The following is a 144,179-nucleotide window of genomic DNA, read 5'->3' as shown; positions in this document are numbered from 1 at the left end:
TATACTCATGAAACCATTTTACACATGAAGTTCAGTGTACTCTTTTCGAGGAGTACTACTCATCCTGTGAAAACAGTGATGTTATATAATTTCTGGCTTTATAACTTTCTAATATTCTGAGAAAATAAACTTATTGATCTGGCTTTACAGTTGCAACAGAAAGCCTGTGGTAGGTGTGTGTGGTTACAAGGCTTAAACTCAGGATATCTCAGCTTTTGCTGCTTCGATTTTGTGTGTTTCTCACAAGCCTCCAGGACTTTATGGAAGTGCAATACTAAATCGTCGGAGTACCCCCTGCAAGCAAAAAGTCAGACTACCCATTGGCAAGAAGCTTCAGAGATCCGATGTTTTGCTGAATCTGACCTCTCGACTTCCTTTTACTACCACCACCGTGAGTGAATCTAACCCCTTACCTCCCAGAGGATCATGTTATTTGTTCGTTGTCCTTTCTCTGTTGTACATGGCAACCATATGTAGCTGTGCGAAGGAAGCTGAGAGAGAGCTGTGTTGTCCTTTTTGGCAACGGGCTGTGTAATAAAATAAAAGGCAGAAAGTTCAATCAGGGTCATGTAGGCAAAAAAAACAATCCACAGCACTCCACACACTATATAACAGCAAAAATATGACAACAATACACACAAGGTTCAATTTCATGTGCGGAACAAATTGTTAGAGCTGTGTGTGATTTGATTTAACTCCGGTTTTGCCTCTGATCAGGATCCAGCTCTTCAGTGATATGTTCTAGGACTCGGGCCAGTGTCAAAGATCAGCTACTTACCCAATCAGGTAACAAGTTCCATGAGGAAAATTACCTCCTTCCGACCACTTGCACTCACCTGCAGTGACCCGGAGCAATCAGAGGTGAACGTGGCTCCTAATCACAGAAAACCCTTTAGGTCAGTACACATGGCCCACCCAACTGCCTCTGACACCACCTCCCCCTACAGGCCAGCTCTGAGTTCAAGTGTTTAAACTGTCACATCAAATAGGCTCAACGCGGAGATTACTTGTGCAGGGCGCATTGTGTGTTTAGTTTGATGCCGACTGCAATATCCTGCCATGCTGTTGATGCTTGGAGCTCCAAGTGCAGAGCAGCGGAGTCGAGCTAGTGTCAAGTAGAGGTGGCTGGTGCCGGGCACGCTCGCACTCTCATCAGCCAGGGGGAAGCAAAGGGGGTGGGACAAGAAACAGAGGGTTGTTTTTTTTTTTTTGCAAGAGAGCACTGGAAGGGATCTAAAACCTGAAGCACAACCAGGACTGTTTGTTTTGATAAGAGAGTGCAAGGGGAGATGCTTCGCTAAGAAACACTCGTGGCACAATTTATCAATTTGAAGACATGGATGGATTGTCAGCTGCGACTTCATCCCTGTGTTTGTTTTTCATGCACCCTAAACTTTGGAGGGTTGGACCCTGAAGATTTTTCAAACTATAAACACTTAAAATGCAACGTGTGCGCCGAGAAACTACATTACAGTGAGGAGACTCTTGTGTTTTTCTTTGGTGAACTGTGCCAGCTCCCTGACAGCTGATGAATGAGCCCAAGTCTCGCTCCTCCTCCTCCTCCCCGCTCTGATCATTTGCAGCACGTAGTGTAAATGTCTGATGATTGTGTACGACTAAAACCCAGCTCACAGCACAATATGTCATATGTCAACATCAAAACAGACGGTAACTGAACTGTAACTGTAACTGAAGATATTTTTGCTCTTGTTCTTGTCATCACGATGTTATGTGCAGAACATCAAGCTGAAAACACAACACTGACATATTATCACATTATATAGTGTTATCATGAACGTGTTAACAAGAATGGCTTATGGCAAAACTAATCCATCAGCCTGGCAAATTTTAACATGCTAACACGCTTAGCATTGTACCTGATACACATCAGCATGTCATTGTGAGCATGTTGTCAAGCTGATGTTATCAATCAGCTCAAATTCTCATAGAGCTGCATCAGACTCTTTAGCTGTGTCCAAAATCTCTCCCTATTTACTATAAAGAGCACCATATTTACTATTTAAGTGTCCAAATTTGAATCCATTACCTTTTGCCCTCAAAAATTCTGCAGTGGAACAAAAAGAGCAGCGCCCATTGTCTGTAAATTTACAGTGCGGCTCAGGACCCTTTTTTCTGTCCACACCTGATCGAGTGCAAGAAAGTAGTAACGCAATCTCAACAGACGTGCTGCTTTTCACGTCTGAAACACACTCATGGCCAAACCCGGACATCGTTTCAAAATTTTGGTCTGAACTCGGCCCATCCCGTTGGGTCCGATCGAGTTCAGGTCAGGAATTCATGCTCTGATGTATACCACTTACAGCTAACAATCCCACAGTCCACACTCAGTTGTGCAGCTCGACAACTGCCAGCGATGTTGCAAAATGATGATCATCACTAAGTGTCTGTAATCTCAATTTCCTGCTCACTATTAAGTGTCCATTGTGTAGGGAGTAGTGAAGGAGTAAACAAGGGAGTGGTTTCGTAACTTGTTCGCCACTAAATGGTCTGCTGTGCACACAAGCAAGTAGCTATCTTTGTCTGTGTACCATTTTGTGCTGGATGGGAAGCAAACCGTCAGGTTACTGGAGCTTTTTTTAGCTGGAAATAGCTACCTACTGCGGCTGACAGATGAGAGCCAGGTTTTATTTTATGTCGGACGACAAAACAATGAGTTGTCTGTGACTAAAAAGCTCCATAAAGCTGAGTCAGTTGAAAATTCTCAGTGGGTTAGTCACTTACATAGTCATTTAATTGTTTACTGAAAAGTGCAGATTGGTGTACAGTTGGGCTACTTGAGCAAATATTACTCTGCTGTCTATAAGTGGACCACCAGCTGACTCCAGAGAGGTTTAACAAATGATACCTGGTGGGCTGTTTAAGGACCCTCCGCTGTGTGGCTCTGTCAGAAACCCCATCTGAGATAACACATGATGCCCCTCGCCTGTACGCCTATCGCTGCTCCGTCAGCTGGATTGGCTCGTTCCACAACTGGACAGGAAGTGTGCTAATCTGCAACCCGATCCAGGGGAAGGAAGAAACTCAGGAACCAGCCTTCGGTGCTTTCACCAGTCGTATTCATCACCAGAGCTGGAGCGAGGCTCATTTAGAGCGGGAGCACGGCTTAACTAAACATCTTCTCCATAAAATAAATGCTTCCAGGTTACTCCCAGTCCAGGTTGCACTCAGAGGAGCATCTGATCTCAATTACCAGGAATGCTATAGGAAGCAGCAAGCCTCGGTCTGCAGCCTGTGCCAACAGCACCACTGCAACCAGCAGCATATCCACGTGCCCTGCACAGATAGGGGTCCTTTTCAGGCACTTGTAAGATGGGAAATGATGATTTGATAATTAGTTCCTGATGCCTCTAATCCTTTTTTATATCAATCATGTCTAGGAAACAGAATGTAATTCAAATACAGTTTGCTGTTTGAAGCTGAGGAAGTTGGTCGGTTGGTAAACTAAACGTCCACTGAAGACTGATGTAGGCTACAAACGTATGGACAGTCCAAACAAACCTCATGATCAAACACCAGAAAAACACTGAAAAGAAAATCACCAAGAACTGATCGTTACAAGCACATTGCTGAGTGAAAGTATCACAGTTGTGGACTGTGACTGATGTAGTTTCTAAAAAGGATGCGTTAGGGAAGTGAGCTGTCTTTGCACTTCAAACACTGCCCTCGGAAATCTAGAAAACATTTCATCAGTGGGTTAAATTTATAGTGTTCTGCGTTCAAATGCAATGCAATTTACTCCTACTTCTCCAAGATGAAAGGTTTTACTTGAAACCCCTGCCTGATGTTTTACTTTAGGAAACAGAGAAAACTATAGCAAGAAAAATATATTTCTTAGATACTAGAAGTAAAGTAAACACAAAGAGGATTCAAGGCTTGGTTTATTACTTATTACTCTCTATATACAGTGAACAGGGAGTTAAATTGTGTTTCTTCAGTGCCCCAGTGAGCATACTTTTTTTCTCTCTCTCCTCACTCCTTAATCAGCTGACTATGGGCGTTTACTCTTTCAATTAAATCAACCAATTATGTCACTGTCAAACTTTAAAGCTCTACTGCTTCCTGCTGTTGTCAGCTTCAATTCAGCGCAAAATCATTGCAACCTGTCACCTCATTCATCTCGAGTTCATGATTAAGAGAGTCCACTTCTCATCGCATCCAGATCTTCATCACATGAAATATTATAGTTTATTACCAAACACATGACATCTTTTAGTTCATTTGTTTTTGCAGGGACATTGATGAAAGTGTCATGTGCAGTCAAAACGTCGAGAACGAGGATCTGTTTTTGCTTGTCCAGATGATAACATTGCCAATGAAAACACATTAAAACAGCTAAAAAATAAAGAAGCTTAACATTAGATTAAAAGCTGAAAGGAGTACGGCAAGCCAGATGCCCAGTAGGAAATGAAAGCAACAAATCAAAATAATGAAACAGTCAGCACCAGCAGGTTTAACAAAACAACATATGACATTACAGAAGACACATAAAAACATGTAATTTTGAGTAAAAAATAGACTGAAGTTCTTTGCCCAATATGCTCATATCGACCTACTTTAAAATAATGCAAATTCCCACTGTCCTCAAAGGCATCTGTACCCCATCACCCATCATCTCTTCACCTCAACACGTGGTGGAAAGTAACTCAGGAAGTACTGTGTGGAAGTACAATCTTGGGGTGCTTGTAAAGGGTCAGGGCAGCAGACAAACAAACCCTGTAACACAGGCAGACAACACAGTATGGTCTACAAGCGACAACATGCTGAGCCCAAAGGGTTTTGGGTTGAAGTGGTGTGTGTTAAGTATCCTCCTTGACAGAATGTGGAAAATACATATAAAATAAACATTAACACTCTGCTGACAGGGTTTGGCAAGACAGATCAGCAACTGTTGTTCAACTGGAAATGAAAAAGTTGCAAACAAAAGACTTTTTTAATTAGAGTTAGATACTGTTGCCTGAATTGCACTCAAACTGGTTAAAAAAAAAAAATAAAGCAACATTAACTACACATTCAGAGAGAGCCGAGGCCTGCAAAGTTTATACGAATAAGCTGAACATGTTTTTGTCAGAGATCCACCTCCATGTGGACACTGCCGACGAGCTAGTCCTAAAATTGCTACAGTATGCAGGAAATTATAAGCAGAGGAGTTACATCAACACTCAAACATCTCACTTAGGTCTGGCTCAGATGATTTCTCTGTGGGAAGGTATCAAAGATCAGAACCTGGCAGCTCAAAATGCGGTGTTTGTCCATTTTTAAAAGAAGACAGCTTTTTTTGTTCTTGTACTTATCTTTTTCTTTCTATATTCCCAAAAAACACATATCATATACACTTGCAACTCCAATTTCCCATCAGTGTCAGTGTATCTGTGTTGCTCCTGTGATGGACTGCCGGCCACAGTGTTTTCCTGCCTTAATAGGAACTGGAGAAAAATACTGAATATATGTTTTTATATCGGGCATACTGTATGAGTATACATTTTGTGAAACTCTGTAGTTATAGTTATGTTTTTGATTTATAATTATTCTAACAAGAAAGGCCTGGACGTCTATTAACTCGCCAGCAGGTGGAGATAGAGGTCTTTAACATTTTCCTTAAGCATCACCCTGTTTATGCTTCCTGGGGCTGTAATGATTTGAATGACACATAAAAAAATAAAAAATAAAAATAAAAACAGTTTTTTAGGACAGAACCTTTCACACTATGGATCTAAACATTATCCTGAGAGCAATTTACCCACACGTTCTGCCTAAAAATGATCAGGTCAAAATTATTATAAGCGCACTTTCTTTAAAATCTATTGAAGACTAAATGGAGGAAGTGGAGGAAACTGTGTTACCGCCCATTATCTATAGCTGTTGTTATAAAGCGAGACCACAGCAGCAGGCCTGAGGGTTGTTATGGAGAGAGCAGCCTGTGTCAGAAATTACTTTCTACAAACAGACTAACACTGAATCAAAATTGATTTCATTGTGAGTCCTGACAGACAATCCACCTGAGGGAATCATGAAACGTGAGACCCTGAAATTATTTAACTAAACACCTGCTAAATGAATTTGATGCCTTTGCTCCAAGATAATATTCAACTATTGTTCATTTTTATAGAGTTCAGCCTCTTTTCCATCTGGGTGTTCATCAACCTACTGCTGCTGAAGAGCTCATCATGTGCCGGCGACTCCAGTGTTGGTAAGTAGTTTATCTTTTTGCATCACAACATGAATTTATTGTTTGTCTCTACTGTCTAAACCTTAGACTGATAATACAAGAATTTGGTTTGAGGGGGTGATAATAATATATATGTGTAGTTCTTTGTTTCTTTCTTTCCTTTTTGTAAAGCTTTTAGTACAAAACTGAGGTACTGTGAATATTTGCGCTGCCGGTGTTACTCCATATCTGTGACCATCGTAAAGTGTGATTACTGTTACTTTAACATTTGTGAAGGAGTAACTGACAATAGATACAGATTTTGTTTTTGTTAAATTTCCAGGTCACAGTTTCTGATGACCTGTCTTGACCTTCATTCTTATATGCTTCCGTTGACCCGTGATACAGTTTTTTTTCCTCGACATTATCTTTATTGGTTTTGTAACATAACAGCCCTTGAGCTGAATAATGCGGCAATGTAAAAAAATATAATCACACAGATGACAGATCAGCCTGACAGATTAATTCAACGGAGCATGCTCAATCAAGTCCAATATTTAAGTTGTCACGTTGTCACACTGTCTTTGCTTCGTCATCCTCTGAGATCATCATTGAGCTTTTGTCAATCAAATGAAAAGAGCCGTTGTGTTAACATTACCTGTGAGCAGGGGAGTGATAAGCAATAATCCCAATGCTCGATTGGAGCTAAGATCACAGAAAAATCAGCAAAACATGAGAGAGAGCTCCTACAGGCCAGCTTAGATAATCCATTAAACTCTAATTGTGATGATCAATAAAGCTTTTAGATTAAGTCCAGGCCACTTAATTTAATTTCTATGAGAAATTGTATTTCATATTCTGCCATGTGACAAGTCCAGGGTGTTTCCTCTTCTCCCTCTTGCCCAGTGCATGCTGGGAAAGGCTCTATTTCTGAATAGATGTTTAGATAAATAGACTTGTATTCAAAATTAAGACACCATTGAGTTGACATAAGTGGAGAGCCATTTTAAGAGTGTACCAGAGATCACACCACGACGAACTAGTAAAAATGAAAGGGACTGTAAAATATGCCTTGCCTATGGCTACACAATAATACAGTTCTGGCAGAAGTAGGCTGATATTGCATATAATTAAGTAACTAGAGTAAATGTAGATACTTTTACTTGGATTGGATCCAGCCTACATTCATCTGCTTCCTGGGCTTTCCTGGAAGAGTAAGACCTACCTAACATCATCACATCAGTACTATTTGAAACAACATCCATGCTTCATGCACTTCCTCCTTCTATACACTGAAATCTATTTGTTGTTCGTGTGGACATGCTTATCCATCCCCTCATTCACAGCTAATGAGGAAGAAAGAGCTGCAGCGTCCCATTATCTCATTGAACTTCTGCAAGCATAAAGGAGGGACAGGAAGTCAAGTTACAACGACCAAGGGTGTTAAAGATATGAGGTGGTGGTATGCAGCAGTAACTACTGTTTCCCAGAAGCATGAAGAGACTGTATTATGTGTTAAAAAACCAATATGCTATACACAAACACACACCTTTAGGCCACAACTGGAGATAAGATTAAGATGCATAATTATATGTAGATTCATTGACTTTCCTGTTGTCTTGTTTGTCTTTGTTTCCGGGCCTGTTTCGGTATCATTCTGAGTCATGTCACCGTCTGTCAGCCAGCTTTTACTTGACTGATTAATCATTCATAGAAAGCAAGATGATCTTCTCCGTATTTGTTTGCAGTGAATCCCTGTTGCGACTACCCCTGTCAGAACTCAGGAGTGTGTGTGAGGTTTGGCACAGAGGGCTACCAATGTGACTGCACTCGCACAGGCTTCTACGGAGACAACTGCACAGTTCGTAAGCATAAAAAAATGTGAATTACCAACATGAATTTAAAAGTTGCAGCTCAAGGTACCTCCGAGTGAACATCTGGTCAGCCTATGCCACTTTAATGTGACTTTTAGGCAAATTAACCCTCAAATTCCCTTCCCTTAACTAATGGCTTCATTAATGGTTAACTGTTAATACTGTATATATCTTGCTTACTCTGTACGCACATAACTGCACTACTGCTTTTTGCAACTCTGGTTAGATGCTAAACCAGAAGTTGGCGAATAAGTGTATTTCCCAAAAAGTGTTATAGTGACACTTTAAAAAGTGTCACCAAGGCTACCAGGCCTACTTAACCTCTCCTGCTAAGTAAATTAGCTCTGTGAATCTTTGGTAAGTAATTAATAAAGCTTGATATATAATGAATTTGCTGTTATAAATAAGTTATAAATAAAGGGTTACATGTTTGTCACTTTTCCAATCAGCCAATAGCAAAAGTTAGTGGCCTGATAAACAGCAGCCAATGGGATGTTTTTGACAACCTGGCAACACAACAAATTCTTATAAATGGTTTATAAGTGATTTCTAAAACTTTATTAAATGATTTATCTGCATAAGTCACAACTTATTACTGATCTTTGTGTGTAGCGGAGTTCTGGACCAGAGTTCGTCTCATGCTAAAGCCCAAACCTGCGACGGTTCACTTCATCCTCACCCACTTCCAGTGGTTCTGGGACCTCGTCAACAACTCTTTCCTGCAAGACACTATCATGAGATTAGTGCTGACAGGTAGGCGCAAAGGTTAAAGGCAACAAAACTGAAAACATGTCACTGCAGAATTGCAGACCACAGACCATAAATCAACGTCACTTGCTTGCAGCTAATACTTTCCCACCATTTGCTTTGTTTCATCTCTGTTTTTTTTCTGGTCACACTATGTAGGCTATATTTTTGGATAGATGATAGGCTTTCTGAAAGGAGTTTTGGTTTTATCAACTTTAATGTATTTAGAGGTGGAGACACATTTTGGAGTTTTTATTATTATTGCAAAACAGCATTTGAGACCAGCTTTGTGCCAACGATTGTTCAAGCCCAAAGAAGGAACTGAGACGTTGGACTTAAACGAGCAGTAAGATTTCCTTTGATAAATATTTTAAAGTTTCATGCTTTCGCTTTGCTGTCACTACTTTCAGCTGCATTTGGTGTGCTCGTGGTCGGGCGCATTAACAGCTGCATAAGTGTGAATGTGGGGTGAGTAAAAATAACCTACAGCGCCTGTGTTCATTTTAATAAAGGAACATGTCACCAAAATGAACAAGTGTGGCTTGCTGGTGTGCAATTAGCCATATTTAGCCAACTAGAGACCATTAAGGAACAGAATAAGTATGGGCAATCAGGTTTTAGCTACACAGACAATCACTGTATTGTTGTTTTTTGTCTTTTCATGGGATTTGATACATAGTGCATCACCAACCAACAACATTTTGTCACTGTCCTCCAAAGTCAGAAGCGACCTTATTCCAAGCCCTCCGACCTACAACACCAAATATGGATACATCAACTGGGAGTCCTACTACAACACATCCTACTACACCCGTCTCCTCCCTCCTGTACCTGAAGACTGTCCTCTGCCCATGGGAACTAAAGGTGAGACCTTCAGAGCTACACACATACAACTGTGCTCCCAAGGCAATCTTAACATGTTTGTTTCTCTGCAGGTAAATCTGTTCTTCCTGATCCCAAAATGATGGCTGAGAGGTTTTTTAAGAGAAAGAAATTCAGGCCAGATCCTCAGGGGACCAATCTGATGTTTGCCTTCATGGCCCAACACTTCACCCACCAGTTTTTCAAGACAAACCATGAAGCTCAAGGGGGCTTCACCAAGGCTTTAGGACATGGGGTGAGACACATCTCTTTAATAATTTATTGGTTGCTTTAGAATTATTTACCACGTTTCTGTATTTTTCTCATACTTGTGCAGGTAGATGCGGGCAATATCTATGGAGACAACCTCATGCGACAGCTTCAACTCCGGCTTCATAAAGATGGAAAGCTGAAATATCAGGTTATAAAGAAAAAGTTCAACATCTTGGGAAATAAACTTGTATAATTTAGTTAGAGTTAGATGAAAAGATTGATATCACTCATACTTTGCAAGAGCCAGCAGCCAGTTAACTGGGGGAAACAGTTGGCTTTGTGCTCTATGTGAAGGTAACACAATCTGTCTACTAGCAGAAAGCTCACAAATAACTAACATTTTAATAATCCATATAAAAACAATGATGTGAAAATGTATTATATCATTATATATTGTGGTTTTAGACAAAGTTAAATGGTCAGACTATTTCAAAGCTAAGCTAACCCTTGCTTACTGTTTCCCCATTCTCCCCTTACAGTCTTTACTGCTAAGCTAAGCTAACCAGTAGTTGCTGTAGAAAGTACTACATTTTTATTTCTCATTCTAGGTAGGGCAAGTCGCTCCATTAATCTTTGAAATACCTGTTTTTTTATTGTAAAGAGTAATCAATATTGTTTTTGAAAGGAAATCTAATAACTCAGGTTTTGAGTATTGCTGCCAGAGTTGATTTTTGTACAACAAAAGACCTTAAATAACTTTGATTTCCTGTGTCATGCAACTTCTGAGAATCAAACAGTTTCCAGAGAGCAGCAATTGTGATAAAGTGGTAAAGAGAGACAATCCAGTCTCTCACTTTACATACCGCTGGCAGCTGATGGTTTGTTATCTTGCCTTTGACATGCTTCTAATCAGGGTTTGAAAGGGAACTTCCTCAAACCATCTTTATCTAAAAGCCACTTTGTGTGGGAGGGTTCATAAATAAGCCATGCAATGACTTGTGCACAATCAAGCAGACAGTGGCAAGAAAAAGGAAATTAACTACAAACTTTTAAAATACTTCTCTCACTTGTGGATTACTGTTTCTGTTTGTTCACAGTTAGTGAATGGTGAGATGTACCCTCCTACAGTGTCTGAGGTCCCTGTGCACATGGTGTATCCTGAAGGTCTCCCTCCAGAAAAACGTCTGGTCATTGGTCAGGAGATATTTGGCATCCTGCCGGGTCTTACCATGTATGCCACCTTATGGCTGAGAGAGCATAATAGAGTCTGTGACATCCTGAAGGCAGAGCATCCCACCTGGGACGATGAGCAGCTTTTCCAGACCACCAGACTCATCATCATTGGTGAGTTACAAGTTTGTGTCATATTGGAAAAATCCTATTTCTCTGACAGAATGTTGCAGAGTTTAGCTCCATGTGTGACATCAATTGATGACATTTCTTTGTCCTCCAGGGGAGATAATCAACATCATAATCGAAGAGTACGTGCAGCATCTGAGTGGTTACCTGCTGAAGCTGAAGTTCGATCCCTCTCTGCTCTTCAAAGAGCGTTTCCAGTACAGCAACCGCATCGCTCTGGAGTTCGGCCACCTCTACCACTGGCACCCACTGATGCCTGACAGCTTTCTCATCGATGGACATGAAATCCCGTACTCCCAGTTTATTTACAACACCTCCCTCCTCATGAACTTTGGGGTGGAGAAGCTGGTGGATGCCTTCTCCCGACAACCTGCAGGACAGGTAGATAAATACCTTCCATTGACTGTTTACAAGAATGTAGTTTTAGGGGTAAAGTCTGGTTAGATTTTATATGTGAAGTTGAAGTACTAACTTAACTTGGCACCCTAAGCAGGGGCTCGACTGCAAGGTTGGGAACCACTGGACTAAACTAACCAACTGTATATAGGGCTGTTAAAGCTAGTTTGACCTTGAGTCGCAATGACAGAAAAATGCAACTCATGCACTGATGCATCAGTATTAACAATTTTGCATAATAATATTATGTAATAGTCAGTCATGGGCCTTTTTTTCTGCAGATCAAGAACTTTTTACTTTTGATACTTTTAGTTCAATTTGCTCATGATACTTTTGTTCTTAAATAGGATTTTAGAAAATAACACTTACTTTAAGTAGGGTATTTAGACATGGCACTTTTACTCAAGTAAAGGATCGTACTTAGTACTTCTTCCACCACTGAAAGTTTATAGTGACTTGATGTGAATCAGAGAACTGCAAAATGAATATTTAACATTTGCTGGTGGATGAATCATCAGGCTGACATTTATCAGAGTAAAGACAGATATATGACAGGAAATGCTGTGAAGGAAGTTGAGCTGAGTCCTTATCATTTGATTTTGTCTCTTGTTTGAAATGCTTGCATTATGACTTGTTGCCTCATTGAAAAACACTGTCATCTTTCCGGATGCATGCTATAAAAATCAGCTGTAAGATCAAAGAACTGCAGGAGGATCTCTCATGCAGACCGCAGTGATGGTGAAACATGATATGGCACATTTTTCTAACCAATAACCTCCCCACAACCCCATGGTTTATCACGGAGGGTTGTTCTCACAGTTTGTCATTTGTTTGATGGTATTATTGAACAGTTCAACAAAATAACATTGTTGTAACTGTTTTGTCTGGGTTTCAGATAGGTGGAGGTCATAACTCTCCTGAAGTAGTGGTCAAAGTGGCAGAAATGGTCATCAGAGAATCTCGAGCAACACGTGTGAGGCCCTTTAATGAATACAGGAAGAGGTTCAACCTGAAGCCATACACCTCTTTTTATGAATTTACTGGTAAGCTGGAAAAAAAATTGCAACTATAACTTATATCTGAAACTCTGAAACCATACAGTCTATGGTGTAACATGACAAGATAACAGTAAAGGGATGGTTAATAACAGCTGTTTTCTCTTTTCCTAACAGATGACTTGGAAATGGCCAGAGGTTTAGAGGAACTCTATGGTGACATAGATGCTTTGGAGTTTTTCCCCGGCATCCTGCTGGAGAAAACACGTGGCAACGCTATATTTGGTGAGAGTATGGTGGAGATGGGTGCTCCCTTCTCTCTGAAAGGCCTGCTGGGAAACCCAATCTGCTCCCCTGAGTACTGGAAGCCCAGCACCTTTGGGGGAGAGACTGGTTTCAATATCATCAAAACATCCACTTTGAAGAAACTGGTGTGCCTCAACACTAAGTGGTGTCCATACGTGGACTTCCATGTTCCACGAAATGAGGAGGAGGCAAAACCAAGGAAACCATCCACTGAACTGTAATGAATGTTCACCTAATGACCCATGGTTTTATTACTCACAGTCAAATTATTACTATGCTGCCTGCAAGTGTGACATACTGTGGTTGTCAGTGCGCTATACGTTGTTGTCATCATCCCATTCAGATGTATTGCTCTTATAAAGAAAAGAAACGATTCAGTGGTTTTAATCCTGCCTTCAATGTATGAAATAAACATTAAACAGGTCTACCTCCTCAAATACAGCTGACAAATCACATCTGGTGTAACCGGTGTATTCATTACCATTTCGCAAGAAAGTTCCTCTGAACCTCAGAAAAATATACTTTAATTTGCTAATGGTACAGCTCAGTACTGTGAATATTTTGTTCTGCATTTCTTGGTGTGGTTATCGCCTTCTTTTTAGAGTGGAATTATTACATTAGGCTACATCTTCTTGAGAATCAAATTATAAAACACCCAGCAGTGCTGTATAAATTACCTGTTTGCAGAAGACAATGAATTGACTGTATTATCAATTGATGAAAATAAAATATATAGCTTATAAAATGTTTTGTGCCTTGGTACAGCCTCGCAGCCTCTGAGACTGATTACATTGTGTGCAGTTGTTACATCATATGCAGGTCTTATATTATGTTGTTACATTAGGCTGAGTTGTTTTATTAAATGGGGCAAAAACCTACAATCGCAGTACTAAGTGGCTATACATGATGTTTCACTTTCTCGCTCTAAACTATTGGCGGGAAGCAGAGGGTGGTGTAGTCTTGTGAGCGTGAGAAGCGTTTTCACACTTTTGTTGGGGATGTCCCAAGATATTATAAGACAGACTGTGTTATTTCTGTCTTCCAAGTGTCAATTTAATTGTTGCAGCTTTAGATTTGTCTGTAGTGTGCACCGGGTAGAGCATGACACCAAAACCGCTGTATCATGAGGGCATATTCTCTTCAGATAAAACCATACACGTTACTCTGGTGCTTAAGGCAATGCAAAAATAACTCTAGACATCTCATTAATATCTACTTTTTGTGAAGTTACCCCAACATTAAACTGGCCTGGATTCATTTTTAACTGTATGGTCAACAATGTATTGCCTGCCTTACCAAAACACTAATGTCTTTAATGGCAGTGGTTTGCCTGACCCCTGTGGGTTACATTTTTAATATTCTTGCATATCCACTAGTGTGGTTGCTGCACTTGCAGAGTTTCTCTGTATTTTGTCACAGTATGAAAAGCACCGGTTTAAATAATGATGTCTGGATTCAATTTATCTGCTTCACTTAAAGGTCCCGTGGCACTGCCATGGCTTAGTAGGGAACTTGAATGGAGCAAAGCTTACTTATCAGTAACATCGGTGTTTTTCCCAGTATGACGAGTCAGAATGTCTGCTGTGAATAGTAAACCTACCAAAAGAGAAACTATTGACTCTACATACACTCTATATTGAATCAGTGTTCAAATGACGCAGTAGTTTAAACTGGACAGGCTGGAAGAATTGAGACATAATTGTCATCATCCTCCATTGTCACAGAACAAGGCTAGCAGATTTCAGGTTCAAAACAACAGTGAGCTGGCAAGACATCTTCAGCCTCCACGTAACTCATGTTTTACATTTTTTCCTCCCATCCATCATCCCCCCCCCCCCAAGTACTGACTCTTTTCTTGTCCAGGACCCTGCCGCTCCTCCTCTAGCATCCCACCTGCCTTTCCTCTGTCACCGTCTCCTTACCACAGACCTGATCCTCGTCATCTCATCAACACCTCAGTATATATATACCTGCAGCGATACCTCCTCTTTCGGCTCAGCCTTATTTGCACATTTTACCACATCCCTTTTGGATTTGTTTGCTTCCCTGCTGGCCAACCTGTTTATGTATTTAAAGATATGTTGCATATCTGTATTAAATTGTCTAAAAAGGGCTAGAACAATGTTTTTCAATCCCCTGCCCTGCATGTTTTAGGTGGTTCCCTGCTTCAACACACCTGATTCAAATGAATTGATCATTATAAAGCTTCTGCAGAGCTTAATGACAGCACAACATGCAGGGCACGGCCCCCAGGATCAGGATTAGAAAACACTGGACTAGACCTTTGATATTTTTTTATTTATGCACTTACATTATCCCAAATGCCAAACCCTGAGATATCCACAAGTTCATTCAAGGTAATGCTGCGTTTTATCTGTAGCTTCCAGGAGGAAATCAGGCGGATTTTCACCTCCCATGCTACTTATGTATTTTGTTTTGATTGAGAGACCTCTAGTGGCAGAAATCACATACATACATTCCTGCATTCATTCACAACTTTGAGTACATTTTGCTGAATAAGCTTCTTTACTTTTCTGATAATAAAGTATTTTTTTATTGTTGTTTTTCTACTTTTAGCTAAAGCATCTGAATACTTCTTCCACCAATGGCATCAAATAATTTAGTACCCAGACCTTCAAAAAGGGTGTTGAATCGAAGGTACTTTTAATTGCCAACAAATGCTCAACAGAGCTGTTCCTTAACAAAATACTGCGAAAAATTAAAATAAATAGTCCATGAGAAACAATAGCCTGTGAGTACCATGTGAACTGATTATACTTTTAATGAGCTTCAGTAACATTTTTGACATAAAGTTCACAAGCAAGTCTAAGCTATAATCAAAAATACCACAAAGGACTTATGTGGTTTTAATATCTAAATGTTTATTGATACAGCCCCTCTAACTTTCCTTTGGTTTTCAAAAAAGGTGTTAACAGTCAAGTAGCTTGAAATCAGAAATATCAGATCACTGCAACACAGTGTGTACAGTCACAAAAACAATATGCTGTGTTTTGTGACAAAGTAAAAGTATCCTTGGCTGTTTCACTAAAGAGGTCAATGCTGTACAACCGTTTGACTCACACTGTACTTAAACACAACATGAATTAGACTGAACATGTGATTCCTAAATAAGTAATAAGAAAAATAAAACAACACATGAAAATCTCTCTCGCACTTTCAGTCAGAAAAAAATTAAATGCAAAAAGTAAATTAAGCAGAAAGCAAGACTTAAAGATGTATTCAGAAGTAACCTGTACTACAGTCGACCTATAACATGTAATTAATGTAACCGCAGGGAGTAAAACAGAAAGTGCTGTGCTAAAGCTATAAATTATACATTTACAAAAAGATGTACAGAAGATGTCAATACAGAGAATGTTAGCCTCGTAGTTTGACCTTAATCATAAGAGGAATAGTTCAACTTTGGGAATAATCGCCTTAGAGTTAGATGAGATGATCAATACTCTCGTGTGTGTCTTCAGCATGGAGCTGAAGCCAGGAGACAGTTAGCCTAGCTTAGCATGAAGACTGAAAGCAGGTGGAACGAGCAAGCCTGGTTCTGTTCAAAGTCCAAAAATATGCTTAACAGCACCTCTACAGCTCAGTAATTAAGACTTGATGCCTTAATCTGAAGCTACTTACTCTGATGAAATCTGGCAGCTGATTGGTCATTATCCTGACTGTTAACTAACGGGGGACTAAACAGAGGAGCAGCTACTGAAGTGGAATTAGAGACAGAGTTGATATGAGTGCTGGTGCAGACTGCCATCGAAGCAGTGGCTGCAGGGTAAAAATGGACATCCACTGCAACTGTAGTGAGGCCCAAGGAGACGTGGTGAGAAAGAAGGAGGGGAGGGTTGCCGTGTGAGATGCTGAGGCTGTGGTGGATGGGTGCTACACATGCCTCAGCACTCTGCAGGGTTAATGAGGAGCGCAGACCCTCCCCAGGTCTGGATGGTGGAGAGGGGGAAGGAGAACGGGAAGGTAAGGATGATGGAGGAGGCAAGGCATCCTGGCATGGACTGCGGTTGTCTCCTCTGTTACTGGTCCAGTCCTCAGTACACTGCAGCTGGATGCTGGGCTGGGACAAACTGCGGTCCTTCTCCTCCTCCAGAGAGGGGTCAATCTGAAAGAGTGAAGAATGGACTCCTGAAAGAGGACTTAGTGACGATTTAACTGATTTGATAAAGTAAAAGATAACAAGCCTAATAATTTATAGAATGCCGACGACACCATGAGTTACTGCCACTAACGTAGCTAAAAATAAGTTGTAATTTTATCATCAGTGACTGTTGTTTAACTTTGACAAAGAGTGGAGAAAACAGCCCGATCCATTTCGGTGCTACCATGGCGCGACCTTGTTAGTTCAATCTGTTCATGTTTAGAGGATCAAAATTCCCCCAAAAGTCAGACAAAAAAAAAAAAAATCTCTGGATAAATTTTCACCATGTCATATTCATTTATGTGTTGTCAAACCTTTGTGTCAAGAATTGGCTCAGGATAAGTCTCAACAGTGACTGAGTGGTTGTCCAGAGCAGGTTGTCTGTCGTCTTGAAGATCCTCAAATGTGGGCTCCATCTGCACTGTGACCAGGCTCGGCCCTGGAGGTCGGGCTCGGGTTTCTGATGTGTTGGGGCTCTGCTCAATCACAGCCACACAGTCGTCGTCTTCAAAAGCTCTGTGCAAGAAACACAACACTCTGGTTTCCATGCATCTTTTACACAGATGCTAACAGACCATTGCAAGGCCTCGTCTCATTTATTGTTTTAATATGTATAATAGTGTATTTACCTGTTTTCGTATGTTCGTCCTGCAGCTCGACGTTCAGCGTGTCGTAAGGGGACCCCTAGATTCCTCTGAGCTGTTAAGGACATGTAAATTGGCTCTAAAGGAATAGTTTGACATTTTAGTAAATATGCTTTATTTGCCTTCTGGTGAAGACAAGATTGAGCATTGCAATTATAAAACATTGCTGAACTCACAATGGACAGTTAAAAAAATAATCACATTTAATGCAGAAGAACCACAGATATCTTTCTTTTTGTTACACACTTTTTCTTTCTTTCCAAAACCAGGTGCCTACATTACCCACAATGCAGCTCTATTACTGAGAGTTTGGAGATTATGGAGTGTTATGCTAGTGGCGGCTAATGTATCCTGTAGCTGTTCGCCTCAGGCAGAGATGAGAAGTGGGCTAAAGATGTGTGGGTAGCTTATTTCTTCCTTAATCCACCATCCATTAGAAGCCACTGTGTTACATGTTTTACTTAATTCTAGCGAGCTGGAGCCGATAAATACCCGTGACTATACTGCTCAGTCATTTGACTGGGTAATGAATGCCAACTGCACTGATGACAAAAGCCAGGTGTTGTGGGTGTTAGTAGTTTTTTTGTCCAGTGTGAAAAGAGTTCAACTGTATTTATGTATTAAACACATTTAACAAAATATTCAGAATTTGACATAGGTGAATTTGACATTTGATGCGTCTGAGGATCTCTGACCTGCTCGGCTTGTTGGTGCAGGTTCATTCTTCTGGACCACTGAATAGAAGGTAACAGTGATGAAGATAAAGGCCAGAGATACACCCACTCCCACCACGATGGGGATGTCATGTTTCTCCAGCACGGGCAGCCATGATGGAGACTGCTGCGTTACTCTGGAGCGTAAAGGACAAACTCAAGTGAGTTCTCACTGCTTTGAAGCACAATATCCATCACTCCACCATCTTTTTATCTTACCTACCTTGGATCATTGCTGGTCATAGGTGACTGGGATGTATTCCGCTTCAGCCACTCTATAAGCTCTGTGTCATTGGGGGATTTAACTGACTGAACTGTATCCCCTTGCTGGCTGTTATTTAGTTGTACCTGATCGGACATGTTGACCTGATGGACAACACGAATCGCAGGGGTTGATGTTGAAGGATTGGAAGTCTGATCGGGAGGATGAAGAGTTGGGATTGAAGGCTTTCTGTGTTGGAGTGGAAGAGCTTCTGTCTGTGGTAGAGGGGATTGTGAGTGGAGCGGTGGATGTTGTGTCGGAGATGGTCGAGGTTGGCTTTGAGGGACTGTAGATATGGTTGAAGTTGGTTGAGACATTGTGGGCAAAGGCTGGCTGTTGAATTGTTGAGGCTTTGTGACTGAAGTAGGTGTAGGTTGTGTGGAAGCCAGGTAATGCTGTGTTGTTGGCAGCTCAAGATGGAATTTTGGGAAAAGCCTTTGAGTGAACGATTGTTTTTGATCAGATGGAGATATCTGTGAGAGGGTTGGTGAATGTGTTTTCTGTTGTAGAGGTTGACCTAGGTCCTCGAGTTTGGTTTGAGAAATCTGGGTTAAAGTTGGCTGATGGTAGGATTGGTAAAACTGTTTTTTTGTCACTAGCTGATGAGGTTGAGTTGGGTCTGCTTGTGAAGCAGAAGACACGGTGGATGAGCCAGAGTTGTTCATCTCAGGACTCTGAGCTGTAGTCGGTGAATATGAATCCAACTTGAGAGAGCTAAAGGGCCTACCCACTGGAGGGTTTGATGGTGGTTGAGGCACGGACGTCTCAGTGACATACTCTGTGATTTGACTGGCTGACACAGCATGAATCTTAGAGCCCTTTGAATCAGGCTCTATCAACAATATGTCACTTCCTTGTTGCTGAAATTGTGTATGTGATGATGTTAATGTCAAATGGGATGGACTCTCAGTGAGTACATACTGAACGGTTGTACCCAACACTTCGCTGGTGACAATCGATGTCTGGCTGTGAGTGTGGAGATGTGCTGGCTGGAAGTTCGGATGTGGAGGAGGTGGTAACATCGGAGGCTGCATCTGAGTGACTAACGGCTGGGTTGGCTTGGTCGTTGGCTGATTCAGGTGATGCTGTAGAAGACGGCCATGCGACCCACGTGGCATTTTTAGCTCAGCTACTGCTCCCCTTGGAAATGTGGAAGATGTGGTAGCGCTGCTTGTTGTAGCGTCACAGTGTATTAAGGAGCCTAGAAATAGTGACAGAAAGTTAATGCCTTGTTTTCTTTCATATAACCGATACAATTTCATCAAATGAATGGCTCAATCTGGTATCACAGCAACACTGCTAAAATACATCAAATAGGGCAACAAATAAGTACAGTTAGTCAATAGTTATCAGGTTGTAAACAAACGACAGTGTCGACCAATTGTATGACTTTATGCTGCTGTTGCCCAGTTATACCTATATTATTTACAATAAACTATAATGGCTGTAGGTATAAAAAGAAAGTAATACATGTGGCCTCGTTGCGCTGTGTCTTGACACGTGGTTGATGTGTTGTCTTCGGAACTTGCTCAACCACAGACTCATCGGTTTGGGAAGCTGGTGTTTTTTTGCTAGTGTTGTTGCTCTAGAAAATATGAAAAGAAAGGCTCTTAGTTTCAGATAGGCAGTACACTTGACACAACCAGAAGCCACAAAACAAGTACAAAGCAGGTGATAGGATGGCCACAACTACCAGAGCAGTGATGTTACCCAATGAAAAGTCACTGCATATTAGGTTGCAAAGAGCACGCACAATCAAGAGTAATTCACAGCCTCTGGACAGAAACCACACATAAAAACCATAAACAGAGTCTACACACTGATTTTAAAGCAAAACAGTGTCGCCAAACAAGCCACAGCAGAGATTTTCACAGCGTTGTTACTCACAGCAGACAAAACCAGTCTTGTCTGCCTGCCTCTATCAGCTGGATGATGTTCAGCTTCGGACAGAGGACAGCAGGAAAGACAGTCAGCAGGAGAAGAAACTTGTGCATTTTTGGTCAAGGAAGCATCTTGTCATACAAGGTATTTACTGTGTGTGTGTATGTGTGTGGGTGTGAGTGACTGTAATTCACTGTGGATCAATAATGACAGCACAACATGGCCTGATGAAAATGCTATTTGTAAAACCTAAATGTCAAACTATGTTATTATGTTAAATTAATATATAATGGCAGCACTACACACACACTCTCACCCGACGATATATGTGCATTTGTATTGTATTTGTTACACTACCATTGAAGAGGAAATAGCACTAGATGAGTTGATGGTGACGTACCTGTGACAGTGAGGATGGTACGTCTCTGATGTCGTCCTGCTCGGTTCTCAGCAGTACAGTAATATTCTCCTGCATCATAATACTGCACACTGGAAATATGCAGAGCTCCATCTTCTACATAGGCCACAAGATAACAAGTCATAAATCACAGAGAGCTGAAATGTTTTCACACCTGGTCCAACTTCCAATAAGAACTTGGTGAAAAACCTAGTTGAAATAAATGCAAAAATGGCTCCAATCACACTTTGGACTCACCATCAATGTGTCTGTCTTCAGTGGAGCTGATGGGAGACAGTGTCTCTGCTCTGCCTTTGGTCCAGTTGTAAGTAATGGGCAGAATACCTACAGCCTTGCAAGGGAGGACCGCTGAAGCCCCGATCCTGCAGCTCACCTGACCTGCGGAGGTCACTATGATGGGACTCACTGGCAGGAGGAAAGAGGAAAGTTGAGTCTGCATTACTATCATCACATACATCATATTACACAATGTGTATAATGTGTGTGTAGAATATAACACATATAATTCCGCACCCAGAGTTAATTTCTTTCACTACTTAAACCAATGCAACATACTGAAATTTTGTGCCACGTAATCATTATTTGTGCACAGAATGTCACATTGTCTTTTAAAGAAGTCAAATATTGTTTAAAGTAGATACATGTATTGTATTGGACTTTTTCTCAACAAGTTGAATCTTCTCATAAGTGATATTTTGTAAACTTTATTCCACGAAAAGTACATTTCTTCAGCTGGACTCAACTGCTGATTTGAGAAGGAGTTAGTTCATGACATTGCAATGAAGTAAAGTGTAAAAAAAATTACCAGCAACTCTCAGCATTGCTGTGTTGTGGCTTTGGCCCAGTGTGTTAGATGCCTCGCACACATACACTCCCTCATCATAGCTCCTGGCTGACTGGATGTGGAGCGTGGCATTTCTCAGTCTATATAAGAAAGATGTAAATGGTCATGTACTATGAGACATTTATCATAGTACTACAGGACTAAAAATTTTTGTCCTTTCCAATAAAATCACAACACTTTAACTTACCCTAAAGCAATTTTGCCCCCTGTCTGCTTGGAGTGGCCTCTCTTCACCCAGCTAATGGAGGGTAGAGGGTGACCAGACACTTGACACTCCAGCACCACCCGAGCACCCACAGGCACTGTCAACACTTGAGGCCACAGTTTCACTGATGGAGGGGCTGCCAGGAGAAGGAAAGAATTCATATATACAAGGGGTGGGAAAAAATATTGATATGGCATATATTGTATCACCTCCTCTTGGGAAATGATTATCAATACACTGAGGCCAAATCTCAATATTTTTTACTGAAGTTGCTGCGGTTAAAAATCTTGTAAATGGATCTTGGGCATCCCCTGTCCCAGCACCTGCCTCTCGGCTCCCCCCTGATGCTCTTAACTGAGTGTCCTGCGGGGTCTGAAGCGTTTGCTTTGAAAATGTTCGTGTTCAAAGCAGGCCCGGCCGCCTGAATACCACAGCTAGGAACAATGGAACCATACAGCTGCTCATAACAACTACTACTATCGTTATTGTGGGCAACACATCGTATCGTATCGTATTGTATCGTATCATATCGTATCGTATCGTATCGTATACTCTTTGATTCTCACCCATTTTGAACAGCTTGAACAGATGAAGCAACAATGGCACAGTATGTCATATCTATTGTAATGTTGTACCTTGCACAGTTAGGGCTGCTCTTCGAGAAGTGAGAAATCTTTGAAGGTGGATGTTGGAGGCCCTGCAGAAGTAGCTCCCACTGTCAAACTCCTGGACACTGCAGAGAATAATGTCAGGACACACAAGATTGCAGACACCTTGAAGAGGTTATATACAGTATTATTTGGGGTACGTTTTTGTAGGTACGTAGCCCCAATTGTTACAATAAAGACAGACATAATGTACCAAAGTCCATATCCTGAAGAAGTTCAATAACATACATCCTTACTAATGGTCAGCTGTTAAAGGTTTGTTAGAGATGGCCAGAATTCGCAGGAAGCTCCAAAACCTCAGGCTGCTCACTATACTGGACATGCTACTCTTTGACTGTAGCGACTAGCTTCCGTTAGCAATAGCTCAGATAGCTAATCCAGTCAGCTAAAACAAACAAAAAAACAAACCACTGTGTAAATTAACTTTTTAAACACAACACACACACCTGTGGAAGAAGAGGTCTCCACTGGGCAGCACAGTTGAGTGAGCTGTGGGAGTGAGCAGATGGTTGTTTTTGAACCAGGACACCTGGGCTGCTGGTTTGCTGTATGGAGGCCTGCAGGTGACTGTAGCATTTTCTCCTCTCCTCACTGTCAGGTTGGCGGGCTGCTGGACGAAGCGCCAGTCCATCTCTGGAAACACAACGTGTTAGTTGCTTAAATGTACATGTGTCGTTCCTGTGTATGTGCTTTTCACAGTTTTCTAACTGAATTCTTATTTTAGGGTGAACTTATCATTTAATATTTACAATTAAGTTTACTGAACATGTAGGCATACAGTACCAGCTGGAAGAAGGAAGGCGGACTGAGACTTGATTGACTCGTTCTGGTTGGATGCTTCACAGTGATATGAGCCCTCATCCTCCTTGGTCACATTCCTGAAAACACAGCCAGAAATAAGACTTTAAATTCTGTCTGGCAGGACCATAAAACCACTTTAAAAGCATCAAAACTACAGACTGTGTGGATCGCTACCTGACATAAACTGTATACAAACATATTCCTGAATTAAAAGAAAAATTAGCATAATTCTTTACAGTGCATAGTTCTTTACAATTTGGAAAAAAAATAAAAAGAACAATAGGAATTAATATTTCTGTTGTTGAACCTGAATGTGAGCAGCTGTCCATTGTTGTGGAGGCTGAACGAGGCCGAGCAGTTCGTCAGGAGGCAGCCGTCTTTGAACCAGTGCACCATGGGAACAGGGAAGCCACCAACATCGCAGTGCATGGAGACCTCTGTTCCCATGGCAGCAGTGATGTTGTCAGGGCCCTGGATGATCTGCAGCCTCCTCGGGACCCCTGCAAGGTAGAGGGCCAACACTACAAGATATTACCCACCAGTGCAAAAAATGTATGTGAATAAGTCATTTAATGTTGCACATTACAATATCAGTATCTACTGCGAGCTTGCACAATCTAGGTCAAACTAATGGATAAATCTGGACAGTCTTCACCTACTTTAAAATCGCTCACACTTTATTTATATTTATATTCACACTATTATATTTTTATATTTTTTATTATGTCTTTTAAGTGCTTTTAGTATTGTTTGTTGTTTTGCACCTACAGACCACAGCAAATTCCTCTCATGTGTAGACTTACTTGGCAACAAAAGCAATTCTGATCTTGATTCTGATTCACTGGGTCTTCACAAATGTAGAATTAAAATATTTAAATTGGCAATGGATCATTTCTCTTGTCTTCAACTAAGTCTTCTAAGAGATATTTTCAATTCAATTCCATTTTTGTGGTATTGGTGATCTAGCTGATGCTGCCCTGCATCAATACTGATTTAAAAAAATACTGTAACAGTTGAAAGTACATTGGAGCATGAGGAATTGCACAATGACAGATTTCACTTCACTTAACTGACAACTCATTAGAAATGTAAAAGATTTTTGTGACATTGTTGTAAATTTTCAATAGACTGCATACCATACCATATACTATATATAAGACATAAAGTGACAATTTGCCAGTATGAATTGAAGAATAAAAACGCAAACTCACCCTGCACAGTTAGTTTAGCTGGCTTGCTCCTCTTGCTGATGTTCAGTAAAGCATTGTGTGTGACACAAATGTACATCCCATCATCCTCTAACGTTACGTTGAAAAGATGCAGAGTGCCTGAGGTCTTCTTCTGGTTACCACCTCCAAACTCGCCCTGAACATGAAAACACAGGTTGAAGCATGCAGTAAAAATCTAGGTAAAAAAAAAAAAATAATACATGTAAAATTTAATTTTACCTTGATTGAAACAACCAATTAAATACACTTTGCTACATTCCAGCACTGCACATGAGTCACGTACAGCAGCATTCACAGCACACCACCTGATAAACCTCTGATGTCCACATCTGTGGGAATCTGACTGACTGCAGAAAGGTCATAAAGACGGTTTATCATAAAAAGCCAGTGTCCCAACAAATGATGTTAGTCTCACTAGTCCGGCACTCATAAGTTGTAAGGATATTTCAGTCGCCCATTGAGGTTTCTGAGTCAAATTTGAATGACATGAAGAAGACTAAAATCACAGTTTCTGTCTGTGAGCCTGAATGGCTGTTTCAGCCCTGTAAATGATTTCAGAGGTGGTATGAAAACACTGATCTTGCCCATTTTAGTCTGTGCTTTACAACCAAAGCCGCTGCAGTGTCAGTCTTCACCCTTATTAGCCCTTCTTAAAGTTTTTCCTACAAGGAAGTGGTGTTTGATGCCCTTCCCATAAGCTGTCACATGGTTCACTTTCAAGCTCACCTGAATCTGTCGACCTCTTTTGACCAGGGTCCCATCTTTGAGCCATGTGATGCTTGCAGGAGGCGAACTTTCCCCTGACACACACTGGAAGAAAACTCCCTCCCCTTCTCTGACTGTCTGGTCCTGGGGACTGAAGAAAACATCCTCCAAACCTGCAACACACAGTATAAATAAGAAATGCACATTAGAAACAGTCACTATATTTACTCAAGTAATGTATTAAAGTACAAACCTGAAGTACTTATGTAATTATATTCCTCTTCCACTTCCATTTATTTAACTTATATAGTTGTAACTTGTGTAGTTACTAGTGTCTTTGATTTTACCTACAATAATTATTCAACTTGGATATCTGTACAGACATTTAGTAGACTCTGACTTTGACAACAAGTTGATGTTTAGGGCTAATGTATGAACAAGCTCACAATAAGGGGTAAATGGACTCACCCAGTTGGGATGAGACTGCCAAGCTGGACAGGATGAGTATGCAGAGGTGGGAAGTCATCTGTGGGAGCATCCAGATGGAGACAGAGATGTGCATCCTATTGCAGAGCTCCCTGGGACGAATGAGGAAACCACCACGCAGCTTCATCCATGGTGTCAGCTGGGAAAGTGTGCACAGATAAAAAAAAAAAAAAAAAAAGGAGTTCAAACTGTAACACAACAATGTTCATATGACATCCAAATCTGCAAAGAATACGCATTATAGTAACAATAAAACAAATACTGACATGTACCTTTGAAAATACAGGAAAAGAGGAAAAATGCCTAGTGTCTCTATTGGGTTTGGGTTATTTTAAGTGATAGGAGTGTGCAGGATGATGGGAAAAATGTGGAAGTGTTTCAGAGATGTTTCTCTGTGATATGCTCAGACTAAAACATCATAATTTCAACACAACAAACACGCTGAACCTGCCGTTTGCATAGATTCACTTTTGATCAGTTTCTAGCAAATGTATTCAGCAGATGAATTTAACCTCCCTCTCTCCCTTTCTTGCTCTTAATGCCCTCCCTTCCCCTCTCCCTTTGCTTCATTCCTATTTTGGTTGTGAGTCTGTGGCACCGCAGCAGCTCAGCTTTGTCCTCTTTAGTCCCTTGAATGGGCCCAGCCACTTTATAGAGCTTGCGCTGTGGCCCTCCACTCAATGAAAGTGACATGAAAAGAGGCTGCGGAGCTTTGTACTATGAAGATCAGTTATTGGTCCTCTGCAAGGAAAGCTACCCGTCTGATCACATAGGCTTTCATGATCCTCAATATGGCCTTATAAGGGCTGATCCTTTATTGTCCAAGCGTGACACAAATTTTGCTCATACATTGCTGCATTTGCACGAGTAAATATCAGGGGATGTTGAAGGGAAACATGCCAAAGACGTAGTTTTGATCTCAAGAGGCTCATTTATGATTAAAGGGTTAAAACTGAATTTGTAATGATGAAGGTTAAAGAGCTCGGAGTGCTTTGCAAAAATGTGAATGTTGCACAGAGAGAAGCACAATAAAGATGAAATGTATCATGTGAGCATGATTTTAGACAGGGCAAAAGTCGTCCTTTCACTGAAATGAAACACATTATGACAAAAAAAAAAAGATAGAGAAAGAAAAAGCTGATTATTGTACGTAACCATCCCTTTTAGCCTTATGCACATACTAGGATTGAAATAAACAGCTGCTGGTGCTAAATCTCCAGTCTAGTGCAGTTAAAATATTCTTTGCATCAAGCGTCTCTATTGTGCAGATTTGATCCTTTTCCCTGTATATGTGTTTTTGCCTTTAAGGTGGATAACACTATTTAAAGATGACATCTTGAGATTTTTGGACATTATTGGGCATTATTCACAGCTTTATTACTGCAGAAGAACAACTTAGCAGTTAAAAGAGCACCTGCTTTTTTTTCTCTTTTCTTTTTTTTTACTTTTGTGTCATGACTTATTTTATCTGCTGCTATTTTTTCAAGGTTATTCTATTATATTTCTCCTGGTTTTGAAAATAGCCACAAAATCCAGATTAATGGAAACATACCTGTTGTGCTGAAATTCAGTTTAGTGTTAGCGTAATAAAACAAAACCGTTGTCTTTTCCTGGATTTGAATGCTTGAATACAGTTAGATGTTTCAATTTTCAACTTTTTTGAAATGATCAATGAGTTAACACTTATAAACGATACAATTTGTCCTGAGACAGCATCAGCATCTCCTAAATTGCATTAGAAGTGGATTATATTACTAGGAACCATACCTGAAAATTGCCTGATATTATCAATATTGAGGTTTATAGACAAATCATACATTTTTACTTTATAATTGTCACCTGCTCATATTTGTGGTGCTTTTAGAGGACAAAAAAGATTTTAAAAAGCTTAAGCCCTTAGTAGCCACAATTAGTAATCACTGTTGAACTAAATGCATCAATGAAATGCTTGATTGGTCCAGTCAGGCTTGTGGCTAGTTATACTCACATAATGGCAAGAGCCTGTGGGTGTGTATTTGTATGACTCATGAGGCTCCTAACAGATCATTTACACTGTTTAGCATGTCATTATGATGTTTTAGCCCACATACTGACTTGTGAGCACCTTCTTCCAGATTGTCATTGGCATGACATTCATTATTTCTATTTACTTAATTTCTCTAAATAAATAAAACAATAAGTGGAGATGCTGAATTTGGCTTCAACGAGGCAGAAATCACAACAAGTAAAAAGCCATGTCACAGTTTTTGGCAGGTCCTTATAAGGTTGTGTGTAATCAGGACTGAGATGGACTACGGCTGTACTGAAGTGTATCACTTCAGAGCAAGAGGTCGGTAATCTGGAGATACAATTTATAACCTGAACCACATTCTCTGCAGCGATGATGTTTGGACAGTTATAAAATTATTTTTGGGTCGGTTAAAGTTTAAGAAAGTTTTAAGTAAGCTGAAATTAGTAGTGACGTAAAACAATTTGTTGAAGGTTTTTCTTTTCATATTCTCTCAATGAGAGAAATGTTATTTACATTTAATTTCACTGTTGCATTTAAATATGGCCCTACTTTACTTCTTCCCTGGCAGTGGTGGAAAGTTAGTAGATACATTTACTCATGTACTTCAGTATAATTTTGAGGTACTTAACTTGAGTATTCCCATTTTTGTGCTACTTTATACTTCTACGACAGTTCAGGGGGAAATGCCGTATTTTTTACTCCATTGCAAATAGATAATTCCAGTGACTAGTTACTACACAAACTATAATCAACAAATGAATTATGATTATGATTGATTAGTTATTATGGATTAATGACTTTATTGATTTCTCTTTATTGATCACAAGCTACCAGTTTATATAGTGAAAAAAAGACCCTCACCTTTACCAGCTGCAACATTAAAGTAATGCATATATTAATGCATCACTAATTACAATTCAAATTTAAAAAACTTATTCAGGACTAACTTAATGTATGTACTTTTACTTTTAAGTAGTTCAGTGAACGATTTTTTAAAGAGTATTTCTACACTCTTTTTAGAGCACCACCACCGTTATTTGGTCATTTTAAACTGTTATTTGTATTTGTTAATGGGTCACACGCTTGAATATGAATAAGTCTTCTATCACACCTACATCTCTTCTGGTAATAATAACCAGTAATAACTGGCCAAAAGGTACACATGAATTGTAAATAATTCAACTTCTTCTGTTGGTTTGTAATCTCTCTCATTATCATCACTACCATTGAATTTAGCACTATAAACTGCTTGCATGCAACATAAATGTAAATGTATTGCTGCTTTCTATTACGTGCGTGTTATGCAACAACAAAGTATGGTGTCCTCAGCAGCTAGATGAGGGCTGCATTTGCATATGAACAAATACAGCACACCACACTGAATGATGAGTGGATTTTAAAGGTACAAGTAGCAAAAAAAATGCACATCAGACTAAATACAAGAAAATATGGATGCTATGTTGTTGATGATGTGACACATTTTTAACCATTCAAAGAACATTTAGAGTAAAGATACTCACGCTGCACGTGATTGTTTCTGTGTCGGCTGGCGTTGGCAATCAGCCCATTCGTCTTCTCTGTGGTCTGTGCTCAACCTCTGTTCTCCTGATGCATCTGTCGAGCCTCCAGCTGGGAGAGAACAACAAGCAGCAGCCGCACGCATGTGCTAGACACCCTCATCCCCCCCCACACACACACACTTCCACACACACACACACACACACACACACACACACACACACACACACACACACACACACACACACACACACACATACAGTCTCATTCAAAGCCAACAGCTGTAATGAAGCACAAAACCCTTAATTGTGTCCCCACTATTTAGACAGTAAACAGATGCAAAAATGATAACCCTCTACAATCTCCTCACAAAACAATAAATTAAAATGTGATGCCAAGTGTCCACTGATTGTAGTGAGTGAAGAAGTATGATATTATAAAGTGTCAAGACTATCAAGGGCTTCATATCACTTGATTGTCTGTCGTGACACAAGTGTTTATGTACAGAACACTACATGACCAAAAGTATGTGGACACGAGGATCACATCTGCATGTGATCGTTGAATATGTCATTTTAAAGCTATGGACATTAATGGTGTTTTCTTCCATAGTTGTGTCGCATAATTCTTTGCTGTATTGCTTGTGTATTTTATGTTTCCACTAACTTACAACTGATCGTTTAACGCTCATGGCTGTATTTTGTCAATGTCCTTTTGCATACGGCTGCTTTGCATGTCTGCATGTGTCAAAAATTGGTCAAAATCAGTATCGCTTGGCTGTGTTTTGTTGCTTTGTGTTGCTTGCATGACTGCAGGCAGGCTACTGATCACTGGCTTTTGTTGCTGTTTGTTTTGCTGTTGTGCTGCATGGCATCTACAGCAGTGTCTTGTGAATGAGAGTTACTCCCTTTGGTGTGGACTTTGGGCTTTTTCACTTTGCAGACCTTTTACATGCACAAGAGCTCTACAAAACACAATAAAGGAAAGGCAAAACCCCCCAAAGTAGAATATGACCTCTTTAAGAATTACATCTTTCAAACTGATGTTAATTTGTACATCTACAATAGAAAGGTGAAAATGTGAATAATGACACAACTTTGCACATAATTATATTAATGCACATAATATGCATGTAAAGTCTGTGCAATGTACCTTCCTTGTAGGACAATATATGAATTGTTTGACTTTCATGTTACACTTCTTTCTATCCCATTCTTCTGAGGTAACACTTGTCATTTTTTTCTCATTTGCCTGGTGAGTGACTCGTAGCTGCTGTTGGAATTAACCCTCCGCCATTTTGGTTGTGGGCCAAACCACTTCCTACATACTGTAAAATATTGTGAAAGCTGACATCCAAACACACAAAATAATGATCGTTAGTCAATGAAGATCTGCAATGTCAGCACACAGCGATCTGCAACAGAGGTGTCAATTTAATGTTTAAGTGCTTGTTAAATGTAGGGTAATGGGGGATAATAATGACTGCTGCACCCACACTCAATCAATCTATGTAGACCATTGGAGGACAGGCATTTAGGATTGTGGCCCTTCAGCACAACTATAAAGATTTCACTGTGAAAGCTGTCCAGGTCATTAAATGTATATTAAAATGATTATTTCTTTAGAGTAAGTAAGAAATCTGCCCTTATCTAAGGTCAATTACTTGATCCATAATTTCAGTCTTCATCAGCAGATGGAGTTTAAATGTTAAAGTTAAATCACACAAAATATTGTCCAGGCATTCATGGTTACGAGACAATGAATCATATGTTAATCCTCAACTTTTAATCGCGTGCCACCATTCACCTTCCCTCAGGATGAATTGTAATCACTCTGCGGACCCTCCTCTTGATGTTGCACCCTCGTCAGGTCAAACTTTTAATTCACAATACTTTGTCATGGGAAAACTTGCAAAACTAATACCAACCCCATCTGCCTTAGTTGTTCTTTGTATGCATTTTGTGCTAATCAATCATTTTTTTTATATTAAAAGAGTATAAGAGTACATAAAAACAGAGCCATACATGCTGTGGCTTCTGTCTCACTTATTCACATGCATGGCTGCAGCCAGCATACTGCAGTCTTACCACATGTCTACTGGGGCCAGATGAAGTCCTTGCAAATGTAAATTGACCATCCATTCAGCATAATCAAATGGAAATTAAAGTACAAATGCACCGATTTATAATCTATGCAGGAAGGGTCATTTTAATTAAGCAGACAAAGACTGATTTAGCAGACGAAATGTAACATTGTTGGATTCAGGACAACATCAAACACATAAATCCACCAAAGGAGGTGAAGCAACCTGGTTATCCCAAATGATCTGAGAGAGAACACAGTTTAATGTAGGTATTAAAAGGTAAATACCCTCTGACTTTTCTCGGTGTTGAGAAAAGGCAATGACATACTGAGATATTGATTATTGAATTTATAATATTTTATCCAGCCATAAGGACGGAGAAAATCTGTCTTGTCACGCTGTCTTCTTTTCCTTAACTTTTTATGTGGTAAAGAAGCTTCCTAATCTTACTCTATTACTAAACTAAATTGAGTCAACATGACTGATCCCAGGGAGAAAACTGTGTTAGATTATTTCTGATGCTGGCTGAAATGCAGAAATATCATCTAAGATGTGACATGCTGCTTTGGCAAAGCAATGAAATAAAAATAAAAGAATTGATATTGATAAATATCAATATAAGGTGAGAGGTAATTTCTTACTAAAAAGTGATGCAGGGTTTTAAAAGCGTTATTCAAAGTGTCCTCCTCTGGTCAATCACATCAGCAAACAGTAAGCTGCAAAGAAGTGGTAGTTTGTTCCAACTATGTGTGATTCTGCAGGTCTTGATTAAGACATTGCATTAAAACAGTATTTAGTTATTTTTTCCAGGCATTCATCTTTCATATTATTATTTAGCTTTTATTCATTGATGAAAATTGTTATTTGTCACCAATATCGTGTGACTGAGATCAACAAATAATTTTCATGACATAGGAACCCGTTTATGTTGGATTTTTTTGTGAGGTTTTCTTCTGAAACACTTGACAATGATGAATCTTCTCATCAGGTTCAAGGACATCAAAAATGCTGGGAATACAGTACACAAAAATTAACACAAACACATAAATACAATATGAATACCCAACAAGTTTTATTAGCTACCATTGAGGACACAGATTTCAGGCCTTCTGTAATATTTCTGGGAATTTAAGGGATCACATGACAACATAAGGGGTTTATAGACATGATGGGTTTTTAAACCTGATTCTAATATTGTGTGTGAAAATAAACTTTCAATATACAAAAATTATTTTAGATTAATGCCATGTTTCAGAAGTCAAAACATTACACGACCTTCTGTTTCTGGTCTTGGAGACCACAGCTGTAGATAATTGGTAAACACAGTAGATTTCCTAACTCTCTGTATCTGTGATTGGTAATTGGTACATTAACAACCCTCCCAAATCCTAAACAAATGTATTAGAAAATATAAAACAATATTTAAATGAAGGAGAATTGTACAGAAGATATATTTGAAAAGTACTCAGAAGTACTTTAAAAGAAAGAAAGAAAAAAGTACAAATCCTGGCTGTGGTCCTGCTTTGGAATAATTTTAAAAAAAGAATAATAATTACATTTACAAACACTTTCCTCATCCTGGAGACTCATCAGGGAGACTAACATATATATGAGCTGAAAGCTGCTGGTGTTTTAGAGCTAAGTCACGACAGCTGCTGGAGAACCATGGAGATGAAAGGTGAGAGGAGGAGGAGGAAGCCTGGAGTTATGAAGATGGGCTGGGCTGCTCCGTGGAGATCGGTCAAACAGAGGGCCTGCTCCAACATTTGGTGAGTCTCAGCACTGACGCCTGAAAAAGAATAAGACAAAGACTGATGTACCAAAACATCTGTTTCATAATGTCAGACTTCACTAGACCTTACCGTGTTGAGACCATTCCTTCCAGGCATGCAGAAACTCAGTTTCATGTTCCTCACCAGAAGCTGTTAAATGTGGAAAAAAATGTCTATGCAGGACCTCCATTCAAAAAATGTCTTCATTTATAATCCAATAAGGAAATAACTCTTACCTTTGGAGTGCTCTGTCAGCAGATGTTTCAAATCTCTGAGAGCTTTGGTGAGGTTCTCCAGTCGGTGCTGCAGGTGGAGGTTCTCCTCTTTCAGAGAGTGGATGGTGTCCTGGAGCTCATAGGCTGAGCTGCAGTGTGGAAGCAGAAAAGTCCACCACAAAAGTGTGGTGACTTTCAAGATAGAGAACATGGTAGAGGTAAATGGAGATGACTGGATGTCACCGAGTATATCAGACCTGCTGCTGGTCACAGTCCTGTTAAATCCTTCTGCAGCTCCAGAATGTGTCAAACTGAAGTGGAAGTGGTATGTTAATTAAGAACTGGCCTATTACTGAGTAAAAATTGATCTTGTGATGGGTAGTAAAGTAGTGCTTTTGGCTTGCTGACCACTCTAAAGGATCAATTGTTCTGTTTTGGATCCCAGAGCCCAAATTAGAGAGACACAAATAGAGTTGTTTTGGTGTTAATAAGTCTTCATCCTTCATCCAGCAGCTTTCAGTGAGCGCACTATTTGCTCCTGTAGGCTCATATATAAAATGTAAATGACACAAAGCATGATGAAGACAAAGAGGACAAAAAGCACTTGCAGACCTGTGGCTGGTGCACTGGAGAAGAATGTGGTGAGTATAGAAATAATAACATATAAGAAAACAATAGAAAAGATAAGTTGCTATTTCTACTTCATCTTCTTGATGCCCTAGCCTTGCTTTTTGTATGGAAGTAGTCTGAATGACTCAAAGGTTGGCATAGATGTTGAGATATCTGCATTGAAAATCTGCATTGATGCTGCCTTGAACTATCACTGGGAAGATTTAACTTCAGGGGCCAAGGTAACCTTTGCAGATAATCCTTCAAACATAGATTGTCTATTGTGTTATTATATAATTTCCAATTGTTCAAAACCCAAGAGTCTATCTTCCATCTTAAGGAGGCACTATGTATTTTGGAGAAGAAACTCAAACTCTGAATTTTAATATTTACAATATTAATGAGGTAATGATACAAAACTGAATTTAAAAAAGCTGTTATCAGAAGAAATATGGTCCCCAGAACGCTGTTGGCAGGGTCTGCCAAATATAAACAAAGTAAAACATCATGAAATTGTGTTGTCCTTTAAGGTCAGTTTGTTTATTCAGTCATGAAAACATAGAGAGTTTGTTTATTAAGTTTGTTTAGACATTAAAAAAATCAGTCAGTGAAGACTTCTGATTAAAATTTCTTCACCAACACTACATAGTGCACCTTTAAGATATTAAATATATTCTATGGCAAAAGAAAGACCTTAATTATTATTTGTTTGTAATTTTCTATTTTTTTTGTAAATCTCTTTCTGCTTTGTACCTGTGTGTGACAATTATGTGACTTCAATAATGTTTGTTTAATTTTATTTCATTACTTTGCTAAGATAATGATAAAAAAGAGACAACAGGCAGAGGAGTCAGGTCCAATAAAATTTGCAGTGGTCTTCAAAAAAATAAAAATAAAATAACATATCAGTAAAACAACAAAAAAACTAACAAAATAAACCAATCATTTCTTCAGGCACGATGAAGGCGTGTCTGCGGCGGAAGTGCTTCAGGAAGCTTTCATCATCATCCGGGTCGTTTTCTGGTCACAGAAGATCCAAGATGGCGACTCACATGTCGAGGTGTAGAACCTGGAGTCGTGTTCAAAGGTACTACACGTTTAAAATAAATGATTAAATTGTCACCGGACTTGATTTAAATAGAGAATAACAACACTACGGGTGTACTCTGTATCTTTAGTGTCACGCCTATGCCTGACATGAGCAGCGTCATAACTTTTCTACGTCCTTATCACGAAAGATTAGCTCACTCGGTTAGCATGATGCTAACTGTTAGCTGTCAAACAAGCTGTGGTCTTGCTGTCAGGATGGCTTGGCTAATGTTACATCATGAGCAAAGAGAGTATATTGTACAAAGGCAGCAGTCGTTTGGACGTTGATGAGAGTATGCTAGAGGTTGGCTGTAGAGATGAAACAGTTATGTGTATTTTTTTAGTAGCTACTTGTGATTTATAGACTTAGACTTTAGACTTTAGACTTTTATTCATCCCACATCGGGGAAATTCACTTGTGACAGTAGCAGGTAGACAGACATACAATAAGTACACGAGCAGGTAGACAGACATACAATCAGTACAAGGAAAACATAAATATGTAAAAAAAAAAGGTATTATTGCACAGGATAATTGCACAAGATGGCGGAGGTAGATGTGGTAAGTAGTGAAAGATAAGTAGGTGCTTATGGTGCTACATTAAGAGTATTGGTGTTGAACAGTCTGACAGCAGTTGGAATGAATGACCTGCGGTAGCGTTACTTTTTACACCATGGGTGAAGCAGTCTGTTGCTGAAGGAGCTGCTTAAGGCCCCCACAGTCTCATGTAGGGGGTGAGAGGGGTTGTCCATAATTGATGTCAGCTTGGCTAACATCTTCCTCTCATCCACCTCCTCAATGGAGTCCAGAGGACAGTCCAAGACTGAGCCAGCCCTTTTGACCAGCTTATCGAGTCTCTTCCTGTCCCTCTCTGAGCTTCCACAGCCCCAGCAGACCACAGTGTAGAAGATAACCGATGCTGCCACAGAGTCATAAAAAGTTTTTAGCAGTGACCTGCACACACCAAAGGACCAGTCTCCTCAGCAGATGGAGACGACTTTGGCCCTTCTTGTACAGGACATCTGTGTTGTGTGTCCAGTCCAGTTTGTTGTTTATGTGAACACCCAGGTATTTGTACTCCTCCACGATCTCAATGTCCAAACGCTGGATGTTCACCGGTGCGGTTTGAGGAGCCTTCCTCCTGAAATCGATCACCACCTCCTTTGTCTTGCTGGCGTTGATGCGCAGGTGGTTCAGTTCACACCAGGCGACAAAGTTGGTGACGACCTTCCTATACTCCAGATCGTTCCCCTCTGCCACACGTGCAACGATGGCTGTATCGTCGGAGAACTTCTGGAGGTGGCAGCTGTCCGTGTTGTAACTGAAGTCTGATGTGTAGAGTGTGAAGAGGAAAGGGGAGAGCACTGAACCCTGTGGAGCTCCCGTGCTGCAGACTACCGCATCAGACACACAGCCGCGGAGCCTCACATACTGCGGTCTGTTTGTGAGGTAGTCGGTGATCCATGCAGCCAGGTGGCAGTCGACTCCAGCTCCTTCCAGCTTCCCCCTGAGCAGTGATGGTTGGATTTTGTTGAAAGCACTGGAGAAGTCAAAAAACATGACTCTCACAGTGCTCCCGGTGCTCTCCAGGTTTGAAAGTGACCTGTGAAAGTGACCTTATTTGATATATTTCAGTTTGTTAGACTTGACACGCAAAAGCTGTATGTTTGTAGTTTAAGTGTCTAGGTTGCTCTATATGCTATGTGTTAAAGGAGCAGTGACTTTACCTAGTCAGCAGATAAAATGGCTTTGCCTGAGTATGTAGGAGTCTGAAACTCATCATGTTCTGGGCATTAATATGCAGTGTATACTTAAATACACTCTCTGGTTCATTATGTATACCTTGCTGAAACTAATTTAGACTTCCTACAAAGGCTAAATCCTACCCCCATGCAGGTTGTAATGTTTAGTATTTGTTAATTTTTTTAGTTTTAGAAAGGTGTTTTAATTACATTTTTGGTTTCAACTACATTACACTAATGAGTAATGTTTTGTTACCCCATGTTTATCAGTGAGTGCAGACAAAAAATTAGAAACGTCCTTCAATAAAACACGTTTACCGTTTAACAGCACCACAAATGCAGCTTCCAAAATGACCATACACTTGAATCAATGCTTAAAACGTTATCACAACCTTGTCAAGGGTAGCGTTTAATGCAGGACTGCTTCATTAGGAGACTGCATTAGTTTTTCATGTACCTAAAACTTTAAAACTGGCAACTGAGTGTAACTGCTGCACTGTCTTCCTGTGACGCCACATGTTTTGACTAGCACTACTTTAAGGTGCACTATGTAGTTTTTGGGAAGACATTTTATTCAGAAGAGAAAAATCTTCATTGATTGATTTTCATGCTTAAACAAAGTAAATGATCAATCTATCTTCATTTTCATGACTGAATAAAGAACAACACAATTTCATACTGTTTTACTTTGCTTATATTTGGCGGACCCTGACACCTTTCTAGCCGCAAACAGTGTTCTGGGGACCTTATTTTCCTGAGTTTTTATTATTTTTTTTTTTTTCTGAGTTTGTATTATAACCTTATCAATATTGTAAATATTATTTTGGAAGATTTTGGAGCAACGTGTTGGACAGTGCTCTCTACCACCATCATCTAAACACTAAATGAGATTGTTCTTTGATATTAATGATGTACAAGTCCAGTGACTTTGACTTAATGCTGTTTGTGTTGGTTTTTCCTTTAATTTGTCACCCATTGGTAATTAGACTTAATACCACCAGGACCACCTACAATAAAACTCAGAAAGGGTACTTTTAACTAACTTTTTAACAACCAGGTTTACTTATTTCTTAAGAATATTCCACTGCCAATTCCTCTTTAATCCTCTTTTACCTCAGCTTAACAATTTCTTGGGGAAACCCCAGTATATTTGCAACACAATTAACGATTTTAATAGAGTTTTTTCAGCTGGCCTTATGTTGTTGCAGAGAAGTTGGATAAACATTGCTTTGTTGTTCTCCAAGGTTTGGCATCGCAGCTTACAGAAAGTACAGCAGTGGCGGTGGATACCCGAATATCTCCCTGTCTTCACCGCTGCCTGGGATCCCCAAGCCAGTGTTTGCATCTGTGGATGGTCATGAAAAATATGAGACCAAGATCACTACTCTAGAAAATGGCCTCAAAGTCGCTTCCCAGAACAAGTTTGGTCAGTTCTGCACAGTTGGAGGTGAGTTGCAGTGAAAATGGAAATAATAATATCCACTTGTCTTCAGGATCTGGCTGGAGTGGATAAAATATATTTTTCTTTCTTATTTTTAGTTTTAGTAAATTCTGGATCCAGACATGAAGCAAAGTACCCGAGTGGAATAGCACACTTTGTAGAGAAACTTGCCTTTTCTGTAAGTAACTCAAAGTTAAGACCACAAGATGAAATGTCAACTAAGTTGAGGTGTGTGAGGTAATGTTATGTCATTTCTATCTTTAGTCCACAGCTCAGTACGGGAGTAGGGATGAAATTCTCCTCACGTTGGAAAAACATGGCGGGATATGTGACTGCCAAACCTCCAGGTATGTAGTCTGTATCACAATGCACGTGTGGGCCTTTCTTCCTCACTCTGGAGAGTGTGAGTACAGCTGTTGCATGTGTGATGCATCTTTCATTATGTGTGCAGAGATACCACCATGTATGCAGTGTCTGCTGAAGTGAAGGGTCTGGACACAGTGGTCAGTCTTCTCTCTGATGCTGTTCTGCAGCCTCGCCTGCTGGGTGAGTCTTATTTTTATATTAAATGACAAATTCATGACAGCTATGCCAAATGTCTGTCTGAATGTCTGATCTGTGTTTGTTCACATGCAGATGAAGAGATTGAGATGACCAAAATGGCTGTGCGCTTTGAGTTAGAAGATCTAAACATGAGGCCAGACCCTGAACCGTTACTTACTGAGATGATCCATGCTGTGAGTCCCATCATCACCCTCCAACACCAACTCTCTGTGAAAGGGGATCAATGAATGCATGACTTTTTAAGCAGTTTAGTTTAATTGTAAAAAAAGTTGAAATAAATAAATAATTACAATGTTAAGTTACCAGAATTCCAGGCTTTGTATTTACCACAGAACCTGTTTTTAATTACAAACAGATTTTATGCTAATATGAAAAAAGAAAACCAGCCTGAGCGACCCTACACTCAAGCCTAAAAGACAAAAATACTAAAGGTTGAAAAGCTCACTGCTGACCATGAAAACAGCACCATGTCACAAGTAATTGTAAAAAAACAAATACAATTGTAATTGTTGTAACGGATTACTGTAGCTTTATTTTTCCTTTAGCATTATTGAATTGTTCTTTGTTTGTTTCCAGGCTGCATATCGAGGCAACACAGTCGGACTGCCTCGCTTCTGTCCTGGTGACAATGTGGAAAAGATTGACAAGGCAGTGCTTCACAGCTACCTGCGTAACTACTACTGTCCTGAGCGGATGGTGCTGGCGGGAGTCGGCATCGAGCATGAGCAGCTGGTTGAATGTGCCAGGAAGTACCTGCTGAATGTGAAGCCAGTGTGGGGAACGAGTTCAGTAGCCAACGTCGACCTCTCCGTCGCACAGTACACCGGTGGCATCGTCAAGGTGATTTACTTGGTTTATTGTTTACAAGTCATCTTTTCTTCTTGATGTCTCTTCAAGTGGCATTAATCTGGTGGATTTTCCAGTTGTTAATGGTGGAAAGGTTGAAGTTCACAAAAAATATTTTTTAAGAAATGTCCTTTTGATCTTTGACAGAAAGGATACAGCTCCTGTCTGAGGAATGACTTTAGATGTGAGACAGCATTTGGATTAGTCTTGAATGTAGAATAATAACATGTTTTTTTAATCTGGTAGATGGAGAAGGACATGTCAGATGTGAGCCTTGGTCCCACCCCGATCCCAGAACTCACCCATATCATGATCGGCCTGGAGAGCTGCTCCTTCCTGGTGGGTGTTTGCAGTGTCTGACTTTCTTGGAGATCCTCCACACTGGTGCCTTTATAGTTGTCAAAAACGCTTGATTTCCCTTTTTTACAGGAGGATGACTTCATTCCATTTGCCGTGCTAAACATGATGATGGGGGGAGGTGGCTCATTTTCTGCAGGAGGACCTGGGAAAGGCATGTTCACCCGCCTGTACCTGAATGTGCTCAACAGGTGAACAGCATTGTTTCATGAGTCACTAATATAACCTGAGTAAAACAGTTGTTTTAATAATTATCTTCTGTCTTTCTTTGTCTGTTGTAGACATCATTGGATGTACAATGCCACCTCCTACCACCACAGCTATGAGGACAGTGGTCTGCTGTGTATCCACGCCAGTGCAGACCCCAGACAGGTTGGTATAGACTCAGGAGAGCAGGGTTTAAATGTCATAGTTGTGTTCTGATTTCAAAATTTGCACATGGCTTTCTTTTGTGAATGGCTCGTCATTGTTGAAATTCTAATTATGTACATTCATCTTAAGGTGCGGGAAATGGTGGAGATCATAACCAGAGAGTTCATTCAGATGGCTGGCAATGCAGGAGAGGTAATGGTCCTTTTTCACTATGAGGGCAATCCAACACAACTTTAGCAGTGATGATTATTGTTAAAGAAACAAAGGTGACCATTCTTATAACACTTACCTTATTTTGTCTCCTATGTCTAGATGGAGCTGGAGAGGGCAAAGACCCAGCTCAAGTCCATGTTAATGATGAATCTTGAGTCGCGGCCGGTTATTTTTGAAGATGTTGGTCGCCAGGTTCTCTCCACCGGAAAGAGGAAGCTGCCACATGAACTGTGTGATCTAATAAGTGAGTATTGAACAACATTTAGCAGGGATTCATCCTAGCATGTCATAAAATACTGTAAGTAGAAAAAGTCTTCTTTCACTCAACTTATTTATTTATATTTTGACTTGTCAACAAACAATTTCCAGGCAACGTGACAGCCAGTGACATTAAGAGAGTAACCACCAAGATGCTGCGCAGTAAGCCTGCAGTAGCAGCCCTGGGGGACCTAGCAGAGCTGCCCTCGTACGAACACATCCAGGCCGCCCTGTCCAGCAAGGACGGACGTCTGCCCCGCATGTATCGCCTCTTCCGGTAGACCCCCCACAACCATCGAGCCAGTTGTCGCTGGCAAACATCACTGTAAATAAACTGGACTGGAAGATTACTCTAGTGTTCCCTCCCACCACAGAACTCGACACAGCTCACCCTGGGAGGGGACTAATGCCCGGGCTCTCACCTGAACCCATGAGAGTGGGGATTTTAAAGAAAAGTCACCTTTTACTCTACAGTAACCGTAGTCTACATACAGTTGGATTATCTGTATTTATTGTTTGTGGGCTGGAAGCCATATTTCATTATTTACTGGGATGTTTTGCAGGTGTTTGGCTTTATAGGGACTGTTCACCCTCAAAGCCAAAAAAAAGTGTTAATTTCCTCTAAAACTCCATCCTGTTGTGTTTAAGATTATGAATGAATGCCTTTTAAAATCATCTCCAAAGGACATCAGCATAGAGGTGAGAGAAGAGGGTGGCTAACATCCCCCACAGTTAGTTATTTTGTATTGAACTATTATTTGTCTCTCGAGTGTCTAAATTTCACAGAGCTCCAGCTCGAGCTTTCTCCTTTTCCAGAGTAAATGGATCAAAACACTTTGGAAATCGTACTATTTATACAACAGCACTTCATAATCTCCCTTCACAGGCACAGGAGACACCAAGACATCATTGGAAATAATGGCATAAGTGTAGCCAATTAGTCCTGAAGACTGACATCATGGTTTCTGTCATCATTGTGTCTCAGATCTGTAAAGTGAAAACTGTTACTTTTTTGTATTTTTGTGGTTGTGTTGATGTCCTTTTTAAGGCGCTAAATGAAAGGAATGGTTTGACTTTGGAAATATCTTAATTTGCTTACTGTCAGTCTTGGATGAAAAGATAAGTACAACTCTTGAATGGAAGTGGCGTTGATCTTCTCATCACACTCTCTGCCTGAAAGCAAATAAGCGTTTCCGAGACATCGCACTGTTCCTTTAAGAGATAATTCTCCTTTGTGTTCAAGTGAATTTTAAGGCCAGAAAAAAAAATTTCAACAAGTTTCATTGAACATCCAAATACACCCATGTGTATTTTGCTAGAACTTAAGTGGCTTCTGACTACAGTGAATACGTTCAACTCTGTGCACCAACTGTTAAATAAATGTATTTACTTCCAAAAATAAAATGATATATTTTAAGGGTCTTGCATTGCGGTGTAATGGACAAAAATGTATCCATCAAACAAGTGTTTTAAAACGTTTATTACAGGATGTTAGGTGACATATAAAAAGACGCAGATGAAGATCCTGAAGTAATGAAAACGAGACCCACAGGCACTTTTTCTGGAGCAGACTGCTCTTCATGCTGGAATTGCAAGTTCATCAATGTGGTACATACAGTACATGGACAGTTAAAAGTATATATGAGGTTACACAGCAGCGAGATGAGAGGTAAGGCATTAAGTTACAGTCTGTTGCAAAGGATCACTTGGCCTAATAAGAGGAGAAGTAGTTAGAGGCGTTAACATTGTAAATAAAATGCTATATTTTATATAAAGTGTCATCAAAAATACATTTAATCTCCCTGAATTTCAACAGTAGCATGTAAGACGTAGTCATGCTCTTGAAATTATATACTTGACCTAAAGCTCCCTTCTTCAGTCACGACTCGTACCTCTCAAAATTCAAGTTAAAATCAACCAATGGCAGACACTTAAAATATATTAAGTGCACCTCTATGTGCCACGAAAATGCAATTATGTTTGGTAAGCTGCTTGCTGACAAATTCACAAGGCATTTGAACACTGATGTAGCATTGAGAAGAACATAATGTGGTTCTTCATGCTTTTAAAACACCTACAAAAAATGAGAAAACTTGCAGTTACGGAGCCTTTAAGGTTAGATCAGTTCACACTGTAATAATGTGACTGAAGGGTAAGTCACGACTCTGAATAAATAAGGGCCAGACGGCTGCTGTGTCCGTCTGACCTCAAGGTCCCTGCCCTCAAGAACAGCCAGCCACTTCCAGCCACTTCCAACCTAGACACACACAGACAGGTCCCAACAGAGGGCGCTCTCTGCTTAGTTACCACAACCAGCACTGGGCTCTGTGTAGTTAAAACAGCTCTGGTTTCCTTTTGGTCCTTTTTCTGCATGCCTGGTTGTTACAGTTTCTGGCACAGTTCAGTTCTGGAGAGTTGATTTTAAGGGTTTAGGAGATGGCGCAGATGGTGCTGCTGCTTTGGTTCTTCATGGCCTCCCTCCTCTTCAGTTCTCTGGTGATCCTCCTCCTGATGCCCTCCAAGTACAAGCCTCGGTCAAACTGTCCCGCACCCAGGGGAATACTAAAAGACACAAACAAGGGAAGACAATTAATAAATTCAGTATTTAAATATGAAGAATCCACTGTACAGTGTCAGGAAGTAAGACAAGTTTTGAGTTAAGAGAAGTTATTTACAAACTCTTCTAACTGAAAAAGTATCAGGTGCCAGGTGTTGAGAAAAATAACCTTCTTTCTGAACTCTTTCTGCTGTTGGACAAATTCAACTTTATTGACTAATTATGTTCATTTTTCATTACTTTTCTACTCTATGACATTATCACAGTGTAGACATGGAAAAATATATTGCAAATCCCCTCCAGAAATGTGTTAAAATGTATATAAATAATTACCACATTAAAAATCCTTAAAATGGCACATATACACATAAAGTGTGTTTACAGGTCTTGGGGAGTCCTATTGCATGTGTGAAAAAGTAGTATAAAGCCTTTTGTGGCTCCAGAGGAAGCTGCAGGTAATCTGAAAAATTGCCTCTTGTGATGTTACTCAGTGGCTACGTTGCATTGTGGGTAATGTAGGAAAAAAGCAGTCCACTGGTCTAGCATTACACTTCTATACCACTGTTGAACTCATTATGAACAGTTAAAGAACAAATGATCAAAATCAATACAGCAGAACCAGAGATATCACTTTTTTTATTCCACTCATTTATCTTCCTTTTCAAAACTTGGTGCCTACATTACCCAGAATGCAACTGAGTAGCTGAGTGACAATACTGGAGGCAATGAAGCAGCTTCCTCTGCAGCCACAAAAAAGTCTCATGCACACAGGTTTCATTTCAGATCTAATAACAATAACAAACCTCTATATACTGTACTGCATCTTTGAATGCTTCCTTAACATGATGAAACTACTTTACGGTATGTTTTTGAATGGCAATGCTCACTTGTCTCTGCCTGGCCTGAGTTTGACCTGGAAGGCACCAATGACGGGCCGATGATCTGAGGTCTTGATGCTAGAGCAGCTGGTGTATTTGACCACTTTGATGTCATCCGCCTGCCTGCTCCTGAACAAGATCCGGTCCTGTGAACACAAACAAAGTTGTTCAACCCCGCTGAGCGCAACAAGACGCTGCATTAAACTGCTGGGATCAGTTTAAACATTTTCGTTAGAGCATCTGAGAAGTGTATAAGAGTGATAAAAAAGTGCTTGCCAGACACTTTGGATGATGTTATTTACTTCGGTCACGATAAGATTGATTCTCTATTTTTTCTTACTGTGTATGAAGGAGTTCTCTGTTTGGAAGTAGTGTCGTAGATATCACAGCCGATGTCGAACTTGTATGTGGGGAGGAAGTGTATTGGTGCCTCTTGGAAACCTTTAAAGATTGAACCTGGAGGGGGGAGCAGCATATTCACAGGGTGAGAATCAATCCAACAACCTACTTCGATAAAAACTTTTCTGTTGAAAGCTTTCACAAAACACTTAACCTTCAACATGCAAACATACCATCGTTCATTTCCTTGGAGAGCTGGTCGTGCTCCAGCAGGGGGCCCATATCGCCGTGGGCCGTGCAGTTCATGATGGTCTCCACGTCAGCCCGGTCTTTACTCAGCCGAAAGTTAAAATCTCCAAACCAGAAGACCTGGTCGAATCTTGTGGTGACGTCAGCTACAAGTAGAAATGAAACTCAAATATTAGCTCAGTTCAAACCAGTACAACAATATATTTTAATCTAGTTCTAACAGTTACGGCTTAAATATAATTTGTGAATTGCCTTGAATCTAGTGAGGAAGGAATTTTTTGTCTTAAGATAAAACTGAAGTCTTACATGGTGTGGAGCGGTATGGGTTGGTGTCTGGAAGGCCTTTTGGAAGCGCTAGAGCCTCGACGATCTTGTTGTAATCTAGTATTCTCTCGTAAACTTTGGCATCTCCAGCTGGAAGAAGAACAGAATAACACATTTAAACACAAAAACTGTTAATCTGTGAATGTTGCAGAGTTTAAATGCAAATATTCTACACAAAGGCAGGTGTAAAAGAAGTTCTAGTGAGAACGTGTGGCCAGTGTTCAATATCTATGATGCACTAGTGTGCTGAAGAATTAAAGATGATAATAGTACGGGTTTTTTTCCCAGGCCTGGAAGAGACAGTTTCCTTTCTCTTTCACTATGTCGCCACAACTCCAGCCAGTCCTACCTACGGCCAGCCTGATAACAGTCTCTTGCTTTAATAAATCACTCACAGGTAAAGTGTGATGTGATGAAGAGGAAGGAAGTGCCAAAAAAGGTGAAGGTGATTCCCACAGCCCCTTTGGTCTTGATCTGAGAGATGATCCTGGTTGTGACTGTGCCATGCTCCACCTCTGTGTGGGTCAACAGAACAGATGTTGTGGTTAGTGTCAGAGCCATAAGTTACATTAAACCACAAAAACATGAGACCTCAGCAGACTCCTATAGCCAATAATGACGAATTAGCATCCAATTCTAACATACTATACGTATAACCATCAAATCAAAAATAAAAGAACATCTTCCAACAATCTGCACTATACAAAAGTGTTATAAACATGGAGCGATAAAGACTCTATTTCCTCCCAAACTGATGTTTATTTCCTGCCTTATGTGTAGAAGAACTGACCTGAACAGAACCAGATGAGATCTCTTCGGACGAATACGGTGAGGTACAAAACACCATGCGCTGCTGCGTACAGCATGACGTAGTAAGGTCCCAGAGTCTCTTGAAGGCGGGTCTCCCACTCCCTCCTGCACACATAAGCACAAACACACAGTAGTATAACCAACTAGGGCTGCAACAGTTAGTCAACCGATTAGTCAATCGAAAGAAAACTGATTGGCAACTATTTTGATAATCGATTAATGATTTCAGTCATTTTTTCAAGCAAACAATTACCTGTCAGGACATCCCTCCTGGACACCAATAATATAAAAGTCTTGTGCAAATTCAGAGTCTGTTGGCAGGAGGAGATCGTCTAAGTTGGCTGGAAGCCCCTGAAAATGACAGAAACTCAGTCACAACTCGGCAGTGACTAGACTTAAAATGGATCTTGTTCTGTGAGATGCTGCAGAGTCATGGTTTCCTTCTACCTTCTCTCCCTGCATGTTCCACGTGGCTACGTATATGCCCACTCTCCTGTCGGGGAAGTAGCGGTCCAGCTCCTCAGCCCCTAGCAGGGCACCGCTTCCCAGCACACTGCCCTCAAGAAAGCTCCTGGAAAACATGCATAGGAAAGGAAAATTATCTCTACTATTGGGAGTCAACTTGCCTTGCAGGATGCAGACAGTGTAGGGAAAAAGCATGACTCATCTCTCAGATGTTACGTCAATAATTTAAAAGTAGAAACTTTTCCCTACTGGGCACTGACTTTGTATTGAGACCAAGAGCCATTTCTTTGCACCTAATCCTGTCAAAAACTGTACTGAACAAGCATCTCCTCTGATCTTGTATTAATCCCCCCCACACACACTCGCCACCTTTCTCTTAAAGATGTGCAAAGATCAGATGCAAGATACTGAACCTAATTGTTATGCAGTGTCTGTACACAGCAACCTTCTTTGAAGGAGCTCTGATTGACACAGAGGAAGCCAAAGTGCAATTAAAAGGTTGTATTTTTGTTGCAAAGGATACAAATATCCACATCCACTATTTTGGCTAGTTTTATGCTGCCACTGGCCTCTAATAGCCTTCGAACAACAGAAAGAGTAAGCCTTCACATCCAACCTGAGGATGACTCAGCTACATCATCTACATGCTCTGCTGCTGTGCCTACTGTACCTGTTCCTCACATCCTGGGGTCTGATGGGGCTAAGCACACTGTATGTGGACCTCATGGAGTTGACCGAGGCACTATCCGACCCCATGTTCTCCAGAAGCCGGCTGTCGCTCAGGTTCCTGTGGAGTCTCTCCCCGAGTTTCTCTCTGGCCAGCACGGCATAATCCAAACAATCCCTGTCAATCCTATTAGCCGCCCTCAAGGTGGCTGACGCAAAGCTCTTCTCCAGAGCAGGCAGCGGCCCCGTGGCTTGCAACGGAGACAGTCGCACCTTGGTGGACTTCACATGGTGGTCTGTGGGGTCGCTCTGCTGGCTAGGGGGCCTCCTTTCATACTCTGACAGACTGCTCCCTCTGTCCCGGAAGACTGGAGATCCTCTTGTAACAGCAGATCTGGGTCTCACATTGGAGTCCTGGTTTTTCCTGTCAGTGGCAGCGCTGCCGAGAATAAGCCCACCTGGGGCTGGAGCTGTTTGGTCATCTCTAAGCGAGTCTGTCGAGGAGCCGGTCTCAGTCGGGTCACTCAGACTCTCCTGGCTGTTTTTCAGCCTCCTGGTTCTCATGGTCTCCTCCACTGAGCCACTTTTGCTGAACTTTGAGAGCCTGGGTTGTGAGGGTGGCTGAGGCTGGTACGGGCTGATCTCTGCCTCCGTGTTTGTAGCAGTGACCGTGAGGGCATTATTGTGTTCCTTGGCACCTTCTGTGGGGGTCTTGAGTGGCCTGCTGGTTCTGACAACTGAATCTCCTTTACCAGCGGCCTTACAGGACTGGTGGAGGGGGCAGTCCTCTCCATTCTCAGTCATCCTCTTGTCATGTCTGAGACCAGCTGTGGTTAGGTTGGTGGAGATTTCTCATTGCTGACTGGTCTGAACATAAAGGGCAGAATGATTCAGTGAAATATGAAATGCTGGCTTGAGTCAGGTTAACCATACTAGTTTAGATAGATAGATAGATAGATAGATAGATAGATAGATACTAATAAATATAATCACTCTTCTTTGAACATCTATAATTGAAGACGCTGATCACGTAACTGTTAGCTGTTGGCACTTATTGTTTACAAGCCGCATTAGTCAGGGATAGCATTTTACCTCTAACAACTAGCTTAACTAGTTCAATGAATACAAGCAGCGTGAGCTAGTTAATGTTAGCCCTAGCCCGACCATGCTAAGTTAACTGGAAACCAAACCTGTATCAGCTTTTTCAATATCATCGCTAAACTTTTTGTATGCTAACTGACCAAATCACGTCTACATACCCTTACAATACTTAAAGTGGCTAACACTCTACGCTAATGGCTAATAACGTTACCCCACAGTAGCACAACGGTAGCGACATACAAGCTAGCTGTGCTAAAATCTGTAGCATCGTTTATAAGATACTATTCATAAATACGTGATGTTGTCAGCGTCTAACTTATGTAGTTATTTTACTGTTATCACGTTGGAGTAGTCAAAGTTACCTCTCGTTTACTGTTGTTTGGGTTTTGGCTAGTTTCAAGTAGCTCAATCACTTCCTTAGCAACGCTTGACAACAGATTTTGTTACCAAGAAAAGAGAGTCGCTGCAGAGAGGCGAGCATGCGTCACAGCGCCCCCCTGTGCTGAGAAGTGGAACTACATGCAACCATTCACCTCTAGTTATTTACAGCAGGTAATAAAAAGTGTAACATAAAGCCTGTATGATTATTGTTATTAGATTCATTTGTTAATAATACACACTATATTACTTTTTCACACATTGTATTATCTTTTTGCAGCTATAAAAAGTCTATATTGTTGTGACACTGCCGAATAAACTACTGTACGACAATGGACTTGTATTATAACTAGATTGCAATTCTCTTATTCTGTGTGATTACAATTATCATTACGCAAAGTGGTGGAATCGTGTGCTTTTTACTCTACTACAATTATTTGACAGCTTTAGTTAGTAGTTATTTTAGAAATTAAGATTTGTTTTGCATACAAAAACTACAAATATCTTCTAAAACATGACTTGTTGTTATAATTAAACTACCCAACAGTTTATAAAAGCAGACCTGAAACAAATAAAGCTACTGGTTGTAAGAAAAGTTGATTTTTTGAGTCTCATTCCCAACTCGTCAAATAATGAGTTTGATGGGTTGGGGAAACCAGAGAGTCATTATTTGATCAGCTGGGAATGAGACTCAACTTTTCTTACAAATAGCACCTTTAATGAATGAATCAGTTTACAGAAAATGAACTGGCGACTACTTTTCAATAATATTTTTTAGACATTTTTATGCGAAAACATTTATGGGTTCAGCTTTTCCTATACTATGTTTCCTTTTAATTAGTTAATTTATTTGTAATAGGTTTAAACTTTGGTTGGACCAACTCGTGGTTGGACAAAACAAGCATTGTGAAGGTGTCTCTTTTGGCTATAGAAACCGAAAAAAGCATATTTCAGATTGAAAAAACATAGAAACTAATAGATGGTTATCATAAAACACAGAATAATTAGATTGTAAATTAGATGTGGAGTTTATTTCCACAAAACAAAAACTTACAAACTTTTTTCTTTTCTTTTTTACCTGAAATAACCTGCTATTTATTTTGTCATCAAATTTCTCCAGTTGGTATAGAATTAACTCAAATGCTATAACTGGCATTGTGTGATGGATAAGTGTCAATGACACGTTTCTAAATAAATCTGAATCTCTTAAATCATTATATTAGATAATATACAATATTTTGTAATTCATACATTTAAGTATTTCGAAACACTTATCGGGATGGGTCATATCATGCAGTGAAAAAAGTTTTGCCTTTTTAGCAAAAAATAAATCTTCATATTTAAGAATAGTCTTTGTTTTCTTGAGTTATTCTAAGCAGCATGATTAAAAACAGATTTTGGTTTTGAAAAAACATGTATTTTCTTTTATTTGTACTTCCCTCATTCTTACACGACCATCTTTTCATTTATCTTTATGTATATTTAAATGTCACCTCATGACTTCTGCCTTACTCACACATTTGGGTGTAAAACAATCAGCTTCAAAGTCAATTACACAACATTTCTTTGTGCACCGGAAACCATTTTCATATACGTGTTTGACTGTTTAGTATCTAAAACCTTTTTTCATATTTAACCCTTAGAAAAATGATATCCACTAATCTTTAACATGTAGGTCTGTCACTGAGTGTGACAATGAGCCAGTGCACACAAAGCCTTCCCACGTGCTCTACTACATGCAAACGACACACTATGAGTTCGGGACAAAGAACCACTGAACAAAAATGTTGTTGCTGAGAAAAACCAGTGTATGTCACAATGAATAACCAAAGTCAAGGTGTGACCTCCGATTGTTAACCCTTTCACCCTCTCTGTGACCTCTGCGCTATACGAGAAAAAGGCTGCTGAAAGGATTTTTGAGCCCACCGGCCCCTCGAAATGTGGACAGTCCCCCCATTTTCTGTGCATTTCTATGGCATTACTGCTGGCTCAGGGCTTCTGCACAAAGGCGCAGTCTGTTTCGGTCAGGTATAAAAGGAAAGGGTTAACGCAGGTAGGGCACAGTTTGGTGCAAGAGCAAGAACAGCAGCAGAAACAGCAGCCCACTGACCAGCACAATGACTTCCACTGGAATGAACATGATGAACAAGGTAAGCTCTCTCTGAAAATGACTTAACGGGAAAAAGATTGATATCGCTCTTCTTAGCATGCTAACTAACTAGCCATTTCGTACTTTAGGAGGTGGTGACAGCACCAACAGCTAGGCCTACAATTAGCAGCACTTAACCCTTCAGAGGTGTAAATCTCTACTTTAATGTATATTTCATAGTAAAATCCAACCTTCATTCTAACACTACAACCGAAAAAAGATGGATTCACCACCATTGAACATTTGTTTCCATTTCCCGGCTATAAAATCAACATGTTTGGCTTTAATTGTGAACACGTGACTCCTGTGTTTCTGCGTCTCACATGTGCTCACCAAAGCATTTCCCTCTCGCTCCTCAGATCATCTTCTACGAGGAGAGGAACTTCCAGGGTCGTTCCTATGAGTGCATGAGCGACTGCCCAGACATGTCCTCCTACCTGAACAGGTGCCACTCCTGCAGGGTGGAGAGAGGTTGCTTCATGGTGTACGACCGCAGCAACTACATGGGCAACCAGTACTTCATGAGGAGGGGCGAGTACGCCGACTACATGAGCATGATGGGCATGAGGGATTGCATCAAGTCCTGCCGTATGATCCCCATGGTAAGATCTCACACCCTAGATTTGCTGTAGATTACAACACTAGACAATTATAGTTTACCTGCTTACAGAGCTCAGGTTGACTGTGAAGTGAGTTAAACCCACTCCCTCTCTGCTCCACAGCACAGGGGATCCTTCAGGATGAAGATCTACGAAAGGGAGAACTTCGCCGGTCAGATGTCTGAGCTGATGGACGACTGTGACAACATCATGGAGCGTTTCCGCATGTCCAACTGCATGTCCTGCAACGTGATGGACGGCCACTGGCTGATGTACGAGCAGTCCAACTACAGAGGCAGGATGATGTACATGAGGCCCGGCGAGTACAGGAACTTCATGAACATGGGCGGATCCGGCATGAGGTTCATGAGCATGAAGCGCATCACCGACTCCTGCTTCTAAACTCTCTTTGCACTAATTAAAGCTGTCGTAAACTAAACTACTGGTGTGTTGAAGTCAGTTTTCATTCTGAGTACCTAAAGGCTTTCCTCACATTCACACAATTAACACCAATCAGAGCTCGTCAGGCTTGTGTTGCTGACTGATACCGAGGAAATTCACAGAGAGAAAAGTTGAAGACAATTGTCATTCAATCATTCACCTCTCAATAGATATTTCACCAATAATCGTTATGGTCTCAAGTCTGCTTCTACATTCTGCTGGAAAAAACTTGTTGCACTGAGCTGGAGGAAGTTTAGTCTAATTCTAGGTGGAATTCAAACCATTGTGTCTAGACTCTCAGATAGTAAACTTGGACATTGTCACATAAATACTGGAATAGCTGAGTCCCATTCGGAGTTGTTATGAGACATAAATATTGTCTTTGGAGCATCTGGGTTTGTTTCTGCTCCAATGTGCTTTTCCTTCGGTCCTGTTTTCCAGTCACACAGGTTAATACACAACCAGAGTCTGGCAGATTTTTACTAAAATAACAAATGACTTATAGATGGTAACAATATGCCAATGTTAAAGAACTGTTACGATAAGATGTATGTTGTTTCAGTTGTCACTGGGATGGCAATGTTGATTTGTAAACCGGTCCATCATTTTGACTGAATCATTTCAACAACTATTTGTTGGATTGACATGAAACTGGCACAGACATTTACGGTACCCTGAGGATGAATACTTCTGACTCTGGGGACTTCTCCTCTGGTGTCAGCATGCTCCCATTTATGGTTTTGAGTGAAACATCTCAACAACTATTTGACAGATTTCTCTGACTTTTGTTTCACACATTCATGTTCCCAGTGGATGAAATGATGATCCTCAGACTTTTCATCTGTAAGTGTGATTCCCACCAGCCTCAGCTGTACTTTCAAGGTACTTTATTTGTCTCACATGTAGAAATTTGTTTTGGGCTAAATTTCCAGTTTGTGCTGATAAGCAAATGTTAGCATGCTAACGTGTTAAACTGATATGCTGAACGTGGTGAACATAAAACCCACAAGACAAAGGCATGCAGGCACTGTTATTTTGAACCTCATTTTTTAGCTGTCCAACTTACTACTTTACTGTTTTGGTTCACTATGGTGCTGTTTACAACAAACAACTTAACACTAACTGTCCAACAGCAGACAGACACAGTTAGCGACTAGCTTTTGAACATAGTGGAGCATTTAGCAGCCAGATATTTCCCTCTGGAGTGGGTAGAGACAAAAGAAAGAGCTGAAAGGATGAATATTAGACTCACATTCATCTGAGACACAACTCCAAATGAATGATAATTGTACCATAACTGCTGTACGTGTCAAAATGCCAAATGCCAATTTTATTTGCAGGTTTTGCAGGTTTATATTAAAAACAAAAATCCCCCAAAATATAAATTCATTCCTATGAAAGACATACTGTATGTATAAATCATGCTATCTCCAACAAGATAGGTGCATACACTTATACTGGCACGCCTCAGAGGAGGATTATAGAAGCACATGCCTTTCTATCTTTCTTCATCTCTCTTTTCTCTCTCTTCTTCCTCCAGAGAACGGCCAATCCAGCGAGTGAGTGTGGAATCGATGCCCTGATACGAGATTCAGCCTAATGAGGATCAGAAACATCTTAATAAAGACCCATAATCCACCACTTAATCCCTCATTACAGAATCATCTGCATTCAGTGGTCCTGCTCCATACCGCCGCAGTGACGGCACATTCAGGTCCATTGTTCTACTTCGCCTCATCTCTCACCCAGGGCTACGTCTCCCTTTGTCTCCCCTCGGTGTCAGTTATATTTGATCCGCTCTCATTAGACTTTCAGACGAGATGAGCAGAAGGGCATGAAAATAGTGCTTTTGTGTGCACTTCTATGCTATCTCCTGTCTGAAATGGAAAATGAGACATATGCTTAATGAGGAGGAGATGGACTGGGACCTGCCGTCCGACAGAGAGATAGGGAGTGTATTGTGCAGAGTGAGCGCTGTGACCGATACTGTTAAAGGACACACTTCCCAGGCAGCGTCTGTGTCAGTGATTATGACTTCTGAGAGTGTGGAAATTACTCTGAAGTGGGACGGATGGATTAAAGTTTAATGCTGAGCCCTGGAGTCTGTGTTTTAGTTTAGCGCAGCATTAACACAAAAGTTAGGGAAGTTTTAGCCACGTGCTGGTACGAAAAGTCTTCAAACGGTTCAGAACGCTGCAGCTAGACTGAACTAAAACTTCTGACCAAATTACACCCTTTAAGCTTCACTTCACTGGCTTCCTATCTACGTTTAATCAGACTTTAAGTTGCTTCTGACGACTTATAAAACTGTAAATGGTCTTGCGCCTACATATCTGGCTGATCTCATTGGCTAGGTTTACATGCACACAATATTCCACTGACATTCCCGTTTACATGAAGCTATATTCATTATATACATTAATGCATCAATTACACTGGCTAATTAAAACTTGGTCAGGTGTGATTACAGTGTAAAATGTCCCAGCCAGGAGACAGGAGTAGCGATCAATCAAAGGTCCAGTCCGTTCCTTGAGAAGGGGTGTGGGTGGACTACGCATGTATACTACATAACAGCAAAACTATGAATATTATCATCCTGTGAAATGGCTGAGTGGCTGCACAACACTCATTATTACAGTAAAAACCACAGAAAAAAATGTCAGTATCCCATGTGAAACAGTGTACTTACAGCTAAATTAAGCAGCAATTTCAGATCATTTTACCGTTGAATGAAATGATTCTCTGTACTTGTGTGTAAGTGTCGCTCGTCCTGCTGATCCCACTGTGAATCAACAGCTCAGACAGGCATGTCAGCAGTTTTCCTGCAAACCACTGCGGTTCGCTTGAATTCCTCCAGCTCTCACCAAGAGCCCATAAAAGAGTCGTTTTCAGCACATGAACATAAAGTGAAGCTGAAGTAGACTGTTTGATAAAGCATGTAGCTGGTGAACTAAACTCCCTTCATGGAGATTTGAATCCTTATTTTCTGATGTTTTCATCTGATTTATATTTGTTGCCTGATTGTTGATTATCTGCTTTATAAGTGCCATTGCATGTTCACTTCATTTCTTTAGGCTTCTACTTTGTGTTCTTCGTTTAAGTCAATAAAGCATGCAGGTTTGAGTCGTGTCGATGAGAAGAGTTACTATCTAAATGCCAAGTGAAATTAGCTCCTTCCAGATCTACACCCCAACTGAGACTAACGAAGGAGGTTAATATAGAATTATGTGTTGAAAGAAGAGGAGAAATCTCTTTTCCTTTATGCGAAGCTGTGAGATGATCCTCGTGAGTGTTGGATAATTAGCCCCATGTAGGTGTGGAGGAGGCTGATTCTTAACCCACACTATCCCTCCCTCTTCATTACTCTGTATACTGAGGTGAGTAAGAGGTGGAGGGGGATAAAACAAAACAAATAAAACTCATTAAAGGTACCCATGTGGCTACAAATCCACCTCTGCAGTATGCTATCGCACCACAGACATCATTAGCTCCGGTCAAAGGAGCTATCGTTATTCTGCCTGGATATGAACACAGATCAAAGCCTGCTACAGTTCATTGTCTTTTAACCTGAGGCAGGATTCTTAAAATCAGAGCTCCCTTTTTGGCAGTTTTCCATTTTCTCCTACCTGATCTCAGCCAGAGGAGACCCAGAAAATCACTCTACATAGCAAGAGTAAATCTTGAGATGAAAAAATCTTACTGATTACTCTGATGATGCACCCACGGCATTTTCTTGTTGTGAAGAGCGGTTAACTTTTGATGCTGCAAAATAGATGAGGCTTCTTTTGTAGTTCTATAAAATACGTTAAAATTCAAAAGGAAAGTTGTGTACGATGACAACATTAGCATAAAGACCTGATGTTTCCCACATTTTCGGACTGAACTAGCAGTAGGCCTCTTTGGCTTTAGGGATGGCAATGTCATTTTGTCAGTTGGAGTAAAATCTCAACAATGGATTGCCATGAAATCAGGAGAAATCCTAATTGTGTTTAGGGCTAATTACCAAATGTTGTTATGCTGACACGATAAACTAACACCGCTAACACTATCTTGTCCTCTGCTTGGAGTGTAACGAGCAGCCTGACCTGGTTGTCTCCCTAATTTGCAGACATTTTCAGTTGCTGTTCTTCTTCTTTGAGTTAGCTGCTAACTGCTGCAAGCTGCTTTTCAAAACCCCCAGGGGGGAATCGCGGGTCTAATGCGTTATTGAAATATCACTATCGCCTCAGCACAGCTCGCCGACTCACTTTTTTAAGAAAGACATCAATTCAGCTCTTTTACTACCTTTGCTGCCAACTAAAAGGTGCAACAGTAACCCTTGTCGAACAGTGAGGTGGAATAACAGCTGAACAGGCTTTGTAAAAGCCATGATTTCAGTGAAGCATCTTGACAACTGTATGATTGACATTGGGTATCTAAAAAAATTGGGTATGGACATTAATTTTATCTCGCACCATATCAAAGCAAGCTTTTCCCCATGTCTTAACTGTCTGTGAAGCTACATGTTGTCAGGTGATGTTGCTTGTTACCAAATCAAAACCTAAATATTAACTTTTTGGTCATGGCATTATTGAGAATTTCTTATTAATGAGGGCATTGCCAGCTGCAATAACATGAATTATTGTAAAAATGAATTTCTGATATTATCAAAAACCTGTGATCAGAGCTAAAATGCTGTGGACCTCAGTTAACACTCTACACGGGACAAAACATTAGCCAACAGTTTGTCAGTTGAACAAGTGGAACTGTAAGTCACGGAGGTTGAATCTTCCCCAGAGGTGATGTTTTGCTCCAACACGTTGGCTGTAATCCACCAATCTCCTGCTCCATTCCACACACATTTGCATCAGTGATCCTCCGGGCCCCATCCCCACGACCCCACTGATCTCACATGACTAATAAGGGCAGTGTAATTCGTCTCCTCAGGTATGATTCCCTCTGACAACTTGATCTCATCTGTGCAAATTACCCCATTTACATCCCACAGCGCTCTCCTGCTCACACACATAACTTCTTTCTTTTCCTCCTGTTTACGTTTGGCAGAAACAGAGGCAGGTGCAGAGGTTTTCTGCTCACAGCTGTGACGAGTGTAACTGCTGTGAGACAGACGGAGAGCATGTGCCAACAAACACGCTGTACTGATCACACATGATAGCATCTGCAGCCAACAGACGGCAGGCACACGTTACAGGCCTCAGGCACTCGAGCAGCGGGTCGGATGAATCACTTAAACCAGCCATGACCACATCAGGCACACACACACACACACACGAAAACACACACATATCAGTGCAACAGTGAATCTCAACCAAGACATACAGTATCACCCTTCTCCACTGCTTAAGGTAAAGGAACAGTTCACCCAAAATGAAAATTCAGCCATTAAATACAGCGTTGCAGCATTTTCCTAAATGAGAAATTTAGTAAGTAGTAAATTTGCTTAGCTACTTTCCATTACTTTGCTCTTTCCTCACATTTGATATCAGTCTGACCTCCTTAAGTAGCTTTTCTCAGACTAATCTACAGTTTTTGTTACAATCCAAACACCAAACCTATGGTCTTCCCCCTCCTGCTGCTTCCTGTGCTTCACTGAACTCCTCTGTTTCCAACCATAACTGATAATAGCTCAGCTCTGTGGAGGAATGTGGGGCTCTGGCCCTGTGTGTCCTCATCAGCTTCTTCCCTGTATTTGTTGCAGCTGGTGGCCTTGGGAAAGAAATAAACACTGGAATTCATGTCGGCTCGTAACACCAGACACCCAGGAAGTGGTGAATGGAGAGTGGATGTGGCAGTAATGGGGGAGAGACGGGCCTATTGTGTCCCATTGTGTACAATTCTCCTCAACACACTCACCCTGCACTGGTCAGCAGTAGTTGGGACTGACTCTGACCTCTGACCTTGTAACAGAGTGAGAGGTCGAGTGTGGTCATCAGCACTTACTCTGATAACAAAACACTACTGGCTGTGACAACAGATGAGAAACGTTTCGAGCTGCTGTCACTCAGAATGATGAATTAATTTATTTTTGAGGAGTGGATGTCTCAAGGATAAAATAGGCTCTCTCCTCTTGAATAAGCCACTGTAGCATTTCACTGCAGCTGATGATTGCACGACATTTGAACCATAAACTCATGATTTTCTAACTTAACTGTTTTGGGTACTGAAGTCTGGTATTGTGGACTTTGAACCTGCTTTAACTGATTTCCTGGGCACTTGCAGGCTGCACAAACAAGCTGACATCATATCACCTTTCCAGTTGATATGGGAAACTAATATTGTTATAGACCTCCACCAGACAGAGCAACACTGGCATTAATTTGGAGTCATGTCTCTGAAGTCAAATATTCACTTACATTTTTTACTTCCCTTTGGTTTTTGGTCTCTACTAACTCCTGAGGGAAGTATCTGGCATTTTAGCTGCTAAATGCTCCACCAGTACGTTCACCAACTAGTTGCTGATGTTGTCTGTCAGCTGTTTGGTTCTGGCAGATGGCATAAAGTTGGGTCTAGACCTTTAGATCTAGTTAAAACAGCTGTCCGCAGCATTGGAAAACAAGGTTGAGGAGAGTTTTGAACCAAAACAGAAAACAAAACAATTAGCTTTATACAGCTGAGTGAATTAAACCGCAGGGTTAACTCTCTGTGGCTTCATGGCGAGGAGTGAACCCTGACAATGTCAATTTTTGATATTTGATATTTGTCATATCTTTCTATATTTGAAAGTATCACCTTTTGTCCGGGACGTGTCAGTGTTCACCGCACTGCTCAAATAAGTAACTAAGTAGTTTAGGGAACTCTTCATGACCTGTGAGTCTGCTTCATTTGATTAACCTCTGGCCTTTGTCCCATTATCCACTTAGCTACTTGAGAAGATAAACACGCACAACACCAGGAGCTGAGTTCACTCACTGATCAAGGATAAAGCATTTATCCACAGTGGAACCAGAAATTGTCTTCATTTTCCATTAATGTTGCATCTTTTCAGCGATAGTGAGCTCAAATAAACGTTTATGCCCCTTAAGTATACCAAAAACCACTGAAGTAGAAATACATATAGTGGGAATTTGACTGTGGTCAGGCTTTTAATTTCTTTGTAAAAAGATCCGCCTGAACCGATAAATCTACAGCCGAGCTCTGTGACAGAGGCTGCTGATTCAACCTCGGGCTGCTGACCCACAGTGACCTCTGACCTCTGTCCCTAGCCCAGGCCTTTTAATATGACCTCAGCAGATCAGCTCCATATGGGGATTCAGGGAGGAGAGCCGGGTAGAGGCTACTTAAGAGTAATTTAATTGTATCTCCCTCTACATCTGGATCAATAGAAGATGATGCTGATTAAGGAAGTTGATGACTCAAATTTAAATTATACAGTTATATGTTTAATGTTGTAATAAACATGTTTCTTTGTTTGAGGCTTGATTAAAGTTACTGACTTACTGTCTTGTTTAAACACAGTGATCTTGATGGAAGGAAGGTTTAGATTGTGACTTTTTAAATATATGATTTTAATCACCTCCCTGACAACAGATACAGCTCAACCGGCTGAACAGCAACAGTTAACTGTCCAACACTGCGCCTATTAAACCCTTGTTGCTCACTTTATCTCTCTGTTATACACTCACAGATTATCAGTATCTGCAGAGCCTGTGTGGCGTACGTGGGCCAACTTGTTGACACAGCTGCAGTCTGGGTGTAAACTAACGTGCTCAGGATGCACCTCGCTGCTGCTGCCTGCCAGCCCAGCAGCTTCACGAAAACACAAAGTCTGGAAAGATTTCGCCCACTTGTCGTGTGGAATCCAGTCCGAGAAATGTTCTTTGACCTGGAAAGGAAAATGTCTTTGTGTGATGGGTGAAAATCACATTTTGTTTGACCTGAAAAATGATACAATGATAAATCATTTTCTCACACTTCCTTTGTAGGATAAAACTTTTTTCACAGTTTTTAATGTAGATATTATAAATAGTATAACAGTTTTTAACAGAAAGGCTGTGGGAATTGATGTATTTAAGTACAGTTTTGATATTTAAACCTTTATTTAAAGCAGCAAGATGTAACTTTCTGGAGAAAGATAGCTGATTGTTGAGTCTCATCCCCAGGTTGTCAAATATTGACACTTCGGGTTGGTGTCTTACCCAAGTTGCCAAACAAAAGCGTCAGTATTTGACGTTCGACATTGAACAAAAGAGTTAAAACATTTCAAATAACAATACTCAGTGAAAAAAGTGTAACTTAAGATTAACTTTACGAAAGATTTTTAATTCATAGTACTTTACACCTCTACTCCACTACATTTTAGAGTAAAATATACTTTTTGCTCTATTTGAGTCATCTGACAATGAAGAAAATTTGTGTCAATATAGCACCAATGCGATGATAATTTAACATCATCCAGCACCCATACCTCTATATCTTTACTTAACTTTGGTTTGAATACATGACTTTTACTTTTATTGGAGTATTTTACATGGTTGTATTGGTACTTTAAATATACAGCATGTATACTACTGAGTACTTCTTCCACCGCCTCAACTACTGATGCCTGAAACAATTCAAGAAGGTCAACAGCACCTTTGCTCCTGATCAATTCAATACCTCTCACTTCCAGAAGGGGGCAGTGGTGCTGTTACTCTCACTTGTATCTCAGATGCATCGACAATGAGATTCTCCTATTCTACAGAGCAAACTCACCAGATCTCTTTCACAAAGCCAAACATCTGAAACAAAACCTGACAAGGAAGCCAAACTCTGACCCTTTGTCGACAGCAGATCTGAGACGCCGCTGAGATCTTCCTCTCTGCTCTGGTGTCACAGTGTCAGTAACAGGGAAGCCCTGCCCTGTAGGCACATAGGGAGATGGGAAGACACTGTAGTGTGGTGAAACTACCCTTTGTCTCGCCCCTTACCTTGTCCTCAAACTGTGCTCAAAGCTTCAGCTTTGTGTCAGTGTAGGGACAATGGTATCTGATGGTCACTCCACAGGGACAAGTGTTCTGGGATCTATATTTAACACTGTAAATCCCTGTGTTTTGTTTCAGTGTAGGTTTTCTGTATTGTTGTGTGCAGGTCGGGGGCTGATGGGTGAGAGGACATCCTCTCTGTAAATTGAAACAGGTGCTGCAGGGACGGGGTTTCTCCAAGGACCAATAGGGAAGAGATCTCTCTGTATGGTGCACAGTTTACATGCCTGTGAATGGAAAATCTGAGGGAGGATGTTCCATGACAATACAGTGACATTCAGTAAGTTGGTGTAGCAGCAAAAAATAGACGACTGTCTAAAAACGGCTCCCTGATGTGCTGCGGATGCACAGTGCTGTGTGTAAACCTGCAGAGATTTTGCAAACCTGCACACTGTTGTCGAGTCTTTTTATGTTCATCATTACAAAATAGTGCAGAAACCATCGCTGGATTGATTGAATTTTAAAAAAGTAGTGTAGGATAACAAACACTTGACTTGTCTCAAAAAGCATCCCACGCACTGTTGATGACAGTCTCTATTGACAGGATTTTGGTGTTCGGAGTATTGAAACATTCGAAATCATCAGGAAAATGTGACCTGATGAACGTATAAAGACCAAAACATCATCGAATGAAGGGAGTGCAAGTGAGGACAGCATGTAGGATTCTTCGGGTCATATTTCTTATATTTTGTCTTGTCCTGTTTTGCTTTCTGCATTTTGGAGATGTTTCATCCAATACATTAATTAATCCGTCCCAACTTTAATCACTACTGACCTGCTGGTTGAGGCCTCAATCACTGAAATACACTATTAACCTTCAGTAATCTGTATTTCATTGCAGAAACTAAGTGATGAAGACTGTGTGATACGGTCAAAATTGAGACAAACAAGTGAGGAAGTGGACCTTGTGTGGAAATTTTTGCCGACAGCTGTTTCCAAGTTCAATAATGAACTGTCAGGCTAAATTCTCTATCTTTATTGATTCAGTAGAAAATACTTGTAAGCAGAAATGCCTGATCTTCTAGACTAGTCCTAGAGAGAAGTAAGGTGGGTAATGGCAAACCAAGAGCCAAGTCTGTGAAGTAACAGGGTTGAATAGGTCTTATTAGGATTGAAAAGTAAAAAAAAATGTCCTAAAATACATCCCTATCCTCGAAGCAGGACATCTCCTGAAAGTACTTGATTTGCAGCGACTCCTTTGGCATTTTTCTCAGAGGATCTGAGGTCATTTCCTGTTTGTTATTCCTGATGCTATCTTAGCAGCTGTTTTCCAACCATCCAGGAAGTCCTTTCTTAATTTGTTGTGCCTCCATCACCTCCTCTCCTTTCTTCGCTCTAATTCCTGAAGAAAACCCGGCACAAAGCAAGCGGGGACTTATCAGTCAGGGACATTAGACATGTTTATTTACAGATCATCAGGGAGCTTGGGAAGAGGCCTCAAAGAACGCTGCCTGATGGTGTTCAAACCGGGAGATTCAGTCCCTCAGCGCGGCGTCAGAGGCCGCGCTCTCGTTGCCAAGTTAGATGGTGTGGACAGCCACTCGCAGGGCTTCAAAGAGTAACGTGGCGGCTGAAGATGTGTGACTGCTCACAGGGTCCTAATCTGTTCAGAGGAGGGGGGATCCAATCCGGATCTTTTTCATCCAGCCGCACAGAGACAGGGCTTTTTCCGAGAGGCCTGCTGTAATACAGTGCATTAGCAAGATAAAGGCCTCTCCTCACAGCTGCCTCATGCTGACAGACTCTTGGAAAAACTGGCTCGGGGTGGATCTGGGAGGATCCTTTCCTTCGCTGCTGCTCTATCTCTTCCACAAGTTTCTTTCTTTGCAGCCTCACACTTCCTTTCAAACCCTTGAGCCGGGCCCTCATCTCTTTTATCGTTGTTATGATAGGGCCTTCTCATGGTTCATAACATTGTGCACTTCACGGCAAAGCCTCAGCCATTTTTACATTTTTTCTCAGACGCTATGAAACCTCACTCCCTTGAAACACACCTTAACCTTAAATATGGTGTTTGGTTTGTCAGTCAGAGATCTCTGAGTGAAACTAACAAATGAACTAGTTTTAAAAAATCTTCTCTTGAAAAGTTGCAATGAAAAGTTATCGATCCCTAAACTAACCTCAAAAAAACATTCATTTCAAAATCCTTCAACAGATTAAGTAGATTTTTAGTGATTTATACCTTTGCCGTTAATTTACACATTGTAGAATAAATGCATTTTATTCAAGTCCGTCTCAAAACGATACTCACATTTCCATATTTACTTAGAAACGTACTTAATTCAGACGTTGTCTCGGGACAAATAAAGTTTGTATTATCAGAAATAGATTATTTTTTGAGTTAGGGATAAAGGGATTCAGTCTTGAAAAGTGAAAATGAATAATGACTGACACTTTTTCAGGATCAGTTCCTCAGAGAGAAGGATCTCAATTTCAATTGGACTTGTCATGAGAGTAATAGTTGCTCCCGTCCAATGAGAATCAGTGTTGGGTCTGTTGTGTGTGTATTTATGGAGTGAGGGAGGCAGAGTGATGGATTGGACTCTTCCCCTCCTCAGTAGACAGGCAGCAGACAAGCCAGGACACGGAGAGGAGGACACCGGGCCAGGGGAGGAAGGGAAGTAGTAGAGATGGAGGGAGGGAGGGAGGCCGGGGCCCCAGACGTCACATCTGCCACCGCTACTCCCCAGGGGCCTCCAGGGCATGGGAACCTCGCTCGTCTCCACCCAAACCCCCTCCCTCCATGCTCCAGCCAGTCCCTCCAACGGGCCTGGGACCTGTTCTGCCTGGCTGGGACACCAGTTCTCCCACTCGTTTCCCTGACTCTGTCACAATACTGTTGTTGTGTTTTGTCTTTTCCTCTCTTTCTATCTGTCAACAACTCTGTGTTATTCTGTGTTTACCTTTACAAGCCCTAGCAATGACACTGATCAACCATACTGACGCAGTATCGTCTCCGTCTGGTTCGCAGGTGTGTCTTCACGAATACATCTCTGCACATTCATACCTTTTTATCCATTTTCCTTCAGATCTTTACATACATACGTTTTGATCTGGCTCTGTACTTCAATGTGCTCGAGGTCAGTTACAAGCCTTCCCTCAAGGGTTAGAAAGGCTGCAAATCCTACCGTATAGTAGTTTTTAAAAACTTAGCTCAAGTAGAGCTAGTCCATTAATCAATTAGTCGGTCAGCGGCTATTTTAGTCATCAAGTAATCGTAAAAGTCACATTTTTAAGCAAAAATGCCATAAAATTCACAGTTTCCAATTTCTAAAAATGTGAATATTTGCTGGGTTTCTTAGCTTGCTCTGATGGGAGGGACACTCACTTTGATTTTTTTTTTACTTTTGACACATAGTTGTGATTTGACACAACTATGAATGATTGATCCGTATTGACAATAATTGTTGCACATCTAGACTCAAGGTCTCACTTGCTTTTGCTTTTGCTGCGCTTTCAATAACACATCACACTCCGCCTCAGCAGGACACAGCCGACTGCTAGCTCTAATTCAGGGTTGCTTTACATCCACATCTGATGTGCTGTGTAGAAACTGTAGCCTTCACTCCCGAGGATAAGCTCCTCCATCCAGGCTGTAAGATCTAACAGCTCTGTGGAGGTGACTATGGGTTTAAGAAGTTGATGATGTAATCACAGTGTCTCTCATTCAAGTCCGACTATGGAGACCCTTGTTTTATTCAGTGAACTCTATATAATAAAGGCAGAAAATGCCTCAATTTTGAGTTATGTTTTTAATTTGTTTTCAAGTTTTCAAGGCCAAGAATGAACTTAAAGACACACCCTTTAATCTGAGAGTCATAAAATCCATTCAAATAACCCCATAGTCATTAGGTAGAGCCAACACAATAAAAAAAATAGCTCTAGGACTTACTAAAACTATAATAAAAACTTTTTTTTTTTATCTCTGAGACTTTAGCAGAAGTCCTCACTGGGAGCTGCTGGTTGATTTTTCACCAAGTGTACTCAGCGATGTTGTGAAGAGGGTGAACTCACACCTACAGCTCAGTTTCTTTGGTCTAAACCACAGTGGAAAAGTTTGTCCTTGCTTTTTTTGAAACAGGAGTAACATCTTTAGCTGTTTGTTTTCTGGCGAGGCGAGTTAGAAACAAAAGTTCCTTTAACTTCATGTTGCACGACAGACTTGTGTGTGATCTTTCTTGTCATTTACAGTTAATTTTCTCGTGTTTATACGGGTAAAACCTATGTAGAATCAATTGAATTTAACCTTAATATAACTTTATCTTCTAATCTTAAGTGTAACTGTAGCTATCAGATGCCTGCATTGTGCTATTGTCCTAATAAAAAGCACATAAATGCGCTTGTTTTCTGTACATTGTTGTATAACTGTACCGTCACAATGCTAACAAGCTACAAAGTGCTTTTTTTATAGTCTCAGATTTGGCTTCTGTCCAGTTGAACCAAACAAAATGATTAAATGCTCTCTACAAACATGCCTGGTGTGAATATACTCCAGCACTCTATCACAGTTACACAGGGATTACATGGTTACACAAGATTTATATATATCAGTTGCAAACAAAACGGCTATTTGTGTCTCATTGTTGCATTTACATGCCAGTTTTGACAGTCAAGGTTACCACGCCACATTATCTCCTCTCCCTTTGCGTGTCTGGAGTAATACAGCAGTAAAACCCCTGCCAGCTGTTAACAATGGCATGCTGTGTGTGTAAAGACCTCTGTGACGGCTGTGAGCGAGCGTGTGCGCACATACATGTGCAGCAGCTGTCGGCGGCATGTACGTCTTCCACAATCCGGCCAGTGGTCAAAACACAGCAGCCGGCTGCTCCCAGAGCTCAACGCACTGACGTCGCCTTCAAGTGTTCACGACCAACTGTTGCTATTGTTGTTATTACAACAATACATGTCACAGACTTCACACTTCGCCCAGAAATATCTCTGAATGTAATGTGGGCTGAATTTGCAATGACACATGCAACATTTATTTTACATTCTTCAGAGTGTTATCATGGAAAAGAAAAGGAGGGGACATATCGAAGTTTTGTAAAGGAAGAAATAGACACGTAACCTATGAATCAAACACAACACAGACAACCCTGTGTAGAAATCGAAGACACTGTCCTTAAACGCAGCAGAGCTTTGAGCTAAATGGAAACATGCGCCCAACGACAGTGCTAACACGCTAACGTTGAGCAGGTGTGTTTGCAGAGTGACGACCTTAGTTTACCGTGTTAGCATGCTAACATTTGCTTAGTAGCCCTAAACACAATTAACAGTGTCGGGTGAAGGGATTAGGATGATGGTACAAGATTCTCCTCCCCTTATGTTAGCATACCTTAGCGTTATCGTAGCGTTACAAGAAACAACAACAACATCTAAGAAAGCAACCTACACACTGAAAATGTCACATTAGCCTGACCCTAGCCTGGTCGCTAACAGTGCAAACAAACAATAGCAGAAAGTATTTCACTCAAATGTAAACCTCATGGTGGCACTAAAGAAAGAAAATGTTGGGGGCTAGCTAGTTTTAGAGATATGTCAGTCTGGACCAAAGTGGTGCCATTTCTTGAAACATGCTAGCATACTTAAAAACAGACAACAAGGCCTTCTTACTCTTCTTGGAAAAAGCCCAAAGCCCACTGGAGTCGTCACTTGTCTTTTTCATTTTTTTTATGAGCTAAGGTTAGTCCCCTCCTCCTCTGCACTGCTAGCTTGGCAGCAGCAGCTGATATTTCATGTAAGTATAACGTTACCACTTGGATCCACAACAAATTAGCATCAAACAGACGGCAAATACTTGCCTCAGCTCCGGTTTCACAAAGCTGCCCTGTGTCACAGTCAGGGGAGTAAACATGCAGTGCCTCACATGCCACAGTGAGGTTTGCCACAGTCAGTCAACACATGTCCCAGTCTGGTAGGTCTGCTGTGACTCGCTGTCAAACTGAAATCAGTTGCAAATTCAGCTACGTGGGATAAATTGACGGACTTTCTGTTTTCCTGAAAATGAAAAACTGGCTCTTGTCAACCTGTCCCACCCTTTTGGCAGACAAGAAGGATAAGATAAACTATGGGCCTGCCTCCCAAAGCAGGTTTCACCAAGTTTGTCTGGAGAACTGCTGAGTAAAATCCCTTAAAAGTCAGTTTTACGGTACATCATAATTTCACGTTACCCGTGACAGAGACACCGCTCACCCTATTACAAGACACTGTACCGTCAAAATGACATTAAAGCTGTAATTTTAAGTTTTTTTTAAAAAGTTACATCATGTGGCTTTAAAAACTTAAAGACTTTTCCTCTTTCAGTCTGTCAGTGGACGACTGACCTGTTCGCCGGTCCCTTTCTTGTCTGTCGTGGCAGCCATTCATTGCATTCAGGCTGGCACAGACAGATGATGTGTTGAGAGAGATATTAAGCCGAGTCTTAGCGCTCCTGACAGATCTGACACATCTGACCTGACAGTTATCACGGCTCTGGTGATTAACAGACCACAGTACCGCAGCGTAGATTCAGGATGCGAGCTTCCATTAAAGACTTTAAGACATTTATAGACTTAAATAGATAACTATATCTCAGATTACACTTTATCTGAGCATCTTATTAACTACATTTTGAGACAAGATAAAGAGTTGGCCTTTGATTTTTCGATGCGGTACTGTTGTCGTTGGTTCGTTGTATTTTTCTGTTTTTCTCCTCTTACATTTTAGATTATACTTATTTTTGGTACTTTGTGTGTTTCTGATTTTCCGTGTCTGTTTACTTGACCACATATTAAAAACCTGACTCCAGCATTTCCGGACTTAGAATAATTGAATTTTGGACTATTTTTCTAAGCTGAGTATTTATCCCCTTGACATTTATTCTTGAAGAAGGGTTTAATTGGAAAATGAAATGTTAATGCTTAACATGTGACAAAATAATCAGCATCTCATGCAGTGGCTCTAATTATGGGCAAAATAGGGCCAAAGATCTGACAGAGTTGTTTGAGTTAAGTTGTGGTGAATTAATCCACATTTGTTGATTTAGATAGAGAACCCCTCCATTCAAATAAAACTTTTCTTAAGGCACCTCAGTATTCTCTAAAAATCCTGGCTCTGTGTACATCTACAAATATCATGTAATCCATTTAATTCCCATACTTCCAGTCACAAAGAAAAACAACTGGCACTCCCCTGTACATCTCCTTACCTTCACATTAAAGCACTCTCGTGCGGACAACTTAAACAGTAGCTGTTTGACCTCAGTGTTATTTCTTTATCGTCCGCCGTTTTGCAGCGAAATCAACTTCAACTTCCTCCTGACAGGCGGGAACTGACTGGGGGGAACAAACTATATACTTTCCGGAGATTCTTACTCTCGTACACAATCAAGCCTGAATTACACCTTATCACCACAGGAACAATGTCCTCATTCAGGTCCCCGACATACAAGGAACTGTTCCAGCAACAACAGGCAGGCGCACACACACACACACACACACACACACACACACACACACACACACACACACACACACAGCTGCTCTATTATACTTGGATTGACTTATATGAATAACTTAGAGGTTAGACGTGGCTCTAACAATCGCTGCTACATGGGACACCCTTAAAAATGTTTAACCCTGATTAACTTTTGGTCTCCAGTTGCCTCATAGGTACCACATGTGATACTGTGAAGAGTAATACAATGACACATAAACAGACAGACACAAGAAGTCTAGCACTCAAAATATTATATAATATATATATATAAGATATCGTTATATACGTAAATGTGTGTGAAACGTATAAAACATCAGTGAATGATATTCTGGTTGAGCTATTTATTTTTCTCCTGGATCACTGATGACTCACTTCAAGGGTTGTCTATGCACGTATCATTCAGAAATCATGTTTATATACAATGTTGATTTGTCAGTTGTGTTTTCAAGCAAACATAAATGCTGCCCTGATTTTGTTTACTGGCAACATCTGACTGTGTTGACGTGCTGCGTGTTTCTGCCACACAGAATTTGTGGGGAGGAAGCACAGGACAGGGTTTGCACTCCGAGTCTTGTGGGTGTGTTTAGGTTCAGAAAACATTGTTAGACCAAACATGACATGCCTCATTCTTCAAGTAATATCGCCTTTTTCATCTTTCTCCAACATTAACCAAGAGCTGCGAGTGCCTCAACACAACCTTGAAACCTGCCTAGCTTTAGTTACTGGGATGGATATTGGAGGAAATATGAAAAACAATGTCAGATAACATTTTAAACAGATAACAGCAGATTTGTTTCCTTATCAGTATTTTGCAAATTGGCAGAAATGTTCGTAAAAAAAGTATCAATACACCCATACGAGCTGAGCTTTCTTCTGCAGATGAATGATAATTATCATATTTGTATGATTTGTAGTTGCATGTTATTGTCTGCACTGCCTCATTTCAGCTCATTTCCTGGTATGATCAGGACAGCAAGCCTTGTTTCAGCTCTAATGATACATTCTTGAGAACAGCCGTCATTCTCTGTCCATCCCGCCGCTTGACACTCATTCGAAGCGACTTGCAGGTGGAGCTTGAACTTTCTCTCTGCGTGTGTTCAAGGCGAGTAAATCTACCAGTAATCCCAGTTATTTACCTATTAGCTTATTTTATGGGCTTAACTGTCTTCGTGCAGAATATGAACAGGCTTCCTGTTATGACTTGCATATGATGATTTCCCCCAAACTACAGTAATTATAAGCCTCTGGTACAATGGTTTAACATCTCCCATCTGGCAACGCTGTGCAGTGTCAATATAGGACCTCCTCCTCCAGCAGGAAATTAAATTAGATGTTGTTGTGCTCAACACACAGCACACAAGCCATAGTACTCAGTAGTGAGTAGTGATATTTTTGTATCAAAGTTAGAAATGATGAAAAGAATTGAACTCAGGTGGCATGGCTTTTATTCAAAACTCAACACACTATTTGCTGTTGCAAATTGATATAACAGTACAGGACAAGTGTAGCAGTTTTCTGTGTGAGAAGGAGACTTTGCAAACACTAACCGTGTTTTTAAGCTCATGTGAACATTTGATTTTTACTTGTTAAAGATAAGTCTTTTGTTCGCTCAAGATAAAAAGTGAGCAAAATGACCAGGAAGGATGCTTCAGCACAGACGGCATAATTCAGTCCAAAGAGGTTAATACATCCATGCATTGACTGCTTAAGGGTAATGTAAACAAACCTTTAAAGAGGTACGTTTCCATTCCCTGTCAAACCTGCAGGGAATCAGTGAGGCCCGCAGGGAGATGAAAGTTGACCAAATGCCCCTTTAACAAGGCAGCCTGGTTAATTGCCGCGATGCGGCAGATGGGCCTCAAGTTGATATCAGTGATGACTGTTACAGGAGATGGTGTTGATCTCAGTCACGTGCGCTCTTCTGCTCTTTGACCACACACAGGAGGGGGGGTGATGCTAATTGATAAAAGGGATAAAAAACATGACGGGGGGCATCAAAAGGTGGAAAATCAGGAGAGACGATGAAAAAGAGATTTACAGGAAGAATCAGAGAAAGACAGCTTGCAAGGAAGAATAGAAACCAAGATTAAGAATAAAGACAACAAGGCTGAAAGAGAGAGATAGGAAGATAAGGAAAGAGTTAACCACAGCGGTGTATATTGCCGCTTTTTGCCTCCTCAGTAATCCCTGTGTTGAGCAGAGGCAGCTGGGAGATTGGCAGCTGTTCAATCCCTAATGAGCGACCATCTCCCTGACCCTGCCTCGTCCCTCTCTTCCTCCCTCCATCCCTCGGTTCAATAAACCCCCTTCACTCTGAACCTCCAGCCTCTCCTCGCCTCACTTCAGCCAGCTCTCCGCAATTAGGAGAAGGACCAAACATAATTGCGATGAAAGGACGAGAGCCTGTGTGGCCCGAGTCGCCATCGGCTTGACTATGTCAGAGCCAGACGCTGTGTTGTTCTCAACATTGTCCAACTGCGCACAGTACAAGGCTTTGTTCCAGATAGAGAGAGGCGATGACCAGTGCACCAGGAAAAGACAGGGTCTGCTCTGCAGAAGACTACATAGTTATTTAGGGACATCAAGGGAGTGTGGCTGACAGCTCCACCATGCAACAATCCATCGGTCAAAGATTGCTAAATTTTTAGGAACTACATCAGTTTCTGGTTTGACCTGGATGGTGGTTATTGCTAAGTTCAACATTTTATATCGACCAATACAGTTGCAAACAGGAGCTGTTTTCAGAAGCACTTTGAAGAAAGTGACACCTGGGACCTAATGGCTTCTTCATGGCAACAAACTACAAAACTCACACTGTTCTTTTCATTGTTCATGTCAGATATCAGTGTTAGAGGATTGTTAGGATTTGAGGACTTGTTTAAAACTGCTCAACTGCTAACTTTGATACCTTATATCAGCCAGGTTTTAGGACTTCATGCCGTCATTAAAAGAGATGTTAAAAACTGTGTGAAGCCATACCCTCAATCAATTAAATGAGGAGTCTATCAATGCCAGCCCAGAAAGTTTTAACAAAAACACAAAAAATTAACTGAGGCGCTGCAGTGGAAGCAGTGGACTACACTTACTTTGTAAAAGAACGCTGTTTCTACTGTTTACCTCGCCATTAGAGATATTATAATTGTCACTACAATGATTTGTCAACACTTTGATGCCTGATATAACTCTCAAACTCACAAATCTGTAACTTAAACTAGACTTTCTGAATTAAATTAATGTCTCACTGAGGCAACGTGCCATCACCAGCGCTCTTCCATCATTTTAACACAGAGTTGTTCTTGGTCTGAATGCGGTCAGCAATACCAAGAATCATACTTAGTGCATACATACCTTTGGATGTTTTGATGTATTCGCCCTGGAGTAACATGCATCAACTTCCATTTATTTCTACACAGAGGCTTTTGGAAATCATTTGGAAGGGTCTTGAAACTTAAACCATCGCAGTGAATGTCACCAGCATTGCGTGGAAGTTAAGTTGTAGGCATTTGAAGTGACAGGGGTGAAGTACTTTTCACATGGAAACCAATCGCTGAAATTGAAGAAGTTATGCATTAAAATGTCTAAAACACCTCAGTTTAGTGTCCAGAATGGTTAGCTCTGATGTAAAGTGATTAGTAGTAAATGGCAGGAGTGGAGGACACTGTAAAAATATTCAAAAGCAAAAGTACTCAATGCAGAAAAATGGCTGTTTTGGCTTTAAATCATTTCACCGGATCATTATTACTCATGCATTACTATAAAAGCAGGATTTTATTGTTGTAGTATGATTGGTATGGTCTTTTATCAGCTTTAATCTGAAGTTATCAATCACCAGCAGTGTTGTAACACTTTTACTCAGGTCAGAAAGTAAAAGTAAAGATACTGTGCTAAAATATTACTTTATTAAAAAGGAAAGTTACCCATACAAATAGTACTGGAGTAAAAGTCTCTATAGATCTAATATTAAATGTACTTGAGTATCAAACACAATTGGCAGTAATTGTATTTTAAGTATCAAAAGTACAAGTAAAAGTAGGTTATACATATATTTACATGTATATACTGTATACGAGGGGTTGACTGATTCTCAGATGCAATAACCATGTAATCTGTAAAGTAACTAAAGTTAAGAAATAAATGTAGTGAGTAAAAAGTATATTATTTGTAGTAGAAGTTAAAAGAAGCAGAGAATGGGAAAAAAAATCAAGTATAAGTACCTAGAAAATTGTACTTGAATAAATGTACTTAGTTACATTCCATCACTGATCACCAGATCACCTTCATGCTCTTCATAGAGCGTAAAGATGATTTGTCCCTGTTGGACATTCCAGCTCCAGCCGAGCGACTCTGAATGGACGGACGCAGAGAGGCTGCAAGGACGGACAGCAGAGGGCTCAGTACAAGTAAAAATAACCCTCTTTGTTTATCAGCGTGTTTGCCTGCAGTTACATGGCTGACTGAATCTGACAAGCAGAGATATGAAAGAGCAGGACTGACTTTTTTCTCTGTTGCTACACAAACACTCATTAACAACATTTACACACACACACACCTGATCATTTTTTACAAAAGTCTGTTATGCAAAGTCTCAGTGCAGTTTAAAGGATAAACACGTTCATGCAAAACAACAGCAGCTGCTTTATGCAATCGTTAACTTTTTATTCACACAAACCTTGATGCGATCATTTTCAGCCCCCTCGAGACACACCACCGCTTAATATCTGATTGTTGACATGCATAATATAAAAATGTGAATGTATTTCTGGAGGAGAAAAGTTCAACTCAAAACAGAGTGTAACTTGCACCTGTATAAGACTACAAACATCAATATTATTTTTCATTTAGGAGTTTTTCCCAGGCTCCGGAGGAATTTTGTTCCTGCTTAAGAAAAAAAAAAAAAAAAGAAAATCTCACCAATGATTGTGTGCAGGGGGAGAAAAAGATATGAGGTTGGTTGGTAAACAATAGCCAGAAACCCTCAGGCTTTTTCCTTTGTGCTGCAGGAGCAGAGAGAGGAAACAAACCGTTGACTGAGATGAAACAGGATGACAGGTGTCATATTAACCAAACAGGGGTTTGATGGTCTCAGAGATACTCGATGGCAGCGGGGCACCTGGGCCAGGGGAAAGTAACCTGAATTACTCAGCTCATGCAGGCGGCAACAAACATCTCCATCACACGGCGTCAGCATTTACAAAACAATCACAAACAGACAGGGAGCGTAACAGTGTGGGAAAGTGATGAAAACTTTGATAAGAGTTTGTGAGGCTGCTGGAGGTGTGAATCTCACGATCGCCTTTTCCTGGAGAAGGAAGGGGGTCAGATTCAGGAAGGTAAAATGTATTAAGACTCAAATTGAGGGTCCAACATTAACCCATGGAGCAAGACAATAAGACTTTATCTCACTTTGTGTCATTTTTCGTCATTTTGTGTCTCTTTCTGCTCGTTTCTTGTTATCATTTTGTATATTTTGCGTCAAAGCTAAATGCTATGAACATGAGTAAAGATCTTAAAGCAACATTATGCAGAAATTGGCATTTTGTGCAATTTGGCACCCCCCACAGTTTCTGAGTGCAACACCACTGTCATAAAAACAAATCCCAGGTCTGTAACAATGTGTCAGAAGTAATGTAGGTGCAATGTTATGTGTTGAAACAATAAGATACACAGTACAGAAACAAGTGATGGGGGGCGGAGTGGCTGAGACTGAGACACCATTCACCCTATTAACAAGACACTGTACCATCAAAATGATTTTGAAGCTGTTATTTTAAGGTGAAAGATTTACATAATGTCGCTTTAACTATCAGCACAGTCTCTCTGTGTATTGTTGCTGTATTGTTCACAGCCCAGCGCTGGGAACAACAGGCCATTTCCTGTCATGCAGCCCACTCGAGACATCTGATTTCAGCCTCCAGTCTCCTGCAGATGTTTGACAGCGCTGTGAACTGAATCAACCAGGGACCTGAAGCAAGATGTGTCCACGCATGCCAACATGTTTAGAGCTGTTTAATAGAGACCAGCAAGTGGATAAGGGAGATTATCTGCTTCAATTAAAAGATGTCACTCATTGTTTGATTTATCGATTAAACAGGAGGTAAACTATATCACCTTTATTTCAGTCACACGTCAAACACTCTTTTAGCTGATCCCCCTTGCGTCATATCTGCTTCTTTCTCCAACTGTTTGTTACTGAGACATTTAAGATATCTTTTATTACCCTTCACATACTTTATGCACAATTTCCGCCTTGAGTGGCATTGAGTGTGCTGTCAATGTGATTAATATGCATGAACTCCACAATCAAATGTCAACCTAAAAATACAGTGTTTTAACAGTATAAAAGTGACTGAACTCTATTATCAACAATTAAAGCTAGGTCAGAAATGTAAAACGAGGTTTGTAACTTGTTAAAATGCATTACTGAGGGCATGTAGAAGCTGTAAATGTTAGTGTTTTAGTATTTCTCCCCTTTTTTTTTATGCAAAAAAATTATGCATCCATGTTCTTTGGTTTCCTTGGGTGAATTTTAAAGGTTGTCTGGGGTGAGGAAACGGATTACCTCAGAATCAATGTGGACTTTTTAAATTTAATATGCATGAGCTAAAAAGTTTGAACAACTTAAAATGATTTACTTTACATGGTATTTTTGAGGTAATCAGTTTCCTAGATTTATTAAAGTAAAGTCACTTTGACAGATTTTAGAGTGTGGTCTAAAAATTTTAGTCCTAAAATTAATGAAAATAAGATACTGTGGTTTCGCGGACGAACATTTTGTTCTCTTTTGTAAGACAGTTCTGGTGTAAATTGGAGTGCCAATGATATTACATGGAGACTGAGAAAGTATTTCAAAGTCCATTCAAAGAAAAGAAGCCCACATTGTAAATTTATGTCGGTACTTTTTGTGGAAACAAGACTGATTACTTTCTGTTCCAAAACAAAAAATTACCAGTAAGACGAGCTCTCGACACCAGAAAGTCTCCGCACATGTTTAAGTAATCACTGGGGCATATTTTTAAAAAACCCTGCCACAGAATCTTGCGTTATGACATTGAAGAGCTTTTATTGCCTCTTGCGTTGCACTGAAAGCCCCCATCACTCACAGAGAACAAACATCCAGAGAGAAGAGAAGGATGGGAACGTTCAATCTGATCACCTGTCACTCAACAAAAGTACCTTTGACTTGGTGTTGGGAAAACGCTGCTTTGTAATTATGCGTTGCTTAGTGTTTCTCGCTCCACCTTGTTTGGCTGAAAGTGATAAGCAATTCACAGTTATCAGCAGTCACAAGGTGTAATAAACCTTTTGTTTCTCCAGAACGCTCTCACAGCTGCTATTTAGGGATTAATGCCACTCAATTATGTAACCCAGCTGCATTGTAAATTTCCCACCGTTGTAAGATTGTCTTGTCATGAGAACTAGCCAGGGACAAACAGCTCTAAATGCAGACTACTGTATTTGTGTCTGTTTAGACAGAGGGGATATTCAAGCACCCTGTGAACTGCATGGGAGCCGAAGCCTCAAATAGCTGTTTTCTTTTAAGAACAGGATTAAGTACATAAGCAAATAGTTACCGGGTCTATAATTCATGTGAGTTCTTCTAAATGTTTGGAAGTGAAAGGGGAAATCTGAACAAAAGTCAGGGTATCTTTGATCCCACAGACCTATAGGTGAGACCTGGAGCAGAGAGCCTTTTTTAAAAAACAAAAAGCTAAGGAGCTTAATTGCAGAAAACAAAACATTTACTTCCTCTCAACTGTGTACGTGCGGCTGGGAAAAGCAGCACAGTAGGTGATTCTGTCGGCTGAGGAGGAAGTATGCACTCCATGTGTGTGCACATTGCTGCTTATCGTCCATTTTGTCACAAGAGCCATTGTTGGGATTTAAGGTTGCTGAGTCCAGGTTTCCATCAGTCAGCTGCTCTAAGGACATTGTGTATGTTATATTATCCGGTCGATGAAATATTGTGGAAAGTGTACGTTTTTGAGGTCAAGTTTTAATTTTCTTTGCTCCGAAAAGGATGCTGCATCCTATAGAAATGCAAAGTTTTGGGACAAAAACAGGTACAAACAATCTCATACCACTCTTGTCCACAGGGGCCGCCAGAATCAAGACAAAGTAAAAGGTACTGTTGCTGCTTTAAGGTCTTCTTATTATACTTTTTTGACTGAGTCTACACTGTTCACCTGCAAATACAAGAATACAAGTACTGTTCAACTGTATATAAATATTTTTTTGTTGTTGCTGTTGTTTCAAGGGAAACAAAACACACCCTTCCTGTATCATGGGAGGAATTAACCTGCTATACCATGAGAAAATGTATGTTGATAGAATGAATCATGAAAATTATTAAGGATAATATGAGATAAAGGATAAGTCTTAGTGTTTACAACACATTTGCGCCTACACATTCGAATTAAATGAGGTAATCACTTAATCACCACTTTGATGTGCATTACAGAAAACCTCCATCAAAGGCCCCCCACTCAGCTAAAAGTGATGCCTCAGAGCTGCAAAAAAATGAGATGTGTGTGAAGTTTTACTCTCCCTCACATACTCTGTAGTGTTGTGTGTCGAGTTAAACCCTCAGGTACTTCACTGTCTTACAAAATTCCTGGTTTCCCCGCTCTTTGTGTGGCACCGTGTCACCAGCTCCCACGCTGTTCTCATTCAGACATTACACACATTAACAAACAGAGGAGAGCTAATCCTCACCCTTCCTTCCCTTGCCCAAACTACAATTATGAGATTACTCTAACAAACAAGTCGCACATACACACACACACATACTGTACACACACACACACACACACACACACAGTCATATTGTCCAAACTTTGTGGACTTGAAGACATTAAATCTTAGAGAAATAAACCAGAGAGCATCAAAGGCAGGGGTAAACAGTTATTTTCCAGAAAAATGTTTCTCTTACAAAGATATATAGTGGGAAAAGTAGTGAAAGGAATACAGTGAGGGTGTTTGTGTGTGTTTTGCAGAGACAGAAAAAGAAACAGGAGAGAAGCGATAAAAGTCCCTTATGAGAGAGAGAGGCAGAAAGTCCCCCTCGGTCCGAGCAGTGACCTTGCACCGGTTAAATCCATATCAGTAACCCCTGGCTCACAGACTTGACATGGAGCTATTTCATTCCCATGACTGGGCTGCAGATATTTACCCACAATCCCACAGGGTCATGGAGCCAGTCTGTCCCAGCTGCACAGTGATACTCTGGCCTTTCACATCATGTCTCCCTGATCACTGCTACATCGGAGGAGAGCAGATATAACATGAGACATGCTAACACTCAACATCTAGGAAAATATTGTGTTTTTAGTGTTTAGTGTGTTTTTTTTACATTTTGTCCTGTCCCATTTCATGCAAAGTACTTTAAAAGTGCAATAAGTAAAAACTGACTGCTGTCAAATTTGTACTCCGAACAAATAGGGGGCAGCAAATCTCCAGAGTGACAGCTAAGTGTCGCTGCTATTGGCTAGGTAGCTCAGTTCGCCATGCAGCTAGCATTCTGGGAGCTTGGAGACCAGGGCAGTGTAAGTGTTTACACCACTGCCACAGGAGCTTTGGACCAGGACGGGATGTGGCTAGCTGATTAGCATGCTAACTTTAGTAGATATCTCTGCAACACAATAAATAGACATCATAACATCAAAACTGCTTTGTCTTCAAAAGTTTTTTTAACAAAAATTCTTACATATTGCCACTTTAAATATTTGTGGGATATATTTTGAATAAAAAACTGTTTTGATGTAAGCTCACACAGAATTGTTTTTGTGACATTTAACACGTTTACCCCTTTGAAACATTCTACATTTGGGAGAGAAATGGACGCTAGCCATCTAGGCTAACCAACTTCCACTTGGAGAAAAGTTATTTCACAGCCTCTGTCAAGGCTGTCTCTGACAAATTGTTTGTAATTACATTTTTTAGTTAAACATAATTACTGTGGATTATGTTCCATGGCAACATATTATATCTTGTTTACTGCAGGAAATTCAAAGGGGGATGTTCAGGTTGGATGGTTTGGGAAACAAAAGAAAACTCTGGTTCGGTTCAGGAAAGATTGTGCTTTTGGTTGATTACAAAACATGTTATCTTGTGTTTCTATACACTGTTGACTTTTTGACCTGAAATCAAAAACACACCCCAAAAAACATCCACATTAATGGCTTTTAGAAAAGCTGTTGCATTCAGAACAAATTTGTTCAGCAATGAACCACACCCTCACTTTTAAGCGGATAGGTTTCAATGGCAGCTCATATTTTTACTTTTACCTCTCTTTGCTCCATTTCCTGTCTCTGTCCACAGTGTAATGTCTCAGAAAATGTGTGCAATAACGAGGCTGGGCTCTGTAACTACGTACAAAGAAAAGCGGGAATGCCAAAACTGGAGCAAATGAGGCTGTGACTGGGAAAAGGTGACGCACCTAACTATAATGTTAGGTGGTGGCCCTTATTCTGCAGGAAGTGATTTCATGTTGGAGAATATGGTGCCCTTCAGTGACATCAGCGTGAAAAAACTGGCATCAATGAATGTGTTTTTGTTTGGCAGATGTAGCTGACTTTTAGGCTCAACACTGTGACATTAATCAAGATTATCTAAGTTGGAGGCTCACGCTTGAGTTAGTCTCTACTTGAGGCAACACAACAGGCCTTTCATGGCATGTCTATTCAATCAGGTCTATTTTTATATTTCACTTGAAGTCAATTTAAAAGTGCAGGAAAAAGTGGATTAAAGTTGCTCAAACTGCCCCTGGGAATTAAACAAGCCTGGACCTCTGACACATGGCACAGCCACTGGGTGTGTGGGAGTGAATTATTCCTGACTGGCAGCAGTGAAAACAGGGAATGAGAGACTAAAAGAGAGGAACGGGTGTATGGAAGCGGAGACTAAATGACATCAAGATGGTAGAAACGGAAACAAACGTAAAAGAGATCATGAGGAAGAAGAAACCCATTATGAAAGATGGAAGGTGGACGATGGACGAAGGAGAAGTGGAGTCCCATGGGAAATCCTAATAAGGGAAAGGCCACATAGTTCCCAAACTCACTCAAACGCTGCCTCTTTTTTCCAGGCTGCACCTCAGGCAAGTAGCCTGAGTGTAACGTTGGGAAGCTAACATTTTAAAAGTAACACATAATCCCCTTGAGAAGCTTTTGCATCCTCAAAACAAAGTCTCTGATATCACTTTTTCCGTCCATTAAACTCCATGTTCTGACAAAAATAGCTTTTTCAAGACTTCACACGATGCAAGGAGCGGAGTATTTTCACAGTAGACGGAGCACATTAAAGGGTGGTATGCAGAGGGAGTAAGAGCTCTCTCTGTGATAATTATCAAATATTTAAGGAACAAAGGATTGGTGTTCTCTGCCTTCCTGGGAACAGTGGCTCGGAGGTGTGTCACACTACGTCTTAAGCCACAAAATGCTAAATGCATTCCTGTGAAAGGGGAATCTGCAGTGTGGTGGAAAGTCACAACTGAACTGCAGTGAGCAGCCATCTTTTATCATTTACAAAAACTAATAAAAGCAGCTTGTCAGTTTTTTGTCATTCTAATGCCCTTTCAGTCCCGTCCCCCTTTGTTTATAACTGCACAGTTCATTTCACGATATATGATCATTTTTACACATCAAATGTGCAAGTGCAAATTGCAAAAAGCAGCTGACTAAATTGAATTTTCACTCTAATATGCTGATTCCCAATGTCTTACCAGCATCAACAGGAAACTAAAGGGAGAAATGATTCCTTTTGTATGTCTTAATAATAGAAAGTCCCCCACACAAATTGACAAAATACTTTGTGTGATAATGTAGCATTCTCAATACTGTAAACATTTTCTGATTGAAAGCACTCATTGTCAGAACAGCAGAGTGTTTCAATGCCTTTCAAAACCATTACAAAACACTGTTTAGTCCAACTCACTGTGACGTCACCAGTGTTTTCGTGGAAACTGTTTTGAAGCTTTGAGGTTGGAAATATGGCCGTCACCACATGCCGTTAGATTCTCCTGCTTTACCTGATCTTTGCTTGTGTGAAATATGAGTTCCCACTAATTTGATTGAACTTTTTTAAAGACTGTAATTGTGGCAGAAACAGCTAACTTTTAAAGTGGTTGAAAGTGGTGATCGGGTGAAGAAACACCACGAAAGAAGATTTGCTGTGTTCCAAAGTAAGCAAAGAGAGAAAGCCGAAGGAGAAGAGCCGGAGTAACTGTGGCAAAATGGATGCTGGAGCAGCAAACACTGGTACAACTTTGTCTTTGGGAGTTTAATTCAACCCCCCCAGTAAACAAAAGGAGGAAGTGGCCCTGTGTGACTGGCTTGCCGGGACTTCCTGTTTGTGATTATATATCCAAAAACAGAACCAGGGTCTCTGGACCTCCCACGAGTCCGTGTCACTCCGGGCCAGAGAGCCACTGACCCGCTGCGTCTGGCTGTCCACACATTGTGCTTAGGTAGCCAGGGCGCCACAATACTGGGAAGCAGCTGCTGTGGACATAAAAGTGACAAATGTATGTTGATAATGGGATGAAACACACCAGCTATCATTAGAGTAATTAGCTTAATGGGCAGTAGCACAGGATACTGTCCTAATGGCATGTTAACTTGCTGGATCATTAGTTTTGACAGGTTCACAGGTTGACCTCATTCACATAAGATGGAAAAATTAGAGCGCTGTGACTCAGTTTATTTTCCTAATAGTCACTAAATATTAAGATTTATCCAATTCTAAGTTGTTTCAAATCTGCTCTGACTGAAATCACTCTACATTCCCAACATAGAGCATGACTTTTACCCCCCACCAGTTTATTCAAGTGCATTTATGAATGTATATCCTGTACATATTGCCAATGGGGGAAGAAGCACCACACCATAAAATGATACAGAATATAAATCAACTAATAAACTATGATGTATCATAGCGAGTTGAGCTACCTGACGGCACACAAAGTGGTTGAAGTGGTTGAAGCTGCAACGCTGAAGCGATTAATTAATTCAATGCATTGCTTTTTTACAGCAGTGCCACGCTGCGCTGGTCAGTCATGATGCAAAATAATGACAACTCATTAGTGGCCATAATCTCAGTTTACTGCTTCCTGTGGAGTAACTTTTTGTGTTTAAAAAAATGGGGAGTGGTGAACAAGCGTCAGGCACAAAAGGAGGAAGTCAATCACTCATTTCTGAGAAAGATGCTAAACTGGGAATATTACTTTAGATTTTTATATAATACATTTGTATATAGACACATCCCAACCAAAGAAGGGCACACGTCAGGGCTCCAGTATCCACTTATTTTATGCACCAAAGTAGACGTTTCTAGCAACACTGCTCTTCTTTAGACCAGTCAGATGGGTCATTAAATTAAATAAGTGGATATAACCCTAACCCTGCAGTGTTTGAACTGTTTCTTTTGTCAGTTTGTTTCATGATCTTTACATACTCAACACACAAGAGGTACATGACAAATTATTAGGGATATAGAAAAAATGTACCACATGTCCCTCCTGTTGACACAATGCTGGAATTTTTAACTATGATATACCATCAAAAAGTGTGTGAGTGTTGAAACACTTTCAAATAGTCAGTATTGATATTCATCAATGTTTTGACACTAGTTGCTACTCAAATGAATTCAAGTTACAGGTTTTATGTGAATGCTCCTGAATGTCAAAGAGGTAAACTGTTTTTTTAGATTGATTGACATACACACGTCAGAAAGTCAGACATTTTGATAGCTAGCTCAAGAATGACCATGAAAATAGTTTTATTGGTTGAAATCTTTATTCTTACATCTACCACACATGAAATAGCCTCCAAAAGAGACTTCAGTGTTCACCAAACTATCCCAACAATACATTTGCTGCGAAGACTCTCAGCAGCTACCTCCTTCCCTTAACCTTGCAGGAAAACAGGAGCCAAAGACCCTCGCCTGCATTTCCTCACATTGGGCAACATAATCTACGATTCAACAATAAAGTCAGTAAACCCTCCTCCCTGATAAGAACAATACAGCTACACCAGGATACATTAATCCGCGTTTGAAACACTAAGGAAATAATACGGCCGCAATACAATGGCCTATTTTCCTTCCCTCAGGTATGCTTTGTGTCGTAGTGGACACCACGCTTGTTGTCTGAGGTGGATGTGATGCAGATTTTAACAATAAATCAAACGGCTGGTGTTGGAGGAACGGCCTTGAACACACCAGCTCTGTTTGCTGGGAAAAGGAAATACAGACAAAAGATCTGATCGAGCTTTTGTGCAGGATTCTTCTGCACTGCTTTGATTCATTTATTGGAAATAAAAAAAATGTGAGAAGATGAATCATGGTGCTCCACAAATACTTTGAGCCAACATTAAAACCCAGTGCAACACGTTTTCCCTCCCAGATCCTAAGTTAGAAAGCCCATTAAGTGTTAATTATGGTTGTCTATTTCTGGTTAGAAACTACGATACGGATTCATTATTTAAGTGGGTAAATCTTTGTCTCACAGGTTTGTGATGTCTCTCGGGAAGTTTCCAAGGAAGAAGATCTGAAATGATCAATTAATCAATTACAGAAATTAATTAGCAACTTGATTGACGCAAAAACACAGAAGATTTTCTGGATCTATATTCTTAAAAGGGAAGATTTGATGCTTTTCTTTGGCATTACGAAAGTAAATTGAAAGTCTTTGGGTTTTGGATTATTGGTTAGATAGTATAAGAAGTTTAGATAAACTAAGTTATGTTGGGTTCTGTGAAATTATAATGGGGATATTTAGGATTGTCCCACATTTTATAGACTAAACCATAATCAAGAATGTTGATGGCAGATTAATCATTTCTTAAAATAAATAACTAGTCTCAGCCCGACTAGGATGTTCAGTTGAGCTGCTTTGGATTAAATAAAGGACATTGGCATTTTGGAGAGAGGCAAATTTGGAATTTGCCTCTCTTTTATCTATAGGTAAGTTAGTAAAGTTTATTTTATAAAGCACCTTTCACAGAGCAAGGTCTCAGAGTGCTTAACAAGTGAAATCAATTAACATTAGACAGTAAAAACATAAAACATTAGCAAAAGAAAACACAAAAACAGAAAGATAAAATCAGTAACACAGTGGTGCAGTGTAGACCACACTGTTCATTGTCCTACACAGACCTTTATCCAAACTAGACCCAAACAATCTTGTCCAGCTAATGAGAGTCCCTCAGGGGGCGAGAGGGTACGAGGGTCAGTTCTCTCCCCATCCATAAAGCTCGTTACAGGCCTGTGAATGTGTAAGTAGTAAACAAGACAGTATAATTAGAAATGGCTCGGTGATACGAAAGAAAACAAGACCACAGGGATCTGAAGAGGCTACTTGTATGGATCCTCCGGGGCCCCTCAAGACGCTCAGTGAACATCTGTGGGAGAGTCTTAGACATTAAATGGAGACGTCAACACAACAGTTGTAGAGGACGAATCAGCGCTCGGGGCCAAACTGTGGAGGCTGGTGTGTTGATGGCTGAGGGGATTAGAGCAGCTCAGTTTTCAGGGGTCATTTACTGTAAGTGTCGGCGGGAAAACTGTCACACCCTTTCGGGATGAGCTATACAGACAATAAACACATCGTACTGTGTGTGTGGTGTCAAGCGTGACTGTGAAGAGGACAGTTGTTCACACTTGTGTTAATGGGTATATGATCTGTTTGAGTCACTTGTGTTCACAAGGAGAATCTTCTCTGATGATCCTTCAAGAGCGTTTGACAGAAATTGACACTCCTGGAGGCTTTTTTTCCACTTGAAGAAGTAATGCTTAAAGTCAAAAGCACTGAAAACATATTGTAAAGATTTACATCACATTTCTGGGTGATTTTTTTTGCTTTTTTTGTGGCCATTTTGTGGTTCATTTTTGTTCTTTCAGGCCACACCAAGCAGACACGTCATATCAAAATGTTTCAGTGAAAATTTTAACATGAATCGTTATCTGACAAATCTCAACAGGTGTTCTGGAAAAATGGTCGAAATTTGAAAACCAACAGATAGAAGCCACACGGGGAGTAAATACTTTGCATTAAAATGATTCATTCATATAGTTAGAAAGCATTAAAGGTGCACTATGTAAGTAATGTTTGTAAGTAATGGTTTTGGTTTGAACTGTAGGACTTCTATGGGCAGTGTGCTCCTTTTGTTCTCACCCCACCATAAATCAAAATACAGGCCTGTTTTGCTCTAATGTTTGCAAACACAAATGTAAACACATGGCTTTAAAGTGCATCTAATACTCGTTGTATTAGACGCCCGTTGTCCACAGCTGTCCCCTCAGTCCTGTCATATCAGATGCATGGATACAAGCCCAGTACTTCGCTTGACAGTAAGTTACATAAACATGTCCCGACTTGTCCCTTGCACACCACATCTGCTGCTGCAGGCTGCCCGGCGCCCACCCACACTCTTCCTCAAAGGCGCAACAGAAGATCTTTTATGCAAAGTGATATTAACATTGTACATTCTTGGCAGAAAGCTCATTCATGGTCTACAGTGAGTGCAGCCGTTGAACAAGTTTATATTATGTCATCAACACAGCAAGCAGCCAAAGATCAGGAGTTAATGGATACATGAATGATTATGTGCCACAGTCCTGTGACCATTTAAGAGCTTGAAAAGTGCCTGGATAATTGCTAAAAAAAAAAAAGTAATTGAGGGGATTGTTATATACATGGACATTGGAGTATATTCTCTGTTAAAGTGAAGCAAAGCGATATGAGATAGGTATGAGTAAAACCAGGTTTTGAGATCACAGAATAACTAAACAAAAAAACAATAACATGGAAAACATGTTATTCACCTATTTGGGCACTGTTTTAACATCTGACCAGGAACTATAGCATAATCTTATTATCATTACTTACTGGCATTATATACATGGTCAAATAAACTACAACTAAACTCAATGCAGCTAGTTAGCACCAAAATTATGTGTGGCTTTAAAAGAGATTTGATTGTACCCATGATGCATTTCTGAAGACACTTAAGCACTACCTGGCCAACTTACACATGAACTGTGACATAAACAGTTAATTCGTACTTTAGTGTGTTATTTCATTGTTATATGATGTAGATGAGGTCGTGAAAACACAGAAAATAGTTTTACTGAGACAAATTGTTGATTTGCTCTCTTTAAGAAAGAGAAAATCAGTCAGCCCTGTTCCTTTAAAGGTCCCATCCACACGTTTTTACGACATTAAAATATAATGTTATGAATAATAATTATGTCTTACAATGTCTTTAAAACACATTTACTCTTTCTCCCTCGTTAAAAAAGCAGAAGTTTCACAAGATGTTTCCTATACCATGGAAACGTCTGCTCTCAATGTATGTGCCATGCGGGTTTCACATTTCCAAACCACAGTTGTATCATTTGCAAACTGGACGATGATTGTCTTCCAAATCTGATATCTCAAACTCATGTTCATCACTTTTTTTAAAGAGAATACAGAGAAACTTTAAACCTTTAAACTCTCATTCTGCTCAGTGAAGGTCAAACATCCAAGGGAAATAAGAGTTGGAGAATAAAATGCATTGTATAGCTGCTGAACTGATTACATGAGGTGTGCAGATTTTTTAGACCAATCTTAAAGCAACAAAATGCAACTTCCTGGCGTCCGACCTGAGCTGCCAACCTAAAGCGTCCGTATTTGAAGCTCTGGGGATGAGACTCAACAATTAATCTGTCTCCAGGTAATTTAATTTTCTGTCTTTAATCATCATGCAGAATACTGTTGAGTTTCTATCATACCAGATAACAGCGTCTCATTTGCATTAGATATAATGTAATCCCTCATTAGATAGCTAGCATGATACAGATCATAGCTTAAACCCACCATGTTAGACTATAATAGCCTCTAAATAATGATACTTACGAATGTGTTAATCAAAGGATGAGGGCTGATGGATTCTCAGACAGATAATACTGTATATTTTCTGATGTGATCCAGTCCCGAGCAGCTGTCTCTGTTTTTTGCGGCTGATAAAGTCTCTCCATCTGTGCTGCACCAGTCGAGGGGTCAGACCCCAACCCCCAGGTCAACACAATGAGAAGGAAATCAACACAAATCCTGTTTACTCGCCACCTCACAATGTGATACAATAAACACATTTCCCCCCTTCTCCTAACAATGAACAACAGCACAATAAGGTTTTCAATGAATTACAGCTTTCATAAGCTTTTGTCTGAAGGAGGGAGGAATGACTAATAGTTTGTTAATGTTTGTTATATTTGCCACAACCGACGCAGAGCAAAGCTGTGATCTTAATGTGGTGCAGCAGCAGGTTATTCACCCGGGAGATGACCGAGTGTGAGATAGTCAATAAGTGTAAATTGATACAACCAAAGAGAGATCAGGGTCGAGACTCAGGCTGACCTAGTCGACATGAAAGTGTTTAATATGTCAAGTGGGGCCACACACCATCTGTTCATTTTTCCAGCAGGAAATAGAAAGTTGGTGTTTACAGGTAAGGAACAATATAAGCAGCATTCACTGAACATTTTGAAAATACTCTTTTCAAACGTCTAATGTTATGTTTTTGAGGTACTTTTTTCCCTCAAGCTCCAGTCAACAATCAAGCACATAAACACACGACACTGGAGGTCACCTGTGTGGATCGCTCCTGCAGTCAGGTTAATAAACAGGAGGGAAGATAAACCAGCTTTTTAATAACGGAAGTTTAAAAGTAATCTCTGAGCTCTCCTCCCGTCGGTGCCTAGCAATGTCTGTCTGCACTAGTGTTGATGTTCTGTAGCTGTGGGCTTGAACCTGTATGTATAATATATTTCCATATATAAATGTATACATAGTTTACAGTGACTTTATTTCAAAGACAAAGGATGGACGTCATGAGCGTTAATTATGGTTGCTTTTATTGAATTTAGTTTAATTTGGTTGACAATCTTATATCATGGTCAATTTATTAGCTGTTTCAAAGCTTTTGATAATATCCACCAGTCTTTATCAGCAGCTTTTTTTTTTTTGTCCAAGCAGTTTTAAGGACTTCTTGTCATTGGTTCAGATTTCATTCTTGACCTTGAGAGCAACAATCATCTGAAAACAATCTCAACTCAAAGTCTGTTTAGCAGCTGTTCCAGGACTTTCAATCAAATCAAATCAAATCAAATCAAATTTGCCACCAGGGTTAGCCATACTTCTTTTTTTTTTAAACTGTAGATTTAAAACAGCAAATGAAACCAGACTTCATCCTTTTACTCTAAGTGCTTAAATCACTGATTGACTGATTGACCTAAAATCTAGGTGGGTTAATAGCCAAACAGCCAAAGCTGATTATAAGATAACCAGTCTGATACATTTACATCACAATACCCTTACAGTGCTGCCTTGATCGGACTATAATCGTGTTATAAGTATGCATGTAAACAAACTGACACAGTTACACAGTTAGATCTTTTCGTTGTAACCTCCACCTCCCTTGCTTAACATTTTTTCTCCATCGCTGCCTCTTCCAGCACTCCTACGCTCTGTCTGCCCTCAGGGTTTAAACGTCTGCTTGATTTTTTTCTTTTTTTTTCTTTTTGCTTTCTGGCAGCTGTCTTACCTGTAACGTCCCTGGCAGAGTGTCTGTGTGTCACTCTGAGGTCTATCATAAAAAAATGTCTGTGTTGAAGGAGACAGTTACCACCTACGTGCGGTTCATGATCCTGAATGACTGGATCAAGAACGTTTATCCTACACCAATCTTAAAGTAATCTATGAAGATGGAGTTTCAGAGCAGCTCAGTCAGTGCTTTACACTACTGTATCCCTGTAATACAGTGTCTATAAAAAGTATTCACCACCTTTGGACAATTTCATGTTTTATTGTTTGAGGCCACTGAATCAAAGTAGATTTTAATGTGGCTTTTTGATGCCTTTCAATAGAAAAAAGTAAAAAATAACCACAATGTTTTTTTTCTCATATGGTGCAGCTCTATGTGTTGCAGAGTAATGAAAAGTACAGCTGTGGTTTAACTCCTGACTCGTGTTTTGTCTACCTGTGCATGACAGCAGTTACCTGTGTGAAGCTGCACGTACTCCGTTCTCAAACCACCTTACAGGAATCTGCTCCTCCATCTGCTGACTCTGCAGGCTGGCTGAGTGAAAACTTATAAGACTCACTGTCAGCATTTATTTATCGCAGTAGATCCTATCTGCTAACAGGCCGGTTCTCAGGCTGTGTCAGGCTGTGCTACCCTGATGCAGGACTGAGTTGGACAAATGACACAGACAACACAAAGCTTGAGTTTCTGGATTCATGCTGCATTTAGCCAATTTGGTTTCTCTTTCCATTTACTGGAATTATGTCTGTTTTCATGCAAAAAACATCCCAGAAATTCATCCTTGAAAAAACCCAGTTACAAATGTTATCATATCCTTTTCCATACTTCTGGAAAAGTTGCCAAAGTGAATGTTTTCTACATTTATGTTGAAGTTGTAGGTGCTCGTCTGAGTGATTGTAGATATTTGGAAACAATTTCATGTCAGTACTGCAGGAAATTAAAAATACCAGTCACTAACGACTAAAATTCCTGTGGATTTTATTTTTTAGTGTTTAAATGCAAAAAATGCCATTTATGTTAGTTAGATAATTTTTCAAGTCAATAAAGTTGCAGTTTGTCGTAGTTAAATTAAATTAAAATACCATCGTCATCGACATCGTCTCACTCAACACGTCACCAACACCAACATGGCCGCCAACTCGGCACAGAAAACGTACAAAAAAAGGTAAAAATCACAATAAAACTGAGCATATTGATAACTGCAGTGCTGTGAAAGGAGACTTCGTCACTAAGGCGACTGTTGGCTGTGTAGTCTTTATAATTATGTATTTTCAATCCTATATCATTATTATTTCAGTCTTATATTTTCAGTCTTATAAATGATTCGTTTTATGACTAACTGTGACTTGGAAAATTACCTTTTAAATTAAAAAAAACATCGTATGTGTGATTCACGTCGCAATTCAAACGGGATCAAAAAATTATTTGTCTCTCTCCAGTCACTACCATACAAAGTTTCTCTGAAATAAGGTCCCATGGGGTCCACCGGAAGGGACTTCAGCTCTCCATTAACTTACAGTATAATAATAATAATAATAATAATAATAATAATAATAATAATAATAATAATATATAAGCATAAACTATACATTTAGCATAAAATAGGCTACCACCAATTTCAAAGCAAACGGTTTAATTTACTGTTTGAAAAAAGTTTTTTTTTTTTTTCATGAATCTAAAACATTCATGCTCGCTTGACTTTTTTAATGTCTCATTGTTTAGACTCTTAACTTCAAGAGGCTCACACTGAAAGCTAACTTCTTAAAGACATTAATGACAGGTGAGGTGAGGGCACAGACTAATTGCTGGACTAATGATTCAAAACTTGTTGATTAATCAGTCACTACGTGTGGGAAAAACGCCCGGGAAACATATCTTTTCATCAAGTTGTACAGCTTGTGCCTGTCTGGGTTTCCAACTGTGTGATTGTCCAAGTGTGTGTGTGTGTGTGTGTGTGTGTGCGTGTGTGTGTGTGTGTGTGAGAGAGAGAGAGAGAATAACGCCCCTCGAGCAGCGGATGGAGTGAGTGAGTCCCTCAAGTCATTTCCAAGCCGGGATCTGAAGTGACAACATCCCATGCTCGGAGTTCACAGACAGACGCGCTGTACTTTCTCTGTGTGGATCTACTCCTCAAGGATGAACTGAAAGTTGTTTGTTTTGTTTTTGTTCTTTTGGAGAGGAAGACACCATATCGGATCTATGAGAAAACCCACGTGGATTTGTACAACCATTTTAAACCAGAAGGAATGCATATTTTCTTTGTGAAACTAACTTTCTTGTTGTCGCTGATAGCACTAACACGAGGTGAGTGGCGGGCTGGGATTTCTCTCTGGGTAGTTTACTGCCTCAAGAAAATGTGGGTTATTTCTTTATTTACTCTTTGGAAGTTCGAGTTGAACTTGTTGCATTCACTTGCTCTGTAAAGTGCTGGACTTAAACTTAAGTGTAGCAATTTTCACCCAAGTTTTTGGACTCATCCTGCAGGTTTACAGTTAATTTACATCAACTTTTATTTCTATGACTTCAAGCACCTGTTGGCATTATCCCTAAACGTGTCTTTTCACCATCCCACTCCTTATTTTATGCTTTTTTCTTTACTATGCCCAGGCAGCTGTTGCTCACTTGTCCAGCACCTTTTTCTCACTTGTATGCAAACACATGCCTTTGCTGTTTGCACTCAGTGAGTGTTTTATTTTATTTTTTTTTAATTATGGCAAAGCTGTGTTACTCCCCAAATGGCTCATTCTTTTTGGGACAGCTGCAGAGAGGAGCATGCATCTGCCAGACCAGTGTCAAGTCCCTGCTCACCACAAAAAACTGCACTTTTGAGGTGGCAAGAGTCACACCTAGATCCCACATTTATGGAGCATTACCTGTGCTATTTATAATTGAGTGTTGCATTGTGATACTTGCTACTTCCAGACTTGCTAAAAAAAAAAAAGTTCCTCAAAGTTTCAGCAGGTGCATTAAAACTTTCCATTCGCAGGTCTAAGATGCTTCATGCCCACGGAGATGTGTTTGAACCAGGGGACGTGTCAAGCAAGTCCAGACGGAAACGGAGAGTGCAAGTAAGTCGCTTGACGTCTGTGTCTCTCTGTGTCTTTAACCAGTAAAAGGTGAGGAGTACCTGCAGAGATGAATTGTGGGAAACATGGGAGACTGTGGAGTTTGGGATGACTCTGATTTTTTGGCTGACACGTGAGCGCTCACGCCAGTGTTGCTATTTCTGGGAGGCAAATGGTCAGAGAGCTGAGACAGAAATGAGTGGACATTGATGAGGACAGGGGTCACTGGGAGAGAGAGAGAGAGAGAGGGAGAGAGAGAAACAGTGTGTGTGTGTGTGTGTGTGTGTGTCGCTGCCACCACACTCTGCAGCCAAACTCTCGCAGCCTTAAATCTTGCTTTTCTTTTCTTTCACGGAGCGACAGCTGGGGTTGCCAGAAGCTCGGCGACCATTGTTCTCTGCTGCGATTAATTCTGTGTGACTAATCTGGGTGAGGCTTCCCAGAGAGACCCTCAGACCCTGTCCTCCTACCACCCCCTCCTCTCTTCTGGGATTTTGTCCCCTCCTCAATGGCTCTCAGTGCTCTCTCTCGCTCTCTCTCTCTCTCTCTCTCTCTAACCCTCTCACTCTCTCTCATTCCCCTGCACAGATGGCATAGGTTGGATGTTTTTAAGCATGCTGAAAAATGAAGACAAGTCCTGCGTTTTGTCTTTGGAGTTTTGTATTTGGAGTTTGTTTTCCGTCCTCGTGTAAACCAGTAGGCTTCAGCTCTGCCCAGAACTCGATTTTGCAACAATAGGTCTACTTTGTGCTTGGCTCTATTTCCATCCTGGCATGAGAAGCAGCAGCCAGTGTCATCTTACTGTCGCAGAGCTCGGTGACCACCGGGCCAACCGGGTCACAGCTACGGCACCACCAGACCAGGGCAGCCATACTTGGCCCCCCGCCACATCTTAATTTGGTCTGGTTGTGTTATTCACCCCTCAATCACACACTCACAACCCCCCCCCCCCCCCCCCCCCCCCCAACCCACCCCGACCCACCTTCCCCACCTCCTCATTGGGCCACAAAGCCATCATTGTGCACCCTGCACTGTCCTCCTCCTTAGACTTCTCCAATTAAACATGGAGATGGACATCCTTGCAGTTTTGAAAAGGTTTGAGCGGGCACACAGGGCTCAGTGTGACAATGTGTGTGTGTTGCTCTCTTATTGTGTCACTGTGCCACCAGAGGGCTGGGAATGAGAAAAAGTTCATCAAGTTCATCAAGTTTAAGCAGCAAAATATTCATAGCAGGAATTTAGAGCTCAAAAAATGTATTTATTTCCATCAGTGATTAATCCATTAGGCAAATATTTAAAGCAGAAGTAGAGATAAAATACCAAAATATTCTCTGGTTCCAGCTTTACAGAAGATTTTCTGGGCTTTGGACTTTTGATTGAACTTAAAAAAAGACATTTGTCGAAGCCACTTTGATTTCTGGGTAGTTGTGATGGGACATTTTATGGACTATTTTTCCATTTTATGGAAATTTTGTCTCTTAAACTGATAATTTAAACTGTTGTAAAGGTTTGCTAACGTTACTCCTCTATATGAACTTCCTTCGAGCGTTATCCAAGATCGATGAGTCAATGCTGCTACTCTTGTGCAGCGGCACAGTTGGCCGTGTAAGGGATTGAAAGCTGAAGTGAAAGAAATGATTGCAACCAGGTGGATCCTGTTTAAAGCTTAATGCAAGGTTTTTCCTGTTCATTGTAACTTTCCAAACAAAAGTGTCAAAGGCCTGACAGTGTCAAGTGTATTACGTGACTGATGCAGTAAAGGGTTAATTGATATATTTTTTTTATTAGTTATCTGTTGTCCTGTTCGGCTTGATGAAGGATATTTGAGTGATTCCTAGTGAAAGCAGAACCTCACTTCATTCTTGACAGAATTATGATTTGGTTTCACTTCAATCAAAAGCTGCCGCTCTTGAACTCAAGTGGCACGTTCGAGGTCAAGTAAGTGTCTTTGGACGCTTCAGTTTTATATAGTCTGACAGAGATGCCTACTCGACATGCCATACCATAAATACCGTCTCCTCCTCATATCTGGCCCAGTGAGATCCTGACTGAAGTTTATCTCCAAAGAGCTTCGAGGAGGCCTCTCATTTACAGCACAGGCTTGGCAGCAGGAGAGAGCAGTGACAGAGTCGAGCCAATCCAGACCAGGAAAAATAACTCCCAAATTCCAGTGGCACAATGGCCAGAATCAAAGCAGAGCTTCTCTCTGCCCAGAGAGATGAGAGATGACGGGCGGGGGTGAGGAAGGACGCTGCGGAGAGATCACATACCCTCATCATCAGTTAGTAAGTGTGATGAAAACATAAAACTGATTTCTGGCAGCCTGTTGACGGCAGAAAGTCACATTGTGAAGAGTTGTTAGGATTTAGGCTGGAGTTTGTAGGGATTAGGCCAATCTGGAAGGATGCAAGCATACCGCAGAAATTCCTCTAGACTGTCCTAGACTTGTTCTGTTGGATACAAAGACCTGAGGAGGACCTTTAATAAACTCTTGACTCCTGCATCCCATTGGACAATAATGTGGCATTTTTCATATGTGTAAATACCTGAACAATAGATAAGTAAATCTCTCCACACATCCATACCTAACATTTGATGCTTGACAGCTTTCAATACTTTATGCTACACATTAGATAAAAAAAGAATAAAAAAAGTAAAATCTCTCTGATTCCAGCTTCTTAAATGTGAATATTTTCTGGTTTCTTTACTCCTCCACGACAGTAAACTGGATATCATTGAGTTGAGGACAAAACGAGACATTTAAAGACGCCATTTTGGGTTTTGGGATTTAGATTAATCTAAAAAATAATTGTTAGTTGCCGCCCTCCTACAAATACATATTGGACACTTTTTTTAAAAGTACTGAGGTTTGACTGAAATACGTTTTCATGTGCTTACCTACTTTGCATCACTTCTAACAGTCTTATTTTTGTCCTGCAAATCAAAGGCATCGTTGTGGACATATATTTATTTTTTGTCGACGTGAGTGTAGAATATTAATGTGATCGATGTTTTTTCAATGTTTGAACGTGCGGATGGCAAACTTTTCAAGATTAAAAAAAAAGAGAGATCTTAAATCAGGATTTTCTGATTTATCTGTGTTAACATCAGATAACAGAGTCTTTAATTCCCTGCTGCTATGTGCGGTGACTGCTACAGTACACATCCACTTCAATGAAAGTGAGCCCTTGTCTGTCCGGTTTGGCGGATTCCTTAATGGCACCTCTGTTTGCTCCGGTCAGATGAGTCTATCTCAACCTCCTCCCCCCCACACACACACCACTCACCCCACCCTCCCCTCCCACACCTCCATTCAGAGTCAGGAAACAGCCTTGGAGTGGCCTGAGGGAAGAAAAGGTGCCGTATCTGATCATATCATCACACAAACGAGAAACACACAGCGTGAGGCTTTTATATGGCCGCTGCTGCCGGTGTTGGGTTCCCTTTGGCAAGAGTCCGGCTGGTGAGAGGGCTGATCGTCGAGTGTTCGGGCTGAATGAAGTGACTCGGTGGCGGGCAACCTCAGCGCCGAGGATTAGTGATATTCGAGCCTTCCTGGTTGGCATATGCCAAGACAAATCACATAAACTTTGATTGCAGGCTGAGAGGACTGACAGTCAGAATATGTGTGTGTGTGTGTGTGTGTGTGTGTGTGTGTGTGTGTGTGTGAGACAAAGACACTTGGCATACTCCAAACCACACTTCCTCATTTCTTTTTTTTCTTTCAGCCAGACCACCTGTCTGTGGGTTATTGTGTAACAACTGAGAGGGACGTGCACTCACCCACACAGCAGCATGCTCCATAATGCCCATGATTACTTGTGGTTTTGCCCATTCAGCTCCCCACAGGAACAGATCGACTTTGTCCGCCAGGTGTGCTTTTAGCTCTCAGTCACTCTCGCTGCTTGATATACACTCACTCACAGGATATTTAGGAGAATGGAGTGTGATGCCTTTGTAGTGAAACAGAGCACGTTGGTCACTTAAGCAGCAAAACAGATCCAAAGACTGATAGCAATCACGGCATCTGTTACTCAGGGAATTTCTCAAAGCGTGTCCGCTCGTGACAAGTCGCAGTTTGTGAGCCAGGACTGTCTGGGAGGATCTAATGGACTTCTCTTGGGGGTTAAATAATACAAGAATTTATCTAAGACACATTTTTTTAGACATAGTACTGTTTTTGATTGACTAGAAGAAGGAGAGGCTGAGGAAAAGACACAGTTTGAGGTGGATTTGAGTCCAAAATCCTTTACATGCTTATATGATACACATATTTTTTATAAGATAGTGTGACTTACACCTTTTAATCCACCAGCTAATATGATGTCCATCACAAATATGTGTCAATTAATTCCAATATGTATAAATAAATAAATACTTACACTGTAAGTGCAGAACTAGCCTAAGAATCCTCTCATTTTTAGGTTTTCTTCAGGGTTTAAGTAATCCAGTGACAGTTGTCTGTACATCTATGGGTGCATTCAATAAAGGAACTAATAATAGCTGATTCGGCCAACTTTTAATGGTGCCAAGTTGCCAAAATTTGACAGATATAGGACTAAAATAATGGATGTGGAAGTTGTAGCCCACAGCTAGTGCTGCTAGAGTTAGCTGTCAGTACTTGACTGCTAACTATCTGTAACATAGGCCTGCATTGTTGGAAAGTGACTTGCACAGGCAGCTAACACTAGATTGACTTATCGTTCTGTAGGTCTAAAACAAAGTTGTCCAACTTTTTAAATACCATGACGACAGTGTTTTTCCCCCTGCTGAATACATCTGTAGCCGAGCGAACGGACACCAGCTTGCGAGGCACGTTCACCAGTTACAGCATGTGAAATCTAAAAATGTAAAGCTCACTAACAGTTTGATCTTCGCCATGATTTACGAGGGACAATTGGGCGCTCGGAGGATGTAGTGATGGGACACTTTGGCTCAAACCTTGAAGTCGCCGTGTACAGTAACAACTGTGGTGTCCGGTTCCACGACACCTTCAGACAGCCGTAAAGCCTTAAAGTGGTTCCCAGCCTCGTAAAGTAGGCAGTGGCAGAAGTCATTAGAGCTGCTATGACTCTGAAGACATGTACACACACACAGTCCCCGGGAGAGCCGACCTTTCCCATGGGCTGTGTCCATAATAATAATGCTCCCAAATAAACAGGGTCTCTAATGAAGTCTGCCAGATGTGGGCTGGCCAGGTCAGCTCTCCTGTACGATTAGAGAGGAAGGAAAAGAAGGATGGATGTAAGGAGAGGGAAAGAGGGGCAGTGCTTCCCCTGTAATTTCTGTAGCCAGTGGGGATTTGGTGGTAACTTTGGTTTCGGTTCCACAACAAACAACAACCCTGTTTCTTGTGCCAGCTTTGGTTTTAGTGGAAGAGCTATTTTTATTTCACTAGACTCGATTTGTGTGATTGAAGCTGAATGTAAGCGAGCGTTTTATAGTGTTGATTTTCTCTCCCAGAGGCGGCACAGTTGTCACTGTGGTCAGCCACTATATGCTGCTGGGAAAATACAAGACAGAGGGGGCGTAAAAAGAGAGGGAAGTGTGGAGGAAAGGAGAGGAGAGAGGCCCCCTTGGGCAATGCTTTTAAAACAGATCAGACAAGACTAAAGGGGACTTAGCTCAGGCACAGAACCAAACAGCCAGGAAATGAGAAGGGGTGGTGGAGAGAGAGCAGGACGAGGGGAGGGGGGCATAGGTACAAACATGCTCCACTAACACAGTTTGACTCCTGACTGAAAACTCTTTCTCACCAAAGAGGGAGGGAGGGAGGGAGGGAGGGAGACACCTGAGAGACACATATTTTTAAATAGCAGTGTTAGAGCATAACTCAAGGTTATTACAACTTGATCTTATTTATATCTTTTTGGACTTCCTCTCTGACATCTGGGAACCTGGCAACAGTGCTAAATTAAAGTCTGAGAAGAGAAAGCAAAAGCAAAAAGTATTACCAAAACTGCATGTTGTAAAAAAAAAAAACCATCATGCTTTACCCACTGACTTCTTACTATGGCTGCAGCTAATGATTATTTTCATTATTAATTAACAGGCCAATGATTTTCAACATTAATCAATCAATCATCGGTCCATAAAAAGTCTGAAATTAGTGAGAAAAGCTGATTGCAATTTCCTAAAGCTCAAAATGCAAGCATGTTCTTTAATGCATCCAACTCAAACACCCAGAGATATTCATTTTAACATTATGCTATACACAAAAAAGCAGAATGTCCTCACAGAGATAGCTGAGAAGGAAGCCAAACCCAATGACTGAATTTTAGTTGAATATGTTTCAGAATTGACTAAAATTATCAACAGAAAAAAATTGCAATTTTAACATAATGATGTCTATGTGTTGTGTTGCAAAGATATCCGCTGAAGTTAGCGTGCTAACCAGACAGCCCCAGCCCGTCCTGGTCCAAAAATCCTACAAGCGGTGTGAACACACTCTGGTCCCCGAGCTCCCAGTCCAAACCGCTAGCTGCATGGCTAACTTAGCTAACTAGCTAACGGCAGCTGCATTTAGCAGCAGTTAGCTTGTACTCTGGTGATATGCTGCCCCCTATTTATTTTGAGTATGAATTTGACATGTGGCCAATTCTTACATATTGCACCTTTAATGAATTACCCAAATAGATAAATAGTTTCATTTTCTGCTTATCTGCTTATCAATTATTTGTTCCTAGTTCAATTTTTACCTGCTGCACTTTCTGTACTTGTTAACTCACACATTTTTTTCCTGTGCAGTGAAGGTGAGGTGAGATTTTCAGTGTAAAAGGGTAATCTTCCTTAACCTGATGAAACTCTCCGGTCGTCTCATGGCTCATGACTTTATTGTTGAGATATCAATGCATTCCCCCAACTTAGCAATCACTTTGGCGAGTACAGTGTTATTATAAATGATAGAAATAATTTGCAATGATGATTCCTGTTATGAAAATATGATCCAAATGGCAATTCTTCCTTTAACTAACAGCCTGAACCAGAGAGGTCTTATGTTATTTTTTTGCTAAAATCTAGAAAGAGACGGACAAACAAAGAATTACCCTGAAATAATCCTAATTATTCATTTACAGAAATGGAAGCAGACACTGATTCTGTCTCTCACAGAGCTTTAAATGGCACAATAATTGAATAAAAGCACAACCTAATTCACTAAGCTTCTTAAAATGGATTCAGATCGGGGCCCGTACGGCTGCCAAAATCTCTGTACGCTCATTCTAGGTTTTTATTTGTATACAGTGCACATGTGTAGCCTACATATTACGTTCAAAGCCTCTGTCCCCATCTGTGTGTGACCTCAGAGAGATGGCAGATGGCAGATTGGCCCGACACTGAGGAAAGCCCCTTTAGAGAGTGACGCCTGGCCGAGGGTCAGATGTCACCACAACATCTGCTGCAGGCTCGAGCCGCCGCCCGGCCCTGTTATGCATCCCATCAGTGTCGCGGACCTGTTGCCACGGGCTACTGCGGCAGCAATAGAAGAAGAGACGGCGAAGAAGTGAGCGCAGAGGAGAACAATGGGGGCTACTGGGGCAGGGATGACAGAGGAGATAATAACAGTATCGTCCTTACCGCGGAGATAATTCCACTGCTGTCCTACGGTTACACGATACCTCCCAAACACCTGATATTTGCTCAGCTTCTGATTTGTGCCCCTCTTTTTCATGTCTTCTTTATTTACCTTTCCAGCAGCCCAGTTTACCTGCTGCTGTTGAGATTATCCCGCTCGCCAGGCCTCCAGATTTCTCTTGTTGAAGCAGCTGTTTGCTCTGTTTGTTTTGAATACAGCCATAAAAGAGTCGTTGAATATCTTTTGTCTTACCCTCCCCTCCTTTATACGTCTGTGCTCTCATTGAGGCAGTTAAGCTCGATGCCTGTAAAAAAGCTGTTTTGTGCCGAGCATGTATTTGACGGGCTCCTGCCAAGTTAAAGAGCAAACTGTTACCCTTCTTGCCTAGCGTGTGCTACAGTTGACTTACTGCTAGCACCTCAGCCAGAGTGTGTTTGGATAGCGTGTCCACGTGCACAGAGGTAAGGGCGCAGGGGCTCTTTCTGTTTGCCTTTCGGGCCTCGGTGTGAGAGGCTGGGCTGTTTTGCGGGGGCAGACGCCCGGTTTCAAAGCTGGTGTGGAGATTTTTCAGGGGACATAAAGTGAGGTTGCCAGTTAAGCATCAGGACAGGAGACTCTTTGGAGTAAACACCAAAATTCCTTCTGATCTGGCAACCCCTTTCTGTCTGTCTCCCCTCGAAAAAACCCGACCCAACCAGTTCAAATATCCTTTCTTTGAGACTCCTTTGTTTGTCCCACTGCTTGTTTTGGATTTGAAGCTTTTCACAGACCACGGAAAAGTTGCAGCCCGGAGTGACTTGGAAGAAGGTTTTTGGGGGAGTCAGTTGAGACTTATAAATCCTAATGCGGTGTCTTACAAATGAAAAGAAATGGGGTTGAAGGGGGAGGCGGGGTTGAGGGGGTTTGGAGGGAACGAAGGTGCACAGAGGGGAGCGAGCGGATGCCAGCAACCACGCGGCTTTGAGCAGAGGAAGTGAAACCAATAATGAGAAAAAGAGGGGGAAAATTTTCGGGATGAGCCACATATAATGAAAGAAGATTCAGAGATTTTTTTAAGCGAGAGAGAGGAGGGGAAAGAGAAGGAAGAGAGGAGGTGCGACAGCTGAATATGCCCCGGCCTGTGGTCAACTCTGAATGGGGGAGAAAAACAATGGAGCCACTCATCCTTCGCTCTCACTCTCTCTCCCTCTCTCTTCTCCTCCTCTCTCGCTCTTCATTTCTCTGCTAAGTAGTGAGGGAAAGGGGGAGGGGGGGGCGGCCATTCAGATACCAACACTGTAAAAAATGTCCAACTCAAGATGTCCTTTAATGTAGTGTTGTGTGCAAAGTAAAAAAAAAAAACTGATAACCTCGAAATGAAACATCGAAACGTTTAAATGGATTTCATATTAATTGAATGATCGTTCATAGATACATCCTCCTTTCTGCCCTGATTGAAGACTCAGATCAACTCAGTTGCATTAAAAAAAACGACCCTCAAAATGACTAACTCAGACTAATACATAAGATAATAAGCTTATTTCTTTTTTTTTTGTAGTGCATGGCCCCAGTCTCTGTCTGGGCTTGAGGACAGTAGTAGGATGGGGTGCCATGGAGAGGAAGGAGGCAGAGTGGTGGGATAAGGGATGGGGGAGGAGGGGGGAGGGGGGGGGGGAGGGGGGGGTGAATGGCCGGGGCAGCAGCTGTTGTCTCCTCATTAACATGCGCACCTGCTCCCTGCGGCCTTTTTCCAGCGAGCTCGTGTGGCGCCTCACGACCTCAGCACCCGCCACCGCTGGGACTTGAACTGGACTGACTGGCCTTCTCGCAGCCGGATCTGCTGCTTCTCTCCACTGACACCCACTAAACAGCAGCGAGCTTTACAGTATTGTTGTTGAGGCTTCCTTTATGAATTACCACAGATCAGCTGGGGTTTAGTCGAGTCAAGTCACAAGTCAATAATGTCACAAGGAATGCCTCAGAGGGCTTTACATAAAACAAAAAGACCAAGTGAGGAACATTAGCAAACACACAGATAGGTTTAGAAGTGAAAGCATTAAAAACAAAATATACAAAAATGTAAAAATAAAAATAAAGTGTAACAAACACAGCATAGACTGGAGTATGTTGGATAGTTAAGGTTTGGTTAGTCAGCATGAGCATGCAATGTGTAAAGATCTGACTATTCCCTGACTTATTCCTCGATTCATAATCCTGACTACTGATCAGATGCCATTGCTTTCTTTTTTCACAAATTTCAAATCCTTGTTACAGCCACCTCATTGTGTGGAACTCAGTAAGACAGTATTATAGACAAGGAATCAATATGGTGCATATATTGTGTGTTAGGTTGATGTTTAATGTGGATTGGTCATGTCTAGAGCTGTCCCGAATACATTTGTTGGGTTACGAAGCTTTAGTAAGCTGCCTCTATAGTCTCAAAAGTCATCTTGACAAGCGAGCAATTATTGAGCAGTTTCGTTTACGGTGTTACAGTCGAGCTTGCGTTCATCATTTTTTTTTTTTTCTGTGCGCTCGTGTCATGTGCACACTCAGAATATTTATATTTTATGTGCAGATTTTGAGACTAACACCATAAAAGAGTTGAAGTACTAGGTCTTTATCAGTTTTTACCTCTTGTCTTTTTTGGTGCAACACAATGTCTCCTTCCTCTTTAAAAAACACAAAACAAAAAAACTTCACAACATTTTGCCATGGCAGCGAAAGAAGCTTTGAAGCATTCGAGTCAGCACCAGTCATGTCTGATCGATCCAGTTCCAGTCGATCCAGTCGGTATCAGGGCCTGTATTGATCCTGGATATTGAAGAATATGTTTCTTGTGTGTTACTCTTCTTTTTCTCTCTGAATCTATGTCACTATCGTTGACGTTTTTCGGGGGAATTTCTCCTTGTCTAAACGAAGCGTCTAATGACAGAGTCATATGAAGCAGATTAAAAAAGCCCTTTGAGGAAATTAGTGATTTTGAGCTGTATAATTACTTGACTATGAACTTAATATTTAACTTGACTTGGGATTTTATTTGCATTAAATTATTTGACTTTTAGATTCTGACACCACTGTCTGTTTGACGCTAATGCTACAATGATCCCGGGCTAAATGACACTCAGCCAAGGTAGCACTCTGCTCTCCGACATGCCAGCACTCACTACTACTGTTTATGCAGCGGGCAGCCTAGCATGTGATGTTTTCTTTTCCTTACCACAGTCCTAAGGCTGCATAATCCCCTGAGAGGGAGACCCTGTCTAAACACACGCCTGTCCCTACAGAGGGGCCACGGCTCGGTCCCCATTTACACACACACACACACACACACACACATACTGGACCCCCTGGGAATGTTTGGGGACATGGTCCTGCCAGCCCCTCAGGGCTAACAGACTTGCTGGCTCTGGTCAGGTATTTGAGAGTGACGGCGGGTTTTAATGTTGTGGGAAGGCCCCTTTGATGTCTGCAGGATGTTTTTATTCACAATGTTGTTTCTCTGTGAGATTAAAACAACAACGATAATTACACAGATCAGTTATTTTCTCAAGTTTGTGCCATAATAAAGCGACAAGGCCTTATACATTTTTTATTTCTGCACATTCCTGTGTAATATCCTCTGTGCAGGGAATCCACTCCAAATCTTTCATGTGTCTTGACAGAGGTTGTGCCCCTCTGTCTTCCGATTCATCCTCTTCCCGTTCCTTGTCTGATGCTGGAGCAAATCCTCTCTGGGGAGGGAAGAATACCGAGCATTGAGGTGGTGGCACGGTGCTTTGAAGTTCCCATAATGTTGGCTTGCAGCTCAAACGCTGTGGCATAGATGCCGCCTTGTCCTCAGGATGAATGAGTGCTGACAAAAGGGTCAAAGTGAGCGCATTTCAGCCCTGAGAGCTGCTGAAGGGTGTCATGATGGCTGCTTTTCTTGTGTCTCGACTTTTTGGAAAGGATGGATTAGGAACAAGAATTCCAAATAGTGCAGATTTTTTTTGTTCTCATCCCCTCAGCTATTGAGTAGATGCTTTGTTTTTGTAATGACCGAGCCTCCGTGGCCACCCAGAGTTGTTGACAACAGTATTGAATCTCTGAAGGTGATGAATATGGGAATGTGGCAGCAGGGAGGGTTTAATGCAGCATGTCTGATGTGGTTGGGTTTGCTGTCGAACCGATTTGTAAATAGGGCTAGGTATTGGATCTCAATACTTTTTGGTGCTGACTGAAATGTGTGTGTAGTACAGTCTGAAGCTGTCAAGTGCAACCAGTTGGAAGTGAATGCCTGATCAAACTCTTCCCTCGCAGATTGTCTTGTTTGTAGAAAAAATGCTAAGTCCAACAGTCCAAAAAGACTTTCATATTAGGTTGAGTTTAAGGGGGGAAATCAGCACATCCTCACATTCAGGGAATAGTTGAACTTCCTGTGTATTCAGGAAGTGACTGCCTCCAGGCCAAGAAATAGTCCCACATACAGAAGGCCCATGACAGCACAATTTGTCTTATTTACACTTTGTTTTGTTGTGTTAATTATTCAGCCTTAGATGTCTTCGTAGGCAGATTTCGTAACTTTTTGACAACTGTTTCCCCCTGTTCCAGTCTTTATGCTAAGCTAAGCTAACCGGCTGCTGCCTGTAGCATCTTATTTAACGTAAGACATAAGAGTGGTATCAATCTTGTACCTCCTGGCAAGAAAGTAAATGAGTCAGTTATATGAAAAAGTTCTTGCGCAACTGCTTGTGTTCAGACTGCATTTAAAGGTGCAAGAAGTGTCAGTACTGTTCAGCCTGAGTTTCACTTCCCTGACCACCTACAGTATCGTGAACGTAAACGTACGGAGTTCCTGTGCGTAATCTTCGTGCGTAACCTCCCTTTGTGTCTGTGTGTAAAAGACTGCACGCTGTGTAGGTATGAGTGTGTGCCTGCTCTGTGTGTGTGTGGCCTCTTTGTTGAGCCGTGCGTATCCTCAGGGGACACCCGTCAGGTCCTCTCATTGTAATTGTAAATGTGTGAATGTGTCCCTGTGATCTGCAGCAGCTCTCTCTCTCCCTCTCTGGGAACTCCTTTGCTGGGGTCCGAGCAGCGTTTTATGACTCAGACGCAACCTGCGAGAAACATCACAGGCGTTTGTCCCCCTCCTCTGCTCTGGTTTAGAGCCTGAAACACATTGTTTGCAGGGGGGTGACGGTGGAAAGACGAATGTCCTGTTTAAAGCATAGTTTCTCATGGCCGTGTTGCCGCGCTGTAAAAACAGCAGGGCAGGACCATCTTTTGAGATAAATGGATAGTTAGTCCCACTGGTGACGGCTGTTACACAGGCAGCTGACGTTTCAGCACAGTACTGCACAAAGAGATGACCCTTGCTAGTCTGAGATGTTGTTTTACCCCTGTGAACTCTTCAATCAGTGCTGGGCTGAAGAGGATTTGACCAAGACTGCTCTTTGTAATGCTAATTTTAAATGAGGAAAATAAATTAAGATTGGACATTTATTAGTAGACCAATATATCTTGTAGATAGAAGGATTTTATTAGGTTGTTATTAAATTGTTTGCATTCATGATGGTATAACGGTGGCTTGTTCAGTCATTAATTACTTAAAGGGGTGGTTAGATTTTCAGAGAATTTCGCAGGTTGATATCTAATAGACGTTCAATCAACTAGTCAGCAATGCAATCTTAGTTCTTCTTTCTACAAAAATAACGTGTCTACGTATTGATGAAGTTGAGGAGGGAGATCAGCTGCACAATAATTTGAGTTATTTGAGCTTTTTCGCCATTTAAAGAAGAAACATTAAATACTCAAAATTTCAGATAAAATTCAAGTAAACTGAGGGAATCATAAAGGTAACGCTTTCATTCCTCACCCGTCAATGGCTGCAAAAAATGTCACTGACCACTCCTCTCGTCTTCTTCTCAGTTGCCAGAACGGATACGTGGGAAGCAGGTGCCAGTTTCGTGACCCGTGCACCACCTCGCCATGCATGAACGGCGGCACGTGTCGGGCCGTGACCAAGGAGAACACAGTAGACTTCAGCTGCACCTGCAAACTGGGCTTCACCGACCGTCGCTGCCTGACACCTGTCAACAATGTCTGCATCAGCTCGCCGTGTCATAACGGAGGCACCTGCGAGCTGGAGAGCCTCCAGACGTACAAGTGCCGCTGCCCGCCTGGATGGTCAGGTAACACACAGCAGTACTATGACAGAAGGTGGTGTCTAACTTGAGCGTTAGTTGAAGACATATCAGTAGGTTCACAAGGTGATCAGCAGGATAGAAAACATACAGATCTGCCTATAATCTTACACTATGGAAGGGTTTTTTAAAAATAAGATCAATCTGGACTTCTGGACTAAGGCTATGTGTACTAGAACATAATTTCTCTGTCCTCTCAGGTAAATTGTGCCAACAAGCCGACCCCTGTGCCTCAAATCCTTGTGCCAACGGTGGTCTGTGCTCTGCCATTGAGTCCCACTACATCTGCACCTGCACGCCCTTCTTTTCCGGAAAGACCTGCAAACAAGACATCAACGAGTGTGATGCGAGCCCGTCGCCCTGCAGGAACGGCGGGCTGTGCATCAATGACGTCGGCGGCTACCGATGCAAGTGCCCGGCGGAGTACACGGGCAAGCACTGCGAGAGCAGGTACATGCCCTGCAACCCGTCGCCCTGCCATAACGGAGGCACTTGCATCCAGAAGGGAGAGACCAGCTATGAATGCTCCTGTGTGCCAGGTAGGGACGTTGTACTTATTCATTATAAATATATATGTAGTTCATACCAAACTTCTGGACCCGAATATTTCAAGTAGATGGACAGATGAATTTCACTTTTCCACTTTCAGGTGTTTTCAGGCCTTAACATAGTTTCGTTTTATGAAGACTTTAGTTTTAGTGCTAAGGTAAATATCGATCAAATCAGTCTGATTCATAATTTTTAAGCTGACATGAGTCATGCGATCCTCTGAAAAGGTCTGGTTTTCATTTCTAAATGTGATCCTGTGCTCCTGAAGTCTCTCAAGTGGAATTTAAATGTCAGTGCCTGCTAGCTGCTGGTTAGGCGATGATGTCATTTAAGGCAGGGCTGTTCCTGCCTATGTTGTGTCCTGCGTGTGGGTGTGTGTGTTAGTGTACATGTGTGCTTCTGCTTTGGTGTGTACAGTGTGTGAACAAGGCAGTGCAGGAAGGCATTGGGCTTATCATAAGGAAATGGTCAAAGAACAACATCCTTTTCACATAGCGGAGTGAAGCAATGCTTGCTGGGACTAAAGTCCTGCCGGCCACCTCATCACCTTCACACAGACTACCTTTTGAATTGTTTTTGTCTGTTACCACTGAATCCAGGAATTCATGTAATGAATTTGGGTGGGTCCCCATTTTATTTTGTATCCACCCAAGCACGTGAATGACTCGATACACATTCCTGCCAATGGTTTTTATGCTGTTAAATCGATCAACAGATGGTGGTAATATGCCAACTAGAGTTGAGTTGAAATGTATAAAAACAATATACAGGGAAGAGGAAGACTTCAAACGAGCAAATGTGCAACAAACAATGCAGGTTTCAACTTTTCCTAGAAATGTTGTGTGAGGAAGGAAATGCATTTGAGAACGTGTTTGCTGTTTAGAAGAAATCTCCACAGGGATCCATTTTTTTTTTTTCACTTTCAGATGTTGATGATCAAGAAAGCTTTCTTGCTTTTTTATAATTGTAAGCTGTCCAAAGGTTTTATAGAAAAATGTCCACGTTTCCTTAGTGGAAACAACATAAATAAGTGAGTAAATGTTGGCAGAAAACATATTTTTTGAATGTATATACCAGCACTAACTGAACAAAATCAACTAAATAAATGTCAAGAAATTAAATACTCTTACTTCTATTTTCCTTACCAACCGAATAACAAAACATATTCTACAAATTGTACCTTTAAATACCCCAACTCCACCTGAAGATGTGCCCACATGTGCATAATTGCAACAACCCCAGTTCAAATCCAGGCAGGGGCACCTCCCTCTATATCACCATATTGGCTTATTAAAAAAATAAAAATATAAATTGATAAATCTTCAGATTTTGTCACTTGATCTTTAATTTATTTCTGTGAAAGTGCAGCGGTAAAGACTCCTAGCAGTCGCAGCGAGGACTTGTACTGGTTTTCATTTTTTATTACCCATCATGCCACATGTACAGTCCAGCGGTTGCCTCTTGTGTAACTGAATAGTAGAGTGGATGTTATTACATGGTGAGATTGCCACAGACCTCAAAAGGGCACAGCTGCCTTCTTTCTTGGGAGGAAAAAGGCAGTTGACCACATTTAACTGTCGAAGAGTTTCGCTCCCTTTGTTGTAAAATAGGAGCATGTTGTTTTCAGAGGGGGAGAGATGAACGGCTGAAAGCACCCACTAGTAAAAATTAAACAGTGAAGGCAAATTCATTGGAGTGTTTTGTCTTTGTTTCAGGTTTTACAGGAAAAAACTGCAACCACAACATCGACGACTGTCCCGGTCATGAGTGCCACAATGGAGGGACATGTGTAGATGGAGTCAACACCTACAACTGCCAGTGTAAACCAGAATTTACAGGTTCGTACAGCGAGGTTTCAATAAACATGTCAATGAAGTTATTATCACTCAAGTGCTCGGGATGTAAACTCTAATCCTCTGATCCCTGGCTCTTTCACAGGTCAGCTCTGCACAGACGACGTTGATGAGTGCCAGCTGATGCCCAACGCCTGCCAAAATGGTGGCACGTGCCACAACACCTACGGCAGCTACCAGTGCGTGTGTGTGAACGGCTGGACTGGGGATGACTGCAGTGAGAACATCGATGACTGTGCCAGTGCTGCGTGCCACCAGGGATCCACCTGCCATGATCGTGTAGCTTCTTTCTACTGCGAATGCCCCCATGGGCGCACAGGTATTCACATGTTTATTTGAATTTACAAAAATAGTTTTATGTGAAAATGCTATAGACTTACTTGCTTAAATACTGTACTATGGCTCTGACGAAATGGGATATTATTCCAGGGTGTGAAGGATAAACAAATTAAAACTAAAATTAGAGGCTGTAAAGTCAACACCAGAGAAAGTGACATTTATGATTGGTGATCTTTGGTTTCTCCTGTGGTTTTTCGTCATCTTATTGTCCTCCTTTATCTTCCCTAAATGAAATCAAACCTTTGTTTCAGAATAAATACATCTTGCCATTTGTATTTATAGTATTATTATATACTGTAATTCATCAACGTCTCTTTCAGTCTGAGTCAGCTTACCTCCACATGAGAAGCACTGACAATTACACATGAGGAAAAACAGCGCTGGTAGAAAAGTGATCGGTTACAGAGTTACAGTTGATGAAATCGGCCCTCTGAAGTTTAAAAAAGCACAACTTTTTTTTAACACATGCATATCCTCCCCAAGTCCTCCCCAAGAGCTGAATAGACTTTGATGTGTAACATTGGTGGAGTTCCCCTTTAATCAAATGAAGTGATTATAGTATTATAGTAAAGTCTATTTTCTGTTTTGTGTTCCAGGGCTGCTGTGCCAGCTGGACGACGCCTGCATCAGCAACCCTTGTCAGAAGGGCTCCAACTGTGACACCAACCCCGTCAGCGGAAATCACTTCTGCACCTGCCCGTCGGGATACTTAGGAGCTTCCTGCGATCAGGACGTTGACGAGTGCTCACTGGGTAAAAGTCACACAACCTGACCTGCAAACTCTCTGCTTGTTGTCTCGTTTCAAATCTGAATTATTGAGGGCACATATCAACCTTTGCTGTATCAGGGAGCTGTTTAACTAAACTAGTGTTAAGAAACCTTTTCAACCACCACACATGCACCGTAAAGCTTTAATACAAGTCACAATACGAGCTCATTCTTTCCTGTTATTATGGGTACTTTTGTGCCCATAATTGTGCCCATAATTCCAGTAAATAACACCCACAGGGGTATTTTTGCTGTAATCACAGAGAGTCAAAGCTTTGGTTTGGCTTCGTCAAACAACGCTAAACCACCCAAATCATCTCATTGTCATGTCTTAACTGTCAAATTGCTCCTTGTTAGGTCTTGTACATACACGACAGCCTGTTAAAGTAAAGTTAATGTAATTATCTGTTTAAACAGGTTCCAACCCATGCGAGCACGCGGGAAAGTGTATAAACACCAAGGGTTCCTTCCAGTGTAAGTGCCAGCGGGGTTACGTGGGGCCGCGCTGCGAGCTGGACATCAACGAGTGCATGTCCAACCCCTGTATGAATGAGGCCACCTGCCTGGACCAGATAGGAGACTTCCACTGTATCTGCATGCCAGGTAAGACGATCTGAGAGAGTAACTACATCACAGTAAAGAGGAGAATATCTTGGGTATTCAACACTTTTCATGTTGTTCAAAGCCATGACCACTTGTGCAATTTTAAAGTAAATAAAGGCTTACAGATAGTCACATAGATTCACAAGTAACTTATATCTAGGTTGAATCTGTCCAGTGTCAGTCCCTGCAGCTTTGCCATCACTTCTTTCTAGATTCCGATGTAATATAAATAAAGTAAAAATAAAAGTTTATTATAAATATGAATAAGGATTAAATACTGCTTCGGACATGACTGAAGTGGGCAGTACATGCCTCTTCCTCATACAATTTAGTCCAATTTAGTGGTAAAATCACTTAAAAAAGACACATTAGGCTTATTTTGAGGTTCATATTTTTATTTTTGGTTACTATTTTAATGGGTTTACAAGCTGTATTGGCTTAAAAAACCATTTAATCCATCCATTTATAAAGAGGGAATACCTTTGAAAATAAAACAGCTTCTTGACTGCGAGGATTTGTTCATTTGTCTTCTTTATATCATAAATTGAAAATCTTCGGGTTTTCAGACTGTGATCAAGATTTCTTATGATGTTCTGACACTCTGTTAACTAAACAATTCATTGATTTCATCTTAAAGATACAGCTGAAACAATTAGTTGACTAAGTGATCAGTCAGTTGACAGGAAAATGATCAGTTGTTTAACATCCTAGCTTCTCTTAGCTTCTTCGGCTTCTCAATTTTTGGGAATTTTCTGGTTTTCTTTGCCTCATGTAATAGTAAATTGAATATTTTGAACTGCTTGACCGCTGGTTGGACAAATCAAGCACCTGGATGACAACAACCTCATCAAAACACAAATTATGATATCCGTTTTTTTATAATGATGAATCTGTTAAGAAAAAAATGGCTAATTACAGCCCCTCTGCTATTTATCTGCTGTATCTGTTACAGCTTTGTGAAAATGCTTCTCACTGTGTCTCTGTCTAACCAATCCATCTCCCTCCCGGTCCTCCCTTGCTAATTTGCCAGGTTACGAGGGGGAGTTCTGCGAGATCGATACGGACGAGTGCGCCCACAGCCCCTGCCTGAACAACGGCAAATGTATCGACAAGATCAACGCCTACCGCTGCCAGTGCCCCACAGGTGAGGCTGCCGTACTGCTGCAGAGGAGGGGGGGAGGAGGTGGAGGAAGGAGGGGAGGGAGGCGGAGGAGGCGTGGGGCCAGGGGGCACAGAGGTCGATCTCTCTCTCTCTCCTTCTCTCTGTGCCCTGCTCACTCTCTCTGTTTCACTCAAACACAAACACACACGCACACACGCAAACACCTTTCTGGACGGGCACTAATCCCAGCCCTGAGGCAGGCTTACGCAGGCCCGGGTAGCCCAGAACGAACGCAGCAGTCGAGGAGGAGAGGGAGCAAAAAATCTATAGGGAAAGGCTTGAGGAAGTTTGAACTTTTTCAAACAAGTTTCTTATCCCTTTTACAAAGTCTGATGAGTGAGCAGAAACTTGTGGATCCACAAGACTTTTGAATGTGACTGGGAACCAGAGAAAGCTAATAATAGCAGGCTGAGCTACTACTACGCTCCATAAAATGACATTTTCTGTGTTGTGGTGGTGAGTGAGATAGCGCTTTGGTGTATTTTTTCGAGGGCGGCTAGTTGTTTTGCTGCGGCTTTTTCTTTCCAGAAATGCTATCGGAGTGTTTGGACAAGTAGGTATTGATGTTTTGTTCTGAGAGGAAGGAATGCAACTACTGAATCTGAGAGAAAGGAAGAAAGCAAAGGAATGATCTTCAAACTCCCAGAATGTGTTTTTTGTTTTGCATTCTTTCAGCGGGATCATTGAGGTGGAAGTGAATTTCTTTTTCTTTATTTTCGGGGAGGAAAATAGCGAAGCTCTGAGTCGGGTGGATCAAAGGCGGCCTGGGTGGAGAGAGGCAGGATTCCTCCTGTTGAGAGAAAAAAGAAAGGAAGAGGGAAAAACGAAGAGAAAGAGAGAGAGAAAGAGAGACACCCCGACAAGGAAGCTTTAGAATTGATAGAGAGGGGGTACAAGTGTGAACACAAGAGCTTAACGCCTAAGAAAACCCTGTGTGTGACAGCGAGAGAGGGTTATGTGAGGAAGCAGGACAAAGTGGTGGTGGTGAAAGTGTTTTTTTTTTTGTTTTTGGGGAGAGTAGATGGAGGGTTGGAGGGTGGGGGGATGAGACGCACAGACCGTTATGCTGAAGCAGGAAGGGAGGGGTAAAGAAGGGGAAGGGGTCTTAACCGCCCTGCTTGAGATGTAAATTTGTCCCCATTGCGAGCCAGGCCCGAGGCGAGGGTCCCCTCTTATTATTTCTGTACATGGAATAGCCATGGAAACCCCACTGAGAGCCATTGAAATGTCTGATTCCAGCAGTCTGGGGATAAATCCCTGTTTGGCTGCTGAGGTGCATGATGTGTCTGCATGTGTGCATGTGTGCGTGTCCGATGCTTGCGTTTTCATGCTTCAACCTTTGTGTGTGTGTATACTTATGTGTGCATCTGGGTGAGAAATTCTTTCTTGCAGTTTTTTTTTTTTTTTTTTTTCCAGCCTCTTTGATTTCAGTCAGGAGTGCGTTTTGGGGCACTGTAACTGAACTGTGAAGAAACTTAACTTTTGCTTCACATCTTGGCAAAAAACACTCAATTTGTGCCGCTGAGGCTTTTTTTTCTCACTGCTGGAAACGGCCAGCATTGCTCACAGAAGAGCTTACTTCCTCCTCTCCTCTGCAAAGAGCTGATCGTTCATTTTTTGATCATTTAAATAAAAAAAATTCTGTTCATTACAGTCAAATAATTTTTTTGGTAACACCCCCTAATAAGACAATCATTGATAAAAAATAATAAAAATAATGTGTTGTAACTAACGGCTCTTGCTTCCTGTAAAATGTTAAATTATCACGACTTTCATACATATTTTACTAGCACTTTATTGATTAGTTTTAAGCCACTTACAGGGCTCCAGGGTGCAACTATTTCAGTCGGAAAATCTGGAAAATCTGTCATGTGCAAGTAGACATGTTCACTGGTAGCAACGAGGCACCTAATATTCAGCAGGTCAGATTAAAAAAAAGTATACAAATATTTTTGTTGCTGAAATTTCTTATGTGCTGTGATTTAAACCGTTGTTCCTGTTTGTAAAGAAATTAAATTACAAATGTGTTATTGGGAGCACCAGTGCAACCAGTGTAAAAAGTTAGTCTGGGGCCCTGACTTACGTACTGAAAAAAGGGCTGCAGGAGTATCTGGCCATGCCCAATTATTAATAGCCTGTTTAGCATTTTTTTGATAATATACCAACATTTATAACTATCATAATCAACATAAAAGGATAAACAGTAGCCAAATTTCACAACCACGCCACCCAAAATTCTTATTAATATCTAATATCTGACCTATAAAGCATTAGTGAATCATTTATTTACCAGTAATAAGCCATAAGTTGTGATATTATAAACTGCCTTATTTAAGGTGTGTGGATTCATCAGTTCGACCCAAAAGTTGCTATTAATAGCTTAAAGGTGATCTATAAAACTTAAATAAATAATTTATTATCCATTAATAAAGCAGATGTTTCTTTAACAACAGTTTGCGTGTCTGTATGTGTGTGACTGAAAGCACGTACTGTATGTCCCAAACATGTATGCATATCTCCTCTCTGTCTACGCTGCAGTCTTCACGTCAAGCCAAGAAAACAGTGAATGGTTTTAGTCCACTGGGAGAAATCAGCTCGCCGCTAGACACACAAATACTTCCTCACCGGATTAGCTGCAAATCAGTCTTTGTAGCTTAACCCACCTGTGTATTCCTGCGATGGTGTGTGTAGTGGTGACAGGGTGGATTGGGGGGGAGTAAAACTTTATCTCTTCATCAGACAACATCCCACTAGAATGTACCATCATGTGGCAGAGGGGAGACGAAGAAAATAGCAGAGATGAGAATAACTCCAGGAAAATGGGGAAAGCCTGCTGGTTGATTTTGAATGACACGGAGTTTGAATAGCGGAGGGTCAAAGGTCAAGCTGGTTCTTTTTAGAGGCGGGAAGGGGAATGGAGGGGGTAGTGGAGAAAGGGGTGAAAGCAAGACAGGAGAATGTGCATTGTGATGGAAAAGTTTTGGGGGACAAAGGAGGCAACGGGCTCCGTTTGGCGTTGCGTTGAGCAGACAGGCCCTCCTTTGTCTCTCAACCCTTGGTCAGGAGGCCTCGCAACTTTCATTCTTCCCTCATTTCTTTCCCTCCCTCCCCTCCCGCTTTACATGAATTGGTTCCCCCTCTCTCCCTTCTCCCTTTCGAGTCCTGCTGAAAAGACGTGAAAGGGAAAATAGAGAGTTTGTAGTGTTGCACAGTTGTTAATTAACATGCAGATTTCTGATTCGTCGAGAGCCCTTATAGTATGGGCTGAGGATTATGAGAGGGGCTGGTTTGAAACGGTGAGAACACAGTAGCCATGTCTGTACACACACAAACACACACACACACACACACACACACACTCACACACTTCTTCATGCTCTCATGCACACCCTTGTTGTTTTTCCAGGCTTCACTGGGCTCTATTGCCAGATAGACATTGACGAGTGTGCCAGCACGCCATGCAAAAATGGCGCCAAGTGCACAGACGGACCCAACAAGTACACCTGCGAGTGCACTGAAGGTATGCAAGTCTTAACAAAAGCTGAAATTATTGAGTAGAAACTTTTAAGGCCCTACAAAAGTGGAAACACATCCACATCAGTTCAAAAAGGAAAATAAACTTTTTTTGGCAGGTTACTCTGGGAGGCACTGTGAGACGGACATCAACGAGTGTTACTCGGACCCATGCCACTACGGTACCTGCATCGACGGTCTGGCCTCCTTCAGCTGCCACTGCAACCCCGGATACACCGGTCGGCTGTGCGAGACCAACATCAATGAATGTCTGAGCCAGCCGTGCCGAAACGGAGGCACCTGCCAGGACAGAGAGAACGCCTACATCTGCAGCTGCCCCAAGGGCACCACAGGTAACACACAAACAAAAATAAAGGCCAAAACGTTTAAGTAAGTTTTATATCTGACATTTAAGGTTACAGAGAGAAATTATCTTCCGACAGGAATCAACTGTGAAATCAACATCGACGACTGCAAGAGCAATCCCTGTGACTATGGGACCTGCATCGACAAGATCAATGGCTACGAGTGTGCCTGTGAACCCGGCTACACGGGTAAGCAACTTTTACACATAGAGTTGGTCATCTTGATAGAGCTTTTATATGGCAGAGAATTCAGCTCCACCTCTTCGTCACTCTCTCCAGTTAAAATTAAAGAGTCAAAACTTTTACTGCTTCCCGAAGAGGGAGCGTAGAGGTCGGGAAGTGTAGGAAGAGGCCAAACATTAAGCCTGTATCATATACCTAATTTTAAGAAGCATGACCAAAGGTGTTAACACAACCTTGACCAACAAGCACAGCTGGTCAGACGCAAGCACATACCTAAATATCTTATAATTCTAGCACAACAAATACTAAATACTAAATAAAAACATAAATACAGACAATGATAAAATAAAGTAGAACCAGAAAGCAGACTTGTGTGCGTATTTCCATGTGCAAGAATATGCATGTTAGCTATTTTCGCTGCTCTCTCTGAAGATAAAGTTGGTGTGTTTGTGGAGACTGTATCTCTCTCTCTATTGAATCATTACAGACCTTTCCACAAAGACTCTGTACGACTGTAAAGTTAATTTAACACAATTAAATGTGGCTGCTGTCTCAGGTGACCAGTAGACAAAATGGGCGTTTAAGGGATCGAACGTATGGATGAAGGAGTGTGGGTCTTGATGGGGAGGGTGACAGATGGCGAGCGAGCGAGCACGCTCCTCTGAGGCTCGACCGGTGTCACTTTCCAGCTCCACCCTGTCCCCAACCTGCTGCTGCTAGGACATGCAAGCTGCCCTCCCGTACAAAGAGCGGACACACACACACACACTGTGGCCCACACAGTCACCTGGGATTTGAGCAGGAGAAAAGATTCCCTGAAAGATTCCTGAAAGTTGAGCTTTTAAAAGCTCGGAAGCCGGTCCCTGCTTTAAAGCTAAATGGGCTGCCTTTATGTTATGCGTGGCACCAGGCTGAATGGCGTCAACGCTTCAAGTGGCCGACAAAGGACGACTTAAAACCCCTCATGTTTCTGGAAATTGATACATTAGCTGCACTGATATATAGACTTCTTTGTGTGGCGCTTTGTCTGTTGTTGTGTGGGTTGACGTGTATTTAAAATCATACTTCAAATAGAGTGAAAAATTGTCCTGTTGGCAGGTGTTGAAGAAGTTATTGTAGTTGTTTCGAAGACACTGCACTGTTTATACACCAATGAAGACATCATGTGGTGTGATTTCATAATTTAAAGGAAGAGTTTGTGATTTTTGGGGTTATGTGTTTACTTTTTCTTGCCCAAAGTTAGATGAGAAGATCTCCAGGAAGTCATTGCACCCATAAAATAGTCCAGCATACAACTGCACCTTTCTGTTTTCACACTTCAGTTTGTGTGTGGATGAAACGAACATAAAGTGACATGTTGGTTAGTTAGCTTTAGTAGTGCTGGTATTTGGATTTTTGAAAAAGCCAGGCTAGCTGTTCTCCCTGTTTTCAGTGTTTATGCTAAGCTAAGCTAATCATCTGCTATCTCCAGGTACACATTTAGTCTGGTATCCATCTTCTCATCTTACTCTAAAGCATATTTCCCAAAATGAAGATGTTCTTCTCGGACTTTAAGATATTCCCCTCCTCTCTTTTAGGTACCATGTGTAACATCAACATCGACGAGTGTGCAATCAACCCCTGTCACAATGGCGGCACCTGTATCGACGGCATCAACAGCTTCACCTGCGTGTGTCCAGAAGGTTACCATGACACCACCTGCTTCTCCCAGGTCAACGAGTGCCTCAGCAACCCCTGCATCCACGGCCACTGTGAAGACAAGATCAATGGGTGAGGCAAACTGGTTTCAATCCGATTAAGACTACTAGCACGTTACATTTATGTGTCGGTTGTGTGTTATTTTTTATTCAAAATGTTGATTTAAATCAGGAACTATAGATCGGAGAATAAGTAAATAAGATTAAGAATCTGACTCTTGAGGTTCAGTACTACAAATATCTGATGGTGGTTTTTAACAAAAACTCTAAGATTTTCCAATGTTTTCTCCCCGTCAGCTATAAATGCCTGTGTGACTCTGGCTGGAGCGGTAAAAACTGCGACATCAACAACAACGAGTGTGAATCCAACCCGTGTATGAACGGAGGCACCTGCAAGGACATGACCAGCGGATATGTTTGCACCTGTCGCATGGGCTTCACTGGTTAGTATTTGTGTTGTGTCGATATTCTCGTCTAAAACAACACTTCCCTCCACCCCAATGTTGACCTTCAACTTAAACTGAAGTATGTGTGATGTACTGTTCGCTCTGACTGCAGGCCCAAACTGCCAGACCAACATCAATGAATGTGCCTCCAACCCCTGCCTGAACCAGGGAACGTGTATTGACGACGTGGCTGGCTACAAGTGCAACTGCATCCTGCCTTACACGGGTATGAAAATATTATTGAAAATATTTTATATGCACATGTTGGCCTGGTGTTCTGGCATTTCCGTGCAGTTTCCACAGCCTGTGTTCGTTAAGTTACCGAGCAAAGAGGAAAAATATGTGGAGGATGAAACAACTGTCGAGTAAAGTTCAACAGCAAGACTTCCTCTGGGCTCAAAGACACCAAACCTCTGACTCACTCTGCTCCTCTGAGATACACAAGCATCCCTGATAAGAGGGCTGGAAAATATTTTCATGTCATCTCACTTATTATTTGACAAAACAGATAACGATGGAAAGGCGAAGGGCAAATTTTCTTGTATTTGTCGAGTCGTCTTTTTGGAAAAATCCACAGGACTTTGAATAATAAAAGGATTTTGCTTGTGCCGGGGTGGGAACGGGGTGCTTGACACATTTCCTGTTTGCCTGCTTCCTGTCTCACAGAACGGCTTCACAATGGGCGGAAACTGAAGCCGGCTTCCTGTAAGAGCCATGTGTTGTGGAAACAGATAGGGAAATGTCTCGGCAGGCCTTTAACACTGACAGAACCTGGCTAAAATCTTCTGATAGCACTGATTGAAAGATGATTCTGTGTCCATTTGGGTTGGGTTATCTCCAAGTTCATGACTCCTACATGATATCACGCAGTGAAAGTTAAAGTTAAACACAGCTTGTAATTTATGGTGTTTAAATGAGTGTTTTAATAGACGTGTTTGTGTGTTACAGGAGAGAACTGTGAAACCTTGATGGCCCCCTGCAGCTCCAAACCCTGCAAGCATGGAGGAGTGTGTCAGGAGTCGGAGGACTATCAGAGCTTCTCCTGCGTCTGTCCTGAAGGATGGCAAGGTGAAAAATTAGAACAGGAACTATTTAATTCTAACAGAGTTCCAGTTTCTATATGTTACATTTATACATTAAAATTTCCAGATGAGTGTTTCTCATATAAAAATTTCACATTTTGTCTGTTGTTGAGTTTGACCAGCTCTTGACTAAATTATACTGCTGTGCAGAGGATTTGTACTTTTCTTCAGTGATATAATGCACTGAAGAAATGTATAAATCCTCTGCACAGCCATTGGAATATGGACATAACTGCTAAAATTTTAGCTTGACATGACTCACTCGTAGAGTTTCTTGTGAGAAAAGATGCAATAACGCAGTAGAGAGAAGTCAGAAAGATGATGAAAGATACGGACAGGTAAATAGGTAAAAGACAATTTAAATAAATAAATAAAAGCAATTAAAAATACATCACTTTAAATGTGCAATATGTAAGAATTTTAGTACAAAATTTTCAAAATCAACTAAAATTATCAACAGAATGTGAAGAAATAACTATTTTGATGTTACAGTATATCAAAGGCGTCTATGTATTGTGTTGAAGAGATATCTACTGAAGTTGGCATGCTAACCAGTGCCAACCCCTAGCAGTAGCCACAGTCATAGATGTATAAAAAGAATACAGTTAAAAGCAGTTAGCGGTTACTCTGGTGATACGCTGCCCCAGTTTGTTAGGAGTATGAATTCAACAGGTGGCCAATTCTTACGGATTGCACCTTTAAAGCGAGTCTATTAAATTTTCTTTGAAGAAGTGATTTCAAAGAATCACTGATTCTGCGAGTGTAATCTCCTCACGCAGGTCGTTCCACAGTAAACTCGCTTGTATGGGGCAAACGTTTCAAGTGTTTTCTTGTTTTATCCTGTTAATCCTATGTACTGATGTTGTTGTTGGAAATGTACATCTTCCTCTTTCCACCCCTCCAAGGCCAAACATGTGAGGTGGACATCAAAGAGTGTGTGAAGAATCCCTGCCGCAATGGAGCGACCTGCCAGAACACTTTGGGCAGTTACCGCTGCGGCTGCAAACCGGGCTTCACTGGACGCAACTGCGAAACCAACGTCGATGACTGCAAGCCCAGTACGTTCTCCAGTCTCTCTGCTACTTTTGCTTAATTAATATAATGTAGACAAAGCAAACTCTTAGCAAAGACTTCGAAACAAAAGCTGAATGCTCTGTTTTGCCCACAGACCCGTGCAGCAACGGAGGCCTCTGTATGGATGAGGTGAACAGCTTCCTGTGCACCTGCCTGCCCGGCTTCAGGGGCACAAAGTGCGAGGAGGACATCAACGAGTGTGAGAGCAACCCATGCAAGAACGGAGCCAACTGCACCGACTGCGTCAACAGCTACACCTGCACCTGCCCGGCCGGCTTCAGTGGAATCCACTGTGAAAATAACACTCCCGACTGCACTGAGAGGTACAGAGCTCACACATCAGAGAATTTGTACCTCAAGGAGCTCAGAGTATCACAGTCAAACCCAGCAGCTTTTGTTTTAGAGATAAAACAGACAGATGAACACTGGTTATTGTCTGGTGAGTGAGTTCATCTGTTCAGATCAACAGGTTCACTTTCATCCACTTGTTAATGTAGAGTCCGTTTCCTTGTCCACCACTGCCCCCTCTGGTGGAGTACTGTTGTACACCAGTTGACCTCAACATTTCTTACTGTATAGTACAGCTCTGCCATACACAGTAGGTTAAGTAGGTTGTACCATAAATGAGTTTTTAACTGTAAAATACCAAGACTTGTTTTGTTTTCAACATCATCAATAATCTCCCTGGTGAGAAAAACTGAAAGTCTGAGTAATAAGTAGGGTATTGCTAGAAAATATATATTTGTTTTTGACTTTCTGTGGACAAATCAGATGTGCCTGCAGCTCAGGTAAAGAGAGTTATATTGACTTGCTTCTTCCTAAAAAGCTGCAGAATACTTTAATTTTGGTGAATTTCATACAGCATTTTTTTCCCCTTCCTTTCTCTGCAGCTCCTGCTTCAACGGCGGCAGCTGTATGGACGGTATTAACACCTTCACATGTTTGTGCCCGCCGGGTTTCACCGGGAGCTACTGCCAGCATGACATCAATGAGTGCGACTCCAAACCCTGCCTGAATGGCGGCACCTGCCAGGACAGCTACGGCACGTACAAGTGCACCTGCCCGCATGGATACACTGGACTCAACTGTCAGGTAGGAGGATGGACTTTTGTTAGTTACTGTTATACCGAAAAACTTAACGTTGAAATTACTTTTCAACCAAGTTCAGCTCCATTTAACCTCTTTTGAACTTACAAGGCTTACTGGGATGATTATTTGGTGAAAGTGAATTCAGGTTTTACATTCTGTTTGCATCTTGCAGAACTTGGTTCGTTGGTGCGACTCGTCGCCCTGTAAGAACGGGGGAACCTGCTGGCAGAGGGGAACCACCTACAGCTGCGAGTGTGAGACCGGCTGGACGGGACTTTATTGCGACGTCCCAAGCGTCTCCTGTGAGGTGGCAGCCAAACAGAGAGGTAAGATGGGAGTTAGTGTGAATCAAAGTGTTGGTGGAAATGTATGCAGGCTTAGTAAATCTTGCTCAACATACATTATCACACAACAACGCTAAAGTCCACTCTCTCGTCCTCGTAGGAGTCGATGTTGCCCATCTGTGTCGTAACTCGGGTCAGTGTCTGGACGCAGGAAACGTTCACTACTGCCACTGCCAGATCGGATACACTGGAAGTTACTGTGAGGAGCAGGTGGATGAATGCACCCCGAATCCCTGCCAGAACGGAGCCACCTGTACTGACTTTTTAGGCGGATATACCTGCAAGGTAACATAGTAAAAACTGTTGTTTGAACTTTAATGTCAAATGCTGCTGAAATATGTATTTAGAAATCATGTCTCAGTATTTTTTGTCATATTAAACAGAGTGCATCAGGTCTAAATATGCTTGTGATTTAACTTTTAACTAAGCAGAATTTAGTTTTTCCCTGTTGAAATCAGCCTAATCATGCCATTTCTTTTAATTTAATGTTGGTTTAAATTGCAAAGTGGGTCTTAAATGTCACTCTACTTGGCATTTTCAGAGGTCTCATTACATTATCTTATTTTATCGCCTTGTTTTACATATTTTTAAATCTCAAACCTCAAATTTAATTCATGAATTAGTTCAAATGTATGGGCGCACAGCAGCTGAAACAACATCAGGCTCCTAATGAAGAGGCCCGTTTATAAATAGAAGACAAACAGATTGGTTATGTTAATCTCCCCTGGAATAAAGGATCTGCTGGCCTTGGCAGGATTGAGGCCAGAAAACAGCCAGGTAAACAAAAACCATCTTTGTTTCATGTCAGACATTGATTCAACTTTCCCCTATCTCCTCCCTCTGCCTTCTTTTCTTCCTGCTTCTCGGCCTCTTCTTCTTCTCTCTCAGTGCATGCCAGGATACGTGGGGACCAACTGCTCCGACGAGATCAATGAATGTTTCTCCCAGCCGTGCCAGAACGGGGGCACCTGCATTGACCTGATCAATACCTACAAATGCTCCTGTCCCCGGGGAACCCAAGGTCAGCGGACCCCACGCACACTCCTCCACACCACTCCGCCTCTCCATCCTCTCCTCCTTGTCTCCACACTTCATTAATTAGGGCTTAACAGCAGCCAGGGCTCATGTCTGAAAACTCCTCCTCCCGTCTTGCCTCCATCCCTTCCTCTACTTGTCAAATACGCCATCGATTTTTCTCTCAGACATGAAGGGGAGTGTGTGTTGTAGGTCAGTCCAAAGTGCCAGTGGAGTTGGGTGTTTCCCAAAAAAGCCAACAAGTTTGATCAAGAAACTAAAGATAATGTCAGAGGCTTTGACAGGAAGTTAAGGGGAAATCTTTTTGGAGATTTTCTTTTTTCACCAGATTTAGAATTTGTATCATTCAGTATTTTTAAAAAAAATATTATCTGAACTTTTTGACAATGATATGAGTTAGAAGCAGATGTAGCATCACTTTATCACAGATTCAAAGCTGCAGAATCTATTCGATAACTAAAACTGACACTACTTGTCCCTCCTCCCCTGCCGTACCTCCCTCAGGTGTGCACTGTGAGATCAACATCGACGACTGCAACCCCTTCACCGACCCAGTCACCAATGAGCCCAAGTGTTTCAACAAGGGGAAGTGTGTGGATCGAGTGGGAGGCTACCACTGCAACTGCCCTGCAGGATACGTGGGGGAGCGCTGCGAGGGCGATGTCAACGAGTGTCTCTCCAACCCCTGCGACCCGCGGGGCACGCATAGCTGCATCCAGCTCACCAACAACTACCGCTGCGAGTGTCGCACCGGATACACAGGTAAACAGGCAGTCAGGGTTGAAACTGGTCAGCCATTTTGAGTCAGCTCTGAGAAGGAGGGAGAAATGTGTGCTGCTCCTGCTGCTGGTGGTGATTTGTTTAGATTTCTAGTGCATTTCTGGGTATTTCTTGAGTTCTTACATGAGATTTTTATTTTATTTTTTTATTTATATCCTTTGGTTGGTTTGATATTGAGCAGTACAACTGAACTTGAACTAAAATAGAGCTGAATCTGTTGATTGTTTATGTTAATGTGATTTGTTAGATTTTTTTAACTGGTGCATGTGAACACATTTTATTGGCCCAAATAAGGAAATGAGAAAATTGTCAACATATTAATCAATAATGAAAGTTGTAAGAAGTTTCTTTCCACCCTAAAATTAAGTCATTGTAGGAAATGTGACGACATTTTTGCAACAATTGCAGGTCAGCGCTGTGACACAGTGTTTGACGGATGTAAAGGAAAGCCATGTCGGAATGGAGGGACGTGTGCTGTCGCCAGTAACACCCCACATGGCTTCATCTGCAAATGTCCTCCTGTGAGTACCAAAACACGTATTATTGTTATTATTATTATTATTATTATTATTATTATTATTATTAACTGTGAGGTGAGAGTGCTTACCACTGAGCCCCATGCTACCCTGTCAATAAACATCTCTAACTTCCTCTAGAGCCTGTAGAAATCATTGAATCAGAGGTTTTTGCTATTTTCTCATGTTTTGTCCTCTTCCTATAGGGCTTTACCAGCTCCACGTGTGAATATGACACCGAGGTCTGCGGCAGCCTCCACTGCCGCAATGGAGGCACCTGCATCTCCGGCCACAAGAGTCCCAAGTGTCTCTGCACGCCCTCCTTCACTGGGCCTGAGTGCCAGTATCCCACCGACAGCCCCTGTAATTCCAACCCCTGCTACAACGGTGGCACGTGTGAATACTTGTCTGAGGCGCCGTTCTACCACTGCGTCTGCCCCAAAAACTTCAATGGCCTCCAGTGTTTCATCCTGGATTACGATTTCCCGGGAGGTTTCGGCCACGACATCCCTGTGCCGCCGGAGGTGGAGGTCAGCTGTGACATCCCGCAGTGCGAGGAAGCAAAGCACAACAAGTTCTGTGACGTGCGGTGTAACAACCACGAGTGTGGCTGGGACAACGGCGACTGCTCGCTCAACTTTAACGACCCATGGAAGAACTGCTCCGCCTCGCTGCAGTGCTGGAGATACTTCAATGATGGAAAGTGTGACTCTCAGTGTGACAACGCTGGATGTCTTTACGATGGGTTCGACTGCCAGAATCTGGAAGGACAGTGCAAGTGAGTGTGGTGTTTGTATCAATAAATAAGACAAGAATCAAGTTTGGGATGTACAAGATCAGCTAGTCGATTAAACGTTGATAACCTCACTAGTCAGCACCAGGAATACTAATCGGTTTAACGTCTGACTTAACCTATTTTTTTTCAGTCCGCTGTATGACCAGTACTGCAAGGACCACTATGCTGATGGCCACTGTGACCAGGGCTGCAACAACGCTGAGTGCGAGTGGGACGGCTTGGACTGTGCCAATAACATGCCCGAGAAGCTTGCCGTGGGCCAGCTGGTCCTGGTGGTCCACATCACCCCCGAGCAGCTCCTCAACAACTCCTTCGGCTTCCTGCGCGAGCTGAGCCGCGTCCTCCGCACCAACGTGATATTCAGGAAGGACGCCAAAGGCGAGACGATGGTGTACCCGTACTATGGGAACGAACATGAGCTGAAGAAGTATAACGTCAAGCGCTCGGTGGATGCATGGTCCGAGGTGCCTGGAAAGGTGCTGAGCGTGGTGAAGAGGAGCCTGTATGATGCGGCAGGAGAGAGCAGGAGGATGAGGAGGGAGCTGGATCACCTGCAGATCAAAGGGTGAGCAAAAATATAGAAAACTCATTAACTATAGAGACATTTTCAAGGATTCAGTGTGTTAAGCAGGTTTTCACCATGGAGCATACCATTAACTTTGGTTGTGTTTCTCTTCCCTCAACAGTTCAGTCGTCCACTTGGAGGTAGACAACCGTCAGTGCATCCAGCAGTCCTCTGAGTGTTTCCAGAGCACCAATGACGCTGCAGCTTTCCTCGGGGCTTTGGCCTCCAGTGGCAAACTGGATGTTCCCTACACCATTGAAGCTGTTTATAGTGAGTACATCTCATACAAATCTGCATGAATCAAGGAAAATGTTTACTGGCTTCCATCGGTCCATTAGACTGAACGTCAAATCATGTGTCTTCCCATGAAAGATACAAATCAATGATGAAATGATCAAACAAGTATTGTCTTTGTAGTTAGTAGAAACATCAGTGAGCCACATGTTGAACCGCCTCACGTGTTTCTTCATCATGATGAATCTGGGCACTGCGGTTTATTCTGAGTCGATTTCACAAACCTATCCTGCTGCCGGAAATAATCACTAGACCACCAAATGTGTTTTTATCCACCACTGAAACTAGTTCCAAACAAATGCAGTTTTAGTTATGCTTGAGTTGGGCTGCAACTAACAAACCTCTGTTTGTTTGTTGGTTGGTTTTTATGGGCAGGATTACACAAAAACTACGAAAGATATTTCCACGAAACTTGGGTGGAGGATGGGTCTCAGCCCAGAATAGACCCCGTAAACTTTTGGTGTGGATCTGGATAGAGGAACAGATCCAGGACATTTTTGTTTCTCAGGGGATAATGCATGGATCTTGATGGAAAAGATCAGGTGTATTAAGGTGACTGGTATCTATGAGTGAGTACAGTCGGATGTGGATCCTTATTGTAAAATCAATTACTTCTTCAGTTTTTCTACAACACAATGGAGATTATGATTCCATCTGCATTGTTTTGTCCTAGAGGTTGACTTTTACAGATGTGCTGAGTTTATATAATGGTTCAGCAGTTATGGGTGGTTTCGAATCGAAATTTAGGGCTGTCAAGTTTGATATTGGGTTAGGCTTGATTGATCATCAAATTCATATACTTAAGAAGCTGGAACCAGCAAATGTTTGACATTTTGTTTGAAAAATTACTGAAACAATACATCAATTTTCAAAACAGTTGGTATTTCATTTTCTTTTGATCAACTACAACTGTCACAGCTCAGCTTGAGTAAGAAAACCGCAGTGCTTAGCTGTCTGTATGTTCTTTTAAAGAAAGATGACCTCGAGGCTGCCACACATGCAGTGAGGAAGGGAAGTTGCAAACTATTTAGAGAGGACTAACGTATTGGTGGTTTCAGAATTGGTGGGATTTGTTGATGAATATTTCCAGCCTGCATCAACATCAAACAATAATGTAACTCTGATGCAAATTGGATTTTCTCTCTGACAGTTACAGAACTCAAACAAGTTCAAAGAGTCTCGTAATTGATTTTCATGCAAGTGGAAACGAAAGCTGCCAAGAATGGAAACCCCAACTGAAAGATTTGCATCTTGATTACTAGGGTTATAGTCAGGTTGATTAATTGTGATGTAAAATAAATGTGATTTGTAGTTAAAAGGCTAAAACGTGCAAAACTCCTGGTTTGATCATTGCTCTTGCGTCCACACATAAATACACACTTGGATAAGACACGTGCTCGCCTCAAACTGAAAGTGCCCTCTGGTCAGGTCCTAACCCTAGCGCTCTTTGATTGTGTATTTGTTATGCAGCGGTGAACAAATGCAATTGTGAATCTCATGGCCTAAACAATCAATCGTTCCCTCAGAGTGTAAATCCACTGGCTTCAGGCACCAAAATGGTTAATTGCTGCAAATCAACTCATCCAGCCCCCTACTCACACTATATAACTCTCTATCTCGCTTCCTCTCATAGACATGTACACATATACGTCCACAGATAACACACTCGCACACACACACACACACACACACACACACACACACACACACACACACACACACACACACATGCACGCACACGCACTTCATCCCACAGTGTGAGGGGCTGCTGCAACCTTCACCTCGCTGAATGTAATACCAGGACTTAATGCATCTCTAAGGGTTTAGGTTGGGGGAGTTTATCATTTCAAAATCGTTAGTGGAAAAAAAAGAGAAGGGGAAAAATTGATCGGGAGTGTGCTAGAAGTTGGGAGTCTTTGTTATCTTGAAAATCCTAATAAATCCTTCGTCTTTACAGCTTAAAGCGCGTGCAGTAATTTGAAGTTCATTAATCCCCCTCCTTTTTTTCTCTTAAAGAAGAAATGGTAAAGTTGTCTCTTGGTACCCTGGGTTGAAAAGGGAGAGAGGAGGTGGTGGTGTTCTTTTTTTCCCCTTTTCTCTTTTTTTTTATCACGCCCCATCCCTTTTTTTTTCCTTTTTTGATGAAAAGTGGTTAGCAATTCTGATTATTACTGAATAGATAGTAGAAGCTAGCTTTACAAACGGTGAGGATCGTCAGTCAGTTTCTGGCGCTCACTGCTGGTTGCGGTGTGTTCTGGAGTGGGAACCGTGGGGCGAAGAAGAGCCGGACTAGCTCTGCGCGAACACTCAGGCTGATCCTGGGTGTCCTGGTCTATCTTCTGCTGGTCCATGTCCGCTCCCCGGCCCATCTTGACCATGTTGTCCCTTTTCCTACCAGGCGGCGTCGACCCCGATCCTTCTAAGGACCTCTACCCGATCTACCTGGTCCTTGGCGGCATAGGGATACTGGCCTTTCTCGGAGTGGGGATGGTGGCTGCCCGAAAGCGCCGCCATGAGCACGGGCGCCTCTGGCTCCCCGAGGGCTTCAAGACCACAGAGACCAGCAAGAAGAAGAGACGCGAGCCTGTCGGAGAGGATTCAGTGGGATTAAAGTAAGTTTCAGTTTATTCGCTCGGTGTCATCTCAGTACGTGTTTCTTTGTGGGTCAGGTGAAGGGCCAGTTCTGAGGGACAAAATGGGTGTAACTGGTGATCAGATAAATTTGGGAAAGGGGGGTTTCGACTGGATCATTAATGATAATGATATAGCAGGTTTAGGTGCACATTAATTGACTTGGTGGGGCAGGGGGGTGGGGTATGGATTTAATCAATGCTTTTGTTTTTCGGCTGCACCATTATTGGTGAGTGGCTCGGATGAGATGGAAGCAGGAGAGTACGAGGATTTTTACTGGGTTTTCTGCGTCTTCACAGGCCACTGAAAAACACCTCGGACATTTCACTCATGGATGTCACCCAGAATGACTGGGAAGAAGACGAACCTTCAGATGCGAAGCGCTTCAGGGTAAGAAAACAAAAATATTACACGGCAATGGATATTTTAGATATGTAGGATTATATTTTTTTATTTATTTTTTACAACTTTTACAGCAATATCCTACAAAAATCTTAAAATGACTTGTATGGGATTTGAAAATAACTTTTTTGTGCTTTTTCAATATTTCTGAAGGCTTTGGTTAAATGATTTTACAATTTATTTAATATGAATTACTACCTAATACTAACTTAACGTGTGTTTTTGTTATGTTGTGATTTGATTGGATTCAAGCCCAGTTTGAGTCATCTAACTTCTTGCTGTCCCTGCTGTAGCAGTTTGACGAGCAGGCTATACTGGAGGGAGACGACCAGACGGACCACCGCCAGTGGACCCAGCAGCACCTGGATGCCGCCGACCTGCGCATCCCCTCCATTGCTCCCACTCCCCCTCAGGGCGAGATTGAGAACGACTGCATGGATGTCAATGTCCGGGGACCAGGTGGGTGACTGATCACTTACTTACTGTTGCCTTAGGGAGCTCTGAGCCAACGCATGTGGGCAGAATCAGCGGATTTTGGTCGCTTTTTATTCTGGATGACTGCATTGTCTTTATAAGGAACAATACATATTCCAAAAATGTTACAAAAATATTAAATGTAATTGTTTCATCTGTCAGCATAGCTGTCACTGTGAGTGAAAATATGTATGGAATCAGTTTTGAGAAGAAATTGTGATATATTCAAGACGATTAACGGTAAAAGAAAGAATAACTATATTAATGTTGCACAAAATTAGCTCCATTTTTTCTGACTTTCCTCTTATTGTTTTTTTCTTGTGACGTAGCAGATAGTTTTCTCTCTTCACACCTCTAAAAATGCTTCAAATATGAAAAAGCAAAAGTGCGCTCACAACTGATGTGCACAGTAATTCCGCAACTTTTAAGAATTTTAAGGGCTCACAAGCTTTAAAAGGTCGGGAATGACAGATTCAGCAGATTGACTCAACGTTTTGAAGGTAGCAAGGTGTGTGCGTGTGTGTGTTGGTGTGTGGGTGTGACTTGATTCACACATTTCACCTTTCTAGTGTTTGTATGTGTGTCTGGATTGATTCATGCCTTTTCTGAGTGAGCATTTCACATTTCTAGTGTGTGTGTGTGTGTGTGTGTGTGTGTGTGTGTGTGTGTGTGTAATCGCGCATGTAGGAGTTGCTAAAGCCCCATGTCCTCAGGGTAAAGGATCTTCTTCAAAGCAGCCAGCTGGAAGCCAGGCGCCTGGGGGGAAACACTGATTCCTGATCAGATTAATCATTTGACCAGTAATGGGCCTCTGTGTTTTTTATTTTCTATTCCTCATTATAAAAACAATGAAGGCATCGAATGCAAAAACCCAGTTTTGTAGTAAGTGCCAAATTCCCTGAAGAAAAGCTACGAGAAATCAAAGTAACGGGGTTAACAACTTGAGAGCACACTTTTTTCCCCGTCGTGGATCGATGCACTTGAATCGACCAAATCTGCGAGATCTGGGGCTTGCTATCCTTTTGAAGAGGAGAAAACCTATTCGAGTCGACTGACTGAGCTGCCTCTCACAGTTAGATATTAATGCTTCGTTTTTGCAGCAGCCTAGCTTTAGCGAGCCCCGGCCTCTATCCCCCCAGCTTCGCTTTCCTTCTGAAGCTTCTGCTGTGCCGGGGCCTTGATCAGAATCCATTATCGAAAGGAGAGAGCTGTAACGATTCAACCCAGGCAAAAGTGTCAAATCCACATTCGATTTGTTTGTTGCTTTGTTTTGATCTGCCCGCTGCTTTGAAGTGCAGCCTCCTGTCTTTTTTGCAGCAGCCACTGGGCCTATGCTGTGCTGACCATGCAGTCTGTTACCTTCTTTCATAAACCCCTCCCCTCCTCTGTCCAGATGGATTCACACCGCTGATGATTGCATCCTGCAGCGGGGGAGGTTTAGAAACAGGCAACAGCGAGGAAGAGGAGGACGCCTCTGCTAACGTGATCAACGACTTCATCTACCAGGGTGCAAACCTTCACAACCAGACTGACCGCACAGGTGAAACCGCTCTTCACCTGGCTGCCCGCTACGCTCGTTCTGACGCCGCCAAACGCCTGCTGGAGGCCAGCGCTGACGCCAACATCCAGGACAACATGGGCAGGACGCCTTTGCACGCTGCTGTGGCAGCTGATGCCCAGGGGGTGTTCCAGGTGGGTCCTCACATGCCAAAAATATTGTCATTAGGTGGTTTAGTTAAAGTATTGCTGAAATTAGGGATTAGTCCGTTTAAGTGATTTATTAAGGCAAAATTCCTTCTTCTCAAATATCAGAATTTGACAATTTGAAGATGTCACTTTCAGCTCTGGGAAACTGAATTTTTCTTTACTATTTCTTGACAATTTATGGACTAAATTAATTGTTCAATTCACAGTCAGTCGTTAATTGCAGCCCTAAAAGTGTAGTTTTCAAATAATCTGTATGCTAAGGTTTCCACAATACCAGAATTTGTGTTTTTCAATACAATACTAGTGTAAAAAACGATACTGAACTGTTCTTTTGATACCCCGGCATAAAGAAATCGTTCTATAGGCACACACACTGGTATAAGTTGTTCCTTTTATTTTAAATTAACAACCTGCACACGGGTCTAGTAAGTGATTTATAGGTGATAAAGAAAACGTCACTGAACACAAACAACACATTTGTGATAATGGTATTATCTGTGCACCTGTGGGTTGAAAATCTTAATTGTAGATCTGTTTAATCTAATAGCTTTGGCACTTTTAACACTATGAAATTATTATTTCAAATGTTTTGACTGACTTTTTTAATTTCAAAAACATACATCCCATACACTATCAAATGCGTGTATTGTATCATTTAAACTCATGGTCAAGAAAAGTATCAAGGAATCAATACTTTCCAAGAAAGAAAAGAAAGATTCAAGAAACTGTATTGTCTCTGTGCTGCTGTGCCAAAACAACAGTACACAATGAAAATACCATGGCACTCCCTGATATTTAAAAGAAACAATATTAAAAGAGCAATAAGGATATATAAAGTGCAGTTGTACAGTTGACAACCTCACTGTGTACCACTGCAGACCAGAATCACTAGAAGTTATAATTCCTTCAAATTACTCACAGGATAAATTGTACATTCATTAAAGATTTAAGCCAGCCCTTGAAGTATTAATGAGGTCATGTTTAAGTCAAAATGATTGACGTATTTTTGTATGTTTCTGTAGATTCTGATAAGGAACCGTGCCACGGACTTGGATGCCCGCATGCATGATGGCACTACACCCCTGATCCTGGCTGCCAGGCTGGCGGTGGAGGGCATGGTGGAGGAGCTCATCAACTGTCACGCCGACGTCAATGCAATCGATGATTTCGGTAATATTTCTGTGTTTTCTGTCATTAATATGAGCCTAAAAATCATTATGTTTTACGGCTGAATGTAGTCAAATGTTGAATCAAAAGAACACTTTAGATCTAATCACCCTGTTTTTGTCTCTTCAGGTAAATCAGCTCTACACTGGGCTGCGGCTGTAAATAACGTGGAAGCTGCAATTGTGCTTCTGAAGAATGGTGCCAACAAGGACATGCAAAACAACAAGGTAAAAAAAACAATCTGTGTCATCCCCCCTCTTAGTTCTGTAAAACAATAGTGAAACATCTTTCCGCTTTGTGAATCTCTTAACATGTTGTCTCCTCTCTGTCTGCCTCAGGAGGAAACCCCTCTATTCTTGGCTGCCAGGGAAGGAAGCTACGAGACTGCCAAGGTCTTACTGGACCACTTTGCAAACAGAGAAATAACCGACCACATGGACCGGCTACCCAGAGACATTGCACAGGAGAGAATGCATCACGACATTGTGCGGCTGATGGATGAGTACAATCTGGTACGAAGTCCTCACATGCACGGAGGGTCTCTAAGCACCACGTTGTCACCCCCTATCTGCTCGCCCAATGGCTACCTGAGCGGCATGAAGCAGCCCCAGCCTCAAGGTCAAGGCCAGGGCAAAAAGGCACGCAAGCCCAGCGCCAAGGGCATCGGCTGTAAGGATGGCAAAGACATGAAGGTGAAGAAGAAGAACTCACAGGACGGGAAGTCTGGGAACCTTCTGGACAGCTCAGCTGTTCTGTCACCAGTTGACTCTTTAGAGTCTCCACATGGATATGTCTCTGATGTGGCCTCACCGCCCATGATGACCTCACCCTTCCAGCAGTCACCATCTGTAGCCCTGAATCATCTGCAGGGTATGTCTGACCCACACCTTTCTGTGAACCACATGGTGATGCCAAACAAGCAGGAGCTGGCTCGGATGCAGTTTGACCCGCTGCCTCCACGTCTCACCCATCTGCCTGTGTCTGGCGCCGGCGGCCAGGGCGGCATGAACGGCCAGTGTGATTGGCTGTCAAGGATGCACGGCAGCATGAGCCAGCCAGGCCAGTTCAACCCCCTGAGAGGAGCTCCAGGTGGTCAGGGCGGTCTGCACCAGGCAGGGCAGCACGGGTTGATGACTTCCCTCCACAACGGCCACCCCACTGCCAGCCTGTCTCAGATGATGAACTACCAGGGGATCCAGAGCACCAGACTGGGTCCACAGCCCCACATCATGCAGCAGCAGACTCAGCAGATGCAGCAGATGCAGAACCTGCAGCAGCTCCAACAGCAGCAGCAGCAGCAACAACAGAGCATCCAGCTGCAGCACCAGAACTCAAACACGACCAACAGCCAGAGCTTCATCAGTGGGGAGCTCAGTTCCCCGGAGCTCCAGCAGGGCACAGGCAACTCCAGCATGCCCATCCACACCATCCTGCCGCAGGAGACCCAGATAATGACCTCCACCATCAACCAATCAATGCCCAGCACTCAGTTCCTCACACCGCCCTCCCAGCACAGCTACTCGGGCCCCATGGACAACACCCCAAACCATCAGGTTCAGGTGCCCGACCACCCCTTTCTGACCCCCTCCCCCGGCTCCCCCGATCAGTGGTCCAGCTCGTCTCCTCATTCCAACATGTCCGACTGGTCAGAGGGCATTTCAAGTCCACCGACAAGCATGCAGTCTCAGATCGGACATATACCTGAACAGTTCAAATAAGAAGCTTGTATCTTTACGCCCAGATGAGCTGCTGTATATTTTTTTATAAAAAAAAGAAAGCACTCTTTGTGGAAAAAATAGAAAAAGGGCAAAGCTGTAAACAAGATTTTTTATACGCTTTTATACTAACAGCAACACCTGTGTTTCATCCATTCTTTTTTATTTATTAATGCCTTATTTATACGCATTGCCTGCTTACAGAAATTTCGGGGATCCATGGTGCTGGGTCGAACGCAGGACAGAGAAAGTCCTTTAGACAGACTCTTTTCTTTTAGTATTTCTTTTCTGCAGTGAAGCCTCAGCATACACACTGGGTATTTATTTCCTTAAAGACTTTTAGTATTTGCCTTTTTTCATATGATTTCTCCATCTTTGTTTATATTTTGTTATTTTTTTGTATAATCTTGTTTATAAATAAACTCGTGATTAAGGGGCATTTTATGGAGCACATTTAAGTTTCAGTGTTATTTCAGTTTGTTGTAAGTGTGGGAAATATTCTAGTCAGTTGATGATAACACATGAGAACCGCTGTTTTCCACAATTTTCCCCTTTTAAATATCCTGCGATTGTTCTCACTAGATGTCTTGAGTCAATGGAACAACATTATGTTGCGCCTCTAGATTTGATTGCCTTCGTGTAGAGATGTGGTGGAGATGTGATATGTTGTACAGTATACAGCCATCTTGGAGATTGGCGGTTAAAGCAGGCTTGAGTATCTGTTAGTCCTGTGCTGTTGGAGAACTGGCCCGTCGGCCACAGTGTATGTTGTTGTCCAGAGGGAAAAGGAAACTTCATGTCCCCTCTCCCTCCTATTAGTTTGAGCCTATGGCTGTGTTCTTCCTTTTGTAAATATGTTATGCATTTCCCTTGTAAGCAAGATTTTGTTTAAGAAATCTGATGTCTTAAGCATGCAATTTTGATAGGTCTCGCACCAGTCAACAGCCTCTAAAATGTCAAACAGAACAGAATATATATTTTGTATTTTACTGTCCCTTATGCATAAATAAATTTGAACTATATACGAATAGATACAATATATTGTTAGGAGGCATTTTTCTCATAAAAAGGGAAAATACATAAATATTGAGGTTTTATAAATTCATATTTATTTACTGTTCTGTTACACATAAAAATCCACTGAGGCAACTATTTGTGCATATTATAAAATGTTTGGTTACATTTTGACTGTTGGCTAAGTTCTCAGCTGTGTCCACTTCGATGCTTTTTGAGACGCTCCCTGGTATAGTTTGCAAAATGTTATAACTTAAAAAAAATATTAGGTTGTAGTGGAATTGTAATATCTGCAATATGTTTCTTTCCTTTCATAAAGTTATAATTTGCAAGAAATGTATTTCCCCTTTTCATTTTCAATCTGTAAAAATGTTTCTTGTCATAATAAAGGACACCTGTGTGTCTTGAATTTATGAGAACTGTCTTTTATTTCTTTAAATTACAGCTGAAGATCTTTAATGATCAGTATCGCCTCAAAACACTGCATGAAACAATGGGATTAGCTCAATAATGATAGATCTAGTGCGATAACCACATTCCTTTGATAGCTATGGATAAAAACGTAAGTTTTAATATGTCTTTAGATTTTTAAGTTGAAGATAAAAGTGACCTTTTTCTTCATATACTGAAGAGTTTCATTGATTCATCTTATATTTGCTGAAGAGGCCAAGTACAAATATCTTACCTTGTAGTGGTGGTAATTACTACCTATGACTATCATAACGCACTCAACTACAGAAGTGTATAGTTTCTGCAGCTCATGAAAACAGGACAAAACTAAACAAAGCAATCTTTGCATGATTCATGGAGGAATTAAAACGCTAGAAGTGCCCAGGGCAAAAATGAGATACTGGTCCCAAATATTCTTCAGTTCCTAATTGCTTCTTAATACCCATTAATTTACCATTTTTTTCTCGCAAAGGACCAGAATCTTCTGCGTCTAGGGTCTTAATTGTGAGGATATTCTGTATATATTTCTTTTATATCATTATAAGCTGAATATCTTCGGGTTTTGCAATATTGCTGGGACCACATAAGACATTTGAAGTAGTAATCTTGTGATGGACATTTTCACAGTTTAAAGGCATTTTTAGACCAAATTGCTGATTAATTAATTGAGACAAAACAATTTCTCAATAAAATTAGCACAAATCAGTTGACAGCCAAAGACCTCTGGTCAAATGCAGGTTTTGCCTTGCATATCACAGATTAAAGGTGCACTATGTAGTTTTGGGGAAGAAATTTTAGTCGAAAGAGAAAGATCTTAATTGACTAATTTTTTTTAATGCCTAAACAAACTGTCTAAATAAACTGAACAAACAAACTGACCTTAAAGTACAACACAATTTCATACTGTTTTATTTTGTTTATATTTGGCGGACCCTGCCACCTTTCTAGCTTCAAACAGTTATTTTCCTCTGAGAAAAGCTTGTTTATTGACTTATGGGAAAGATAAATGTTTCAGAGTTTGTATTATTACCTCATTAATATAATAAATATTTAAATTCTGAGTTTGAATTTCTTCTTCAAAACTACTTAGTGCCTCTTTAGGATAATACCGTGGATGCTGACGTTGTACAGTTTTGTTGTACGCCTTATTGTCAGTGTGTTATTAAAGTTGTGGTGAGTTTTCTGGACCAGTTTCACTGGAATAGACAGTAACTCACAGGAACTACGACTCCCATGATGCAGCGGGAGTCGCATCGTCGAAGTTCAAAGTTCAAACATTACAGTAAAAATAGGGTACTCGCTGGCTGGCTGCCTGTCCGCTCGCTGGGAATTATAAACAACTTGGTGGTCACAGAACTAACCGGTTGCCACCGCACCGCAAACCCGCACAGGAACCCGAAAATGGCCCTCAGCTAATCGGCGCCTGCTCTTGCCCTGTTGTCGGCGGATTTACAGAACGACGGCTAGCTGGGTGCTAACGTTAGCACGCTAGCTTGCCAGGAGCACATAGCAACTGCTGCTAGCTAACGTCACTGGACTGGTACTCTTTACTGTCAAGGCTGCAGCTATGTTCGTCCAGGAGGAGAAGATATTCGCCGGGAAAGTGTTGAAAATCCACATCTGCACCATGGACGGCACGGAGTGGTTGGAGGAGGTCACGGAAGACACCACTGTTGAAAAACTAAAAGAGAAGTGCTTGAAACATGTAGGTTTGGGGCTTGTTTGTGTCTCCCTTGTTGCTTTTTCTGTCCTGTCACTCCTCTGCCTGGGGTGTTTGAGGTCCACCATGCCCTCTGTGTAAACTGTCAGTGTCAGTGTCACTGGCTTTGTATTTATAGCTACTGGGTAGACTCTGCTATTTATAATTTAGCAGGTTGGCTACCCCTCTCAAGCTAGCTAACAGTCCGACTATGCCCCTTTTCTGTTCCCAGTGACAAGCCACAGAGCTTTACTGCTTTGCTGGCCGTCTATTATTACACAGCCCATCTCACTTCTCCATCTATGGCCTCTATACCATGAGCCCCAGTGGTAGTCTAATGTTTGCTTCTCATGTCAGCTTGGGAAATGCAAAGATTCAGTGACATGTTTTGTGTAACATCAACACATTGGCACAGACATAATGATAAAAGCTGAAGTCTGAATGTTTCTATGCCACCTCAACTAGTTGATTAACTGCCTTTTAAAGTAATAGTGTAGTCCATAAACCATTTAAAAAAAAATAATTCTGTGATCCAGCTTCTTGAATGTGATATTTCACATTGTCTTTACTCCTCTGTGACTGTAAACTGAATATCTTATCCAAACAAGACATCTGAGGATGTCACCTGGGCTTTGGGAAACACTATTCACATTTTCCCCATTTTCTGACATGTTATATACCCAACAACTAATTGATGGATCTAGAAAAATTGTAATCAACAAAGAAAAAAATTGTACTTGCAGCCAGTACTCTGGTTCTGGCATCTTTAACATGAGCATTTACCACATCAGTGTCACTGATGTTTAACATTTTGACTGAATAATTAGTTGGAAAAAGAATTGGCATTTACATGATGATGAAAACATTCAATAGTTGCATCCCCACTGTTGGCTGTTTCTTTCTGAGACACTTTCCATTTTGCTTTGTTTATAGTATGTGCATGGAAGTCTAGAAGACCCCAAAACACTTACCCACCATAAGCTCATACATGCTGCTACAGAGAGAGTCCTCACTGACACTAAAACTGTCGCTGATGAAAATCTCAAAGATAAAGGTATGTAACACTATTTGATTCCTTATGAGATCATGACAATCCTACACTGTGTTCCATGAACTGACCGTGTTTCATATATTTTATAGAAGTTTTGCTGCTCATTAAGAAAAGACCACCACCGACCCTTCCAAAGATGGCAGACGTTACTTCGGAAGAAAAGGTGAGCTTCATTGATGTTTGGTTTCATTAAAATTGCAAGCATTTCTTCCTCATTATGATTAAAATCTGCAGAACCAGCATCCGAGATGTGGTGTTCTTATCTTAATCTCTTCTTGTTCTTTATCCCGTTCGTCACAGAAGAAACAAGATAACAAGGCTCCAGACAAGGAAGCAATTTTGAAAGCCACCGCCAGCCTCTCCACGCGTCACACTGACCGCACCGTTACACAGCATAACATCAGAGATGTAAGGTTCCTTGGAGGAATGGATTTATCTTTAATCTAACATGCAGATTCTGTGAATAAGAATTATTCAACCAGTTTAAATCATTCAAAACTTGATAATGTATTAAAGATGTTATGCATTTTCATTGTGTTCCAGTTTCAGACAGAGCTAAGAAAAATCCTGGTTTCTCTCATTGAAGTCGCCCAGAAGCTTCTTGCCTTGAACCCTGATGCTGTTGAACTCTTTAAAAAGGCCAATGGTAAAGCTTACAATCCCTTAAAACAATTTCCAAATCTATATCAATAGTCCTACAGTTAGGAATGTTAAGATGGTAAAAGAATATATACAGCTTTTTTATGATGAAGAGGGAGAAGTTGTTTTTCTTGTCTAAATTAATAAGAGAGTGTATTTAATGGTAAAACTCTGACAAAATGAGATATGAGATATTTTATATTCTAACTTAATATACTATTTAGTTTTTGCATTCGAGCTCAATGCAATTTGTTTTAGATATCTGAGCAATACTTTGATATGTGTTGTTACCTGAAAGAAAAGCTCCTGATGATAATTCTTGTAGACATTTCACAGATGTAGCCCAAGCTGTAGTTTCTGTACTCTGATCTCTTTGTGTTTTTCTGTCTTATAGCAATGTTGGATGAAGATGAAGAGGATCGGGTGGATGAAACGGCCCTTCAGCAGCTCACAGAGATGGGTTTCCCTGAGAGCAGAGCCATCAAAGCTCTTAGACTGAACCAGTAAGTCCGAGTTGGTTTAATAACAACTCGCTCACAGCATGAGACAAAGTGTTCGCAGTATGTCTGCAGCATTTATCCATTGTCAAATCAGCTATAGTGTAATCATCCTAGAAACCTTTTTTTTTTTTTTCTCATCTCATCCTTTCGTTTTCTGCAGCATGTCAGTGACACAGGCAATGGAGTGGCTTATTGAGCACGTAGATGACCCCTCTGTAGATGCACCGCTGCCCGGCCAGGACTCTTCCGGGGCAGCAGGAGCCACAGCGGCCGCCACACCAGGCCCCTCAGCCTCAGCCTCTGGCCCTAACCTTCTCCGCAGCCTCTCCAGCCAGTCGAGCACGGACGAGAGCAGCAGGCAGGACGAGCTCACAGAGATCTTCAAGAGGATCCGCAGGAAACGGGAATTCAGACCGGACTCAAGAGTGGGTGGCTTTTTCCAGTTGGATCTTTCATACGGCACTTTGGCTATTACTTACTTTTATAAAACTCATCTCGGAGCTCACACTTGCTTAGTGGAGGGCAGGGTTGCACTTACATATAGTGACTGTAGTTGGCCTCTGTGTAGACACCTCAAGATTCTCATCCGAATCAGAGTGCTACAATGCAATAATAAAGACATAATAGATGCATCTTGATGCGGTGACTACTTGCTGCTTTTAAAACAGTCTTACAAGCCCGGTCATACAAAATTATGAAAGGAATATCATAAAATCAAGAATTGGATTGAAATTTTCCGATTATTGCCTTTTCTGTAGCGAGACATAATCATTGAAGGAATAATCAAATGTCTTTACCCAGCCCTATCTCTGTGTAAATGGACTATTTTGTCAGATTTCAACATTATGATGTGCCTATACTGTCTACACTGTTATTCTATCCATGGAACTGGAACTGATGAATAGATGCAGCTCACTAGATACAGAGAATATTGAAAAGTGCACTCATGAATATAAAGTGTAACTGCCTTTAAACTCTTCATCTCACTCGGCTCGTGGTCACAGTCTTATCACTTCCCTGACTGTAGATCTCAATATACCGAGAAGGGGCGATATAGCTGAAAAATGTATCACAAGAAATTGTTTCATTTCAGTCAGTATCAGTGTTTACTGACCTATTTTTAATAAGGACCAGGAGAAAAAAAGGTTTGATTTAACCACTCATATGATTGCCTGTTTATAAGCCGGAGCATATTGTTATGTACGTAAATCCCTGCTCTCATTTAAAGTAGTTAAGTGACACTATCAGACTTTTTACTGGATAATTTTCCTAGTGCTATTGATAAAGTGTTAATTGCTGGTACATATTATATCAGGAACGCTGGTCCCCAGTATCTCCAAAAACAGAAGTCTTCTAAAGAAACACTTGCACTGCAGTTCATTTTTGTAACATACTGTCGTTTGAGTGGTTGCATTTTTATGCAAAATACTTCTTTTGTAAACAAAAATTTTTTTTTCTCAGGACACCTGTCTACCTCTGTAGGACTGCAACTGTATGTTGTTGTAATTAGACAGAGAAGTTCTCAAACTCAACACATAGTCTTTGTCTTTGTTTTTGCAGGCTGTCATCGCGTTGATGGAGATGGGCTTTGATGAAAAGGAGGTGGTTGATGCTCTGAGGGTGAATAACAACCAACAAGATGCTGCGGTAGGTTTACACATCCAAGACAGCTGAGTTTGCGAGCAGAGAGCTAGTACTGAAAAAATACAGCAGTATCACATTAGAGAGGTAGCTCCTTTATTGGCCAACTGTTTGTGATGCTACTGACTTATCAGACTCACTAGCAGGAAGATGATAAAGATTTATGTGGCACAACTTTGCTGAAGAAATCATATTGACTTGACTTAATCATTCCACTTTCTGTGTTTTGATGGCAGACATTTACACGGGCCATGTTTGGCCCAATAAAACAACTTAAAACTTGACAATACTGGACATAACTAAGCATTGAGTATAAGGAATATTCATCAATAGAGTAAAAATCAAAATCAGTGCTGTGCCAAAAGAAATGTGTGACACTGTTTTGTAGCTGATCCTGTACCCTGACCTCCATAAAGATAACAATGCATTTTTAGACGGGCAGGGAATTTGGTTTGTCACTGTTTCTCTCCGTCCTGCAGTGTGAGTGGTTGCTGGGGGACAGGAAACCTTCTCCAGAAGATATGGACAAAGGCATCGACACCAACAGCCCGCTGTTCCAAGCCATTCTGGAGAATCCAGTGGTCCAGTTGGGTCTAACCAACCCCAAGACTCTGCTAGGTAGAGTTTAGTGAAAATCACACTTTAAAGGAAAATTCTAGCCTGAATAATACCAAAAAATATCTTTCACATATTTGCCTACTTGGTAGTGTGGTTGTGTTTTTCTACAACTTGAGCACAGCTACAGTTTCATTCTATAAAATAATTCACAAGCTAAAGTAGACATAGGGTACGTGAGTAGATCAAAAAGAAACTGATTTAGTAAATGCAATGAACTTGACAGACTGAATAAATTTCAGTGTGACATCTGAAGGCGCTTTCATACATGTAGTACGGTTCAATTTGTCCGGACCGAGAAAAGAAAATGATTCATTATTGTATTTTACTTCTGGCTTTTTGCAAACAAACCAAGAAAAGTTAGCACAAAATAACTGCATCCTTTGTCGATACTGTAACCACACCTCTTATATCAACAGTGACAAGCAGATACATACAGGACAAAGAAAAGGGGCATTTTGGACTGTTATGTTATGGAGGAGTAGTTGAGTACAAGATTATGACCACACAGGTTTGGTTCTCACTCAGAGTAGGATACAGTCTTAACACGCCTTTGTTTGAGCTCTTCCTTATTTTCTAATGTACATATGTGTTACCGTAGTTACTGGCTGATTTTTTTTGCATAAACATAGGCTATTCAGATTGGAAGACTACTTTCTTAAAGAGTTTGTAATCAGCAGATGGATGTAATAGCAATTCAGCTTTTGAATTAATGCTTAAGTCACTTCACTGTTACAAATTCTTGTGGTTGGTCCATTTTGCTTTCATGACACAAGCGCACTGAGACCTCCACCTTTCCGGTTGAATGGTCCGCGGCATAGACGGTATAATAAATGGGCAGAGCTTCCAGGTGAAGTCAATGCAGTCCCTTAAACCTGCATTCTTTCCAATGGCCAGCATGGGGCAAATTGACTGGTTTCAAAAAGAAGTCTGATTGTATGTAAGCTTATGAGAAAATGACCCTACTTCTCACTTGATTTATAAACTTAGTAAACTGTTTCCTAATGAGCTCATGGTCTCAATCACTAGTTTCAAGTCTTCTTCTTGGGAAGCCAAAACAAGCCAGAACTAACACCAGAAGAGTGAAGGTACCCTGAGAGAAAGTATCTTGACAGAATAGACAAGAAGATGTTTTAACATTTAAAGATATTTTATACACCTCTGGTTTAATTAAATATATTTTTTGCATTGTGTGTGCGTGCAGCGTTTGAAGACATGCTGGAGAATCCTCTCAACAGCACCCAGTGGATGAACGACCCCGAGACCGGCCCTGTCATGCTCCAAATATCCAGAATCTTCCAGACCCTCAATCGCACATAGAGCCTCCTGGTGACCCCTCGTGTGACTGTGGCAGCTTGTGTGTACGTTTGACCATACTGGGATATGTATGTATGTGTGTGTGTGTGTGTGTGTATGGATGTGTGGCAGAGACAGAAGTATTGTTTTTGCCTTGTAAAGACAAAGCCGGAGGAGTCAAAATTATGAATTAAGATGTTCTACATATAACTATTTATAACAGTACAGTAAAAACACTTATACAAAACAAATGTTAGCAGAAACATTATTATTACAGTAATAATAATAAAAATAAAAATGGAGATTTAGTATGTTGTTTTTACATTTTAATGAGAACAATTTATAGTTATGACAGACATGATTTATTTTATATAATTTCTCCATGTGCAAAAACGACATCAGACATCAATTTAATGTTTACACTTCAAAGAAAACTGTTTTTGTATGTTTTGCAATATTTAAATATCAATTACAGTTTTGTTTGTCATCAGTTGGTGAGTGTGTGGAAGAATTCTGTCAGTATCATTGTTTGTATTTCTTCCCCCTTTTGTCTCGTTTTTATCAAAAGAAACTGCTTGTAATCGAGAGGCTGGTGGTCAAAGTTGAGTGTTTAGCTAATTGAAAAATATGCTTTCAGACACATTTACCTCTCTCTCTCCATTCATGCCTGTGAGGTCACTGTAAGTCAGTCTCAGTTTAAAAGGGGGAACATTTGTCCTGGAGCCACTTCGAGAATATTTATTTGACGTTCTGCCTTTTTAGACGAAAGCTGTACACTAAACTGTTTGTGTCTTAGTCATGTTTTTACAAGAAAACTATATATTAGGCCTGTGTGTTTGTTGTCAATGTGCTCTTGAATGTCATATTATCATCTTGCGCTCATTTAGCACTTGTTCACCTCTATGAATATCACTCACTGCAGCACTGAGGAAGTTAAAAGAAGGGTTTCTGTATTGTCTCAAGAGGCTGTAGTGGGATGTTAAATGAAGCTGAGCCTAATCAAAAGGGGTTTGCCTTTTCAACCTTTACTTTGAATGGTGAAGTTACCCTTCACGTTGCGAAGGTGCGAGCATCTTCATACACAAAAAGATATAATAGAATTTGAGGCGCAACCAGTGTTGATCTTTTGGTTGACTTTTCTTTTTTTTTTTTCTTTTGAGAGCAATGAACATTTATGCTGTCAAACCAAACCAAAATGTCACTATATAACCTGCCTTGTCATTAGTTGTACCCATTGAAAAAAACCCTGTATTTCTGTGCAATAGCAAGGACTTCTGTTGACCTGTAAAGAATTATATTTGATTTGAGTGTTAGAGATGTGTGAACTGCAAATGGGTAGCGTGTTACACAATATTAGCCTTTGCATTGAGTACTTAAAATCTCCAGCTACGAGAAGCTGAACATAGCCTCTCCTGGTTGTACCGAGAGTTGAAAACAATATGGAGGGTGGTGTGTTTTGCCAAGCTTTTGAGTGTTTTTATTCAATATTTAAAAATGTGGTATTGATGTGACTTTCTGCTCAGGGAGGCTGAGATTGTTTTTCTAAACCCGTTGTCATGGCAAACCTCTGCTCACCCCCTTTCTAGTTTGGCATCTGAAAATGGCTTTAACTAATCTGTGTAGAACTTTGCTTATGAATAAGAACACCACAAGACATGGTTTCAAAAATGCAATATTTGAAAATATTTAAATGTTTTTAGAGAGAAGTGTCTGTTTGAACTATGTATTATTACATTATTTATATCGAAGCCAAACTCGTAACTTGTTCTTATTTATAACATTTTTAGTAAACCTCGGAGCTAATCTACAAATGTGAAAAAAATTAATGATTCAGACGTTTTTACAAACCATTAAACAAAATTGCTTATGGACTGGAGGTCACAGTGTGGTTTAAAGTAGTGCAACATGTTTGAGTGAAGGAGGATTTCCACACACTTCTCTGGTAGCCTCTCTGCTTACTTTCTGAACTGTAGTGGACCTTCATCATGGCCACAGTGACCAGCTGTGTCACCAGCTCCATGCTTTGCACCGGTATGCATGACAAAACTGTCCATCTTGACACAAACGTTGGGAGATTGTACGTTTAAAGATAAAAGGTCCACAGAAAATGGAGACAACATGTCTTGGCAAACCGTCAACAGGAACAGAACAAAACAAACTATTGCTTAGGCACACAGAAGAATTGTTGGTTATTGTTTTTACTCAGCTTCCATGCAGGACTGTCCCAGATTAACAACCTATGCAATATACTCTCACAGTCTGTTCATTCAAACAGCCTCACGGCGACTGGCATCTAAATCACTATTGCATTAAAGTTATTTTTTGTGGCTGTAACCTTTGGAATCTGTGTTTTTCTTTAAAGATCCCCTCCACACATACTGTATATTAGGCATACATAAACATTGTCTGTTGTGTGTCTAAAATGGTTGATGCAGGGAAAAAAAAACAATCACTGCTTTAAAATCGTTAAAATGTCACCTATTCCTTCTTCTTCGTAATATGTAAAAAATGTATACTGTCAGCAGATGAATGTGAAGAGTCTTCTGATGTCAAATTCTGCACATACAACATTGTCCAGAGTGAAGCTCAATCATTCAACTGTAGGATCAAGAACCAATTTCTGACTGGCGAGGAACTTAATCTGCCAAAAATCTACACTGCCATGTTTAAAGGTGGGTAGTTTTGGAGCCAGGAAAAGCTTATAGGGGACATTTTGGCATGTCAAAGTCAGAAAGGCACAGATATAATACAATTAATGATGGCTGAATTCCTTTTATCTGTTTCAGTTACCGGATCCTGTTATTAACGTTTTGGTGAGTGCTCTGAAAAGGCACACTGCATTGTTTACACATACATATGCAAACCTCAATCAGTGTATATTTGGAGTGTAAAACACAGACACGATTTGAATTGATTCTCTGGTAGTGTTTGAATTATGAGAGATGAACCATGCGTGAGAGGAGGTGTCAGGTTTGCATTTCATATTTATCTGCTGGCTGACAGTCTATACCACAATAAATATGAAAGGTAGAAGTCGACAAATCAAGTACTGTGAAGAGATGATTTTGTTTAATGTGTCTTTCTCTTTTCGCTCCTTCTTCAGAGCTTCTCTCTGTTGAGCTTTGGCTGATGCTGCCTTTTCCAAGGCCTCTTCAAGAGCAGCTTTGGCTTTTCTCTCCTCCTCCAGAGCTTCCTGAAGACCAGAGGGCTCCTCTGATCGCACAGATGTTTCGCTCGTATCAAAGGGAGCGTACAATTACTTTCAACTGCCGGAGACAGAGGGCTGATCCTGGTCCTCATCTATGATTTCCTTGACAACCTTGTCAA

At 41.2% G+C, this 144,179-nt stretch overlaps 6 protein-coding genes across 9 annotated transcripts; 5 read left to right on the top strand and 1 right to left on the bottom strand.

The window, feature by feature from the left end:
- Positions 1–5,898: 5,898 nt before the first annotated feature.
- On the top strand, positions 5,899–13,653 carry ptgs1 (prostaglandin-endoperoxide synthase 1). The gene is made up of 11 exons (XM_073466159.1): positions 5,899–6,035; positions 6,128–6,208; positions 7,915–8,031; positions 8,653–8,793; positions 9,508–9,651; positions 9,723–9,904; positions 9,986–10,069; positions 10,959–11,205; positions 11,315–11,601; positions 12,512–12,659; positions 12,789–13,653. Exons 1-11 carry the CDS (start codon positions 6,029–6,031, stop codon positions 13,136–13,138), a joined length of 1,788 nt encoding a protein of 595 aa, XP_073322260.1. The 5' UTR covers positions 5,899–6,028; the 3' UTR covers positions 13,139–13,653.
- Positions 13,654–35,155: 21,502 nt separating this feature from the next.
- Positions 35,156–42,442, top strand: pmpca (peptidase, mitochondrial processing subunit alpha). The gene is made up of 13 exons (XM_073466274.1): positions 35,156–35,230; positions 38,219–38,421; positions 38,514–38,593; positions 38,680–38,762; positions 38,867–38,961; positions 39,052–39,152; positions 39,556–39,819; positions 40,072–40,164; positions 40,255–40,373; positions 40,464–40,554; positions 40,684–40,746; positions 40,867–41,011; positions 41,137–42,442. Exons 1-13 carry the CDS (start codon positions 35,184–35,186, stop codon positions 41,304–41,306), a joined length of 1,554 nt encoding a protein of 517 aa, XP_073322375.1. The 5' UTR covers positions 35,156–35,183; the 3' UTR covers positions 41,307–42,442.
- Positions 42,443–42,490: 48 nt separating this feature from the next.
- On the bottom strand, positions 42,491–48,803 carry inpp5e (inositol polyphosphate-5-phosphatase E). 2 transcript variants are annotated; one of them, XM_073466272.1, is made up of 11 exons: positions 48,777–48,803; positions 47,318–48,180; positions 46,630–46,753; positions 46,436–46,533; positions 46,163–46,287; positions 45,768–45,887; positions 45,355–45,462; positions 45,033–45,194; positions 44,801–44,916; positions 44,470–44,606; positions 42,491–43,587 (listed from the first exon to the last, which is right to left on the bottom strand). In XM_073466272.1, the coding sequence occupies exons 2-11, from the start codon at positions 48,115–48,117 to the stop codon at positions 43,455–43,457; spliced, it is 1,923 nt and encodes a 640-aa protein (XP_073322373.1). In that variant the 5' UTR covers positions 48,118–48,180; positions 48,777–48,803; the 3' UTR covers positions 42,491–43,454. The 2 variants fall into 2 exon arrangements, with proteins under 2 accessions (XP_073322373.1, XP_073322374.1); XM_073466273.1 differs by lacking the exon at positions 48,777–48,803 and having other exon boundaries at positions 47,318–48,219.
- A 2,106-nt stretch (positions 48,804–50,909) lies between these two features.
- LOC140996088 (gamma-crystallin M2-like) lies at positions 50,910–51,942 on the top strand. The gene is made up of 3 exons (XM_073466330.1): positions 50,910–50,942; positions 51,301–51,543; positions 51,664–51,942. The coding sequence occupies exons 1-3, from the start codon at positions 50,910–50,912 to the stop codon at positions 51,940–51,942; spliced, it is 555 nt and encodes a 184-aa protein (XP_073322431.1).
- Positions 51,943–90,084: 38,142 nt separating this feature from the next.
- Positions 90,085–133,374, top strand: notch1b (notch receptor 1b). 2 transcript variants are annotated; one of them, XM_073465678.1, is made up of 34 exons: positions 90,085–90,301; positions 90,984–91,065; positions 104,525–104,787; positions 105,000–105,338; positions 107,064–107,186; positions 107,287–107,520; positions 108,137–108,292; positions 108,726–108,911; positions 109,942–110,055; positions 113,480–113,593; positions 113,706–113,939; positions 114,030–114,140; positions 115,712–115,904; positions 116,129–116,274; positions 116,390–116,503; positions 117,226–117,345; positions 118,265–118,417; positions 118,528–118,756; positions 119,324–119,525; positions 119,695–119,848; positions 119,967–120,151; positions 120,755–120,887; positions 121,406–121,663; positions 122,090–122,202; positions 122,403–122,974; positions 123,123–123,557; positions 123,679–123,827; positions 126,250–126,463; positions 126,782–126,872; positions 127,181–127,343; positions 128,752–129,050; positions 130,088–130,235; positions 130,362–130,459; positions 130,571–133,374. In XM_073465678.1, exons 1-34 carry the CDS (start codon positions 90,244–90,246, stop codon positions 131,948–131,950), a joined length of 7,563 nt encoding a protein of 2,520 aa, XP_073321779.1. In that variant the 5' UTR covers positions 90,085–90,243; the 3' UTR covers positions 131,951–133,374. The 2 variants fall into 2 exon arrangements, with proteins under 2 accessions (XP_073321779.1, XP_073321778.1); XM_073465677.1 differs by having other exon boundaries at positions 127,178–127,343.
- A 1,313-nt stretch (positions 133,375–134,687) lies between these two features.
- ubac1 (UBA domain containing 1) lies at positions 134,688–143,186 on the top strand. 2 transcript variants are annotated; one of them, XM_073467109.1, is made up of 10 exons: positions 134,688–135,116; positions 136,044–136,164; positions 136,251–136,324; positions 136,462–136,569; positions 136,705–136,807; positions 137,195–137,303; positions 137,461–137,725; positions 138,861–138,947; positions 139,421–139,559; positions 140,761–143,186. In XM_073467109.1, exons 1-10 carry the CDS (start codon positions 134,979–134,981, stop codon positions 140,874–140,876), a joined length of 1,260 nt encoding a protein of 419 aa, XP_073323210.1. In that variant the 5' UTR covers positions 134,688–134,978; the 3' UTR covers positions 140,877–143,186. The 2 variants fall into 2 exon arrangements, with proteins under 2 accessions (XP_073323210.1, XP_073323212.1); XM_073467111.1 differs by having other exon boundaries at positions 134,895–135,116; positions 136,465–136,569; positions 140,761–140,975.
- Positions 143,187–144,179: the final 993 nt, after the last annotated feature.

The sequence above is a fragment of the Pagrus major genome, chromosome 5 (assembly GCF_040436345.1).
Source record: "Pagrus major chromosome 5, Pma_NU_1.0".
Taxonomy (NCBI): Eukaryota; Metazoa; Chordata; class Actinopteri; order Spariformes; family Sparidae; genus Pagrus; species Pagrus major.
Note: the sequence above shows the minus strand (reverse complement) of the source record. Positions and strands in the feature narration are given on the sequence as shown.

What these genes read in the sequence shown, in the direction of transcription:
- ptgs1 (XM_073466159.1), top strand. An exon ending in CCAAGGCTTTAGGACATGGG is followed by an intron (nt 9,905 to 9,985) that starts GTGAGACACATC and finishes ATACTTGTGCAG; the next exon opens with GTAGATGCGGGCAATATCTA. An exon ending in CCCGACAACCTGCAGGACAG is followed by an intron (nt 11,602 to 12,511) that starts GTAGATAAATAC and finishes TCTGGGTTTCAG; the next exon opens with ATAGGTGGAGGTCATAACTC.
- pmpca (XM_073466274.1), top strand. Translation starts at nt 35,184, where the DNA reads ATGGCGACTCACATGTCGAGGTGTAGAACCTGGAGTCGTGTTCAAAG. An exon ending in TCTGCAGCCTCGCCTGCTGG is followed by an intron (nt 38,962 to 39,051) that starts GTGAGTCTTATT and finishes GTTCACATGCAG; the next exon opens with ATGAAGAGATTGAGATGACC. An exon ending in CCAGTGCAGACCCCAGACAG is followed by an intron (nt 40,555 to 40,683) that starts GTTGGTATAGAC and finishes ATTCATCTTAAG; the next exon opens with GTGCGGGAAATGGTGGAGAT.
- inpp5e (XM_073466272.1), bottom strand. Translation starts at nt 48,117, where the DNA reads ATGACTGAGAATGGAGAGGACTGCCCCCTCCACCAGTCCTGTAAGGCC. An exon ending in CTCCAAGGAAATGAACGATG is followed by an intron (nt 44,917 to 45,032) that starts GTATGTTTGCAT and finishes TCCCCCCTCCAG; the next exon opens with GTTCAATCTTTAAAGGTTTC. An exon ending in AGAGAACTCCTTCATACACA is followed by an intron (nt 44,607 to 44,800) that starts GTAAGAAAAAAT and finishes TTGTGTTCACAG; the next exon opens with GACCGGATCTTGTTCAGGAG.
- LOC140996088 (XM_073466330.1), top strand. Translation starts at nt 50,910, where the DNA reads ATGACTTCCACTGGAATGAACATGATGAACAAG. An exon ending in GAATGAACATGATGAACAAG is followed by an intron (nt 50,943 to 51,300) that starts GTAAGCTCTCTC and finishes CTCGCTCCTCAG; the next exon opens with ATCATCTTCTACGAGGAGAG. An exon ending in CCTGCCGTATGATCCCCATG is followed by an intron (nt 51,544 to 51,663) that starts GTAAGATCTCAC and finishes TCTGCTCCACAG; the next exon opens with CACAGGGGATCCTTCAGGAT.
- notch1b (XM_073465677.1), top strand. Translation starts at nt 90,244, where the DNA reads ATGCATATTTTCTTTGTGAAACTAACTTTCTTGTTGTCGCTGATAGCA. An exon ending in CACCTGCGAGTGCACTGAAG is followed by an intron (nt 113,594 to 113,705) that starts GTATGCAAGTCT and finishes TTTTTTTGGCAG; the next exon opens with GTTACTCTGGGAGGCACTGT. An exon ending in ATGCCCAGGGGGTGTTCCAG is followed by an intron (nt 129,051 to 130,087) that starts GTGGGTCCTCAC and finishes ATGTTTCTGTAG; the next exon opens with ATTCTGATAAGGAACCGTGC.
- ubac1 (XM_073467109.1), top strand. Translation starts at nt 134,979, where the DNA reads ATGTTCGTCCAGGAGGAGAAGATATTCGCCGGGAAAGTGTTGAAAATC. An exon ending in AAAGCTCTTAGACTGAACCA is followed by an intron (nt 137,304 to 137,460) that starts GTAAGTCCGAGT and finishes CGTTTTCTGCAG; the next exon opens with CATGTCAGTGACACAGGCAA. An exon ending in AATTCAGACCGGACTCAAGA is followed by an intron (nt 137,726 to 138,860) that starts GTGGGTGGCTTT and finishes TTGTTTTTGCAG; the next exon opens with GCTGTCATCGCGTTGATGGA.